Below are 144,179 nucleotides of genomic sequence, written 5' to 3' on the forward strand. Positions count from 1 at the left end.
CTAAAGAAATACATTGTGTCTCCCAAAACAACTAAAAATTAAACTTGAAATATTGCTATTACATTTTATGACAAACTGAAACCAAAAGCTTTGAAACAAACCTTTCGTTTTAATGTGACGCCACCTTGAAAATACTCCTGGCATAAAAACACTTCTATGATGTGAAGGATATAAAAATTGTAAGGTGTCATTTGTACATACATGTAAATATTTAGAAACAACATCGTATTGCTTCTTTATAAAGGAATTTAGTATGATGCAGATAATATGGATATGCAATAAAAATTTGGTTCCCACTCTAAACCTGATCCATGTAGGTAGACCTCTGTGTCTATGAAGAGCACCACTGCATTTGTTAAGGCTCCGTGTAGGAGCTGGGGTCTACAGACATGGAGCACCTTGTCAAACCTGCTAATGAGCGTGCCACGGACTGGGAGGGCAAGAGGAGACTAGCCTTTGCAACCAGCAAGTGCATCTGTTCCTATCACCAGTATGGCCCAACTAGCCCCAATATCAGCCAGCATACTGTGCTGCAGAAGGGAGTATCAGAGTGTTTCCCATGGCACCCTGTATATATGCAATCTTCATCTGCAATGGCAGGATTCCTTAACAGAATGCTATGGGCAATGTCTCTACTCCCCCTTGTTATGTGGCTTTTGGAACACAAAGGTAGGATCTGACTCAGTGTTTACAAATAGGATGAAATCCTGTTCTCACTAAAGTCAATGGCAAAACTCCCATGGACTTCAGGGGCCAGCTTTTCACCTGTAATGCATGTTTGTTTACATGTCCTAGACATATAAATTGTACTGCCACCAAACTTTAATAGGAGATATTTCCCATCGTCTATCTTTTATGCTTTGATCCTGTTTTTTTTTATTTAGGTTTTTTATTTGATTTTCTAAGCACGACTAGTTCATTCTATAGTAGCTTCTGAGAGTCAATTTGTCTCCTTTTTGTTGAATACATAAAGTCATATAAAAGTAAGTAGGAATGCTGGTAGCTGTGCATTAAGTAGAAATTATACCAAGTATTGAACTGTAAGTATCTTTGCAGAGTTTGAAATAAAAAACCCACTCTGACTTGTAAACTGAGCAAAGACAATGGAAGACTACAGAAAATGCATGAAATATAATGCTCCCTACAATGTTACCAGAAACCTTAATACAATTTTTTTCACTAGAATCTTTATATTTGTGATACCTAAGGCAAAAAAAAAAAAAAAATCCCTTTTTTTTCTCACCACTGCCAGGTCTGAGAAAAAAAATACCTTGAGCAGCCTACTATTTTCATCAGACTGCTTATCTACTATACTGCATTATCTCCAGTTTTATGGAACTAGCATTAGGATGCGACAATAACTAATTAAGTTAATGTGCAATAGCTTCTGAACTCCAGATAAACTTAACAGAAATTTAATGCCATTAAAGCTATGTATTTTGAAATAAGTTAGTTTGTATTATTTTACTCTATTATATGCCACACTTGGACACATCTAAACCCAATCTTAAAAATAAATCCTTAATGTGAATGGCAACAGAGTGACAAAAGATATATAAATGTTTGCTATATGGTGTACTTTGAGACAGGAATTTCTGCTTTGTATTAGACATTAAATGATTTTAACCTCACTTTTACACTGACTTTATTAAAAGAAATGTAATTTGACCAGCTGCCATTATCCTAAATAGTTGTATATCAAATTCCAATCTTTAGGCAAATCAGACAATTTTGCACTCACAAGGGCTATGGTGCTCTTAGGTGATATTGGTAGAATCTATTTAGACAATTTAAAATGGCTTAGTTGAATTACTATGTTCTAATATTGTTGTAAGGATAATTTTCATTCGTTGCAAAAGGATTGTTGCACACTCATGGGCGAGCTATACCTGGACGCATGGAAACTTAACAAGAAAAATGTAGTGGCACAATCACCACTGTTCTAAATATATTTTCTATACAAAATATTTTGAAGGTATAATCCGTAACTTTTTGTACAGTTCTCTATCATTTATACAACAATAATCAGTAAAATAGTAAATATGTGACAATTGTAACACCACATGGAATGAGCATTCTGCCATTTTGCTAGTGTAATCAACATTAGGACTAGAAAACTCTTCTAACAGGCAGGCAAAATGCTCTGTAGTTTCTGAATCTTGACTATACATGTCATGATTTTGGCTATGACTTGCAGCACACCTTTAGGATACCACAAATATCTTATGCACATTTCAGTAGCAGAATGGCACTTGGCTTGCTCTAACAGAAACAACAAAGTTGCAATTGACAATTTTAAGAAAGACAATGTCCTTATTTGCATGCTGAAAATCTGGTTGTGTCCCCTTAATCCAGGCACATCCATTCATTGTGCAATCTGTCGATGGGTAACAAATAGTGCAGGATTCATCTCAGTAGGATCCGGCCCTTTGGTCTAACCAAAGTCAATTCTGGGTCGATACTGCAGTACCATAGGGTAAGACTAGAAACAAAAACAAAAGGAAGACACAATAACAAACAAACAAAAAAAAGACAAACAAGGATAACATGAAGGCATGGTTTATATGAAATACAAACAAGATATACTTAAACCGTACCATAAGGAAAGTTAAAAACTTACCTCTAGGGTTAACATTAGACTAATATAGTTTTCTACATTTCAATAAAATTTACATCCACAACCAGTTTTCAAAAATATAATAAAAAGTCTCTTATACCACGGTGAGTTCAGGAGTCAGATTATAATTATATCATCCATACACAATACATATGCTATATAACTTACATTGTACATATGACATACTGGAACCACACTTGTGTGATCCTAGAAATAATTCAGGTATTCTTGACAAAAACATTCATAAGATGTTTTTATCTCATATTAATCCAATCAATTCTAAGATGATATACTTGGCCTGGTATTTCAGAAGTACAGAGAGCCAACAGCTCCCATTATAACCAGGACTAAAAAATGCAAGCTGCAGCTACTCAACTCTTTTGAAAGTCAAGTCAACCAGAGTCACTTGATTTCATGAGAAAGGAGGACTGAAATCTCCGGAAAATAATTTCCTTATCTTCATATTCATTTATGGCTGCATTTTCAATGGCTCTCAATCTTGCATTCACAAAAATGCAACACATCCATTCGGATACATAAATTGAGGAGCACTGTGATTAGGTAAGGAAGGTGGAACTTGTAGTCACTTGCTGCTGAAAGTTCCATTTATATAATATATATTTTTTCAGTTGAAGTCTGATGTTTTCTCCACATAACTTTACCGTGGTGTTGGAGCTTCTCTAACACAAAATCAGGAATGCTCTATTATGTCAGCATGGGGTTCAAATAGCCTCTGATATCAATGGCAGAAGGGACCACAGCTGAGGTACAGACTTCTTAAATTAGGTGGGTGGAATTACTGAGAGGTTTTACAAAATTATCATTAGCAACAAAAAATCGCCTTCTTTTTTAACTCTTCAAATACAATAGATGAATCTCAGAGACCAAAAAAAGAATAACCATTGCATTCAAGACTTATGCAAGAAGTTAATGAATTTTTCTCACTATGGTAGAAAAAGGGTCAGAAACTGGAGAGATCATAATTGTTGTGGGCTTGTAGATGTGGAATTCTGAAAAATCAGACAATTAGAGCAAAGGTATTTATAGTAGCAAGGGTATTTGGGTGAGAAGACAGAAAGCACCGTAAGTGAGTTCTAGTTATAAGTAGTAACTATATGCTCAAATAAACTCAATATCAGATTATTTAGTCCAGGATATGATTACTACATGAGAAAAATGGAAACCATCCCATTTAACATATAAGAATCTTTCACACTTTTCTTGGTCTTGCAGACTATGTATTTGCTTCTGAACGCAAGCACTTAACTTCTATTAACATTAATGGGAATTACACACAAGCACTGAGGACAATTACACCCCTAAAATTTAGTATGAGACTATACTGTATTCAAAACTCCTGTGCACAAAGTCTGCATACCACTAAAAATGTTGAGCTAACTGAACAAATACAAATTGTAATGCATGAACAGCAATGTTTTTCTAGAACACCCTTTCATTTGGACTGAATTCTGCCCTCAATTACACCCAAGTCACTCAACTGAAGTCAGCACAATTGCAAAGTTTCATTTGTATCAGAATTTGACCCTTGATCATTAATTTTGGTTTTCCATGTAAGAAAAATATTAGTCCATACTTCAGTCATTTTTAAAAAACAACCATTTGTAATAGAGATGGGCTCAAATCAAATACTGAAACCAGGTTCAGATCCAAATTTGCAGCTTGAAATCTTTAAAATAGGCCAAATTAGAACACCCATTGTGAACAATATGAAAATTTGAGAAAGTTTTGTTCAGTTTTCAATTCCCATGTTCTGGGGTGTTTAGATCTGGAGTTTTGGTTTGCTCTGTTAGAGAGATATGAAGCTGGGATGTCAGCCCACTTCCAAATTTAAAGCAGTATAAAAAGGAACACACCATTAGAAAAACTAACATTTCTTTACTTGCCAATTTTGGATACTTTATAGAGGTATAAATTTCCACTATGTCCCTAACCATGCGGTACCATGCAGTCCCTAACCATGCACTATTATCATGAGGGAGGATAAGGGGAGAAAGGGAAGAGTGGGAGAAGTCTTTTAACACCCTGCTGGTGATCGTCATATGCACTGAAGCATGAAGATAAAGAGCCTTTATTTAAAAAATCATAAGCCTTAAAACTCCTGAGTGTACTTCCTTCATTCAATACAAGCTTTATGGAATGAACAAATAGAAGACTTAGACTTTATATGTTAAGTTTTAGTTCAGAGGAACATAGAGTTATAAAACCTCCACAATGATGAGTTACAATTAAAATGTTGACAGGATCTGTAATATGTACAGTCGTGAGTGCCTCTTACCTGATAAAAAGTGCCATCCTGTGAGCAGACTTGCGAAGATGAGCAGTTCTGACACCGAAACTGCGGAGGAGATGATTTTCTGATCAGATAAGAGGCATCCACAACTGGACACATACATTTATCATCAATCATTTAAATTTTTTTTTTGTTTCAAATGAGAGAATTAAAATTATTTTTAAAATAGGAATGCATTTTCCAAGAAGTAAATTATCATTGTTTCTTAGACTATATCTTGCTCTCCTAGTGTCCAGGGGTGTGTTAACAGAAACTCACAGTGAACAGTGTCATAGACACGGATAATGGATTTACCTGATCTTCATCCATCAAAAGAACCACCATTATCGCTTCTGTACCACACTTTGGCTTAAAGCCAACTTGACCAGGGGCTAGACAACCAGAGAACAGCAGATGTCTCTGGAGCTGTCTTACTATAACCTTCTTGATAATTTCCTCCCCAAAAAGAAGTTTCCAAACAGGTTAATAATTGGAGAGTTTGTTACCAAAAACATAATTTCTGAAATATTTCACCCAGTCAGGAATAGCACCCTGAAGAGACTTGAGCTACCTCAAAGATGATAGTATTATACATTTTATATTTTCTGTTAGTTTTGGTTTGCAAGCATTGGCTATTAAGAGTAATTTATAATTATCCAATGGAAAAGGCGAATGCATCAGCTGGAGATTCTCTGTGACCATAAATGTTCCATAAAATTTCACTGAGTTTTCAGTAACATCATATATATCCAAGAAAACATTTTTATTTTAATTTTTTTTTAAATTTAAGCTGGTGCAAATATGGGCATTTGACCAAATAGTATACATTACTGCCTCCAAGCCAATACAACTGCTAAGAATCCATGTGCTGACAGGAGGCAGTAGTTCAGCCATCATGAATGCATTCTGTTATTGTTATTGCCTCATTTCTCCTCATATTTCTTTAGAGCACAAGCAATGTTAACAAAATTCAGAAGGTTAGTAAAACAAATACAAACTGGATTCAAGGGCTATACTACTCTTAGATTAAAACACTCTCTGATGGTGCAGTATTGCATTCTTGATAGCCCTTTTAATCTCAGTGCAATATTCTGTCCGCAAACTTAGTCAATATTTGCTATGGAGAAATTAATTTTTTTTAAAGGTCTTACTAGGTTTAAAGGTGAAACTGTTGAAGAAATCTGCGAGTTGTTCGATCAACATTGTGCTTAATCCCATCTCCTCTGCCTATGCCACAGTGAGTACTTGTAAATCAGAAAAAAAGCGTGATAGGGGCTGGGGCTCTGGAATTTAATGCAGCTCAGTAAAACTACACCAGTACTTAACCTTAACTGAACCCATGGTCAGCTTCCCCTTGCACTGAAATGCAACCACTTTTGCACACAATGCAAAGTAAAGAAGAATATATAATCACATATAACATGAATGAATATATAAAAGAAAGATAAAATAAATACAACAGGCAACGAGATGATTTCTGAGAATTACTGACCAAATGAGAGTAGTTAATGGTCCAAAGCAAAACTAAGGGTTATTAACTCAATCTGATCATTGATCCCTAAGAAATGACCTTCACCAAGATAGCTATTGCTTTTCTAAACTATATATGTGGGGGAAAAACATTAGCTGTCCTATCTGTTGTGGACATTATTATATGTTTACTGTACATGACATGACTATAGAATTAAGGAATGTCAAAATAATTAGATGGCTTGAATGATTTCTCAATGTCCCATCATATGATAGATCAGGGGTAGGCAACCCATGGCACGTGTGCTGAAGTTGGCAAATGAGCTGATTTTCAGTGGCACTCACACTGCTTGGATCCTCGCCACCAATCTGGGGAGCTCTGCATTTTAATTTAATTTTAAATGAAGCTTCTTAAACATTTTAAAAACCTTATTTACTTTACATACAACAATAGTTTAGTTATATATTATAGACTTATAGAAAGAGACCTTCTAAAAACACTAAAATGTATTACTGGCACGCAAAAGCTTAAATTAAAGTGAATAAATGAAGACTCAGCACACCACTTCTGAAAGGTTGCCGACCCCTGTTACAGATAGAGCATTTTGAATACAGAATGATTGGACAGAAACTCCTAGACTTTTGCAAGTTAAGGGATCATACTATTTCAACTGAAATTCCCATGATGACTAAGTGTTTGTGGTTTTAGATATTTCACCTAAGAATTCAAAATTAGAATGTATATTCAAACTTTGTATTCCTGAATTCTGAATGTTAAAGTCTAATCTGGAGAGTATGAGAGATTAATTTTTAAATACAGATTTTGTAAAGATCAGAGAACACCTGTTGGACCAAGCCATGAAGCCATACAAACTCTATAAAGAAATCTATCTAAACACAGGCACACCATAAATATACGTAAAAATCATAAAAGTACTCACATTTTCGCCTCTTAGTCTCCATCTTGTCATATAGATGAATTCCATAGTATGATCCTTCCCCATGATTTCACCATTGCATAGTACATCCAGCTTTAAAAAAATGATGACAGAGTCCAACAGATATGAAATTGTTACTTTTAAATGAAACCATAAGTGAATCTCTTAGCTATTTAATAATCCCACCAGAGACTCTTAGTGCATGAACCATACATTGACTCAAATAGCATGCTGATAAATGTCAATGCAGATGAATTCCCCCTAAAATATTGATTTTACTAATTCTGTACAGTCACCTGAGTAAAGAGAAAAGCTTTACAGTGTGCCTTGGAAGATGCTTTGAACATTGCAATACTCTTTTAGTCCTAAGGATACACCCATGATTATCAAACTTTCCTGCTTATTAAAAAATGTAAGAATAACCCAAAAATGCAAATACCATTGTTCATTAAATTGAGGACTTAGGACAGGAGAAGGAAGCAATGTGATGAAGTGAGAGAGTCTGTGAGAAGCATTTCTACAAAAATGACATTGTGGGGTCCCTTGTTTATTCTCTTAGGTCTTATCTCGACTGAGAATTTTTAGAAATTTTCCTATTGCTGTTTAGCAGAGGAGCTGCTCCATTGGCCAGATGAATATTACTTCCCCATCTCACGGGGGTATTGTGAGGGAAAATATATTAAAGATTATGAGGTGTTCAGATATTATTGTAATGGAGATCATATAAATACTTAAAAATAGGTTAGTCTATCAGAACTAGGCCTCTTCACATTACACAGTAAAAATGAAGGCTCACTAATGAAACTGAAGAATGATTTGGTCAGGTGGTGTCTAATCACCACTCCTCCTTTCCCAGCAGTTATAGCTATAGGGCTCACTTTTGTTACTAACCATATAAAAGGAGGCAAGAAGAGAAAACATATACCTGTATATCAAAAAACTGAAAAGATAGCTAATACATAAGTATATGATTCTGTTATGGATACTGTGACTTTCCAGGACCTCTATGATTTTTTATGTGGCAGGGCTGGAGCAGCTGTTAGCCCTGGGCCACTGAAGCAGCTGGCCAGGGTTGGGTCAGCCTCCGTCGCTGGAGCGGTGACCCCCGGAACAGCTGACTAGTGGCTAGCCCTGGGGCCACTGGACAGCTGGCTGGGGTTGAGTCAGTCCCTGCTGCAAGAGCAGTGGAAGGGCTGGAGCAGCTGCAAGCCCCCACCAGCGCTCTATTTGTCCCTCCCTCCCCAGGGTATTTTTAGTAAAAGTCAGGGACAGGTCGTGGGCAACAAACAAAAGTTCACGGAAGCCCGCAATCTGTCCCTGACTTCTACTAAAAATACCTGTGACAGAATCTTAACCTTACTGGTAAAATAAAACGATGGTCACTCCAAAGCTGAGCAACAAGCAATAATTTATATGAAGGTGCCCAGGTAGCAAGTGCAGTTGGGTGCTCCATTGGCTAAGTGCCCTTCAGAGGGTATGGCTCATTTCCGGGTTTAGGAAACTTTGCACCAGAGACTGAATACTGCCTTGAACCCACTGACTGAGTTATTTTAAAAAGCCTTTGTTTAGCTGAAGCTTAAATTTAATATTATGCAGGGGGGTGGGGGGGGAAAGGAGGGGGAATTACCTCGTAAGAACTTGGAAGCTTTAATTTTAAACTGAGAAACTTTTTGATGGTTCCCACAGTCACTCGTGTAGAACAGCGGATGAATTTCTTCATTAAACCCTAAAGGAACATATCAGAGAAGGGGTGTTAGATATTTTGAAACAAAGCACCCTCACATAAACAGCATGTATGCAACTTTTGGTACAATAATGTTTATTAGAGTAGGCATGTTTACTGTTAACTAATTTTACAGTACTGCCTGTATTTATTTAGTTTTATTATTAATTTATGAAAGATGTATATAAATTTCTGGAAGGCATGATTTTTTACTAAGCCAAGGTAGGCTGGTGAAATTTACACTGCCACAATTTCCTTGTTCAGTATAGCCTGGTGTTTGGCTGGGTTAGAGCACCCCCAATCTGCTACTGCTTTGCACTGGCTAGTTTGATAGTACGTACCATAGATATTTGGAACAGCTAGCCGACCCTGTTCAATGGGTCTGTATAAAGAATCTACTCTCACTTTAGGTCTCTTTTTGTTCCACATAAATTTTAACAACATCCTTTGTATTCCTGCAAGGGTTTTATCTGAGATAATCACGGAAAGATTTTGAAACAAGAAAGTATCAGGGGGTTACTATTAGTCTGTATCCACAAAAACAACAAGGAGTCTGATGGCACCTTAAAGACTAACACATTTTTTTGGGCATAAGCTTTCATGGGTAAAACACCCACTTCTTCAGATGCAACCAGATGTATCTGAAGAAGTGGGTTTTTTTACCCGTGAAAGCTTATGCCCAAACAAATCTGTTAGTCTTTAAGATGCCACCGGACTCCTCGCTGTTTCTGAAACAGAAAGATATTCTTGGCAAACGGTTATTTTGACTGTGACTGTTCTTCTAACCAACTTGCAATACTTCCTCCAGTACTCCACATCTTTTTTATTTGCTGAATAGTCTGACATTTAAATCATAGAGCTCTTCTAGGCTGTCTGAAATTTAAATTCCCAGGTATCTTATAGAATTTGTTGCCCAGTTGTACCTTAATGTTTTCTGGAGCAATGACTTTTCAGAATCTGGCAAATTTACAGCTAGCATTCAGAATTGACAATAATTTACCTTGAAATTCCAGACACTTTCCCAAAGTCATGGATTTCTTTAGAAACTAATTTTAAGGAAATATTTGGCTTAATTAAAAATAATATGACATTACTCGTATTTAAAGATTCTTTCTGATAAGTTCCTGCAAGTTTTTGGGGGGAGGGATAGCTCAGTGGTTTGAGCATCAGCCTGCTAAACCCAGGGTTGTGAGTTCAATACTTGAGGGGGCCACTTAGGGCTCTGGGGCATAAATCAGTACTTGGTCCTGCTAGTGAAGGCAGGGGGGCTGGACTCAATGACCTTTCAAGTCCCTTCCAGTTCTAGGAGATTGGTATATCTCCAATTATTAAAAATTCCTGTGATAAGATTATTGTTCCTTTGTGCAAAAGGCCCCATGTCAGTGAAAAAAGTAAAGGAGAACAATGGACATCCTAGCCTAGTCCCTCTGTGTATTCAGACAGTGGTGATTTAACCCCAGTAACTTGCACAGCTGTTTCTGGACTGGTGTAAAAAGCAATTATCCATTTAAGGAACTGGGACTCAGTGTCCATAAGGGGCAGGATTTGAAATAGAAAGTTCCACTCTAATTCTATCAAAGGCTTTCTCTACAAGAAGTGATAAATACAAGAAACAGATCTTTACTTGATTCAGCATTATGGATAATTCCAAGTACCCTCTGATATTGTCTGACATTTGTCTTTCCTTAATTAATCTGTTCGATCTGGATTTATATAGCTGAGGGCATGGAGTTTTGCAATCGGCTAGGCTAATATTTTTACTAAAATATGTTGTGATTCAACAGTGTATAAAGTAAGATCTTTTCCAACTTTAGGAAGAACAACAGTAGCTTCTTTCATAGGTTGTGGAAGTTCCTCCTTTAACAGAAAAGGCAAAACGTACCCCTCAAGGGACCCTAATACCTTGTAAAAGTCAGCTGGAACACCATCAGGTCCTGGAGTTTTATCATAGTTCATGCCTGCTATTGCCTCTAAGATTTCTTCCTCTATTATTTCTTTAACTAAGTTGCTTAATCAATTTATCTTTGGCAAGTCTGCTATTTACAGGTATTCTGAATAGCTTCAGAGCTTGGATGTATACGGCATGGTCCACCACTAGTGTTGCAGACCAAAAGTAAAAAAAAAGAAAGCTTTTAAAATACAAAAAAGCAACTGCCAGGATTCCCTACCTAGAGGAAGTCCAAAATGATATTAGATTTGATGAGGTTGCAGTTTTCCGCCCAACTCTGGCCTGCCTTACAAAGGTAGCCTCTATAAACACATGTATTGGTATTATGAGTGGAACCAAAGGATTAAAAACATTTTGTTTAATGATTGGGGAAATGAAAGGAGGAATGATTGAGATCTCCCCTTTAAAGAAAACACAATTCTGAATTTTGTTAACCCTTACTTTAAAAAAAAAAAAAAAAAAAAAGGAGGGGGAGAGTTAGGTAATAAGACAAAGTAACTGGGCTTTTTATTAACATTTATTGATATTGTATTATGTTATTTATTTATTTAAAGTATTAGATCAGTGGTTCTCAAGCTTTTGTACTGGAGACCCCTTTCATATAGCAAGCCTCTTGAGTGTGACCCCTCCAATAAATTTTTATATAATTTTACACCATTATAAATACTGGAGACAAAGCGGGGTTTGGGATGGAGGCTGACTGCTCGCAACCCCCCATGTAATAACCTCGTGATCTCTTGAGGGGTCCCGACCCCCAATTTGAGAACCCCTGCATTAGATGTAGTGTAGGTCTCCTTCCTGAATGATTAGATGTGACCACGTTCAGGGAAATAGGCTGCAGAAAATACTGTGAAAGGACTGAGTCCATCTATAGTTACTACTACTACTAATTTATTTGTTACACAGTAAAGCCCAGAAGCCTAATTAGAATTGGGGCCCTATTGTGTTAAGAACTGTACAAGCATATTATGACAATCACTGCTTTTAAGAGTTTACCCTCTCTACGGTCATGAGCCAGAGAAAAAAAAAATATGGGTCCATCCCACCACTCTTTGAATTGTAGCATGAAAGCATATTTAAGAGCAGGTTAGATAAATGTCTATCAGGGATGGTCTAGACAGTATTTGGTCCTGCCATGAGGGCAGGGGACTGGACTCTATGACCTCCTGAGGTCCCTTCCAGTCCTAGAATCTATGAATCTGACATACTGAGATTTTTATAAGTAGCAAAAGTAGCACATATTTCATTAGAGTGTGTAATTATCTTTTGCTAATTTTTTTTACTTACTGGAATAACATATTGCTGTTGAATCCCTTTAAGCTTTTGAGCCAAAAGATTATAATTTTTATTTCCCTTTTCATAAAACATCTTCTTTGGATATCTACAGGCTTTTTCAGTGGCATCTGTCATCAACATATTCAATTTACCTTTATATTAGTTAATTGTTGAAATTCTTCTTCTGAACCTATGTTTATGACGGTCTTGTAATCTTTTTATCTCCTATTCTAGTTCTATTTTATTCTTAAGCTCTTTCTTTCTTCAGCTGAGAGTTCTGCTTATCCAAATGGCCCCCTAAGTACAGCTTTACCTATCTCCCATTAATCTGAAAGTATTGAACAATATCCTCTTTAACTGCTGCAACCCGATCTTTGTCTTGGAGAAACAAGCAGTTCATTTTCCCCCAAAAAGTGATCTTTAGGACCTAATTCCACCTATCAAATACTACTTTCAGTGGTGCACGATCTGACCCTGTAATGGTGCCAATTTGTGCAGGTCCTATCTGCTTCATTAAGGATTTAGACAGAAACAATAAATCTAGCCTAGTGTAGGTGTGAATAAAATGTATAGTCTTTTTCCCACTGGTGCAGTTCTGTCCTACAAACCAAGATTGAGTTATTAGCACAGAGAAGTCAATGCTACACCTGTTTTCCTACCCCTCTTGACTATTTTGTCAGGTCTATCCCCCTAAAGAATCAGTGTGGAACAGAAGTCTCCTCCAGGTATAATTTCCTCGTCCTAAAGTGCTGCAGAATTTTAAAAATCTTTTAAAAAATTGGCTTTTAACTGGGAGGCACTGAGCCACTCTTATTAATAACCCAGCAATGGTGCCCTTCAACAAGCTAAACTGGTCTTTAATGTGGAAACATACATGTTCAGCAAATACATGCACATCTCTTTTCTTTTCTTTGGCTGAAGCAAAAAATATCTGCCTAAACCAATTACCTTTCATGCCCATAATTTACCCTTCCTGAGAATGTTTCTTGAAGTAGAATAATCTAAGAGCGTGTTTTTTAAATTCATCCAGAACTTTTCCCCTTTTAATGACATTATTTAGCCCTTTGACATTCAAAGATGTTATTTAAAAGGAAGAGCCAATGAGAATAATTATTTAGCTTACTAAAAAACTTGAAATGATTGTGATTTTTTTTAGCTGTTTGATGGCATGCCTCTGGTTTCTAATTGTAGCCTTGGCTACACTCACACTTTACAGCGCTGCAACTGGGGTGTGAAAAAACAGCCCCCTGAGCGCTGCAAGATATAGCGCTATAAAGCGTCAGTGTAATCAGGGCAGCAGCGCTGGGAGCGTGGCTGCACGCTACACCCGTAAGGGATGTAGTTTACATGCAGCGCTGGGAGAGCTCTCTCCCAGCGCTGCCGCTCTGACTACACTCACACTTCAAAGCGCTCCCGCAGCAGCGCTCCCGCAGCACTGCCGGGGCAGCGCTTTGAAATTCCAAATGTAGCCATACCCTGTGTTGCAGTCACAATAGTTTGTCTGAATATGGCTTGATTTCTGTTTGTAAACTTCCCTAGCTATTTCCTATAACACTTCCCCTTTGCCTCCCCACTCCTGGCTTTCCCCCAGCTTAAATCCAAAACCAAAATACCACCATAGCATATAAATCACTCTCCAAACAAGTGTTTTGCTTAACTCTAAACCTTGGTACTCTCCCCATGAATACTTGGGCTGCTTCTCTTGTAATTCAAAAATGGTACATTCTCCACCTATGGGACCTTGACCCTCATCCTCAGGGATTGATTATCACAGGGGTCGGCAACCTTTCAGAAGTGCTGTGCCGAGTCTTCATTTATTCACTCTAATTTAAGGTTTCGCGTGCCGATAATACATTTTAACTTTTTTAGAAGGTCTCTTTCTAGAAATCTATATTATACAACTAAACTATTGTATGTAAAGTAAAACAAGGTTTTCAAATGTTTAAGAAACATCATTTAAAATTAAATTAAAGTGCTGATCTTACACCGCCAGCCTGCTCAGCTCGCTGCCAGCCTGGGGTTCTGTTCACCAAGGCCGGCAGCAGGCTGAGCAGAGCCTGTGGCTTGGACCCCAGACCTGGGTGGGGGAGGTTCAGGGGTCAGGGCAGAGGGCTGGGGTGTGTAGGGCAGAAGGCTGGGTGTGTGTGTGGGGGGGTCAAGGGTCAGGGTAGAGGGCTGGGTGTGTGGGAGGAGTAGGGCAGAAGGCTGGGTATGTGGGGGGGTTCAAGGTCAGGGCAGAAGGCTGAATGTGTGTGTGGGGGGGTGCAGGGCAGAGAGATGGGGCTGTGGGGGTGCTGGGCAGAGGGCTGGCTGTTTGTTGGGGTGGGAGGGGAGTTCAGGGCAGAGAGCTAGGGGGTGCAGGGCAGAAGGCTGGGTGTGTGAGGGGGTGCAAGGGTCAGGGCAGAGGACTGGGGGGCATGGGGGCTTCAGGGCATAAAGCTGAGTGCGTGGGGCGGTGGGGCGTGCAGGGCAGAAGGCTGAGTGTGGGGGGGGTCATCGCAGAGGGCTGGGGGCGTGGGGGGTGTAGGACAGAAGGTTGAGTGTGTGTGTGAGGTCAGGGCAGAGGGCTGGGGGCGTAGGACAGAAGGCTGAGTGTGTGTGTGGGGGGCAGGGCAGAGGGCTGAGTGTGGGTGGGGGTCAGGGCAGAGGGCTGGAGGGTGTGGGGGGTGTAGGATAGAGGGCTGAGTGTGTGTGGGGGGTCAGGGCAGAGGGTGTGGGGGGGATGCAGGGCAGAAGGCTGGGTGTGTGTTCGGCGGGGGTTCAGGGCAGAGGGCTGGGGGTGTGCAGGGTAAAAGGCTGAGTGTGTGTGGGGTCACAGCAGAGGGCTGGAAGGTGTGGGGGGATGCAGGGCAGAAGGCTGAGTGTGTGGGGGGGTCAGGGCAAAGGGCTGCGGTGCTCGGCTCGTGTGGGTGCTCCCAGCCCCCTGCCCTGAGTGGCTCATGGCAGGAGGCTGAAAGGGATGTGCCCTGTTCCACCCCGTTCCCCAAGGCTCCGTCCCTACCTCTCTCTGCCTCCTCTACGGAGCTGCCTGCACGCTGCCGCTCTTCCCCCTCCCCCCTGCCAGGGCCATCAACTGATTGGTGCAGGAGAGGGGGTGGGGCAGGAAAGCACCACATTGGAGGAACAAGCAGGGGAGGGGGAAGCTGAACCAGGCTTCTGCCTCCTGCCCTTGCAGGGGAGAAGGGTGGGTGGGGGCACTGAGTGGGGCTGGGGGCCGGAACCGCGGCAGGCGGCTGCGTGCCGCTCAAAATCGGCACGCGTGCCACGTTTGGCACGCGTGCCACAGGTTGCCGACCTCTGGATTATCATCTGCTCACTTAATTTACATGTGAGCCTAAGGGCTCCTCCCTATTACTTCTCTATTGTCAATCTCCTCCATCCCTAGGATACTCCTACCCATTCCCTATAATCCTTTATTTTCTAAAGCAAACACCATACTATTTCCCTTCTAACATTAACATAGTTACTTCACAATTGTTCATTCTTGTTGACTTCAGGAAGTCCCTTCTGTGTAATCTTTAGCCGATTCCTTGGATACCTGAGTACTCCTGTTCAAGTTCACTTCTGCCACTGACAGTACATTATCGAGAGGATTTGTCTTTTCTTTTCCTAGCCTCTTTTTCTTGGGTTTCACCGTCTGCCAGGATTTTACCCTTGGTTTCTACCTCTGGAGTAGGTGTTCTGATTTTTTTTCTTGGAGATTTCATTTTCTGAAACCCTGTGCTCTGTTTTATGGAAGGAATTAGTAGGTTCAGGAAGTCGATGGAGGCAGTTTACTTTGCTAACCCCTTACATCTCAGGCTTCGGGAAGCCATTTTGTCTAGCCCTCTGCTGGTCCTCTATTGCATTGCTTTTAACTTTCTTTTATGGGAATCAACAACATTGACAAAGCAAGTTCTTCCAATGTATCAGTATTTTGTACTTTTTTTAAAAAATACTGAAATGAAGAAAATACAAAAGGGACACAGGCTAACAGGAAAGGGACAGAGTCACATGATAGCTGAACAGATGGAACACTTCTTGAAACCTCTTTGGCTCATAAAAGACTAAAACCCTTCTCAAATAATCCAGTGAAAACTCTCTAAGGCCCCAATGTTGAGATTTGATCTGTTACTGCAGACCCTAGCTCCTCTGTGATTAACACTTTTCATCCAACCTGCAAAACACAGAAACCTCTCTTGGAAGAAAGAGACACTTCTTGCAACATGCGACATACTGAGCTGAGGGAGGGACACAGACATACACACAGTTCTGCTGACCCTGGGTCAGAACAAAGATTTTTCTATTGAGTAAAGAGTTTCAAATATTGAGCATACTTGTTTAAAATACACACCTAGTCGTAACATTCTATAGTACTTGACTGGGTGAGTACTTTGTATCTACCCTTTTATGATTCTCTCTGTGCAGCAGTTTGACAATTTGACAGTAAAATTGGCAAGGATTCCTAAATAGCTTCCTCCCCTTAGGAAGGGCTCAGAAGTGAGAGTAAGAAAATACCCTAAGTGCTGGAAGACTGGTAAGAAAGCCTCATCATCTCAATTTTTCAAACAGGAAAAGTGACTAGCCCAAGATCACAGAACAAGTTAGTGTCAACACCAAGTTTATAGCTCAGGAGATTTGGCTCTCAGTTCCTCAGTACTCAGCAATCCTTGGGTTGAAAATACTAAATACCTTTTTTGTGAAAGTGATGGGAAGATGTGTCAGCCTGCTCCTGTAAGTGGACAAACCACAGCAGAAGCAGATGTAATGTAATGTAATACTATAGTGTACATTTCTATTTGGTATTCCAGTTCTCATCCTGCTTTACCAAGACATGTGCTAGTCCTATAGATTATTGAAAAGGTTAATCACAAATGAGGAATTTTATAGGGAGCTAATTGTGAAAATGGCAAGATTCTTTCTAATGCTCCAACTAAGAGTGGATTTTGTTATGGTGACAATGGAAATGGTTATAGGTCATGAACACTGCAAAACTCTCTTCAACAGCAGTTTATCCAAATTGTCAGGAAATAATAAGAAGCACAGATTCTTTCCAACAACTTACTTTTACTATGTTATCCCCTGACTGCCCATTGTTCCGTAAACAATCAAGACAAATAGCAATCTGTGGATCACTCCTATGATAATCTTTATCATCTTGATTTTCATCATCCTCTTCATCTACTTTGGACTTGTCAGCTTTTGGACTTTCATCTGTAAAATATAAAGATCAGATTATTCAGGTACCATACAATTAAAAGGAATAGTTTGCAATGCTTGGGAATGAATGAGTACACTCAAACATACACACAGAGATACAGATATGAAATCAAAGATATACTTAAAGCTAAATTCTCCCAAATGCATTAAAATGTTTGGTTCAATTATTTTAAATCTGGCATGGTTTTCAAAATATGTTCTTTAAAAATATGCTATTGGACTGAATTTCATTCAATGGATTCTTTAAAATCTGCTCAATTTACAATCCCTGAAAATTGAGGTTTACTACTGAAATTACAATTTTACATGCACAGAAAGGATTTCTACTTTACAGATAGTGGTTAGGCAGGTGGTCAGTAATGATTATGGTAGTTATTTTTGTGTGTATACTTCCTGTAATTAATAAAGCTCACATCTCAGAATAAGACATTTAACTATGAAAAACTAACATTTAACTATGCAAAACATGCATTAGCTATCCTACAGTAAAATCCTAGAGACGACAAAGCACTATATTTTTACCATTAAGTATACTAGACAAGATCAACCACAGGTGGAGGTACAGTATTGACTTTGCAGTAAAATCTACAGGTGCTCTGTCTCCACTAGGATTTTACGGCTAATGTGTTAAATATCCTGCTGCAAACACGATCCCGCCCCATACACAAACACTTTTTTTTTTTTTTTTGCAGTGAAGACATAGCCTCCGTAACTATGTATTCTTATCACTGTTACCTTTTATCTTCCTTCACCCATTCCTTCCATTTATTTGTTACACCCACTTGTTACATCTTAATTTACACTGTAAACTTTTCAGGGCATGGCGTGTCTCCTACCATGTACGTTACAGTGTCCAGCACAATAGAGCCCAGTATCAGCGGAAGTGTCCTAAAAGAATGTGTGTGTGAGAGAGAGAGACGGGCTAACTGGAGCCCTCCTCTGCCACTGCCCCCGAGACACTGCCCCTTTTCCTTAGGCCCCTGCCCTCATGCTGCCCCCTCCCCCTAAAGCCCCATCCCTGCCCCCTCCTCACCTCTCACTCGCACTTACGGCTGGTAAAAAGCGCATAGCCCTCCCACTTTTAAAGCCCCCTCCCCCTAAAGCCCCCTAACCCTCCCCCCGTTAGAGCCCCAATCCTAACAGGCACCTCTGAGTGTTTTTGTAATACAAACACCACTAATCATACAGCAAATTAAAATGGTGTGTTTCTAACTAACTTAGCTTTTAACCAGTTTGGAAGACAACATACAACACATCTATTATATACACCTGATAGTGGCATTCTCGGAGTCTCTCTATTTTATTTAGGAAGTTACTAGCAAAGGTTGTTCACTGCAGGCACAAAACACTAATTCAAGATATCAAGACTAATAAAGTGCTGACATGAGTTACAGAAAAATGAGTAGCTGATAAAAATTGAGAAATAAGAATGAAAGTAGGACAAAAGAACAGTTTAAATAATCTGATTTATCAACTCCAATTCACATGCATGCAAAAACTGACTTATGAGAAACAAGTGACTTGAATGGATTGCTTTTTGCCTATTCTGATACTCTGTTAAATCAGGTTATATTATGTTTTTGTGTTTCCACCTCAAACTACTCATACATGAATAAAACAGTTAAAATGTGAAACCAGTGTCAAAATTGTACGGAAAACAATCTCTCATGCCTAAAGTAATTAATTAATAAATGCACATATTTTCAGACATAGTAACTTATTCACCTTGTCCACTTTTGTTACTCCAAATTTTTGGAAAGAAAAGTATCTTAGACAAGCCAGAAACAAGATCACTCGATGTCTGAAAGACATCACTAAATCACTGGCACGTTTTCTAGTTGAACAAACCACATTTTTATTTGTCCCTGCAGCTACTTTTTACAATCTATTAACAGGATATACTGTATCAAACTACCAAGGAAAGTTCTGTGAAATTCCAGGAATTAAACCCCTTTCTTCAAACAGGCAAAGTACATATGATAAACAGTCGTCTGTGGAGAATTATCTGTGCTTCACGGCTTCTGCAGCAAATACAAAACCTTGTATAACTTTAATTTTTAGCAGTTACTAATGCTGAATAATAGAGGAAGCTTCAATTAAGGGATCTGGGTTCCCTGTTAAGGCTTTTCCAATACCAGACACTAGGGAATTAGCTAACTTCCAATCAGATAAACAATCCAGGAACATGTGCAAGAGAAATATCTTTCAGAACACCCTGATAGGAATTCAAACTCCCCACCCCCGAGACCTTAAGAGCTCTATGCTATTTCCCAGAAACATCCTTGCAGCTATTTCAACTATGATCTTGTCTATGCAACTGTCCAGGCATCTGGTACAAGCAACCTATTAAAGCATGACTTGATGCAATTGAAAAATATATATATATTTTTTAGACTTGTAATACTGAATCAGTATCCAAGACATTTCTTCAATTCAAAGGAACCAAATCACACATGGCAGAAAAATCCTTCACACATGACAGTATTAAGTTGCTGCCAGTACCACAAAGCAACACTAGTGAAATTATTCAGTAAGAAATCCATACTTAATTTCTTTTCAGAGCAGATTTCTAAGCACTTTCTGGGTGTATAACTTATTCCAAATGCTTCTGTTATGTAAACATGTCTATCCAACCTGTTATCTGGACTCAGAAGTGTCTTGCAGATCCAGACTCCCTCAGCCCAAGGTCACCTTTGCACTAACGGAAAGACCCTGTATCTGTGGCTCTATGGACGCATATTTTGATAGTTTGAGACTTGTGGTGAACAGACCTCACACTACTGACATTAATAAAATTATTATAACGTAGTCTTAAAACATTAGGTCATAACAAACTTGCTTGTGCCTTTACTGAGTATTAACATATAGTTACAAGCAGATTATAGCCAGGGTGCTTGGTGAGCATGACAAACATGTTTTTAGTTATTTATGTTAAAATAACTTCTGCTTCTTGTCACCTCAGGGACAAGTCCCCAAGTATCAAGGGGGATAACTTATGACTTCTAAGAGCGTTTACAAAAACTTGGAAATGCTGCATTTTTAATTTTATCTTGCTTTAACTTTCTATGCCAATTCCTTTTATGCTATGTTTTGGAAAATGGATGTAAACTTGGTTGTTGTGATTGATACTCTGTATAGAATATTGAACTGGAGTTTTAATTGTAACAATTGCAACTGTTAAATACAATTTGGTCAAAGGACTTCAGAAAGAAGTAACACTGAAGATCCTTATCAAAGACATAAAACCCAGAAGTATAGAGGGCCTCTCCAAGCTCCTCTTTCCAAGAAAAAAACCCCTGTAGTAAATCCAAACAAAAGAATGCTAGAAATATCCTTAATGAAATGGGTTTCTTTCACAATCACTCTAAAATCTTCATTCTGGAAATTCTAGGAAAAATGCCTTATAGAAAACGTTTGCTTATTTCTTAAATGTTGAAACGACATATCTGCAAGTATTCTAAGTGAATGAAAAACATTTAATATGGTTTCCTAGTATCATTGCTATGGTAAAATGCTATATGTACCAACCTGAAATTTAATAACCTTGCTAAACTGATTTCTAATCTAAGAAGTCTTTTACGTATGGAATATTTATATTGATGGGAGATAGATTAAATATTTAATATGTAACAACTCCCTCCCCCAACTCAGGAAGACAAAAAGAATCATCTCTCCAAAAATGATGATGAATCAATAAATTCTGTAATGACTATTTAAGCAAGAGACCCTCTTTAAAAGTTATTTAATTTTTAAAAAGACTATAAAACTAAAAATGTTTATATAAAGAATGTTTGGACTTTTTACAAACAGAATTTCATTTCCTGCTGAACCTTAAAGAAACTGAAGAAATCTCTGAGGCCAGGTCTACACTACAGGCTTAGTTTGGTATAACTACATCAATCAGGGGTGTGGACTGTTCAATAGTCATACTGACCTAACCCTCGGTATAGAAAGCGCTATGCTGGTGAGAGAGGTTCGCCCGTCAACACAGCTACTTCCTCTCACAGAGGTGGATTAACTACACCAATGGGAGAAACTCTCTCATAGGCATAGGAGTGTATTCACTAAAGCATTATTGTAGTTCAGCTGTGCATTGTCGCATTTTAAGTGTAGATTTGCTCTCAGGAAATGGATTGAATAAATAAATAAATAGAGATAAAAAACTCTAATGTAAAAAGATTATCTGGGGATAAGAGAACAAAAGCAATTAGAGCAATTCATTAAGCAGACTGCCTGCTCAGAAGCTGATAGTGTGACCAAAACCAGGCATGGAGCCCATGAAAGGATGACTGCAGCCAACCTTGAATCTAAACAAGCCTGAAAGAGGTGTATTTTCCTAAAATTTCATTAAAATAGAAAGACAGGTATAAAACTCTTAAGTGATCACCCTTCACTCACACTCTCTGCTACCCTGCTCAAGCACACCTCCACTCATCCTGTCGATCTCTACAAGCAAGCTGCCACAGATACCTAAGAAGAAAAAGAAGGTAACAACTGTGACAATCAGGGTGCAGACACTTCCAGGGTGAACAGGGTGTGTCTGAACCCCAGAGAATAAGCTAATGAATCAACTGGTTGTATACAATGTTGTTGTGTATAAATATATGCCAAAGTAAGGTCTTTTATGAAAGCCTGTAATGTTCTGACCTTGATGGTCATTAGGAGATATGTATCAGAGGGGTAGCCGTGTTAGTCTGGATCTGTAAAAGCAGCAAAGAGTCCTGTGGCACCTTATAGACTAACAGGTGTTTTGGAGCATGAGCTTTCGTGGGTGAATACCCACTTCGTCGGATGCATGTAGTGGAAATTTCCAGGGGCAGGTATATATATGCAAGCAAGCTAGAGATAATGAGGTTAGTTCAATCAGGGAGGACTGAATGTGAATGGCTTGCCAACTACAAAACCAGTTTCTCCTCCCTTGGTTTTCACACCTCAACTGCTAGAACAGGGCCTCATCCTCCCTGATTGAACTAACCTAGTTATCTCTAGCTTGCTTGCATATATATACCTGCCCCTGGAAATTTCCACTACATGCATCCGACGAAGTGGGTATTCACCCACGAAAGCTTGTGCTCCAAAACGTCTGTTAGTCTGTAAGGTGCCACAGGACTCTCTGCTGCTTTTATTAGGAGATATGTATGCAGCTTATGGTTATGAATGCACTCGTGTATATTTATATATTTATGTAGAAAATTGTAATAACTGTGGTGCAACTACAGAATCACCTCAGAACAGAGGATGAAATAATCAGGCAGAGAGAGGCACCTTCCAGGTTAATTGTTTACATGAAACCAACTTCAAATACCCATCCATTGTCCAGCCAGGAAGATACAATGGTGGATCATTAAAGTTAATGGAAAGACATTTAAACTGTAAAGAAAACTAAGGAAGGAGGGAGTTTCCCCTGCTCTGTGTAACCATGAATTACCAGAGCCTGAAAGAAAGAAAGAAAAACAGAACAAAATGGCACACCCTGTTAAAAAGAGAGGAGGGTTTGAAGTGAAGGCTATTCAAAAACTGAGGGCCAGCATCTAAGCTGGGTGCTATCTGGGAAACATGAGATCCCCTCTAGAACAGAGGGTATATGCTTGGCAACTGTTCAGAGGCAACAGATAACTTGTATTAGAAAAGGGAATTTAACTAATATAGAAGTGTAAAGACTGAGACGGCATCTTTATGTATATTTTTTGTGTAACGTGTGTTTGCTTTTCCTCTCTATTTCATCTTTGAATTTATGATCTTCTATTAAGCAAAAACTTTGGTTTATTTTTACTGCAAACAAGAATTTGTTGTGAAAACTGTGTGGAGTGTGTGTGCCAAAGTGAACTCATGACTAGGGGCAGATTTCACTCCTTCAGCGGTGACAAACCAGAGAAGAAAAGTCCAAGGGTCCGGTAATTAAGAAGTTCGGTAGACTGATTTGGGGGAGATTCAAGACTAGAAGGACTAGTGGGATCAGCCCTACAAGGAGTAACTAGGCAGGTGGAAGCCAGGGTTGAGACCTTTAATGCTTGTAGGCTGGCTACGGGTGTCAAAACTCTTGAGCTCTTTATAGCATAGCAGTAAGGCACCCAAAATTACAAGACAGGTGGTGACAGAACCCCTTACTGATCTAGGTGATCCCCAAAATGTCACAATAACCACACAGGAGCAGCAAAGGCAGGCAACTTTCCAGCCTAGATGACAACCAAGATTTCGTCATGGTGAGATGGAAGTTGCCAGCCTACATAACCCCTTTATATTCTACACTTTGATTTACAAAGCAAATAAGTCCTTAGATTAACAACTGAACTATCTGAGGAAGATCTAGAAGGATGAACTGATTAAAAATATATCATCATACAATCTTTAGCTGTATAAATTTACAGTAACTGGTAATTTACAGTGTATTTTCTTGACTCTGCTATATTCCTTTATCTTGTAAATGTGACACCCCTCTTTTAATGGATCATTATGATGAGTAAATAACACTTTTAACAGTTCTGTTTATCTTTAATAAAAATTAATAAATACAAATATTTTTCTTAAGTTTATTTAATAAGTACTTCTAATTATATCTGGTACTTTGTAGTGGACTAGTAAAATTTTGTCTAAACTATTCTGTAGGCTAACATTAAAATAATGGTATTAAGAGAAAAAACTGAGGTTGCCCTTGTAATGTTTGCCAAATGTACAAAACTAGTGAGGTAAGAAACGTTATTTTTTCAAACTGAAAAGAGGATATTATAAGCAGAAAATATATTAAAAATTATAAAAAAAGAGTACTTGACAATGTCTCTTTGAAATAGATGATCCTCATATAGCATAATAAATCTCTCTTTGGACTGACAGAGTGTCTTTAAATGGTTTACAAAAAGTCAAACATGCTATGGCATCCAAATCATGAAGCCAGTTTAGAGAATACAAAACCCTTGAATTTTCTGTATTACTTAGCTCAATAAAGGACTCTCAAAGATTTTTAAGACTACTAGTGAAACCATTCTGGAATCTATATAAAGCAGTTGTTTAGCACGTGTAGAAAAACATTTCTGTTACTTGTCAAACCTAATTCTTGACAGCCTCCCACTTAACAGCTGGCCAAATCTGACAACAGAAATTAATCTGTATATAAAGACTCACGTAGTTCTATGTTTTACCGCTGGTTGATTATAACTAGGATCAAAGTAGAAAACATCAAGTATAAAAGACATGAAGAATTCAAAGAGAAAGTAGTATGAATCTCAAACATGGGAATATTATTGGGAAATGCAACTAAAAATAAGGATGAAATTGTTAGATTTAAAAATTTATAATTGCTGAATAGACAAACATCAGGGTACTGTGGCCCTGATCCTGTAAACATGTACGCAAAGGCGTAATTTTATGCAGTGTAGTTCCAAGCACTGAATTCAATGGAACTGTACACAAACACAAGTATTTGCAGAGAACTGCGGCCTATGGAGGAGTCATGATATTACTTAACAGATACATTATTAAATTTATAGCTAGAATGACAACAAAAAAATCACCTTGTCCATTTTCTGGAGGCTTGTTTTTCTTCCAAAATTCGATCTCACGCTGAAGTTCCTCTAGTTAACATTAAACAAAAGCAAAGTGATGTTTCAGATCAACAATACAGAAATATCACTAGAAATGCTGCTTCCAATAATGCAAAAAAGGTAGCAAAACTAATTAAACTTACGTTCTCGAAGTCCAGGCACCAGCTTAAATATAATTTCCTCTAATGTGTTATCCAACCTTTAAAGGAAGAAAAAAAAAAGTCTTTCAAAGAAAGAAGATGCCTATGCAGGATTTTAGACACCCCTTATAAGTCATTAAAAATAAATTTAAAAAAGCCTCCTAAACAAGTAGTTCAGTAATTATATGACAATACGCCTAGTAAGTAATACATCATTCACAACCCAATAGATTTTAAAATGGAAAAAAAGAAAAACATGAGAAAAATATATTCACACTTATCTCCTTTCACCCATCCCTTGCACTGATTTGTTACAGATTCAGGCATAACTTCAGGTGTCGGTATTTTAAAAAATACAGAGAAAAAGTGGGGGAAGAAAGAGGAGAAAAACAATCTCACTATATAGAACATTCATAATATTTTTCAATTTCAGTCACACGCAAATTATTGTGTATCACTGTGGAGTGGTTCACTTAATATTTGAAAAGGATACTTAGAAAAATGGTAAAATGTAACCAACCCTTCCCCTGACTCTATTCTATGACGGCAGCCACTGTAGCCAACTTTAAATAATAAATTCATTGACCGTAATGTTTCTCTGGTAAATTTCTGGTCATGGCTTTTTTTTTTTCTGGACTAAAGAACATTGCTATAATCTATTATGATCATAAGCATTTTTAAGATGTCCATCACCACAGTATCAAGGTACCATCAAACAAAGCAACGACACACCATCTCTTAAAAATAATTAAAAACAGGGAGCCATACAGAAAAATAATTAGCAGGTTAATATAGAATTCTAGCACACACAAACATTATGTTTCATAAGGTTACAGTTAGTGTCACAAAGTAACAAAAGGAAGGCTACTTACAGATAAAGATAGCAAATATATTTTTGTCTCGATTTGTGTAAACTGACACGAGTAACTATCTAGTACTGAAGCTGTTATCTTAAACTTTGTGCAACAAGACAGAATATGCTTCTGCTATCATTTCTACCAGCCTGGATAGGAACTCATTTTCTACGATACTGCTTTTTTTATATATTAACAAAACATTCAGTTTTCTATAGTAAATAATCTTCAGATTAAAAAAGAATGTATGTATTTTGGGTATGAACAATACAGACTATTGATAAAATAATCTAACAGCTCCATCTAAAATATAACTATGTGTTACAAATAGTAAAACCATAGGGTTAAATTCAACATTGATATAAAGGGAGGTGCAGATTGGAGTAGGTGGTAGAAGCATAATTTACATGGATATTGCATTAATTGGGTGAGGGAAATGAATGTAATTTACACACCAAAGAACAGAAGGAAAAGAACGAAAACAAAAAGTAAAGTAAAAAATAAAACAAAGATGATTCCACTCTACTTTGTCAAGCTGTTGGCCAAGGGTGTAAGAAAGTGGTTGGCTGGGGCGGGCTTGCTTTTATATCCTTCTATAAGTTTCTTTTTCTGAACACTCCACTTTCTGCATCCTCAGTCTGGACACTCATTATGCTAAATCCTTGGTCCCTCTTCTGGTTGCTTTGCTGGGGACTCACCCTGGACTCCTCCTGCTGAGAATCCCACAGCTGACACAAAGCTAGATTAGTTGGCTCAATGCAGCTTGTTTCACTTCTTCATACAAAGGGCATGATGGAGGTGGGACATGCTAGGAGCAGGCCTGAGCACACAGAGCTCTGCCAGATACCCCAGGACACTGACTGGTTGCTGCCAGCATAAGTTAGAGGCTGCTCTAAATTATGCTGGGAATCCTTCTGGACATCAGTCAGTGCAGGATCAAGGAAGCAAAAAGGTGGCTTTGAGCCATCTAGCAGCTTTCCCCAAGCTGCAAGGAGCGTGAATTTGGCTCAGCTGAGAACTGAGGCTACTGGGTGCCAAACTGATCCCAGCTGTGCTACTTTTCCATTTACACTGGTTTTGTGATCCAGCTACACCCGACAGGAGTTGAACTTATTTAATCCAGGTCTAAATTTGGTCAATAGACAGTTGTTCTAATAGGTTTTTAAGTCTTTAGTTCAGCTACAGTCTCTCATAAAAAACCCACCACATACTGTATTTATGGTTAGACATTACATACATGGGCGTTTAGAGACTTAAAAATGCAGGGGTTTGATATTAATTCGCTCTCAATTTTCTGATCACTAAAATATGACATGACCCATTTTTTCAATACAGCTGCCAAGAACAGGTATAATCTTTTCCAGAAAATAACATGCATCTATGTTCTTATTGCTAAAGCTAAGAATGTTCTTTTACCTCTCTTAATCTCACCCACTCTCCTGTCCACTTAGTCTATCCTCTTCTTTCTACCTCTTCACCTCTCCTTTTGGTCTCCTCTCCCCCTCTGTTTCCTCTTCTCTCCTGTTTTCTCTTCCTTCCTCTCCTCACTGTTTCATCTCCTCTCACCAACAGTAAAGTACGCTGTTCAGAACCTGGACAACAAACAGGACTCTAAGGCAAACAAATAAGGTACAATATAATAATACTAGGGAAACAATACAATTCTAGAGTCACTCTGAGGTCACATCAAAAATGCAGTGCTTGCTGTTGGATTATGTGAGATGTCCATAGTACACGCTACTTGCCCTCACAATAATTAATAGTGTAAAAGAGAAAATGCACTCATACATACACCTCCTTTAATTTTCAGCATCAAAATTCAAGGAAAAGAGCATGTTATTTTCTGGAAATTATGGCAAATCTCTGTGTTAAAAATACGGAAGTACTAATTAACATTTTCTAACACCAATATTAATATTTTCTAAACAAAATACCCTTAAATTTCCCATCTCGGACCCCTTATTATGCATATTAGATATTATTAACTTGCAAAACGACAATGTAGCAAACCAAGCTGTTTGAAGCTGTGTGTGTGCATCATCTGAAACTCCTAACTGCAGTTTGTTTATTTAGATTAATAGACTTCAAGGTCATAACGGACCATCATGATCATCTAGTCTGACTTCCTGTACATTATATGCCACAGAACCCCATCCACCAACTCCTGTAACAGAGCCATAACCTGTCTTGAGTTAATGAAGTCCTCAAATCATGATTTAAAAGCAGTGATACTTAGACTTAGGCTCACAAGTGGCTCTGTAAAGTGTCTCTTGAAGCTCTTTGTGGCACATGATATGAAAATACTGTGATTTAATTATTAATCAATCAGAATTCTTTTACTATGTTATTAACCAACTTTAGTTCATAAAATAATAATACTAAGTCAGTCATTTTGCTCTGTGTGTAAATAAATTTGAATAAATAAATAATTTAAAAAAAATCAATTAACATTACTGTGACTCTTTTGGGTATTGTTGATCGCTAATTTGACTCCTGAAGAATGGAGGTCTGAGTATTGCTGATGTAAAGACTTCAAGTTACAGAGAATCCACTATTCACTCTAGTTTAAACCAGCAAGTGACCTGTGCCCCATGCTGCTGAGGAAGCCGAAAAACCCCCAGGGTCTCTTCCAATCTGACTTGGAGGGAAAATTTCCTCCTGACCCCAAATATGGTGATCAGTTAGACTCCAAGCATGATGGCAAGACCCACCTGCCAGACACCTGGGAAGTAGTAGTACTCAGAGCCCTCCCCATCTAGTTTCCCATCCCCTGCAGTTGGAGAGACTTGCCAGTATCAGTTGCAGATGGGCCACATGCCAGCGTAGTCAATCCCATCATACCACCTATTACAGTATTCACATCCTACATGCTACTATAATAATTTTTGTACAAAATATGCATTGTAAGTATCATTTGAAAACTAATAATAAAGTTATAAACAGCTAAATTAGATCTGAAATGTGTTTACCAGACAAGTCTGGGTAAACCAGCTTCTCAAGACAAAGGACAAGATGACAACTCTAACCGGATATCATAAAAGTTGATGGGCAATCATCTATCAAGTGGCTACTTTTTGGCAAGGAAGAGGGGCAAGTACAAACAGATCTGTATCTTAGCAAACAATAGCCTGAAACCTCTTTCACCACAAGGCTCCAACCTAACAGCAGCAATGAATTTTATCTAGGGATAACCCTTTCGAAAATGCATTTCAAAAGAGGGACTGGACTATAAAGTGAGGGGAAAACACACCCCAAGATGTCTCTCCCTATCCATCTCTCTCTCTTTCACCTAAAAAGACAAAAACCAACTGGTTAGGATATTATTCTCAAGCTTCCTCAAGAAAGGGAGTGCAGGGGTTTGGGGGATAGTTTGGGGGTGGTAGGGCTCCAAGTGGCCCTTCCTGAATCTTTGTTTAAATCACTTGGTGGTGGCAGTGATAACAAGGGCAAGGAAGGAATTTGTGCCTTGGGGAAGTTTTTAACCTAAGCTGGTAGAAATAAGCTTAGGGGATCTTTCATGGGGGTCCCCACATCTGTATCCCAGAGTTTAGAGTGGGGAGGAAACCCTGACATGGTGTAAGTGGTAGGATCATTTTGAACCAGAAGCACAGACCTGAGGAGTTTAAAAACACTTTTTCTTTTGGCTGCTTGAAAGCCAGGAAGGTGGGGTTTTTTTGGTTTTTTTTTAATGGACCTTTTTTTTTTAAAAAAGCTGATAGCACCTGGAGTTTTTTTCTCTGACTGAGGGCAGGGTAGTTAACTTCCTGCAGGGGAATTCACAAGTTTTTTTCTTTTTTTTCCTTTCTAGCTCTCAGGTTAGGCTAGGTTAAGCACAGGAAGGCTAGGACGATGGACAGTGAAGTCCAAAAAAAAATTAAAATTAACCAGATTCGAAGCTAAAGAGAGACAAAAAGAACATGATAGACAGATGGCTCAAGGCACTTGAAGTTAGAGGCACAAACATCCAGAGAAGAGACTGCCCACAAGAAAGCTATGAAAGCAGAAGAGCCAGAGAGGAGGCTGCTCTCAAGAGAGCTATGAAAGACCGGAAGCATGAACAGGAGGAGAGGGAAAGAGAGAGGAAGCATAACCTCACTGTTATGGAGTTAAAAAGACAGCTGCTGAAGGGTTCTGGCTCCACTCCACTAAAAATCCACAAATGGGAGCGACTATGTCCACAGTATAATAAATCCAGTGATAATGCTGAATATTTCATCACCTTTGAAAGACTGTGCACCCTCCATGCAATTCCTGATGATCACAAGATGACCACATTGGTAGCAAAATTGATTGGAAGAGCTCTGGACATATTCAATAAGATGCCTATTGATGATGCTTCTGACTATGGTAAATTTAAGGATTTGGTTTTAAAACAATCTCAAATTACCTCTGAAACTTACAAAGTAAAATTTAGAGCCCTTAAGAGAGGGGCTGGAGTAAGTAATGTGGCTTATGTAAACCAGATGAAGGATCAGTTAGATAAATAGGTCAAAGGAAGGGCTGTAATTAGCTTTGAAGGCGTGTGTGATTTGGTTGTACAGGAGCAGTTCCTGACTATGACCAATGATGATGTAAAACAGTGGTTATGGAATAAAAAAATGGACTCAGCAGAAAGTCTTGCTTCTTATGCTGATCAATATGAGTGGTCCCAGACCGCCAAAGACGAGGGGAAAATCGGAACAAAATGGGTGGAGGTAGCAGAGAGGAACAACCCGGGTCACAGTTTGGGTGGATGCCAGAAGGGACACCCCGAGACCACACTATACCACCAGGGGCAGTCCAAGGCCCCGCTTACACCCTAAGGAAACCCCCAGACATCTTACCATCCCACCACATCATTCTTCAGCAACCCACCTTGCCCCACTGACCAGTCAGCTGGGCGATGTTTTAAAAGTAATGAGCTGGGACATGTAAAGGCCAACTGTCCCAAGAACCCTAATAGAGTACAGTTCATTGTACCGGTGTCCCACCAAAGGTCCTCAGGCCCAGATGCCTCCCAGATACCCTCAGAGCGAAGGGAAACTGTGAGTGTGGGCAGAAAGCAGGTTACAGCATGGAGGGACAGTGGAGCCCACGTGTCAGCTATCCACCGATCCTTAGTGGACCTCAACTTAATCAACCCAGAGGTCCAAGTGACAATTCAACCCTTCAAGTCAACCTCTTTTGACTTGCCTACAGCCAAGTTACCTGTCCAGTACAAGGGGCGGTCAGGAAGGTGGACTTTTGCGGTCTATAATAATTATCCCATTCCCATGCTGCTGGGGGAAGACTTGGCGCACCATATGAAGATAGCCAAGAGGGTGGGAATGATCACCCACAGCTAGGCTAAGCAAGCCTTTACATCTAGCTCTGTTTCTGAGCCTTCTACCAGCCCCGTCTGTGTTACCAAAAGATCCAGATGAAGGCGATAGAAACGGACCCCATGCCAACATCTGCAACAGCAGTAGTAGAACCAGGTGTAAAGACCCAGCCAGAGCTAATCCCAGAACCGGAACTGGCGGAGCAACCAGCACCAGAACCATTGCCAGCATTGAATCTAGCGCTTGCAACCCTGTATACAACTCCAACGCCAGAGGGCACCACTGAGCCTGCACTGGCAGCGGCAAATAAACCTACACAAGAAGCTCAGCCGGAGCGTGAAATACAATGAAGTGCACCAGCAAAAAGTGGTTCATAATCAACGGAAACAGCTCCATCACCTACATCACTTCCAGAGGGACCAAGCCCAAGCCCACAATCCAGTAAGGAACCTATGTCTCCAGCATCAAAGGAACAGTTCCAGGCGAACAAAAAGCAAATGAAAGCCTCCAGGGAGCTTGGACGGTGGCAGGGAGCAACCCACTGCCTCTCAGCTCTTCTAATTGATCCCGGTTTGTTGTAGAAAGAGGACTTTTATACAAGGAAACTTTCCGGTGGGCACCAAGAAGATTGGCATCCTCAGAAACAGTTGGTAGTTCCAATTAAGTACCGGGGAAAGCTCTTGAGCTTAGCCCATGATCATCCCAGTGGCCATGCTGGGGTGAACAGGACCAAATACCATTTGGGGAAGTCCTTCCACTGGGAGGAAATGGGCAAGAATGTTTCTACCTATGTCCAGTCTTGTGAGGTATGCCAAAGAGTTGGAAAACCCCAAACCAGGTCAAAGCCCCTCTCCAGCACTCCCCATAATTGAGGTTTCATTTCAGCAAATAGCTATGGATATTTTGGGTCCTTTTCCAAAAAAGACACCCAGAGGAAAGCAGTACATACTGACTTTCAAGAATTTTGCCACCCATTGGCCAGAAGCAGTAGCTCTCAGCAACACCAGGGCTAAAAGTGTGTGTCAGGCACTAACAGACATTTTTGCCAGGGTAGGTTAGCTCTCTGACATCCTTACGGATTCAGGAACTAATTTCCTGGCAGGGACCATGAAAAGCCTTTGGGAAGCTCATGGGCTGAACCACTTGGTTGCCACCCCTTACCACCATCAAACAAATGGCCTGGTGGAGAAGTTTAACGGAACTTTGGGGGCCATGATATGTAAATACATGAATAAACACTCCAACGATTGGGACTTAGTGTTGCAGCAGTTGCTCTTTGCCTACAGGGCTGTACCACATCCAAGTTTAGGGTTTTCGCCATTTGAACTTGTGTATAGCCGCAAGGTTAAGGGGCCATTACAGTTGGTGAAGCCGTAATGGAAGGGATTTATGCCTTCTCCAGGAACTAACATTCTGAACTTTGTAAACAACCTACAAAACACACTCCGAGCCTCTTTAGCTCTTGCTAGAGAAAACCTAAAAGATGCTCAGAAAGAGCAAAAAGCCTGGCATGATAAACATGTCAGAGAGTGTTCCTTCAAAGTAGGGGACCAACTCATGGTCTTGAAGGCACTCCAGGCCCATAAGATGGAAGCATCATGAAAAGGGCCACTCATGGTCCAAGAGCAACTGGGAGCTGTCAACTATCTCACAGCATATCCCACCTCAAACTGAAGGCCTAAAGTGTACCATGTTAATTCTCTAAAGCACTTTTATTCCAGAGAATTAAAGGTTTGTCAGTTTACCACCCAGGAAGGAGAGGATGTTAAGTGGCCTAAAGGTGTCTACTACAAAGGAAAAAGTAATGGTGGTGTGGAAAAGGTAAACCTCTCCATGACCCTTGGACGTATGCAGCAACAGCAGGCCAAGGAGCTGTGCACTAGCTTCGTACTGATGTTCTCAGCCACCTCAGAATGGACTGAACAGGCATACCACTCCATTGACACAGGTATGCTTGCCCAATTAGAGCCCAACCTTACCAGGTGGCTCCTCAAGTCAAAATTGCTATAGAACAGGAGATCCAGAACATGCTACAGGTGGGGGTAATCTGCCCGTCTAACAGTGCATGGACATCTCCAGTAGTTCTACTTCCCAAACCGGATGGGGAAATATGCTTTTATGTGAACTACCATAAGCTAAATGCTGTGACTCACCCAGATAGCTATCCAATGCCATGCACAAATAAACAATTGGAGAAACTGGGATGTGCCCAGTTCATCTCTACCTTAAACTTAACCAAGGGGCACTGACAAGTACCGCTAAATAAATCCTCCAAGGAAAGATCAGCCTTCATCACCCATATAGGGCTGTATAAATTTAATGTGCTCCCTTTCAGGCTGCAAAATACATCCACCATCTTCCAAAAACTTGTAAATAGTATCCTAGCGGAATTGGAAGAATCTGCAGTTGCCTACCTTAATGATGTGGCCATCTTTTCTGATTCAGGGGCAAAACACCTGAAGCATCTCCAGAAGGTCTTCACGCACATAAGGGAGGCGGGACTAACTGTTAAAGCTAAAAAGTGTCAAATAGGCCTAAACAGAGTGAATTACCTTGGACACCAGGTGGATCAAGGGACTATCAAAGTAAATGCTATCCAAAAGTGGCTTGTCCCAAAGTCAAAAAAACAGGTCTAACCCTTCTTAGGCTTGGCAGGATATTACAGGCGATTTGTACCGCACTACCGCCAAATCAGCACCCCACTGACAGACCTAACCAAAAAAACCCAGCCAAATCCAGTTCAGTGGACTAAAGAGTGTCAGAAGGCCTTTAACCAGCTTAAAGCAACACTCATGTCTGACCCTGTGCTAAGGGCCCCAGACTTTGACAAACCTTTCCTAGTAACCACAAATGCATCCAAGCGTGGTGTGGGAGCAGTTTTAATGAAGGAAGGACAGATCAAAAATTCCATCCTGTCGTGTTTCTCAGAAAAAAATGTCTAAAAGGGAAAGCCACTGGTCAATCAGCAAAAACGAATGTTACGCCATCATATATGCACTGGAGAAGCTACGCCCATATGTTTGGGGATGGCATTTCCACCTGCAAACCAATCATGCTGCGCTAAAGTGGCTTCATACCATCAAGAACAATAACAAAAAACTTCTTCGGTGGAGTTCAGCTCTCCAAAATTTTAATTTTAAAATCACAGCCAGTGTGGAGCAGGCAATCCAGCACCATCTGTGATTTGGGGGGGGACGTGTCATAAACATCCATTTAAGGGTAGCATAAAATTCCTCCTTACCCTGTAAAGGGTTAAGCCCTCCTTTACCTGTAAAGGGTTAAGAAGCTCAGACAACCTGGTTGGCACCTGACCTAAAGGACCAATAAGGGGAGAAGGTTTCTGTTTTGTGTCCTTTGTTCTCTCTGGGTCATCGAGGAACCAGGGCAGGGAAAATACATATCCCTAAGCCATATCTGAACTAAGTTTCTAATATTACAGAAATAGTAAGCAATAGCAAGGAAATGCGTTAGATTACCTTTTGTTTTAGCTTGTCAATTTTCCCTGTGCTAAAACGGAGGTTTAGTCCTGTTTTTGTAACTTTAAAGTTTTGCCTAGAGGGGAAATCCTCTGTGTTTTGAATCTTTTTGTTACCCTGTAAAGTTATCTTCCATCCTGATTTTACAGAGGTGATTCTTTTATTTTTTTTAAATAAACTTCTTTTAAATAACCTGATTATTTTTCAGTGTCCTAAAGACCCAGGGAGTTTGATCTGTTCCCCTTTTTGTAAACAATTGGCTAGGATATTATTCTCAAGCTTCCCCAAGAAAGGGGGTGTAGGGCCATGGGGGAATACTTTGGGGGAGGTAGGGCTCCAAGGGGCCCTTTCTGAATGTTTGTTTAAATCACTTGGTGGTGGCAGTGATACCAAGGGCAAGGAAGGAATTTGTGCCTTGGGGAAGTTTTTAACCTAAGCTGGTAGAAATAAGCTTAGGGGGGTCTTTCATACGGGTCCCCACATCTGTACCCTAGAATTTAGAGTGGGGAGGAAACCCTGACACCCTGCATCAAAAAAACCTCCAAACATACAGAACAGCATAAAACATCAAATGTAAATACCAGCTTTAGACTTGCCTCTGACATTTTTATTTTTAAAAGACAGGATGAATTACATGAGCAAAGCGATTCTCCACTACTAATTGTGTGTCACAGGCAAACCGAAAACTAATTCAGGTTCGCTGGCGTCCATAGAGCAGGATATCAAAAGAGCGTGATCCTACCTTCTTGGTGCACCCAAAGCCCCCAATGATTTTTGGTGCATACACATAATTTTGGTTGGACAGGGAATGCAGGACAGGTCCCAAAGTGATTTTAACAATGTAACGTCCCTCAGAACAAGACTCTCCAATTTCTAGATTGACACAGAACTTCACAGTTAACTTTGCAATTTAGACAGGCCCTGAACACTAAACTGAAAGATATATTTAACAAAAATTAACACTTATGGCAATTACTCAGAAGTTAGTTTATAATGATATAGTACCTAAATTTAAAAAAATCTAACAGGTTCAAACATGTAATAACATAGTTCACTCATATTTCACTGAGATGTTTCAAGCGTAATAAACTACAGTGTAATTCATTTTTAGTTAAAACTTCATATATAGTGTTTAATGCCATTGCACATAAAATATTATTCCATTCTCAAGCATGATAAGGAGAGGCTCTCTGAAAACGCATCATGTAAAATATATATAGCAAGCCATATAGTCAACATCAGAAGACTCAGTTTGATACTTCTGCTCACCTGCTCCTCTGATTACTTTGAGTTTAACATTTTAAAAACTGTTTTTTATAAATTGTAACTAGCAAACTATTTGTTTTATGAAGGTTCTTGTCAAATAACCCCCTTTTAAGGTAACTGGATTTAAGGAAACTTTCCACAGAATATTGCTATTTCTGCAGTTCTAGCCTGTGGTCTTATTTTTTTCTCACCTTCATATTTCCTGCCTAGAGCACAAAATTATTCATATATTTCAGAAATATGTTTTTCATATAAATTCTCACATCAACAGAGAAATATTTCTACTATATTTTTGTTTTCAGTGTATAAATAGCATTGTTTGTGCTACACACCATCTTCTGAGAGGGCAAACACAGTGCATCAGAGTCAGAGTCACTCAGGCACTATGGTGAGGGGAAGCAATATGAATACCTATGAACATTTATATATAGCATATATAACAAGATAGAGCGTTTTTCACGCCTACCCTCCCCAAAAGCTTAGAATAACAGTTTTTGAGATACTTATTAACCAAACCGATCAGATGCAGCTGAATATCACCTTGTCTTTTTTGTATATAATTTAAACATGTCATTCTCCCATGAACTGCTCTACATACAAACACCTAACCATAAATCCACAGGCAGCTTGTAGCTGTCACAAGAGAATAAACAAATAAACAACTCTGATGAAATTTAGACCTGAATATTTGCTCTTATATTGACACCATATGGATCTTTTCTTCACTTTTAATCATAAGCTCTACTGGTAGACTATCTGTTACAAAATAAGAAAAACTCAGGCTACATTACTGGCATAAAAGGTTGGGGGCTGTTTTTTTTTACCCTTGCAGAAAGCAAGAGATAGTTGCTGGGCACAAAGAGATGATAGCTAGTCGATCATGCTTCCTCAAAAATTACCATTAACATTAAACTACTTTTTTAAGCATATGAGTCAGATACCTATTACAGCTTTTCCCAGGTGATATTAGATCAATTATAGTAAGTTTCACCATGCAAACTGTACCTCAGGGAATAGTTAATTTCTTATCTGTTAATTTGGTTTCTTCAGTTCCCGCTGAAAGCCCAGACAATGGGTAAATGTCCTCTTTTCAGCAGAGAGAAAAAATACCAAACCAAACCCATCAACCTAGCTCCTGTGATATCACTCCCTCTATACAGCAGTCTGGCTGTCTGCCCAATTTACTTTAGACAGAAGTTACTTGAACAATATAAACCTTACCAATGTAAAGGAACTATATGGAAAATTATTCAAAGAAAAACTCAACCCTAACTCAAACAGCCCCACAAAAATGGTGGATTATATACTATGTGGTATAGAGGAATATGGAACAACAAAATTACTTATCCCTAATACATCTTTACTCTAGTGAGTAAGAAACTGCAGAGTAGGCACCTATAAAAAACCCAGGAAGTAAAAGACTAGTGTGCACAACCGGGCACATTTGAAGATCTTGGAGGAGGTGAAAAACTGTCAGGACATTGCATCCCCAAATCTGCTAACCCTTTGGTAAAAAGGACTGACCCCAGATGCTTTTTTAACAATTTAAAATTTGAGTGTCTCTTGTAGGTCAAAACTACCAAAGTGATTTTTCCCTACCAAGTTTGTAGCCTTAAGGCTTGTCAAACTAGGGCATCCACAACAAAGATGGAAGTCCTGATACTATAACAGATGAAATTTCAGTGTTAATAAATGCACAGTAATGCACACTGGAAAACATAATCCCAACTATACAACTATATACTCAAGAAAGAGATCTTGGAATCATTGTGGACAGTTCTCTGAAAACATCCACTCAGTATGAAGCGGCAGTTAAAAAAGCTAATAGAATGTTGGGAATCATCATGAAAAGCGATAGATAATGAGACAGAAAATATCATATTGCCTCTATATAAATCCCTGGTATGCTCACATCTTGAATGCAGTGTTCAGATCTGGTTGCCCCATCTCAGAAAAGATATACTGGAATTGGAAAACGTACAGAAAAGGGCAATAAAAATTATTAGGGGTATGGAACAACTTCCATATGAGGAGATATTAATAAGACTGGGACTTTTCAGCTTGAAAAGAGATGACTAAGGGAGGATATGACGGAAGTCTATGAAATCATGACTGGTATGTCGACAGTACATAAGTGTTATTTACTTCTCATAACACAAGGACTAGGGGTCACCACATGAAATTAACAGGCGACAGGTTTAAAACAAACAAAAGGAAGTATTTATTCACACAACGCACAGTCAACCTGTGGAACTCTTTGACAGAAGATGTTGTGAAGGCCAAGACTATTAACAGGGTTCGAAAAAGAACTAGATAAATTAATGGAGGACAGGTCCATCAATGGCTATTAGCCAGGATGGACAGGGATGCAAAATGATGCTCTGAAATTTCCATAGCCTCTGTTTGACAGAAGCTGTGAACAGGTGACAGGAGGTGAATCACTTGATGAATACCTGTTCTGTTCATTCCCTCTGAAGCACCTGGCATTGGACACTGTCAGAAGACAGGATGCTGGGCCAGATGGACCATTGGTCTGATCCTGTATAGCCACTCTTATGTTGTTAGGCCATTGCAGAGAAAAATCTCAAGAGTCTCTATCTAGGAGAAAAAGTGCTCATCAGTCTGCCTTGGAAACCAGTATTGTAGACAGCCGTGACAGGTTGCTGGGGCACTATCTGGTCCTGAGTTAACAAGGGATTAACCTCAGTTCAACTTCACCCTCCTTTTGGCACCTGTACTCTGGGAAGAACCATAAAATAACTGCTTGAGGGACACAGAGGGAAGAATGCCTATGGAAAGACAGGGCTCCATACCCAAGGTCACAGAACTGCGTTGAACTTTAGGTTGTCATCTCTTAATTATTATTATTATTATTATTATTTTTTGCCTGTGTTAACTCAGTTTTGGGGGATAGTAAAAAAAAAAAAAGTATTTTCTGTGAATTTTCATACAAATTACAATATTTTCACTTTTTTTAAAAAATCTTCACTGAAATGTTTCAGTGAAATTAAAATTGTCTTGATTTAAATAAATAATAATTTTGTTTCAGTTATAAGAGGGATTATGGTTGTTCCCATCGCCATCTCTCCCACTGGAAAAGGGGGGAAAAACATATCAAAATTTTTTTTGATTCAAAACAATTTTCATTTTGATTCATTTCACTGAAAATTTTTAAGGAAACAAAAAATTCCATTTCCTCCAAAAAGCCATTTTGCATCCAAACATTTTTTGATGAAATTTTTTCAGAGGCATGATTGATTTTATTTCTGAATACGTTTATATATAAGGGCTGTCAATTAATCACAGTTAACTCACGAGATTAACTTAAAAAAATTAATCACGATTAATTGCACTGTTAAACAATAGAATACCAATTTATTAAATATTTTTGGATGTGTTTCTACATTTTCAAATATATTGATTTCTATTATAACACAAAATACAAAGTATACAGTATTCACTTTATATTAGTTTTTATTACAAATATTTGCACTGTAAAAATGATAAACAAAAGAAATAGTATTTTTCAACTCATACAAGTACTGTAGTGCAATCTCTAGTGTGAAAGTGTAACTTACAAATGTAGATTTTTTTTGTTACATAACTGCACTCAAAAACAAAATAATGTAAAACTTTAGAGCCTACAAGTACAGTCAGTCCTACTTCTTGTTCAGCCAATTGCTAAGACGAACAAGGAGTTACATTTACGGGAGGTACTGCTGCTTCTTATTTACAACGTCACCTGAAAGTGAGAACAGGCATTCGCATGGCACTTTTGTAGCCGTTGCAAGGTATTTATGTGCCAGATATGCTCAACATATGTATGCCTCTTCATGCTTCAGCCACCATTCCAGAGGATATGCATCCATGCTGGTGATGTGTGTTAATTAAATTTGTGACTGAACTCCTTGGGGGAGAACTGTATGTCTCCTGTTCTGTTTTACCTGCATTCGCCATATATTTCATGTTATAGCAGTCTTGGATGATGACCCAGCACATGTTTGATTTAGGAACACTGTCACTGTAGATTTGACAAAACGCAAAAAAGGTACCAATGTGAGAATTCCAAAGATGGCTACAGCACTCGACCCAAGGTTTAAGAATCTGAAGTGTCTTCCGAAATCTGAGAGGGACAAAGCGTGGAGCACACTTTCAGAAGTCTTAAAAGAGCAACAGTTTGATGTGGAAACTACAGAACCTGAACCATCAAAAAAAGCAAATCCATCCTTCTGCTGGTGGCATCTGACTCAGATGATGAAAATGAACATTCATCGGTCTGCTCTGCTTTGGATCACTGTCGAGCAGAACCTGTCGAGTAGAACCCGACACATGCCCTCTGGAATGGTGGTTGAAGCATGAATGGACGTATGAATCTTTAGTGCATCTGACAGATAAATATCTTGCGACGCTGGTTACAGCAGTGCCATGCAAATGCCTGTTCTCACTTTCAGATGACGTTGTAAACAAGAGGTGGGCAGCAGTATCTCCTGCGAATGTAACCAAAACTTGTCTGTCTGAGAGATTGGCTGAAGTAGGACTGAGTGGACTTGTAGGCTCTGAAGTTTTACATTGTTTTATTTTTGAATGCAGGGTTTTTTTGTACAAAATTCTACATTTGTAAGTTCAACTTTCATGATAAAGAAAATGAACTAGAATACTTGTATTAGGTAAACTGAAAAATACTATTTCTTTTGTTTTTTACAGTGCAAATATTTGTAATAAAAAATAAATACAAAGTGAGCACTGTACACTTTGTATTCCGTGTCATAACTGAAATAGATATATTTGAAAATGTAGAAAAACATCCAAAAATATTTAAATAAATGGTATTCTATTATTGTTTAAAAGCGTGATTAATCACAATTAATTTTTTTATTGTAAGAATCGCAATTAATTTTTTTAAGCATTTGACAGCCCTAATATCAATATGTATAATATATTTGTACCTATATCAATCACCCCTTGAGGAAAAACCCTTAAAGACTATACAGTACTGGTGTTTTCTTTCTGCTATATCATTTTACCAGATCTATACCACATTACTAATGGCAGGATTTTGTAGGTCAAACAGATCACAATATGCACAGAAACTATGCAAAAATCATGACCTCTCTTAGGTGCGGTCTCTCTGATTTCCAGCCCATTGAAACCTTTGGACTCTCCCATCCAATCAACTAGGAAAGTGGTATTTCTATGCACTTCTAGAAGCTGGATTCTACTTTAGAGTGTGTCTATACTGCAGCTGGGAGCGAGCTTCCCAGATTGGGTAGACAGACTTGTGCTAGGTTGACTTGAGATAACACAATAAAAATAGCATTGTGGACACTGCAGCGCTGGCAGAGACCTGGGCTAGCCACCTGAGCTTAGACCCAGGGGGTTGGGTGAGTTTCAGAGCCCAAGCTCCTGCCTGAGCTGCAATGTCCACAATCTTATTGTTAGCATGCAAGCTTGAGCCCCACAAATCCAAGTCTATCTACCCATGCTGAGAAGTTGCTCCCGGCTGCAATGTACACATACCTTTAGATGCTACAAGAACTGAAATTAGATATATTCTTTGAAACACTTAAAAGTTGTCTAAGAGCATATGGAATAGTGGGGAGTTTTCCATTATAGTACATCCTGCGTCAAAAATCTTGTGAATAAACATAGTCCATTGGCTAGCAATAACTGAAGTTCTCTCTTTTGACTCCAAGGAGTTCTCCTGTAGATTAAGAATGCAGCTCACTTGTTTAATTGGCATAATTATATTTTCTTTTTTAAAAACTGTCCAACTCACCCCCATAGGAATTTCATCCCTTCAGGATTATTAGTTTTCATAGCTTTCTCCATAACAACTGTATCCACAGAAGGATGCTAATCCGCTGCTGAGAAAAACTCTGAGACTGAGGCTTCTTTCTCCTTTGGGTCAAAGGCTGTAACTGTGATCTGTCATGAGACTAGGACAGAAGCCATGGCCATGAAGGCTGATATATTTCATATAAGGACAATATACGGGAGAACCTGAATTTCTCCCAATTATTATTTGGCCTACCAAGTAGTCTCCAGGGAGAAGAGCTGGTCACCCAAATCTACAGAGCCATCTAAGGCTGGAGCTGTAACTACCTTTGCAGAACACGGGCAAAAAGTGTTGGAACAGCCATCCTCAGGAGAACCACCACGCAGTAATCATTGGATAGGCAGTTCTTACTCTCTTTCTGGCAAGGCCAAGGCTCCTTCCATGATGAACACATTTCAATGATTGAGCAAATGGGTACTAATTTTCATCTTAAAAGTTCCCTTTTACTCATAGAATTATGTAGACTGGACCTGGATATGTCAGGTGTTTGTCTAACCAGTTCTTAAAACCTCCAGTGATGGAGGTTCCACAACCTCTCCAGGCAATTTGTTCCAGTGCTTAACTACCCTTACAGTTAGGACATTTTTCCTAATGTCTAAACTAAATCTCCCTTGTTACAATTTAAGCCCAATTCTTATTGCCCAGTCCTCAGTGGATAAGGATATCAGCCTCTGTATAACAACTTTTTATGTACTTGACCACTGTTGTCATGTCTCCCTCCACACTCAGTTTTCTCTAGACTAAACACATCCATTGTTTTCAATCTTTCCATGTTTTCTAGACCTTTAATCATTTTTGCTGCTCTTCTCTAAACTTTTTCCAATTTGTCCAAATCTTTCCCGAAGTGTGATTGCCAGAACTGGACACAGTACTCCAGCTGAGGCCTTATCAGTGCTGAGCAAAATGGAACAATTTCTTCTAGTGACATTTCAAAGCACCCTTCACTAAACAATCTAATCCTGAGAGAGAGGTGAGAGAGAGAAAAGAAAAGTATAAACATACATAAAAAGATAGCGAGGTTAAGAACAAGAGTACTAGCATCATGGGTTGGAGACAAACAGACACAGCCAGAGCCCTCTAAAGCAGGAGTGTTGCCACCAGAATTTTGCTTTTCTCCAACTCCATCTGCTAGCAGAAGAACTTATAGTCCACCCAACTACCTGGGCTGAGATATAGGGACATTGGAGAAACTGTTCTGGAGTGTATGTAGCTCCTGTTAATTTCTGCAGCTGCCAGTACATTGGTGACACTATCAGAGACAGAAAAGGAAGGAAAGACACAGGAAATGGGGGACAGAGCTAGGGCTGATTCGAAATATAAAATGTGTTTTAAAAAAAGTAACAGATATCCCATATTCTCTCCACGAGAATTATAGCAGTGAACTCTTTTGCCTTTCAAAGAGCCTATAGGATTCCATATTTCATATACATTTGTTTCTCTCCACAGTAAGTACTTTGCACTGTGGGAAATTAGTTACGTACTTAAGGGTGAACATTGTCTAGAGGTAGCCTTGTTAGTCTAAACTGGATCAAGGAAAAGCTGCTCAACAGGGCAGATAGGACTGAGAATTTAGGTATTGGAAGATTATGCCTTTAACTGTGTGAAATTTATTTTCACATCATGACAATTCAAAACTCTGTTAAACAATTGTTTTTCTTGAAACTCTGAATTCTTCTGAGGAAATCTTATGTTGAAATCAAGGTGATTGGCAACTTATAAATATGACAGAGAGAAACCAAGAAACATGCCATTGGGAATGAGACACAGTAATTCGCCAGTTCTGTTGTTTCTATTTCATATAAAATCACACTGAGTTCCTTTAGGGATGGAAAACACTATGTCTACTGTTCTCTTGTCTGCTAAAGAGGGGATTTCTGTCTAGCTTCTGCCTGATGTCTTGAATAAATCGAAGTATATTATGGATATTTAATGCTAAACTTTAAGGATGCTTGCATCCAGATGGGGGAGGAGGGCATATAAATTTTAATACCAATCAATCTACACGCCTAGATCAAGCAATGATCTATGTATGTAAACTTATTGTATGCAATTCCTGGTGAGGCAGTTATCTGGAAAAGGGACTTATTAGAGATCGGGTTTGAAATGGTACCCCATCAACTGTACAAGTGCATTCTGGAACATTTGAATTATGAATGAATACATTGAAAGGCCATACTAGAAACAACAGTAAATTTAAACATAAACATTAGGCAACAGAGCAATGGGCAAAACAACAGATCATTAAAATATAGTAACGAGCTTTCTAGGGAATACACAGAGTTTGTGCCACTGCTCCTTTCCCAGTTGCAAAATAAGCATAGATGTCAGAAATATTTTTAAAAGTGCTTTCTCCTTTTAAGTGAATTTATTTTAAATGAAACTTAGTCAAACTACAATGGTCACCTTTCTTTCCATGCATTTGAAGCCAGGGAGTAATTTAAAGGAGGGGGAACTGACACTTTCTAGTTGACCAGTTTGCTGCTGGTGGGTTATGCTGGGTATTCATTTAGTTTTATATTCAAGTAATATAAAGGGTGCTTAGAGCATACACATAGGAGTCAGCATTTGTATAAATTAAAAATAAAAAAAGAAGTAGTTATGGCATTTCCTTAGAACAATGACGTTATTAAAAGACCGTTATATTTAGTCAAATTTTGTTTAACGTTGTCCTACCTTAACATTTCTAATGGATTGGTCTCATGCACCTGATTGCCACACCTGGGGCAGTCATTGCTGTCTTCAAAGTGCTGAACAATACATGTCTTACAAACTGTAACCAAGAAAAAAATGCCATAATTAGATAAAAGTATACATTATTACAATGTAACTTTTAGATCAAGAAAATATTATTGCTCACATATGGCTTGCAATTACAAAAAAACAGACTAATGCTGAATGCTTCCGGTAGCAGGGATAAGAGGGGTATTCTTTAACATAAGTGATTATAATACACCACTAACTTATCTGCTTCTTGTTCCCAAAAAATTATGACTAGCTGTGACCTGCTCAGATATTACAACATTGAGCAAATACAGGTTAGGAGAGTATTGTTGGTAAGTATGCAATTTTTAAAATTGTTTTATATTCCTCACAACATTGCACAGAGATTCAGAGAAAAGTGCATGCTGTGGAGTCTCAGCAAAGCAGGTGATAGCCATGACTTTGGAAGATCTGAAATGAAGGTAAGTTTGCAATCAGTTCTGATACAGAATTCCTGCAAAAATCCTTGCAATGCTGGTGACTGAAAAACTTGACATCTACTATTTTCTAAAAACATAAAAAGAAAATTACAAAAAATTGTTCCATGGGTTGAAATGAGCTATTTTTCCCTCCACATATATGGCCTTTAACAACAGCGATAGTAGAAGCACTGGTGAACATTCAGTACTTGAATCTTAAAATCAGAATCATCAGAGGAGCATGAATATTGCATTAGGAATCAACATCAAAATAAGAGCCTACAAATTTATATTAACCCAAACACTACTATAGTTTTTAATCAAAAAGTATCAGACTGTGTTGCTTCCAAATATGATTAATTGCAGATTTTAGCAGCATTAAGACAAAAAAATGGAACATAATTTGGCAAGAAGTAATAGGTGCACTATTATTAATTTGTTAAAATGTTCTGGATGCAGAGTAACTCTCTTCTGTTTATTATTTTTCACCTGATTTGAAATGTGAACTGCAAATACTTTAAATAAATGGACTGAAAACCTATTTTGTAATTTCTTCCAACAATTCTCCAAAGAACTAAGACCATTTCTGAAACAAAAACAGTGAACCCTAATAATATGGGGATTTTGAGGGACTCCTGAAATCTTCAGAAAACAAGCATTTTTAATCTGGAAAGCCAGACCAAGAGGTTCTAAAGTCTGCATTCATGTCTCTCTGAGTCTGGGGCACAGACTTAAGGCCCACTGGCTGGCTCTTCTAATTATAGAGACTGATGGCTGCCTTCCCAAGGATGGATGGATCTAGCAGCCAGGCTGCACTGAAGGTCCCCCATAATCCTAATGAAGTGAGAAGGATCTTTTGCTGGCAAGTCCAGCAACAGGGGCACACCTGCTGCACTCCAGGCTTGTGACACACAGGGTGCAGAGGAGAAGGCAGATGCCATCAAGGAGGCACAGTACAACCCTCAGGACACAAATGAACTTTCATTATCTGGGATTGCATGGTATAAAGTATTAATATGGAATAGCAACAAACAGTAACCACAGAGACTCACTACACAGATCTCATTATAGCCATCAACAAAAAAATATTTTAATACTTCTGTTTAAATACTGAACTTGATTTTCATTTGTATCAAAATACATGCACAACACAAAACTATCTTACAGAGCAAAAGTTATTCAAAGGACTTAAGAACAGAAGAACAAACTTGATATTCTAGTCTTGTTTACTCTTATATTAACTTTTTTTAATATCTAGAACTCTTAAAAATGAATACTTCACTACTGTCGTTTTTAGTGTCACATGAATATATTTACAAACTATTACCTTAGAAAACACTATGCAATAAAGTCATCAATACTCAAAACTTCAAATATAAAAGAGCTATAAAATCTACAGAAGAACATTAAGACCCTGATCCAGCAAAGCACTTAAAAACATGTTTCACTTTAAGCAGATACGTAGTTGAAATGACTTCTTACAGATCTGCAATTAAGATCTTTGTAATTTACTTTTATAGAAGTGACTGATAATTACCTCTGCATGCAACTCAGAATAAGCAAAAATCTTCTCATCCCCCAAAAAGGATAGATGTCAAGATGTCTTGCATTGGTACTATAAGATCTCCCTCTCCACTACCCCCAGTTGAAGAAAAAAAAGGGCACAGTTTGACCATAATTGAACGTTACCAGCCTAAAACACGGATCATCATCAGAAAAAGGAAAACTGATTTGTAAATGAATATTGATGTTAACAAGAATAACTTGTGCTCTTTATTATGTACAACTGTGCTGTCATTAGGGAGTTGTTTACCAGTAGATATATATGACTTTTACACATAGGTTAGTAAATCAGAACTCAAAATGAGAATTCTAACACTCAAAAACTTTGTACGGACTTGTGATTCCTCCACAGCAATAGGTCCAATCAACCAATATTTTCATCTGTCAGACGCATGATCTTATTCTATTATTCATAATATGGAAAACTCTGCACATTTTCCTGAGTCTATCACTGAAATTTCTAGAATGGGGGAAAAACCTCTGAGCAGGAATTTAAGTGATAACTGTATTTATTTAACACCTTTTAAAAACCTTTACATTTACAGTATGAGATACACAAATATGGTACAATTTTAACTGTCTTGTTTTAGAGTACAACACAAAGCAACAGCCAACACAATGGAGAAAAAAATAAACAAAATGTGAGATGGGTTTCAGAATTTTGAGACATATGCCATGCATGTCAGTAAAGCGAGAGAACTGTCAGATACACTAGATTTTTGGCTGCACCCTGATACTTAGGGCAAACCATTATACAAGTTTCACAACTCACTCTAGGTGACTTACTACAGCTTGAAAGCACCAGTGTAACATACCTTTAATTCACTAACATACAGTGTGCTAGTTTCCCTTTATATAGGATAATTGTTAATACTGATGGTCCACTTTCCACTTTTAAACCCTTGCACTGAGCCAAACAGTTATGTGTCAGTGCTGTTGCACCCACATCAACACTGAAGGAACACATATGATTGATACTGTATTTACAAAGATAAGGTGGGTGAGGTAATATCTTTTATTGGATCAACTTCTGTTGGAAAAAGAAACAAGCTTTTGAACTTACACAGAGCTCTTCTTCAGCCCTGCATAAGCTTGAAAGTTTGTCTCTTTTCATAACAGAAACTGGTCCAATAAAAGATATTACCTCACCCCCCTTGTAGCTGTGTTGATTCCAGTATACTAGAAATACAAGAAGACTGCAAACAATTGCATTTACATACTATTTAGTTTCTTTATGTCAAAAATAGCTCAAGGGGAAGAGCCTCTCTAAGATACTTTTAAATGATAATCACAAAGGTATCTAAGCACTGATTGCAACTAAGTAGAAGTCTCATATCGAAAAGAGATTCGCTTATATTTTACACATTGCATTTTACACTGAATAACTGTTCTACTTACATAAGATGAAATTTTCAATAGAAGTGCTCATTATAGGGCAAAACCTCCCTCAGAATCTAGCCCAAATCAGGGGAATGCAGGCCTAAAACTCAAAGACAAAGTGGAGTCACTTCTCAGAGGCTACTCCAGCCTCCACTCCATTGGAACAAGAGGGGGCATATGGAAGGACCAGAGGATCCACATAGCATGTGGTCCTCCAGCCCTGACTCATCTCTCCTTTACTCACAGCTAAGTGACAAAACACATACAAACAAGATATATAGAAAAGTTTCTCTGCAGATCAGCTACTTTATCAAACTAAACTTTTCCTCTTTATATACCAGCTTTAAAAATAACCTAATTTTTCGAACAATGTCCTTGTTAGAGATCTTAAAATTATAATTAAAAAACACTTCACTTGTTCAAGGGCACAAATAAAGTTGACCACTAATCAGCCACTCACTTACACAATGTAGAATTCCATGAAAGGACCAACTATTCCCCAAAATCTACTGCAGACTTGCACGAGCTTTATCACCCTTCTGAAAATTGCTTAGGCACCTACCTTCCACTTACATGCTCCACTAAGTGCCTATCTGCCTATTTAAGTACATGCTTACTGTCACAATTACAAGGAGCAGAGAGACACAAACTGGAGTTCCCTCTATTTACAAATGGAAGGGTCTTGGTGGTAGGGCATCCTCCTTGAGGGACTCACCTTATTCCAAAACTGGATGGGTTTACTGACCATCAGGACACACTGCAAGTCACACATTTACTTAGGTTTTGGAGGAGGGAAGGGGGAAAGGGATTGAGGGTACGTCTACACTACGAGATTATTCCGATTTTACATAAACTGGTTTTATAAAACAGATTGTATAAAGTCGAGTGCATGCGGCCACATTAAGCATATTAATTCGGTGGTGTGTGTCCATGGTCCGAGGCTAGCGTCGATTTCCGGAGCGTTGCACTGTGGGTAGCTATTCCATAGCTATCCCATAGTTCCCGCAGTCTCCCCCGCCCCTTAGAATTCTGGGTTCAGAGCCCAGTGGCTGATGGGGCAAAAATCATTGTCGCGGGTGGTTCTGGGTAAATGTCGTCAGTCATTCCTTCCTCCGGGAAAGCAACGGCAGACAATCATTTCGCGCCCTTTTTCCCTGGATTGCCCTGGCAGACGCCATAGCACGGCAACCATGGAGCCCGTTCAGCTTTTATTTTATTTTATTTTATTTTATTTTTTTTTTACAGTCACCATATGCGTACTGGATGCCGTGGACAGAGGCGATACTCCAGTGCTACACAGCAGCATTCATTTGCTTTTGCACGCTAGCAGAGATGGTTATGAGTCGTTCTGTACCGTCTGCTGCCAGTGTAATTTGGCAATGAGATGACGGTTATCTGTCCTTCTGTACTGTCTGCTGCTATCATGGGTGCCCTTAGCTGAGATCGGCCGGGGGCGCAAAGGCAAAACTGGGAATGACTCCCCGAGTCAATCCCTCCTTTATGGTTTCTAAAAATAGAGTCAGTCCTGCCTAGAATATGGGGCAAGTGTACTAGAGAACCAATGTATCAGAGAGCACAGCTGCTCCGTGTCAGATCCCACAGAAATGATGAGCTACATGCCATTCACGGGGGGTGCCCTTGCAACAACCCCACCCGTTGCTTCCCTCCTCCCCCAACCTTCCTGGGCTACCGTGGCAGTGTCTCCTCCGTTTGTGTCATGAAGTTATAAAGAATGCAGGAATAAGAAACAGTGACTTGTTAGTGAGATAAAATGAGGGGGAGGCAGCCTCCCGGTGCTATGACAGTCCAGGCAGGACATTAAGTGGTGCGGAGGAGAGGAGCCCAGCATGCCGCTGCTATGATAGTCCAGGCAGGACAGAATCTTTTCTTTACACAGGAAAGGGAGGGGGCTGATGGAGCTCAGCCCCCAGTTGCTATGATGAAGACGGTTACCAGCCGTTCTGTACCATCTACTGGAAATGACCGAGAATCATTCCTATTTTCACCCAGGCGCCCCCGGCCAGCCTCACCTGAAGCCAGCCAGGAGCACTCACGGGTTGATAAGAAGGACGGTTACCAGTCCTACTGCACCGTCTGCCACCGGGGAGGGGAGAGGAGCGGATACTGCTCTTCACTGCTGCAGCATCACGTCTACCAGCAGCATTCAGTAGACATAGGGTGACACTGAAAGAAGTCAAGAAATGATTTCTTTCCCTTTTCTTTCACTTGGGGGAGGGAAGTAAATTGATGAGCTATTCCCTGAACCACCCCGGACAATGTGTTTGACCCTACAGGCATTGGGAGCTCAGCCAAGAATGTAAATACTTTTCGGAGACTGCTGGGGACTGTGGGATAGCTGGAGTCCTCAGTACCCCTTCCCTCCCTCCATGAGCGTCCATTTGAGTCTCTGGCTTCCCGTTACACTTGTCACGCAGCACTGTGTAGCCTGTAGATTTTTTTTTCAAATGCTTTGGCATTTCGTCTTCTGTAACGGAGCTTTGATAGAACAGATTTGTTTCCGCATACAGCGATCAGATTCAGTATCTCCTGTACGGTCCACGCTGGAGCTCTTTTTGGATTTGGGACTGCATTGCCACCTGTGTTGATCAGAGCTCCATGCTGGGCAAACAGGAAATGAAAATCAAAATTTCGCGGGGCTTTTCCTGTTTACCTGGCCACTGCATCCGAGTTGAGATTGCTGTCCAGAGTGGTCACAGTGGTGCACTGTGGGATACCGCCCGGAGGCCAATACCGTCGATTTGTGGCCACACTAACCCTAATCTGATATGGTAATACCGATTTTAGCACTGCTCCTCTCGTTGGGGAGGAGTACAGAAACCGATTTAAAGAGCCTTTTATATCGATATAAAGGGCCTTGTAGTGTGGACGGGTACAGCATTAAATCGGTTTAACGATGCTAAAATCGGTTTAAACGCGTAGTGTAGACCAAGCCTGAGATTTGTATGTGGAGGGTTGGGAAGTTCTCTAAGAATTCTGATTGAGTACAGTCCTGTTAGGAGGTGCTTGTAGTTTCAGCAGGGAGATTTGTTTTTGTAATTTATGTCAAAGACACAGATTGCTAGATATAATAATAATTAATAATAAATAATAATATATCTTATTATTATGTAATATGCAACAAACAAGTTTTGAAAATTCTGGCCCAGCTAATTTTTCTGTGTAGATTGGGTTCCTTAAATCATGGTAAAGCTAGTAATCCCTCCTTCCTGAACTTCACCGAGTAGACATTACATGCTCACATGAGGAGGAGGATGCTCTTTGATCTGCAAGGACTATACTCTATGTGTAAGATATCCCAGAAAGCTCTCCCTGTCTCTATCATTCAGAAGGCACAGGATGGTTTAAAATTCCCAGCTCTTACTTATGACAGTTATTGCACTGACCGTTGTCCAAATACCTAAATATTACAAGCGGCAGAGCAGCCACATCTAAAACGTCTCTACCAAGAAAAGCTAATACGGTACATCTGGTCTAAAGAGAGAGAAGCAAAGAGAGAATCCAGGCTGAGGAGACGCCATTCATCAACATCTTCATCATATGGGTCTGGCTTTATTAGTTAATGATAGGTTGAGTCCCTGAAAAGTCTCAGCACTAACACCATTAGTAGCCCTTCTGTGCTGAGGGAATAGCATTTATGTTCTGGAAACACCCTGTGTGATCCATCACAGCCTAGATGACTAGAATAGTATGATTTAGGCTTGAAGAATTCTGAAGGCTGACTGGGTTAAAGAACTGGGAAGTGAAAACAATCCACAGCCCCAGAAGTTTTGGAAGCCTTCCATTATCAGAAGAATATAGGTATTTTGGACACACATATCAGCAGGACATGCTTCACTGCAACAGATTCCTCCTGTGCTATATTCCCACAGTGCTTTTCTGCAAACCAAAGAATTCTCAGAGAAAAGTAGTCTCTGTTCTTGGATAGTCACCAGTCTGTTGTAGCAACTCAACTTTCCACAAGAGGAGTGGCTCCCACATGGGTGGCTATACATTGTAAAGCTGTAGTCAGTTCCATGTGCAGAAACTCAGAGGTAGGGGGTCTCATGCAGATGCCTGAGCCACTCATTTTCAGCGCACAGAGAATTTCTCACCAACTGGCAAAGTCTGGCTTAGTTCAGAGTAGTCCCTCCCCATAATTCAGTTCAATAATGCTCATGTTATTAGAGATATACATTGGATACACTATACTGTAATTTAAAGTATAGTATACTGCCAGAACCATAACAAATCCCTTTGAAATATTTGACTTCTCTCTTACCCAATTAACTCTAAGGCCCAAAGTACATCACACTGAGATTTTTCAATAATAATAGTGTATATCCAAGCTGAACAACCTGAAACACTTTACAATCTTTCATTCTATACATTTTTTAAAAAATGAGTAGTTATATCTGGAGGAAGCATTACTTGTGAAGGATGGATACCTTGCAAAGTACTACTTACAGGTATGGAGGCATTCAGTTACTGTAGTTGGCTTGATAAGATATCCTTTACAGATGTAACAAGTTATATGAGGATTGAAATCTTTCACCAAGTGCTTCCTCTGGGTAGCCATTCGTGGGGCAGGCGATGCTGGCTGAGCGCTTTAGGCCAGAGGTGTGAGTTTGACAGCTGGAGGTGATGTGGTTCACAGGAGTTGCTCTGTGCAACTGCACCTCTCCACGCATTTGATGGACATTCCAGACCTCTCACAGGGACATCATTCATATCTCCTGCTCCTTTTCTAGGCTGGGTGTTTTCATACCTGCAAGGCATGTGAAGGGAGAAGCATAATAATGATGATGAAGTCCCAGCAGACAAGTGTCACAGTCGTTGGCATGCGGCAATCCACAGCACTGACTCTATACTAGGTGCTTTGCTGACAAAAATTAAGCCAGTGTCCCTGCCCCTGCCAGCTCCATGAGCTTATTATGAGGCTAGCGAAGTGACCAAGGCAAGGTGACACTCGGGGCTGGAAGAGAAGGAGGGTGGGGGGCAGGGGCTGCGCTCAAGCTGCCGGGACCCTGGGAGATTTTCAGTAAACCCTGGAGGAGCCTGGGAACGTCCCACTGAACCACACACAGGGCGAACTCCTCCTTCTGTAGAGGCACAGCCCGTAAACAGGCCTCGCAGTGGGTCCCGGCGGAGGGCGGCTCTCCCCGCTCTGGTCCCGTGCCCCGGCCTGAGGGAAAGTGGGGGGGTCTCCCCGAGCGCTGGGCAGGCCGGGGCACCACGGCCCAGACTCAGGGCTGTGCTGCGGCGCTCCCGCCCTCTTGGAAAACTCCTGTCCCTCCCCCCATGCACCTGCGGCGCCTCCTGCCCCATGTCCGCCCCAGCCCCCCGAGCGGTACCTGCGGCGCCCGTCGGCCTCTGGCCGGCAGCAGCCCCAGCCGCGCTGCCCAGCGAAAGAGAAAGGGAAACAGCGTGCGCCTCCCGCCCCTTCAAGCCCGCCCTCCTTCCCGCCGGGCTGCCGCGGCCGGTCCCAGCGCTGGGCCAGAGCGAGAGCAGGCGGGACAGGCGCGCAGGCGCTGCTCCCACGCCGAGCCCTCCTGCGCCACAGCCCAGGCGGCCTCTCGGGGCAGGGCGCGGCGTCTCCCCGCGGGGCCCGGGGCTGCCGCTCCCAAGTGCCCCAGGGACCCGCCGCTGGAGCGGGGCGCTGGGGGAGCCTCTGGGGGAGTTGGGGACAGTAGGTAGTTTTGGAGGTGAGGTAGAGGGCAGCTGGCTGGGGAGAGGTGGGGAAGGGGGCTGGAGAGGACAGATAGATGGGGAGAGGAAGGGAAGTGGGGCTGGGGAGGGTAGATGGCTGGGGAGTTGCAGTGGGGCTGGGGTGGTAGTGGAACTGGAGAGGGTAGATGGCTGGGAAGTTGCAATGGGGCTGGCAGATGGGTGTGGATGGAGAGGAGGGGTGGCTGGTAGAAGTGGGGCTGGGGAGGGCAGGGGAAGTGGGGATGGAGAGGGCAGATGACTGGGGAGAGGAGAGGAAGTGGGGCTGGGGAGGGTAGATGGCCGGGGAGAGGTTGGGTGGTAGCAGAACTGGAGAGGGTAGATGGCTGGGAAGCTGCAATGTGGCTGGCAGATGGGTATGGATGGAGAGGAGGGGTTGCTGGTAGAAGTGGGGCTGGAGAGGGCAGATGATTTGGGAGAGGAGGTGTGGCAGTGGAGCTGGGGAGGGCTGATGAGTGTGGAGAAGATGGGGGTGAAGAGGCTCGATGGCTCTGAAGCTGGGAGCAGTTTGTGTTAAGTGGCATTAGATGAGGAGAGCAGTAATTGGCACAAGGTAGTCAGCCCCCCCCCTGCATTTGTACTCAGCAACTTCTCTTTCTGTCACAGTTTTTATAAAAATCGCTCTGAGGGGACTTAAATCACACCTCTCAAGGTGGTGGATTTTTTTTTTAATACTGAATTTTGTTCTTCTTATAGTGTGTATCTAATTTTTGGACAGCTGAAACTTAAATGAATTTTCAAAACTTTTATCCTTTTTATATACTGTTGGGCATTTAGGGAGAGAACACAGTTACTATCAGTAAAATACTGAAATAAATTAGGCTCAGATCCAGAAAGTAATTACACACACGCTTACCTTTAGTGAGACTACTCATGGATGTAAAATCAAGCATGAATGAAAGCATTCCCCATTGTCAGATGTTTACTGTCTTACTCCCTGATTTATATAAATACAGGGTTGCCATTAAAGTTGTTGGGATGGAGCTGCTGGTGTATATTTAAAAAAACAAAACTGATGCATGGTTGGGGGAGACACAGATTAGATGGAATCTGGTAAAGAGAAAAACAGAACAAAGTCCTTCCCATGCTGTGATTTTGCTGTAGAATCTGTGACTGTGCCGTGCCATGCCATGTCTACCACCTGTAGCCTGTGACTTTCCACTTGTGAAACATTTGCTTTGTCTAGGCCCAGTTCAGTCTCATCTTCCATATTTTATCTATGCTGCAACAGTAGAAGGCTTTCCTAACACTCAATCCTGCTGTCAAATCTAGATGGGTGGAATCTTTATACCCAAATGGAGTCCCGTTACTTCAGTCTGAGTGCAGGATAGGTCAAGTATTGCTCAAATTAAATCTTACTTATAATTAAAGTTATGGTACAATAAAAGTATTGGAAATTTTTTAAAGTTTTTTCAAACAAAGTTTTCATTTTTATGAGAAGACTTTGCAATATAAATGAAAGTTTGCTGAACTATAATCAATTTTAACTTAGCAGTAAAAACAAAAACAAACAAACAAAAACACCCAGCATGCATTAAGAACATAAGAATGGCCATACTGAGTCAGACCAAGGTCCATCTAGCCCAGTATCCTGTCTTCTGAAAGTGGCCAATACCAGGTGTTTCAGAAGGAATTAACAGAACTGATGATCATTAAGTTATCCTCTGTCACCCACTCCCAGCTTCTAGCAAACTATCGTATAACAAAAATTACATTTTGTTGGTTTTGGCCTTGTACTGTTCCCACTGTTTGTTATACTACACACTCTGGCAAGTTTTACTAAGATTAGAAAATATCACCTTGTAAGAAGGAAAACATGCAATGTAAGAAAATATTTGTTAGATGACAAAATTGTTTAAAAGAAGTATAAGAAAACAGTGAAATAAAGTCCCAAGTACACCTCTACCTCGATATAACGCTGTCCTCAGGAGCCAAAAAATCTTACTGCGTTATAGGTGAAATTGAACTTGCTTTGATCCACCGAGCACTGCTTTACCGCATTATATCTGAATTCGTGTTATATCAGGTTGCATTATATCGAGGTAGAGGTGTACTTTCAAAAGTTTCAGTTAATAAAACACTGCAAGTTAATGAAAAAAAATGTGGTTCCTATAATTTAAATGACTTTTACACAAGGTATGTAAAAAGGAGGATTTTAAGACCCAGGTTTCTAAAGTGTTTCTTCTTTACACACAGCAGACAGGCATTGACTCAGATTAGGAAAATGTGGGGGAGGAAGGAAGAGGAAATCAGTAATTTTTACAAACTACAATATAATTAAAGTCAAGTAACAGTTGTGAAATATAATTAAAACCAAAATTATTAAGATACAGGGAAGTTCAGCTATTTGAAATTGAAAAAGGGTGCGGATGTCTGAATGGAGTATTTTTTTAAAAAATAACATTGAATTGTTACTTTTTTAAAAATCATAATGATCTTAAACTTATTCCTATAATACTAAATGTAAGTCCTTTTTCATATCAATCAATCTTTTATTTGGCAAACAGAGTATTTCCATTCGTGATTAAGTTTTGTCAATTGTCAGAAGTTGATTTTTTTCATCACTTGGGTGGCCCTACTGAAGACGAAATAAAGTCTATTATCATCAGAGTGCAATATTAAACCTCTTTGGGTGTAAAATAAGCAGCTGCTGACATTCTCTTGGCCATTTCAAGATGACTGAGGCCGGGAGGGTTGCTTTAAGAGAAATTCTGTCTGGATCCTAATTTTGGGGACTTCAAAATATATTTGGTTTATAAAATCTCTTGCTTTACTCCTGTGGGAATTCTGCACCAAAAATTAAAAATTCTGCACACAATTTTTTAAAATTCTGCAAATTTTGTCAATAACACTGCATAATCATGCCCATTTCAATTAATTTGGTAATTTATTTCAAAACACCTATCATCAAGTATGTCTGTAACAATGCAGACAAACAAAATTTCCTCCCAGGAGTAGAGAATTAAAGAAACCCTTATGACAACCCAGTTCCTGTTTCTCTGCCTCCTTCCCTCACCACTCCTGAGCCCAGCAGGGAGCCAGACACCCACAACCCCTCCTGCACCAGCCCAGATACCCACACTCCTTTCCCCCCCCACAGCCCAGCTGCAGGGCCCCCTGCCCAAATACCAGCCATGCCCCTCCTTGCCCAGATACTCACACCCCCTACCCACCAAAGCCCAGCCATGCCCCCCCAGCCCAGACATTTACCCCCTACTCCTCACAATCTAGGGATCCAGAGGGAGAAACAGCCTGATGCCGGGTCACAGGCTTGCATGGAATTTTCTGCATGCTGTCTCCTTCCCTCAGGGCGTGCTGGGAACTGCTGCTGCTGAGAAACCCTCTAGCTCCCTCCCCCTCCCCTTCCCCCTAGCAGTGTCTTCTATGTGCAACCTGGGCTCTGCTGGGTCCAGTGGCCCCTAGTGGTGGCCAGCAGCACTGCAGCCAGTTTCTGTGGGGGAAAGGAAATTCTGCATACACAATATTAATTTCTGCAAAATTCTGCACTGCGCAGTGGCACAGAATTTCCCCAGGAGTATTGCTTGTTAAAAGGTCTTTTCTAAGTATATTTGTTTATCCACCAGACTCAGTTTCAAGGAGTAATTGATGCACAACATTCCATTAAAGCATAACCATAAAGGTGGAATGATATTGTTGTAATGATGTCTAGCTCAAACCATATTTTAGAGCCAAACTGAAGTTGTGCTAACTACTCACACAGATGTGACTGGTTTAGACACTCATGAAATTCAGTAAGGACAAATGCAAAGTACTCCACTTAGATAGGAAGAATCAATTCCACACACACAAAATGAGAAATTACTGCCTAGGAAGGAGTCCTGCACAAAAGGAGCTGGGGATCATAGTGGATCACAAGCTAAATACGTAATGTAACACTGTTGTAAAAAAAAGCAAACAGCATCCTGGGATGTATTAGCAGAAGTGTTGCAAGCAAGACATGAGAAGTAGTTCTTCTGTTCTACCCTGCGTTGATAAGGCATCAGCTGAACTATTGTGTCCAGTTCTGGGCACCACATTTTAGGAAAGATGTGGACAAATTGGAAAAAGTCCAGAGGAGAGCAACAAAAAATGATTAAAGGTCTAGAAAACATGGCCTATGAAGAAAGATGAAAAAAACGGGGTTTGTTTCATCTGGAGAAGAAAAGACTAAGGGGGGACATGATACCAGTTTTCAAGTACATAAAAGGTTGTTAACAAAGAGGAGAGAGAAAAATTGTTCTTGTTCATCTGAGGACAGGATGAGAAGCAATGGGCTTAAATTGCTGCAAAGGAGGTTTAGGTTGGACATTAGGAAAAACTTCCTAACTGTCAGGAAAGTTAAGTGCTGGAATAAACTGCCTATAGACGTTGTGGAATCTCCATCATTGGAGGTTTTTAAGAGCAGATTACACAAACACCTCTCAGTGATGGTCTTTAATACTCAGTCCTGCCTTGACTGCAGGGAACGGGACTAGAAGACCTCTTGAGATCCCTTCCAGTCCTGCACTTCTATGACTCTATGATTCATAAGCTAAGTCTTTTAAAATCTCATTGTATAAGGAAAAGCGATCAGGATTTAATATTTGGTGTCGAGTGATTATTTTTGCATTATAAGAAAAAATAGTATAATCAAGAATAATAAATTACATTAGTGCTTTTAAATATATATCATATATCCACGGCATCAAGTACAGAGGAGATAACTATATCCCTCAAATGCTAATGAGGAAACTAAAGCTGCCCAAACTTTTTGCTTCTGATTGGCTTGCTCTTTTTTCCATAGATGGTAAAAACAAAAATTTGTCCTTTAATGTACTATGGTTTTAGCTAGATACTGTCATTACTACTATGGAAAGCAGTCTAACATGTGGAAAATATAGAATGTATCCTAAAAAGTTTTAAAGTTGAGGGGTAATTTGTTGCATTTCCTATTAAACTGTTGCAATACTCTGACATATATGATGTACAGTAATTCCTTGCATTCTATCGAAAATAAATATCTTTCTAATGGAGTGGCCAGGTCATAAATAACAGAGGAGTGAATAACGCAACATGTGAATTTTGCTCATTAATGAAGCTGTAACACTTTCAAGAACTGACATCAAATATTGACAACATTTAAGTTTTCTGCTGTATGTCAGGAAACACAAAATAAGCATTGGATCAATAGTCAGATTACACTAGCATTTTATAATCAAACTAAGACCCTGATCCTCCAAGCAGATCCATGTAGGTAGGCCCTGAGACAATGGAGCCCCACTGGCTTCAGTAAGTATAAGCATCTATCCATGTAGCTCCAGTTGCAGGACTGAAGCCCCAGTTTTTCTGATTATCACTTTGAGATACAGTTTAAACATTAATTGGTCAAAAGCTCATAGACTCAGACTCTAGGACTGGAAGGGACCTCGAGAGGTCATCGAGTCCAGTCCCCTGCCCTCATGGCAGGACCAAATACTGTCTAGACCATCCCTAAAAGACATTTATCTAACCTACTCTTAAATATCTCCAGAGATGGAGATTCCACAACTTCCCTAGGCAATCTATTCCAGTGTTTAACTACCCTGACAGTTAGGAACTTTTTCCTAATGTCCAACCTAAATCTCCCTTGCTGCAGTTTAAGCCCATTGCTTCTTGTTCTATCATTGGAGGCTAAGGTGAACAAGTTTTCTCCCTCCTCCTGATGACACCCTTTTAGATACCTGAAAACTGCTATCGTGTCCCCTCTCAGTCTTCTCTTTTCCAAACTAAACAAACCCAATTCCTTCAGCCTTCCTTCATAGGTCATGTTCTCAAGACCTTTAATCATTCTTGTTGCTCTTCTCTGGACCCTCTCCAATTTCTCCACATCTTTCTTGAAATGCGGTGCCCAGAACTGGACACAATACTCCAGTTGAGGCCTAACCAGTGCGGAGAAAAGCGGAAGAATGACTTCTCGTGTCTTGTTTACAACACACCTGTTAATGCATCCCAGAATCATGTTTGCTTTTTTTGCAACAGTATCACACTGTTGACTCATATTAAGCTTGTGGTCCATTATGACCCCTAGATCTCTTTCTGCCATACTCCTTCCTAGTTCCTAGCTAATGTGTTCTGTTTCCCCGCTTACATAATATCCATTGTAATCAAGCATTCAGTTATCCCAAGAGAGATTTGGATTTACTGGGTAGGCAGAAAAGATCCTGGGACACATCTGGATTGGGAAAATTGTTTCCCATCTAAAGAACTATGTTCGGAAAACTGTGTTTTGTCTGAGCAGTCAGAATCCTGTTTAAGAGGAGTCACTATACTTACTTCCATCAGAAATAGAACCATTGGCCAGGAAGTAATAATTAGGAAATAATTATTGCTCTGTGGTAACAGTACTAACTTTAAAACAAATATTCAAGATTTAAAAATTCCTGTATCTTTTCACAGAAGAAAATTAAAATATGCTAAATATAACCTTGTCTAGCACGTACTTTACTTTTGTTTCTGATGCTAGGTTCCCGAATTATGGTTACAACATTTTTTCCTAAATATAAATACACTAACAGCTTTTGTTGTCATTATCTTGGGATCATACATTGTCATTTCTTTACTTTCCAAGGGAACGGTTGCATTAACTACTAATGCTAAAAATAATTTTATTTTATTCAAATTTATACTATCAAAGACTTTATCTTTCATTTGGGGCTTTTCTATCTCTGATTTGATGGAAAAGTGTGGGAATAGACCAAATATTTCCTTCTTCCTCATACTCCCGAGAAATTGTCACCAAAAGGGCTGGTATGGGAATCCTTTCACATCACCACTGAGCTTTAATTTAAATTTAATTTAGCTCTATACAAGGCGCCTATCTGTTGGCAAGTACTAGCAGTTACTTAACTCAGTTCATTAGAGGGTGGAATTTCTCTCACATGCTCACTCTTATTTTGTATGCTATGACTGCACAGTGAAATCTAAAGTGCTACCCTGAATATGGTGATACCTTTGGCAAATAAATGTTTTTGAGAGGAGGGCAAGGTTTTATCATAAAAAGGACTCCTATTCATTTTCATTGGTCAAAAACATACTCTTTATACATTTATATGGCACCCTGACAGTTATCCTATTTGAATTACAGGATACAAATAGCTGAATTATTTGCAGTCAAAGGAGGGCACTATTCAGGCCTTGAAGCATAGATATTAAAGTGTACATATGGATCCAAATAAAATTACTACACTATCAGAAACATTCAGATCAGAAACAGAAAATACCTTATTAAATCATTAACCCATCCCCTCCCAAAGTAGGATTGTTTCTACATTCTATTTAAGTGTTATCTTGAAGCAACAGCGGGACGTATACTATCCTCTGCAAAGAGGAGATAGGATGAATCAGCTGAGCAGTGTTATGTCAGCAGAGGGCAGTGGGATGAATCCCTTTAGGGTGAATTTGCTTCTATTCTTTTCCTCCTACTCAGAAGAAGTTTCAGAGTGACTGGAAGGGCAGTTGGGGAGGAATGGGTCACAGAGGTAGGATGTCTGGGGGCCCTGAGGACAGTGGTGTGGGAGGCAAGTAGTGGAGTGTACACTGGGAGATACCAGATGTTAGAGCCATAGGCTCAGCCTTTTCAAGGTATGTAGTGTTGCTGCACTCAATTTCAAAGGGAATTTAGGGACTTAGAAGTCCTTTTGAAACTGAGATGTAGGCTCCTATATTATCAGAGGGGGATCTGTAAAAAGGAACAGAGAGTCCTGTGGCACCTTTAAGACTAACATGTATTGGAGCATAAGCTTTCATGGGTGAATACCCACTTTGTCAGATGCATGACAGGCCACGACAAAGTGGGTATTCACCCACGAAAGCTTATGCTCCAATACATCTGTTAGTCCTAAAGGTGCCACAGGACTCTCTGTTGCTCCTATATTAGTTTGGCATTGCAACACTGCGCAGAGCGATGCCTAGATACTTAAAAATCTAGGGCAGGGGTGGGCAAACTTTTTGGCCAGAGAGCCACATCTGGGAATAGAAATTGTATGGCGAGCCATGAATGCTCACAGAATTGGGGTTGGGGTGCAAAAGGGAGTGAAGGCTCTGGCTGGGGGTGCAGGCTCTGGAGTGGGGTTCGGGATGAGGAGTTTGGGGTGCAGGAGGGTGCTCCAGGCTGGGACCAAAGGGTTCAGAGGGCAGGAGGGGAATGAGGGCTAGGGCAGAGGGTTATGGCACAGGGGGAGGCTCAGGGATGCAGACTCGGGGTGGCGCTTACCTCAAGCAGATCCCAGAAGAAGCAGCATGCCCTTCTCCAGCTCCTACACAGAGGCACGGCCAGGCGGTCTGCATGCTACCCTATCAACAGGCACTGCCCCACAGATCCCACTGGCTGTAGCTCCTGGCCAATGGGAGCTGCAGGGGTGATGCTTGGGGTGGGGGCAGTGTGCAGAGCAGAGAGCCCTGGCTACCCCTACATGTAGGAGCTGAAGGAGGGGCATGCTGCTGCTTCCAGGAGCCGCATGGAGCAGCCCCTGACCCTGCTCCCTGGCTGAAGCACCAGAGGGGGGCCATGCCACTGCTTCTGGAAGCTGTGTGGAGCAGCCCCTGACTCTTCTCCCTGGCTGGAGCAGGGCAAGCCCCAGACCCCGTTCCCCAGCAGGAGCTTGAGGGCTGGATTAAAATGGCTGGCAGGTTGAATCTGGCCTGTGGGCTGTAGTTTGCCCACCACAGATCTAGGGCATAGTGCCTAATGCTTGGAGTGCCTGGAGCACTGGCTCCAAGCTTATGATAATCAGAGCACATATCAGACATTTGGAGAGGACTGGTGTACCACAGGACTCCAGCAATGCAAGGAGTAGATGTTCATCACAAAGTAAATCACATGAAGGTTTTCTATTTGACATTGAGACAAGAAGCGTGAGGTAATTTCTTTTATTAGATGAACTTTGATTGGTGGAAGAGACAAGCTTTTGAGCTACCCAGAGCTCTTCTTCAGGTCTTGAAAAGATAAGCAGAGTGCTGTAGCTAAGTACAAGGTGGAACAGATTGTTAAGCACAAGGGGTTAAGACAGGGCCAGTCACGTGGAAAATGGCACCCTGGTAGAACCTGTTGTGACGTTGCACTCCATATGATTTTATGAAAATATGTTAATATGTGAGAATATAATGTAACTGGAATATGCTTCATGCAAAAGATCTCTTGGAAGATATCCTTACAAAGCTTACAATCCACTGGCTATGGTCATCCAATTTTATACTGTATCATTCTTGTATCTGAAACTAGAAATATGAAATATAACTCTGAGGTCTGTGATACAGCATGGCCAGAGAGCAGCAGGAGAGTGTTAGCAGGGAGCCTTATTCTCTGTAAGGGGAAGAAAGTTTGCTATAGATTAACTAGAGCACCTGAAGCCAATTAGAGCACCTGCAGTCAATCATGATAAAACCCCCTGCTTCAATCAGACAGTGTGGGAGTTGGAGCAGAGAAGTTTGAAGAGAAAAGTTTGGAGGAGTGCTGTGGTGGGCTAAGAAGTCCAAGACGCTAGGTAAGGGACACCTGCCTTGTGAAGATGGAGGGCAGGAAGCCCCCCACAAGCTGAAGGGTAGGAGAGGGAAGTAGCCCAGGGGAAGGAACTGCCAGTTCAAGTGGTTCACCACTATCCTCAGGGCCCCTGGGCTGGGACCAGGAGTAGAGGGTGGGCCCATGTTCCTCCCTCTCCACTCCCCTCCTCAGGGACACTAGTGGGGCAATTAATATTCTGATTCTGGGGCAAGAAATGGTGCCTTGAACCCTCTGCAAAGAAGAGAAAGCACAAGACCCATCATAATAGTGCCAGCAATTTGAAAAGTAATTGTATCTCTTAGTCCCTCTCATTATGACCTTGAGCCAGCAAAACACATAAGCATGAGCTTAACTTTAAGCATGTGAGTAGAGGATCAGTTTATATAAAATTATCTGATTTCTCTTAGTATTTGTCACCTGTGCCTAGTGTGGCCTTTTTTGAAAATTATGCCTGTTTTCAGTTTTCTTTTATTAGGAGCTAGAACAGTAAAATAGAACAAAAAACCCCATCAAAAGTCTAGGTACCTGTATATGAAAGCTATTAATGGAAAAACTAAAGGCATTTTTCACTTCCACAATTAATTAATAGAAGGTTTAAGTCTAAACATAAGAGAAACTTATATTCAGCTGACAAAACAATTCACTTTGGAAATGTCCAATAATAAACTAGACATTTACCTAAGTTGCATGTCTAGCTTACTAGATGTCTATCCATCTTTCACAGGTGATCCTGTTAGATCTATTATTTCTATAGCTCCTGCCACCCAGGAGGGTGAACTAGATGACCTCGAGGTCCCTTCCAGCCCTACTTTTCTATGGTTCTATGACCATATGGCCTGAATTTCTGAGGTGCTCAGCACCCAACATTCCCATTTAATTCAGTTGGAATTGTGGGTGCTTGGTACTACTCAAAAATAGGCCTCAAAGTTCCTAGATGTAGCTTCAGACACCTCCTATTTTCTTCTCATGTACTGCTATTTTACTTACAGATAAAAAATGTGAGCACCAATAAATCTGTTCTGGTCCAGAGGAACTTAACACAAAAGAGCAACAGTGCTGTTGAATGCCAGAGGTGTCCAAGCCTGAAAACTATCTTTGTTTAGAAATCATGTTACCAAAAGGCAGGGTGCAGTAATTTTAATGAAGAGCTGAGATATGTCATTTTTTGAGTGCAGTACCCTGCAGTCTATGCTCAACATAAATACACTCTACTGGCCCAGTACATGACTACTACTAGTAGAAATAACAGTGCAATCCCAAAAGGGCTACATATTTGGGACTCAAATGGACGTTTTAAGGATCACCCAGACCAGTAAGGTGTTCTGTCACCACTTGCCCTGTAACCTTGGGTGCCTTTATGCTGTGCAGCTTTGGTTCAGGTCCCCGACACAAGCAGCCAGCCCACGAACACAGTCTGACCCCGGCTTCCACCAGCCTAGTTACTCTTTGAAGCATGATGCCAACAGTCCTTTCAGTCCCAAGACTCCCCAAACCCATCCTTCAAGTGCTTAACTACCACACACTCAGACTTTTCCTTTCTGGTTCGTCACCTCGGAAGGTGTAAAATCAGCCTCCATTTACACAACAGAGATCTGTTTGAGGTAAACATAAACTAAAGGTTTATTTAACAGAAAAGCCACAGATTCAAAGATGAAGTAATAAGGGAAGCAAACACACAACTTACACAAAAACTAAATGTAAAAATGTAATATCAGGCTTTACGCTTCTATACTAGATAAAATCCCTTTTCTAATACAAGTTACCTATTGCCTTTGAATAGTTTCTCGGTGTACCCCTATCCATAGGGGGATCCAGTGTTCACACACAGCCTTCCCACCTCCAAGACCATGCCTCAAGTTCTGGATATCTTCAATTCCTTCCCTCTCCATTTTAAAGATTTTCAGGTTTTTCCCCTCAGCCACTATAGATATTAAAAGCGGGGAAAACACTTTCCTTTCTTAATTTTTAAAGACTGGGGTTTTCTTTTCAGTTTCAAGCTGTTCTCATTTGCCTTGATGGTTCCTCAGAGTTTTTTCCTGACCTGATGATAGCTTCGAGCCAGTCTCATCTAGGGTTGCCAACTGTCTAATCCAGAGGTGGACAAGCTACGGCCTGCGGGCCACATCTTGCCCACAGGACTGTTCTGCCTGGTCCTTGAGCTTCCGGTCAGGGAACAGGGCTGCCCGGGTGGGGCAAGTGGGGCAATTTGCCCCAGGCCCCACAGGGGCCCCCACAAGAATATAGTATTCTATAATATTGCAATTTTTTTTATGGAAGGAGCCCCCAAAATTGCTTTGCTCCAAGCCCCCTGAATCCTCTGGGTGCCCTGCTGGGGAAACTAGCCCCCACTCCCCCTCCCCCCCACAGCCACGCCACCACACAGGCAAAGCTCTGGGCAGCGGGGTTGTGCGCTCCTGCCGAGCAGCGCGGCAGCATGTCTGGCTCCAGCCGGGTGGCGCAGTTGCCAGACATGCTGCTCTGAGTGGCATGGTAAGGGGGCCGGGGGACAGTGAGAGGACAGGAAGCAGTGGGCAGCTGGATAGGGTGGAGGTTCTGAGGGGCGGTCAGGGATGGGGGGGGGTTTAGATAAGCATGGGAGTCCCAGGGGACCTGTCGGGGGTGGGTGTGTGGATAGGGGTCAGAGCAGTCAGGGGACTGGGAGCAGCAGGGGTTGGGGTCCTGGGGGTGGTTAGGGGTGGGGGGTCCTGGGAGAGGGCAGTCAGGGGACAAGGAGCAGGGGGGGGTTGGGAGTTCAGAGGGGGGCAGGAAGTGGGAGAGGTTGGATAGGGGGGCAAGGGCCAGGATGTTTGGGGAGACACAGCTTTCTCTACTCTGCCCTTCATACAGTTTTGCAACCCCAATGTGGCCCTCAGGCCAAAAAAGTTTGCCCGCTCTGGTCTAACCACACAAACCCAAACGTCCTTGCCCTGCCTCCAGCCCGTCCCTTTCTCCCAGGGGGCTCCTGGCTGGGGTAGGGGGTTGGGATGCAGGAGTGGGTGCAGGGTGTAGGCTCTGGCTGGGAGGTGCTTACCTTGGGTGGCTCCTAGACAGCGGGACTAAGGCAGGCTCCCTGCCTGCCCTGGCCCTGCACTGCTCCCAGAAGCATCTGGCACATCCTTGTGGTCCCTTTGGGGGTGGGGGGGTGAAAGGGACTCTGCATGCTGCCCACACCCATAAGTGCCAACCCCGCAGCTCCCATTGACTGCAGTTCCAGGCCCAGGGGCTGCAGTGACATGCCAGCCACTTCTGGGAGTGGTGCAGGGCCAGGGTAGGCAGGGAGCCTGCCTTAGCCCTGCTGCACCACCATACTTTGAGCACCTAAAATCTCCTGGTTTGGCTTCAGTAGCCTCCAGGAGATAGGGCGTGAATCTGGAAGACTCCTCACAAAATCGGGAGGGTTGGCAATCCTAATATCATCTAATTGGGGAGGCAGCCCTTCTTTGCCTGATTGCCTCACTCCTCAGTTGTGAGGCGATGCTGAAATTGCGTAATTACCATGGACACAGTCTTAACCATAACTGTGTACATATATATATATATCATAATGACTATGAAGTTCAGTGCATTACAGCTTTCATTAAAGACTTTACTTGCATATTTTATAGTACAATCAGCACAGTCAGTTGGATTGGGTTTAAACCTTCAGTTCTGCCCTGGGGGTGTCTGGACCCTGATGGTCACACAAGTTTTTTTCAAGCTATCTTCATGTGGAACTCACTGATATTACTGGGAGATACAAGTGTGAAGGGATTGCAAGCTCTCTGTGGGTCCAGGAGCTATGTGAGGGGAGGTGGTGTCTGAGGGAGACTGCATCTGCGGTCAGGGACGTCCACTGTCCCCTAACAAGGTCTTTGGGGAATTTGTGCAATAGGTAATAAAGACCCAGACTCTTTTTTTGCCCCCCTCAAAGCTGTGAAGCCCCCCCTTCATGGATGTCCCAAAATCAGCTAACTATATGTGAGTCCCTTGCCCAACAGAGCCATATTGTTGGGAAGCCGCAGACCTGGCATAGGAGCTGGGGCCTCTGTATAGATGGCCCTGTGTCTATTTTGGAGCTTTCTGCAGGATAGAAGGTAGAACCACTTGCTTCTTTAGCTAGGGAAAAATGGTAAGGGGGCAAAGCCTGGTTCTCCAGTAGAAGAAGAGAGTCCTCAAGTGGTACCACCAGCTCTCTCTCACAGGTTCTTTTGCAGAAGGCCATAATCTGGCCCCAAGAGTTTTGTAAAGATGATAATGAGAACTCATTAAAATATTACCAATTTTTAAGGGATAGAAAAATATTAATCTGCTGCGTTGAAATAGAAGGGGGGGAATAGAAGGAACCAGAGTAAGTGCTTAGCTAACACTAAATCTCTGCTGAAATACTTAGTTTAAAAAGCAAATAGAGAATGAAGAGGCTTGTAAGCTGTCTAACTCATAATACAACTATTATATGTGGTAGACAGGGTAAATTAACTGAAGCACTATGAAGTACTATAGGCATCAGAAAAAATACATATAATGAATATTTTATATATATGCAACCCTGAACATTTGTACCAAGCACTGTTAATACAAAGAACTAGGAACAAGGAACCACAGACAAAGTTTGACAGGATCTGGATGCTAGAACAAAAGTCTTCAGGGGAACAGAAGACAAGTACACAAAAGGATTGGAACAGACAGAGGGTGGGTGTAGGAAGCTACTAGGCCTCTTAATCGCAATGGTCTCATGAGATTGAATCTAACTATTAAACAGAAGAAGGAAGCCTATGGCAATGGCTGGATTGGTAATGTGAAATTAAAGGTATGTCTACCCCGCAGCCTGGAGTGAGCCTCCTAGCCCAGGCAGGCAGACGGACTTGCACAAGTACACTAAAAATAACAGTGTGAACACTTTGGCTCTAGGAGAGACTCAGGCTAGCTACCTGAGCTCAGACCCAGGGGCAGGACTGGCGCCACGGTTTTTGCTGCCCTAGGTGGCGGCACTCCTCCTCTGAGCATTCGGCAGCGGGGGTCCTTCCACTCCATGTCTTCAGGGCACATCGGCAGTGGGTCCCGGAGCAAGAGAAGGAGCCGCTGCCAAATTTCCGCAGAAGACCCGGAGCAGAAGGACCCCCTGCCACTGAATTTCCACTGAGGGCGGCAAAATGCCGCTCCCCCAAATCCTGCCACGCTAGGCAACTGCCTAGGGTCACCTAGTGGAAGTGCCGGCCCTGCCCAGGGGGCTAGGTGGGCTTAAGAACTCAAGCTGCTGCCTGAGCCATTACATCCACACTGCTATTTTTAGCCTGCTAGCTTGAGTCCTGCTAGTGCATGTCTGTCTACGTGGGCTGGGAGACTTGCTTCCAGTTGCAGCATAGACATATCCTAAGGGGTCAATTGTGCCTTTGCCACAATCCCTATATAGTGGTTAGCATGTAACATGTCTCAGGAGCAGAAGAGGAAGCAGATTATGACACTCAGTCATCATTTGCCTCATGATTTCCTCCTGCTCCACAGGGGTGGATGTAAACCTGCTCCAGCCCGTAACTGCTGGTGTGGCATATGTCTCCTGTTACAATGGTGCAGCTGGCCTGGCCTGCACGTATTTGGGTGGAGACAGTTGGCACTGGCAATCCACTCTCTTCCTGCCCACATGTGCAGGGGGTGTACAGACCCTGTGGGGACTGCTCTCCCATCTGTGCTACTTGTGATATGGGTTGGCAGCATGGTACACAACCTAGTCTTACACTAATAAACTCCTGAATGGAAAACCACAGGGTCTGGGACACTACTAGACATTATCTGTACAATCCTAAAAAATTAGTGGAAAAAAGGAACAGTTTTCATACTATAATGCAACACTATTTGATAAAGTTGCTATGACTCAACCAAGAAGTCACTGATGTTGCATACAAAAAAACTAGTTTTTAAAACTGTATGAACTTGACCATATGCATGTAGCTTGAAGGAAATCTTTGTTTCCTTTTCTGTAAAAAAGGAGAAAGTTACCCAGAGGAATGCTAGAAAGTCTGATTTCAGTGGGAGAAGGAACAGGCCCCAGCTTATTAATTGTTATGTGTTTTAAAAATAGTGTATGGAGGCTCCATCTGAGCTAAGTCCCCAAGCCTACTAAGAGACAGTTCTTGCCCCGATGAGCTTACAAACTAAATAGATTAGATAGGCAAGTGTGGGAAAGGGAAATTTTATTAACCCCTTTTCATAGATGGGTATAGAAATATTAAGTAATTCCCACAAGGGCATCAGAATTTTCTACCAGGAGTTATGAGGGATTATACTACTCTAGGAATGAAACCCAGCTCTTGAATCCCTGTCTAGTACCTTTAACACAATACCATTCTTTCTCTCTAAATTCATTTAGCTCCAGACCTAAACTAGACAACCTCTGCATCACTAGAAAACACTGCACCTGAGTGTCCCAAATTTCACATAAATAATCAGGTGAAACACTCAATCCTTGATTATTTTCAGAGATTATTCATCGTCACTTTTAGAACAGAAGTTTTAATTATTTAAAGTCAAATCCCAAATCTCTCTCTGGTCTCAGAAGAAAGCAAGGAAAACAGCCCTGAGAAACTGCTACAGTTGAAGACAAAGACCCTGATTCTCCAGTGCCTTGTACCTTGTGCAGTCATTTATACCTGTGCAAAATGGAACTGAATCACTATCATTTTGATTTAGTAGCATTTTACATTCACTTTGCACACTAGGTGCAAGACAGTGCAGAATCAAGCCCATAGACTGCACACTATTTTTCTTTCTTAACATAAACACATAATGAACATGAGCAAGGCTGTTTACACAGTCTAATTTCATACACAGCCTCTACAACTTCCAGATACTAGTTATTTTTACACCTCTACGATGTAATTAATCTATTTATGTCAGTGGTGTGATGATCCAGTTATTGGGTACTATGCATGCAGTACTGATAGATTGTTTCATAGCTAAACATGCATTATTAAAAAGGAAATAAAAATGCATTAGCCTGCTTATTTCCAAACAATGTTTTTAATAACAAACAATGGTTGAAGCAGAAATATTGTCTCATTTTGTATTTTTAACCAACAAAGAAAATGTTCTGGGCTAAATTAAAACAGTGGTAAACAGATAGATTTATGCAAACCAGGGGCGGCTCCAGGCCCCAGCACGCCAAGCATGTGCTTGGGGCGGCATGCTGCGGGGGACACTCTGCCGGTTGCCGGGAGGGCAGCAGGCAGGCAGCCTTCGGTGGCATGCCTTCTGAGGGTCTGCTGGTCTTGCCGCTCCGGTGGACCTCCTGCAGACGGGACCAGTGAACCCTCCACGGGCATGCCTGCGGGAGGTCCACCAGAGCCGCAGGACCAGCAACCAGCAGAGCACCCCCCGTGGCATGCCACCGTGCTTGGGGCAGTGAAATGTCTAGAGCCGCCCCGATACAAACGCATAGGTAAACTCTGGGAGCAGGTATGTTTAAGGAGGACATCTCTGCATTACCACACTTTGGAATAATGGTTAGAAGTACATACACAAACTATGAGAGGGAGTGAACCAGTCCTATCTCACATGCAGAGGGGCTGGAAAAATGCACAAGTACTGGCCAAAGCCAATGGAATAAGGGAAAATACATGTATACAATATACTTCATGACCCTACTCATGAACTTGCAGAAGCCTCCTCTATGGGTATTTCTAAACTTGAAGCTAGGGGTGTGGTTCCCATTTCAAAGAGAAATACCCATGCTAGCTCTCATCAAACTACCATGCTAAAAATAGCATGCAGCCATGGTAGCATAAGTGAAGGGACAGGTTAGCCACCCTGACAATGTGCCTATGATTTCTGATGGACACGTACTTGGGGAAGCTAGCCTGTCCCACTGCTCATATTACCACGGCTACTTTTTATTTTTTAGCACGTTAGCGTGATGACACCTAGGTATGTCTCCTCGAGCCAGGAATCACACCCCTAGCTCCACAGGTAGATGCAACCTATTTGTACAGAGGCAGGGATGGTAGGGTAACTTTCCACACCACCATTTCCCTGTTAGAATGTAATGCATATGAAAATACTGACATCATCCGCCTGATCTTACATATAAATGCCATGCGCACACTGAAACTGCTCTGAAAGAGGGCTTGTACTGTCAGGAGACCAAGGGATACTAGGGTGTGCTACTTTTCTTTTGCTTCTAGCACCTGGACTTTGCACTGTAGGCTCTGGGACCATTCCCTTATTTCTGAATGTCTTTTGGAGGCTACACTCTCTGATAGCAAGAGCTCGATTTGTCCACGACAGTACAAACAGAATGATCATTCAGGAATTCGAAGTTTCAACTTGCAGAATTTCCATTCCCCTCTATGGGTTTTTCCCAAGGAGGGGATGATTTGGCTTTATAATTTGAACACCACCTACTCTGACTTTTTTTCAAGGGCGAAGAAACTTTTTGAGCATAAAAGCAAATTCTCTGTTTTGCAGTTAAGTGGGTGACTCATTTTGCTATTAGCATGGGGGCATAGATAACGAAAGAATGAGGTTTTCATACAAGTTTCCAATATTGTTACGGCATGACATGTCTTCATGTGCATATGAGGAACGTTTGACAGCTTGTATTTCTTCAGATCCCAAGTCAACAAAATAACGGTAGCCACCATGAACTGTATTCCCAGAACAACATTGTCAGTAATTTTTAATGCTGATATGAGAATTCAGGTCAAAAATAGTTTCAGTTTCACTGTAGAGAAATGCCACATGTAATCTTTCAGATCTCATTTCTTTACAAACAAAAAAAACTCCAAGATTTGTTGTACTGACTTGAAATTACTACTATAATTCTAATGTAAAAAAAGAACAGACTACTTTACTATACATTGAGCTGATACGTAAATGCTTCAACTATCTCTGATTAGTGTTACTGGAGAAGCTGCCTGTAGAAGTCATATCTAGAATCATATAGTAGCATAGTGATATACACAGAGATATAATGTGTACCAAAGACCAGATAATTGCTAAGGTGAGATTTTCATCATAATGGCTACAGCTTTTGCAAACATCACATCTTTAAACAAAACCCACACAAATATAATTCCTTTGCTCAAAGATAAACCAAATTACTTATAGTAATACAGTAAACCCCAAAGCCTTTGCTTGACATGTTAAATTTACCTATCAATAGAAAAGAATGAAACAGAAAATTAGAGATCACTGTGCCTTGTGATGGTGTGTATAAACCCTGCACTAGAACTGAAGGGGTTAAAGAGCAACTCTGACCAGTTGTACCTGCAGAGCATGCGCCAGCTAGAGGTAGAGCTTAAAAGGGAGCCAGTCGGCTCAGAAGTGGCCTAGCAAGTCAGGAAGAAGGACCCGCCTTGGGAGTGCCTGAAGAAAGATGCTGCAGAAACCATCTCTGCTGAATGTATCTCTCCATCTTGGATAGTTCTAACCCATTTATCCCCACAGCACAAGTCCTGTCAGGGCTGGCTCTAGCAATTTCACCGCCCCAAGCACAGCGGCACGTCGCGGGGGTGCTCTGCTGCTCGCCAGTCCCGCGGCTCTGGTGGACTCCCGCAGGCTTCCCTGCAGGGGGTCCGGTGGTCTCGCGGCTCCGGTGGACCTCCCGCAGGCATGCCTGCGGATGCTCCACTGGAGCCGCGGGACCAGCGGACCCTCTGCAGGCACGCCTGTAGGAGCTCCACCGGAGCCGCCTGCCGCCCTCCCAGCAACCGGCAGAGTGCCCCCCATGGCATGCTGCCCCAAGCACGCGCTTGGCGCGCTGTGGCCTGGAGCCGGCACTGAGTCCTGTACAGTTTATTAGAAAGCACTAACAATGTCCACAAGGTTATTACCCCCCTTCCCTGGTGGATATTTTAGTTTGGTTGCATTTTACTGATTCTTTTAATCTTGTGCACTGTAAACTCTTTTCAGCGGTAGCCAAGTTAGTCTGTATCAGCACAAGGACTCCTCGTTTTTTTTGTAAACACTTCGAAACTCCTCCAGACAAAATCACACACTTTTGAATAATGCAACTGATTAGATTATAATAGCGAAGAATTTCTGTAGTAGTGTCACTTATTATACATTGCCTTCTCTAGCAACTACATAGCAACATGTACACCTCTACCCCGATATAACACGAATTCGGATATAACGCGGTAAAGCAGTGCTCCGGGAAGGCGGGGCTGCGCACTCCGGTGGATTAAAGCAAGTTTGATATAACATGGTTTCACCTATAACGTGATAAGATTTTTTGGCTCCCGAGGACAGCATTATATGGAGGTAGGGGTGTATATTAAAGCAACAAAAATAAAACAAAATCTGCCTCCCAAAGAACAACCTCATCCCTGCGCTCCTCCCACCCCTCAAAACCCCACAGCCAAAACAGTCAGAACTCCCCTGACAATATCTTCTATGCAGGATGCCTTCTTAGCTGATATAAAGCTAGCGTAAGGGCTCTACATCAGCCCCCTGATTTAGGGGTGGTTCAGGAGTGTGTTAAAGATGTGGCTGGAGTACACTGCAGGATAGCTATCCTTTGTCTGATAGCGACTGATGGTCATGGGAAGCACAGCATCATTTATAGAACTCCTGAGGCTGCCCTACATTAGAGGCCAGGCAGTTTCTTGCACAGCCCTAGAATGCAGGGAGCACAGAGGTGGCTTACAATGTAGCTACTGAGATTCAGGTCCACTGATTTACTGGAGAATAGAACTTGATCAGGTTCTGAAATATTAAAATTCTGAGGTGTTAAGATAAGTTCCTGTCTGCATCCTAAAGACTTGCCCATACCGGTATTGCCCTGGCCTCTTCCTTTGTCAGTCAGTGTTAAAGGCATTCTGAACTATATGCATTTCCTCACCTTTTGGGGGCGAAGCCAGACTTTCAGGCACCTGCTCCCCTACTTGGTGTAAACTTTGCTTGTACCAATCAGAAACAAACACACGCAGTTTTTGGGCCCCGTCCCCTATGACACTTCTATGATGTCATAGTGGGTATTTTAGGCTGGTCTGCCATATGCAGGCAGAAGAGGAGAAAGAAAAACGAATCCTGTGTACTTTGTACACACCCGTAACCGAGCCTGATCACCTCGAAGCCTCTCTCAGCTCACGTGTTTTAAGCAGAGTTTCTACGTTTGCCGGTCGTTATGAGTTGGTTTGTATTTGTAAGTATTGGTTATTACTAAATGCTGCATCCGTGTTTATAAATATTGTTTACTGCATCTTTGTTTATAAATATTGTTTAATAGTAAATACTTTAGCCTTGTATGTTTTAAGTTCCATTAACCCTATTAGCTAATCATACGCTGCTCCCCTACCCCTTGTAACTATCCCCAATAAAACTTTTAATTAATTAATTTTAGTTGTGTGTGTGCCTGCAGTTTGCATCGTGACCCAGACCCTCCTTGCATCCCTTACCTATACAGTCTATTTGCCACGTGCAGCCTGGTAAATAACAGCTCTGCATTTTTCTTTCGCCCCTAAAAGTACGTGGCAATCTACATGAGGCTGCTAAAAAAAGAAAAGGAGGCGACTTTATATCCTTTCTGAAAACTGTCTTCCAAGAACTCAGACACATCTGATAATTCTACTTCTACTGAGAGTACGTATCTGTACTACCTTTAGAAAACTGTAATATACAGCCAACAAGATATTTTTTTTCCCTAGATCTTGGTTCTAGCACTTTAGCATCAAATACATGCTAGTAGTCCACCGAAGAATGACATTCTTTAAAGAAAAAATTAAAACTAACTTTCCAGAAGAACTCTTGGGGTTTTCCTTTTAAAATTGTTTTGTAACTTACACGCCTTCTTTTTATCAATTATCATCAATTGGTACAACTGATATTGTAAAACACCATTCTTCTTTTACATTTTTTTTTTAAATGAAAAATCAGTTGGGACAGATTCAATCCTCTAATTACAATATATAGTATAAATTGGAGGCAACAATTTTACATCCAGCCAAAGTGTCAGATAAGTTTCATATACAACAAAAAATACCTATTTTGTAATCTTAAAGTCACTTTGAGACCAACAGATTATATGAAGACAGTACCTGGTGCTGATTTAGATATGGACAATCTTTTGCTTCTAACTCATTGGGTATTATTTATTCAAATTATGAAATGAGAGGAAAGATCATTTAAAGCTAAATGCACATATTTAAGATAACTTTGATTTGTTTAGATAAGTCTTCTTAAAAAAAATTTGGATAACCCACAGCAGAATCAGTCTTGAAACTTTTGGCTCTGTTGTCCAACAACACTACACAGCTTTCTCTATACACTGGTATTTGTGCTTCACAGTTCCTGGATTAAGATAATCAGGATTCAAGAGAATTATAGGTAAATTAATGCAAAGCATTGTGTGTCAAACTTGCACTTAATTAAGCCCTCAGTCAAGGCTGAATGTGTTCTGCCTTTATTCTGTCCCTTTGCACATATGCATGCACTGCCATACAGTTTCTGGGCCGGTCTCTGCTACTCCCAAAATGGTCAGAGGGATTATTGCCGAGCAATTTAAGTTCCTGTCACCACAACCAGAGGCTAAGCATATTGCCTTTTCAATATTTTCAGTGCCTCCTGAAATGAGGGACATTTTTGAGGCTCTGATTGTAATGATAGTGCATCTATCATACCTAACTCTCTTTGAAACATGGTGCTGTACAAAATTAAGCTCCTATTTCCTCTTAACAATCAATTTGTATCTCATAAGGATGTCTGCTCTTCTATTACATATATTATAACGGAAGTTCCACTATGCTGTTCCAGGTGCTTTGATGTACATACTACTATTAGGTGAACTGATCTATCATCATGGTGTTGAATTTAATGTATATACTGGAAACAATTACATTAAATTGGTCTCCATACTCTACTTGCTATCTCTGTTGTGAATGCCTAAATAGTGTCCAGGCATATTTAGATATTTCTTATAACTTAATGCAAGAAAATATGGGTTTGTGGGATATAAACACTAGCTAAAAATCACTCACCTCTTAATTCTGTCTTTTCTCTCCATCTTCTTTTATAATGCTTTTCCCCTCAGGATTTGCAATTTAGCAGTTCAGCTGGTTCTCGTCTAACATTTGAATGAAATGTTTGTTGTATGGAAATCTCTATTATATTGCCTTAGGAATATTGCCAGATTACATCTCCACCTCATTTCTGCTGATGCATAGGTCTTTATTCAAACCTTTGTGTCATCTTGTTTAGACTATTGTTGTAGAGCCCTTTTAAGCTGTTTTGCCCTGCATGCTATTAATAGACTTCAGCTGGTACAAAATGCCACAGCTAGAATTCTGCTTGGCATCTAATAGTAAGAGCATAACTCCAGTTTTGATCAGTAGACACTATGTAAGTGTTCTTATTTAAGGGCACAGGTGTATGGGCCGAGACAATCTGCAGTATGTCAAGAGGCCATGCAATGTTACACTATGAAGATTTTTTATTAGAAAGATTAAAAAAAGAAAGCAAATATATGAAACCACCAAAGAAAGCTTTATCTCCAATCTAGATCTAACCTCTGCTCCCAAACAGTGCTGAATAAGAAGTTTCCAAAGGACGGGTGACCAACTCCAGGCAGACAACATGAAAGGTAAAAGTATATGAAGATTTAGTCTGAGACTTTAAATGGGCAAGTTAGGGAAACAACAACAATTAGTCAAAAAAATTAAAATGTTGTTCTTTTTCTAACCGTAGCATTACTAAATCCCTTCAGTGAGTCTAAACTTTCCTTGGTATGTTGTTTTACATACTTATGACAAAATCAGATTTCATTGGTAAAGCCCCCCTTTCACACTGATTTCGGGCTCACAGGTGCAGCACATGCAAATCCATGTATTTTCTTTTCACAACCTTGCTATAAGAAGGTAAATTTTGGTCCCTTAATTCAGTGGGATCATGGTACCAGGGACTCCAGCATGTCAAATTGAGGTAGGATTATCTAGATTAACACAGTATGCCAATATCTTCTTCAGTCATAAATGAATCAATCATTCAACTACCTGTTCGCTTTACATCGAGGGGGGAATGGGGTAAAAGGCATTATACATCCCCCTCCCTATTTCCTTGTATAATTTTAAACAACACTCAAAATTCAACAGGTCCTAAATAATCCTATCTGATTATGAATATTGCTGTTTAACTCTCTGCTTAGTTGTTTAAATCTTCACTTAAGAACAGATGCAATGATTTTAAAATGCCCTCTGTTTATCATCATTTAATACATAATTATAGCACATTTTAACTGATATTGTGCAGAGTATTTATTGCAATATATTCTGATTTTTGAAAGGCAGTGTGCCTGGTAATAGTTTCAGAAAAAGTTATCCAACTATTGAATAAATAATCAGAGTCAATATTTCTAACAACATCATTTCAAAACCTAGTGCTATAAGGTAATGGCCTGATATTGCTACATATAAGGAATCAAGACACTGTACAACCTTTTACTTCAAGCTTGAAGAGAAACAGGCCCCAAGTGCAGTAGAAGCAATACTATTTTAGCTAAAATTATATTTAAATATTGTTCTTCCAGGAAGAATGGTTTCAACACTCTCTCTGGCCAGTGCTGACCAAGGAGAACTGTTTTACAAACTGTGCTCTATATTAGGTCAGGTTTCTCTTCCAGGATAGACAATGTCCTAAAGTTCAACAAAAATATTTGTAGTTTCATACCAGTACTTGTACTCCAGATTCTGCTCTGGGATACTTCCTTGTTTTCTTTGTGGTATACTCAAGTTTCTTCTGATTCCTTCATTTATCTTCTACCTGGAGTTTTCACCAGCCCCTCATCCTTGTAAGATAACCAGAAACATGCAAAGGAAAAGAACAAATGATTAATGAAAAATAAAACCTTTAAAATATAAAATCTTGAAAATAACCCTAATAAAAAGAAATGCCACAGTTGCAGGAGAGGGAAAAGGACAAGGATGGAAGATGTGAAACAGGAATGTACCAGAAGAACACACAAAATATATATAGCACACACAGCAAAAAAATGTTTAAACTAAAAATATTTAATGGATGCACATGCTGCTTACTCATCACAATCTAATTCTCTGCAGTCTATTTGCTGCCATTTTTAATTAACTGAGTGAAATTCAGTACTCATTTAAACAAGAATGGTTGCTATCGAGCCAGTTGGTAGGGTCTAATGCATCGTTTAGGAATTGGAACAAGATTGCCTCCATATTTAGTACAGACCCAGGGATCAATGTGCCCCTACTTGGTGGAGTTCCTAGGGAGGATTCCTGCAGAGGTGGAAAAGGAGTGAAGCAGGAGCTTCAGGGCTTCTAGCCAATATGCCACAACATGCATGAGCCTCAGTGCATACACAACTGTGGTAGGAGGGAAAAGTTACTCCAGTCTAGCAGGAGCGAAAACACAATAGCAGCAATGGGGCCATGTGACACCTCTGATTACTGGGCTAAACTGTCACCATCATTAATTCCTACAGTGTGTTTTCTAACCTAAGGAGAGAGCCAATAGTTAAAGACGACATCATAGAGGTGTGATCTTCTCCGAATTACAAAACCCTCCCATACCAGACACTCAGGAAACAGCTCCTGTTGACATGATACTCGGTGATGTCTAAGAAATGTCTTCCATTTAGGTAGAAAAACATAGGAAACTGTATTAAGGCCCAATTCCACATTTTAAAGAAAGTGTTGAGTGACTGTGAGGGAGTGATAGCTCAGTGGTTTGAGCATTGGCCTGCTAAACCCAGGGTTGTGAGTTCAATCCTTGAGGGGGCCACTTAGGGATTGGGGCAAAAATCAGTACTTGGTCCTGCTAGTGAATGCAGGGTGCTGGACTCAACGACCTCTCAGAGTCCCTTCCAGTTCTAGGAGATAGGTATATCTCCAATTATAGTAATACAGTAGGTCCCACTCACTCTAGTGAGCCTGAGTAATCCTGTTTGTTGAGATATTTAAAAAAAATATTACTAAAATCTTTAATCTGAAGTATCTTGGATATGCTTCTATTATCCCACTCGCCCACAAGTGCCTTCTCACCCCTCATGCATGAACACCCTCCAACAAACTAATCCATAACACCACTGCTGTGTCCTCCTCAAGTTCCATAGGCATCTGTTGTGATGACTATGGAACACTGATGTCTGATAATGGTTAGGAAGGTGGGGAGCTGGGACAAATATTAAAAACAACCTCCACAGCACCTTTGTACCTACAAATTACACAGCCAGCTAATCTATGAAAGACATGGTGGTATTACTGTTGCCTCTCCTAATCCCGGTTTGTCTATCACACATTTGTTTAGACTGAAAAGTATTTGGGGTAGGGACTGCCTTTACCTACATATTTGTAAAATACCAACCTCAGGTTGGGGTCTCAAGACACTACTGTAATATAAATAATAATTACAAGCAAAAAAGTTAAAAGAATTCAATCCTTTGTGTGTATGCACGATACAGCCTTTAATGACATCGCCATATAATATTTTTCCAATACCTATCCATTCAGTTAATGGGTGGTTATTCCATTTTTTTTTTTAGTTTCCTCATTCAGTGTGTGGCCTCAGGCCTTAATTACAGCATACAATCCAAACACTGCACTAAATACTAAAATTAAACTTTCTCCTCGCCATTTCTATGTTGCTGGTCACTATAACATCTGCGGGCTTCACAAACATCAATGAATTTATCTTCAGAACATACTGTGAAATTAGGTGATATTATCATCACCATTTTACAGATGTGGGAACTGAGGCACACACAGATTAAACTCAAAATTTAACAGGGTCCTCCAATTTTGAAATATCCAGGGTCCAATTTTTTAGTGTACTTGGCACATTATAGCACTCTTTATGTTCGAAATACAGCTCCATTTGGCTTCAGTGGCAGCTGTGAGTCCTTATCACTTCTACAAACCTGGCTATAAGTGTCTCATGTTGGGCACCCATGAAACAGGAATGGCAAACTCAACACTTTGCTTAACATGACTTGGCCACCATCCCTTAGCACTTCTTTGGCTGAGGCAGGAACAGGCTCCAGGGTGGGGCCAGGTATGAGAGCTCTGAGGTACAGAAGGGGGCTCTGTGCTGGGGTCAAGAGGTTCAGAGTGCAGGCGAACTCAGGGTTGGGACAAGGGGCTGGGGTGCAGGAATTGGTGTGGGCTCTGGGGTGGGGCCATGTATGAAGGGTTTGGAGTGCAGGATGGGGCTCCAAGCTGGAGTAGGAAGTTGGGGTGCAGGAGGGAGTGGAGCAGGGCGTTGAGGTGCAGGAGAGGACTCAGGGCTGGGAAAAGGGGTTGGGGTGGTGCGGGAGGGGGTTCTGGGCAGAGTTGCCAACTTTCACGCAGTAAATAAGCACCCCAACTTTCACAATAAGCCAAAAATCAAGCTAATACCATTTCAAAACAAGGCTCAAACAAGCAAATCCCCAACACTCTATGTGATTAGATCCCCCCAGCATTCAGTCTGGGACTGTGGTGGGTCTATTGTGCACCCCTGACTCTCTCCGCCCCTTGTCCCTGCTTGCCCCTGCTTGCTGGGAGCCAACAACAAAAAAAAACAAAGCAACAAGCTACAGCCAGCCAAAAACTAGCCAACAAACAACTCACAAACCAATTAAGCCAAAAACAAGAGCAATTTCTGCATTTTTTTCAAGGGTTTGGCACATCTAGTTTGGGGTGCATGCTCCAGCCAGGCAGCGCTTACCTTCGGCAGCTCCTGAAAGCGACCAGTCTGGCTCCTAGGCTCAGGAGCAGCCAGGTGGCTCCACGCGCTGCCCCTGCCTGCAGGCACCATCCCCACAGCTCCCACTGGCCATGGTTCCTGGCCAATGGGAGCTGCAGAGACGGCAGTCAGGGCGGGGCAGCATGTAGAGACCCTCTGGGCGCCCTTGCACCTAGGAGCCAGACTGGCCACTTTCAGGAGCCGCGCAGAGCCAGGGCAAGTAGGGAATGGCCTGTTAAAATCTCCCAGATTGCTTTCAATAGTCACCAGGAGATTGATGCTGATTCCGGCAGACTCCTGGCCAGTCTTGGCAACCCTACCTTTGGGAGATAGTAAGGATTGATTATTCAGATCACCTCATCTTTGAGGGAACATTAAGAATTGAGGATCTGTACAAGAGTCTGATTCCCCTTACGGAGCTATATTAGAGGCTCAAAAAGACTTCGGCAAATACTTAAAATATGATAGAAAACCCCCACTAATTTACTGTTGAGTCTTCATGCAAAGAATAGTAAATCACTATGACTGCAGAGATTTCAAAGCTAATAGGCTCTTATGATTCTGACCTATAAACAGACATTTCTTAAATACCAGAAGATTATTCTGATAGTGGTACTGTAATACATTTGTTCAATTAAAAGAAATGTATGTTTACAAAAAAGTCTAATGTAACTGAACATTCAGATCAGAATTCAAGTCATACTGTTCACTGAAGATATTGATAGGTCTAATGTTGCAGACAAACAATGGCTAAATGAGAATCTATTCGTTAGGGATGAGAATTCTCATTAATAATAGCATAATGGGTCTAACAGAGTGATCCATATTCTAAGGAAATCAGAACACTTTGAGTACACAGTTCTCCTTTTCCTGTTGTCCAGGACAGGGTATAGGAACACTAGTTAACAGGGTGCTGGTTTATCTATAAAAACATATACATCTTTCTTTTTAATTTATCCTCCCACAAACTTCAGCTGTGGAGAGTGTCCACCAATTTCTGCCTCTTATTTTGCTTTTGCCCTGGTCTCTTCAGGCTTCTGAGTGTCATGTTGATGGATTTGGCTTCTTTCACTATTGCTCTGTGTAATGTTTCTCTTGGTCACCCTCTTTTGCTCTTCTGTAATATTTGTGATTAGAATGGCCACAAAGGAAATCTTGCCAATGAAGAACATCAAGTTATTGAGGAACACTGCAGCTAATAAAAGACATGATCAGTTTCCCATATGCCTCATACACAACTACAGGAAAATGTGCTTGTCACACCAGAACTCAAGAAATATTAGACTCACCCCAGCAGACCACCACCAAAAATGAATCACTATGTATCATCAGTGAAATTATCACACCTCAGAGAGGGGCGGTATCACATATGTGATAGTTTAGGGAATCTGTTTGTGTGAAACATATATTCTAGCTGATTTCATTAACACTATATATATGTATGTAAAGTGACCCTCAGTGTGTACTGAATCAGCCATTTGCTAGCAAAGACTGGTCATGTATCTCACAAACCCTATCTGGAAGCTGCTTCAGGACAATCAAGAAGTCATTAACACTGAATGCCTCTACCTTGATAGAACAATGGTTACTCTAAAGCTGGGGTAGTCAATTTTTTTTTGTCAAGTTCCAAATTTCTTAGGCCAGGTCTAGTCAAGGTCCAGACTCCAGAGAAAATAACAATAATGATATAATAACTAAATAAAAAGATTTTGAGGTCAGTTCAAAAGCATCTGGGGGTCTGGATTTGGCCCCTGGTTCGCCTATTAACTACCCCTGCTCTAAAGGGTGTGCGGCCAGGCTAAAGGAAGCTGGTTCTCCCAGGTTGCCTGAAGGGGGAGTGGTTGGAGCAATAAACAATCCTGAGACAAGGCTGGTCTACACTGGGGGGGTGGTATCGATCTAAGATAAGCAACTTCAGCTACGTGAATAGTGTAGCTGAAGTTGAAGTATCTTAGATCGATTTACTTCGGGTCCTCACAGCGCGGGATCAACGTCTGCGTCTCCTCGTGTCAACTCTGCTTGCTCTGGTGGAGTTCCGGAGTCGACGGGAGCATGTTCGGGGATCGATATATCGCATCTAGATGAGACACGATATATCTATCCCCGAAAAATCGATCGCTACCCGCTGATACGGCAGGTAGTCTGGACGTACCCTAAGAAAGAAACTGTCACAGGGTTCTAACTGCATGCAGAATTCACCTTGGTTTGAATGAACAGAGCTAACTCAGATTTTATTTCTTTTTTCTTTTCTTTTTTTTAAACCAGAATAGATTCAATAGGAAGGCACCATCAGTGTGAAAGGAAACTTACCCATGAAATTTTGAGCAAAGCCAGATGTTATAAAAAAGTCCCACTGAAACCAATAAAGAATTGCTAAAATCCAGCCTCTCTCCGAATTCAATGGAAAATCTCTGGTGAAACCAATGGAAAATTTTGGATCATATTCAGTGTTGTAACAAATACAAATTATCCAAATTTTCAAAAGATCATACACAGAAAACTGAACACATCAGTAGGAGGTCTCAAATGTACACACACATAGGACATCAGGCATTGAACTTGTGTACATGCATGTTATTTCAAATGCATGTGCATAAATCCACTGGTCACTGCAAATACACAATTGAAAATTTGAGCACATGGGGGAAGGGGGGAGAAAGTTCATCTAAAGCTCACTGAAACAAAAAATTAAGATTAAAAAACAATCAAAACTATAGGTCTGATCTTGCAAGCCTGCAGAATCAGTTCTTAAGCAAGGAAACGACAAATTAAGCAATATCTAGTCAGGTTACTCTTTATTTTATTAAAATATAACATGCCTATTTATTCAGCTACGATAATTAAAGGATATAAATTCCATAAAATCATGAAAACAAGAAACATTCCTAACTTTCACAGAAATGTAGGCTGGAAGAGACCTCGAAGTCATCGAGTGCAGCCCCCTGCAATGTGGCAGGACAAAGTAAACCTAGACCATCCCTCAGAGATGTTTGTCTAACCTTAGATAGTGATGGGGATTCCACAACTTCCCTTGGAATCCTATTCCAGATCTTAACTACCCATATAATGAGAAAGTTTTTCCTAACATCTAACCTAAGTCTACCAGGCTGCAAATTAAGCCCATTAAAACTTGCCCTATCTTCAGCGGACATGGAAAACAATTAATTGATCCAACTGTTCCTTCATTGTGACTAGATACCCAAGAGTTGATCCTTAGCTGTGAAGAATAGCTTTGGTTTTCTAGCACTAAACCAGAGCCTGGATGGTATTCTGATGCTGTTTCCCTCTCTGGTGAATAAAGTTACTACACTTGCATTAACTAGTAGTGATGTTTCTGTAAGGGACTCCTGGGACTCTTAATCTCTTCTCTCATTTCCAGTAAATCAACTACTCATCCTTAACACCACCACTATTCCCACTGGATAAAAAACAGAACTCATCTCATCTGGCTGTCTGATCATTGGCTAACTAGCACTGAAATGCCACCTGAACAGTATTACATTTTATTTTTATGGTAGCAGTCATTTTAGATACTCACTACTGCTTGGGAAATTCCAGTTCTTAATAAAGTCTTGATCCTGACCGAGGCTACTAAGCCCTACCACAATATCAAATAATATTAATAAATATAATTAATTACATACATGTGACTTCCAACTGCAGGTACTATGCATATACGTGAATAGAACAATGGTTCTCAAACTCTGACCTATGGACCACCAGAATTTTCCATGGAATTTTTGCTCATGGTCAGCAGAACAAAATATTTTAAGAACCAAGAAGTGTGCGACTAGGGAGTGGGAAAGGTGGAAAGGGGAGATGGTTCCAGAAGAGGGTCTTTTTCATATGATGGTCCACATGATGAAATGCAAGAAAACTACTGGGATAAAATATTTGTAACATCCTAGTTTCACTTCTTATACAAGTCCAAGTTCTACAACCCTTACTCACATGAATGGTCCCACTGGGAACAGAATTGAGTTAAACATGCTATTCCCACAGGTCAACAAAATATAAATGTATTTAATATAGGTATTATATCACACACCCATACTAACTGTATTGATTGAATGTGTATTGAAACCAACTAGCTTCTTTCTACACAGAATGCTAAGACATTTTTTTTAGAAATCTTTTATATTAAAAATAATGCATACAAGAATACACCATCTTAAAATTCTAAAGAGAAATCACTTACGTTCTGCTTAATGATATCACCAGAAACCCTCAATGGCTTTATATCTTTGTATAAAATAAGCAACAAAAAGCTTATGCTCCAATATGTCTGTTAGTCTATAAGGTGCCACAGGACTCTGTCGCTTTTTACAGATCCAGACTAACACAGCTACGCCTCTGATACTTTGTATGAGATAGTAGCTCATCTATATGTCCATACACGAAGTTGTTCACTTTAACTGCAAAGTAAATTGGAAGGCAGGGGTGTGGAGAGGGGAGGTTGTTTTTTTGTTACAGAACAACAGGTGCAGGGAATACATTACCTTGAAAGACTGGAAACAACAAGTTATAGCCTAAAATATTCCATTAGGCAACTCTTCTAGTCCTAAAAATTGACCCAAGAATTGCAATAATTTAAAGATATATAAATGTAATATGTATCACTATATTGCAAATTCACATATTTACTATCCTTCAGAGTAGTACCAATAAAAATCACCCTTTTAAGAATAATATTAAGATAAATTGTCTTTCTACAATATAATATCACTGTATTTGGCTTTATATAGCCTTTTTTCCATAGTCAACATATTGCAAATCACTTCCCAAAGCAATGGAGTGACTGTAGACAAAGGCAATTTGCTAAAAACTGTTGACTTTTTCCACTAGAAACCAAGTCCATAGCTGAACCAAATTCCAGTCTGAGAGCAGCACAGGACATTTTGTCCATAGAAACTCATTTTTTGTTTTTTAAACAACGTTCAAATTTTAATTTTCTTAGGGTTTAATTTTGCCATCAGTGACTCTTGTGCACTTGCCCTTGTAGGTGTTGGAGCTTTACAGGAATCACCAAGGGCAAAATTTAGGCTTACTTGTTTTCATTCTTGTTATTGACTATTTGTTTAATATTATTTGTCCTGTATAATGCGCTGGTGCTTGAGGAGAACACTATTTTATGCCTGCAGTAAAATGTTGTGGGGGGTTTGTTTTGTTTTGATTTGATTTGAAAAGACTTGGGCAAATTCCTAAACCTGTAATAATTTTTAAACATTTATATTACAGCAGCACCTAAATGACAAACTGAAAGTTGTTGGAAAAAGCCATATGGGTGGCCAACAATTTAAAAAATATATATTGGAGTGAATACATTGTTGGTGTACACTACAGAGTATAAGTGAATTAGGAAACAATATCTTTACTACTGAGGATTCAGTACTCTTTGAGAGCTGAACAACTCCCAGCAACTTCCATATACAATTTTTAAGACCCTCTGAGAGGAAGGCATTTTTTCTCCTTGTGTCTCTTCATTAGTACCTTTTGGGCAAATAAGATTACCATTGTACTTAAGGCAAAAAGGTCACAATATGGTGGTTTGAAACAGGGACATTTCCATCCCTTTCTGTCCTTAAGATTCCTCATTGAAAAGTTCTTCATGAAAAACAAATTGCCGGACCAAGAACTAAGAAAACTGCTTGCAAGTGCAGTCAATATATGTCTTCCAGTGCTTCTTGCAGTACATGATGCACGAGAGGCCAGACTGGCTGAATGAGTGAAGGAGGACATTTGAAGTCCATTTGAAAATTCTGTAGTGAATTATACTCTGTAAACACACTGGTATCAGTAAAGAGGCATAGGGTGTCAGTCAGTGCAAATTTGACTGGAAGCTGCCAATATCTATCTGTTGGAAAGAGTGAAAGCCTCCAGTCCAGAGGGATGGAACTGAAGATGAAGAAATTTAAGAGGTTAGTTAGTTCAAATTCAATTAACATTTTAAAAACTAAATGATATGAACTTGCTACTGAGCTCCATTCAGTTAAAATAATTGTATAGCTTATGCAACTCCACCACACTAAGCCTGAGAAAGCCCATTTAAAAAAAATAACTAAAACTCTCTTACTTGACACCAAGCAGAATAAACCTACAGTGCAAACATGGAGCTGCAACACTCATGCTAATGGACTGTGGTATCCGAACATCTTAAAGGGCTGAGGGGTTAACTTTTTTTTTCTCTTTCTTATTTTCTTTATTTAAAATAACCAGTTTGATTCCATTTGTAATTCACACATCAGCCCAGCAAAAGAACTCCAAGTTTACAAATACATACATTTAAGGTAACGGCATAAAAGAAGAAAATTATTTAGTCTCAGATGACGACAGAGCAAGCAGCAATGTCCTAACCCTAAGGAACAAAAAGGTGTGAGTAGCTATTAGGAAAGTTCTTGGGGACTGTATGGATTTGGCAATTAGTAATGGGAAATGAGCATTTCACCTTTAAGTTACCAGATCAAATGTGAACAGGGTCAGTAGTCACTATAAATTGTTGCCATATGAGGGCCATTCACTGTTTTACACATAAAAAGAGGTGGTGGCAGCAATAGTTCAGTCCCTACTTGACAAGTGAGAATATATATCCTTCATATCACAAAACCACCACAAAGGTACCTTTATAGCCAGTTTTCACAGAGAGAACAAAGAATGGAGATTGAAACACCACTCCTTCCCATACATGCACTTAAAAGTTGTCTTGCCACATGATTGAGGTTGCTGCCTGTGCTACACCCCTTCTGTTGATAAAGGACTTCAGTCTCAAAGGCTGTCAAGCTGGCACTTTTCACGACCACTACAGTGATTGAAAAAAGAGTTAAGAAAAAGTACAATAGAGGACTAGACTATCAAGGAAAATGGTCGAGGCACCAATATCAGAGATTCAAGAACAAGTTAGATAAGGCATTAAAAGAAATGATGAAGTGAATGGAGAATGGAAGGTGGTAGATTCTGTTACACAGTGGTCTTTTCTGGCCCTACGCTCTTCTATATTTTGATTTATATTTGTAACTAGCAAAAGAAATTAAACTTATTTTAGATATTATTACCTTGCACGACACGTAGGAACTGGCCAACAAGTATCTTCATGTAAGGAGTTTGTGGACAAACAATCCACAGACTAGTGTGTGTTCTGTGGAGAATTTTTTAGAGAGATGTTAAAGGGAATACTGTATTTTCCTAGTTTTGCCTCCAGTAGTTTGCTGTCTGTCTATCACAGTAGTCTGAACTTTGCTTTAGATCACTGCATGTATCTAGCAAGGGTCTCTAAAGCAGGAACTGGGTGAGGAAAGTTTCCAATTGGGTGGCTGACTACTCATTTCCAGTTTTAGGTAGCTGGAAGAGATGTATATGCAGATGCTGCTGGCATGAACCATCAATGGCACAGAGTCTGTGAAGCAAGTGAGAACATCTGATACCTCATAAGCAAGATTTAATATTTTAGACGTTATACTCAAAATTTCTTTTAAGAAAATGGGGAGAGAGGGGATTGGTTTAAGATTTGGAATATCACTGTGTATCCTATTGAAAACTGTGCTTACGTTCCCTGATATAAGACAATAAAGTAACAAAATTCAAAGTTCATCTGACACTCCCCCTTATCTGCTTTCTCACACCACTTTACCCCCATTGTTCTTTGGGTTCTGCTATGTAGAATATAGCAATCTGCCTACAATCCAAAAGAGGGTGCTACGCTCTATTTAAGGTAGATAGATGGCATCCTGCCATTCCATCTCACTTTATTCTGTGTATTTTATAATTAAACAAAATTTACAGTCTCTCAATTTTACTTTGAATCCCATGGCATACCCAGAACACAAAAGAAAAAAAGTGGAGCAGATAGTCCATTTATACTGTTTTACTGCTAGTTTTCTTACTTAAGTGCATTTCCATTTTTGTGCCAAATAGTACCCAAATAGAATATAGATTTTCCTCTTTTTGTCTGCTTGTTGATGTTTTAAAGAAAATTAAATGAAAGAAACATTAATGAGGTGTTAATGTTGGTAATTTAAACATCTCAAACTAAATTTTCCACATCTGTGTTATCGTGGCCATATTGCACCCCTATTTCTGATGACTTTTATTCATTAAAATATAACTCCTGTTGTTTAGTGTGTCCAATATTGCTGAGCTACCACCGCTATGCAGACTAACCCTTGTTAACTCCTGAACTTCCTGATTTGAGTGTCAAAATGATTAGAGTGGAACACTGAATTAATCTAGTCTTTTTGCATCCCACAGCTACACTATCTGTTGATACAGAATTGTTATTTATGAAGTGCCAGTGCATTCACCTCTGTATGAGCACAGAAGAGGGCATGACCCCTCTCCTCGAACAGTAATGTATGAGACGCTAACAGCAACCCTGTCCATGAACACGTTTGCTTTCCTACCCTCTTCTGGAGAAGAGCTGCAGGTATGGAGCTCAGCCCAGTAGATATAAGTAGGGCCCTACCAAATTTACAGCCGTGAAAAACATGCCATGGACTGTGAAATCTGGTCTTTTGTGTACTTTTACCCTATACAATACAGATTTAATGGGGAAGACCAGCATTTTTCAAACTGGGGGTCTCAAACTCCAAAAGGGGGCTGCAGGGGGAGGTCGCAAGGTTATTGTGGGGTGGGTCACAGTATTGCCACCCTTACTCATGTGCTGCCTTCAAAGCTGAGTGGCCAGAGAGTGGCAGCTGCTGGCTGGGCACCCAGCTTTGAAGGCAGCGCCCCATCAGCAGCAGTGCATAAGTAAGAATGCCCATACCATACCATGCCATCCTTACTTCTGCACTGCTGCTGGTGGCAGTGCTGCCTTCAGAGCTAGGCTTCCAGCCAGCAGCCACCACATTCCAGCCACCCAGCTCTGAAGAAGGCAGCACTGCTGTCAGGGGCAGCGCAGAAGGATGGCAATACTGCAACCTCCCTATGATAACATTGCGACCCCTACACAACCCCATTTTGAGTCAGGACCCCTACAGTTACACCACCATGACATTTGAGATTTAAATACCCGAAATCATGACATTTATGATTTTTAAAAATTCCATGACCATGAAATTGACCAAAATGGACCATGAATTTGGTAAGGCCATAGAGATAAAGGATGTACAACCACTAGATGAGAAAGTGGGGGTTTCAATGGAGGCTGTCATATGGACACAAACACACTTGACACAGTACTTATGTTTTTGGATTGCAGGTGCCTGCATGCATACAGCACTTTTCCCTGCTATACTTGGCTGCTTCATTCTTGAATGCAGGTTGGCACCAGAGGGAAGTAGAGGAATTGTAAATTTCATGTCACTGCCTTCTCCATACACAAAGACAGGAGACAGAAGTCAAGGAAAAGTGGAAGGTATGCAAATAGGATTCCAGAGAGAAGTTGTATACTAAGGACTCAGTAATGTTCTCAGTGGAGTCAGTGGCCATCAACTTTAAAGGGATCAGGATCTGACTGTAGTTTATGTAAGGGTGCAACTGTAACACATTTATTGAGTAAATTGGCTCAGCTTTTCCCCAAAATACAGAATGCTTGGAACAAACTTTTATTTTGAAATAGGTCAATTATTTTGGCCTACAACTAAAACTTTTTAAAAAACTTTTGTATGAGAAAGAATGTCCTTGACCTATGTTTTACAGATATAACTATACAATTTCATATTTTTCCCTGTTCAAATCTGATTTAAAAGAGCATACTGCTTCCTGACCTGCACCCCAAATATCAATGATCAGATATTGGCAACCTTAATATCATTTAAGATAGTAAGGAAATCAAAGGGTTGGTTAGTTCATAAAGGCACAGGTTACCATTCAATGAGCTCTCTTCTGAGGGTACCAAGAAAATAACAGTTTAGCGTCGCAAGACTTCCACAGCTCATGAACTAGCCTCAGGAAACCGGGGTGGGTTTCTGAATGCAAAGTACATCCTATCCCCCTCCCTCTGTTTCAGAATCTGACGCTGATCTTCCACTATCAACAACAATGTACATGTGTGAGAGAGATGATTCACCAGCCTTTATTCCATAGAGATGATTCATTCAATCATCTCCAGATCATACTAACATACTAAACATGCTCAATAACCAAGTTCCTAAACTTTTTGGATCAAATATTTATTTTTTAAAAGTGAGAAATATCCAGAGGAAGAGGAAGGAAATGTGCAATGAGGAAATGCAAAGGGCTATATTTCATTTCCACCACAACCGTTGGAAAGCACACCCAACAGTATGTATAAAAAGAGCTCATCAGTTTTGCCTGGGGACTCAGACTGGTGTGGCTACGTCCTTTGGGCCATGACTAGTCCCTCTATCCCCAATTACTTGGAAAAAGAAATGCACAGAAGCAGCTCTCTATGCCACAGAGGACTTCTGTCTCTCGCCTTATATAATAATCCAGCCTAATCAAAACGGAGGCCAACCACCCTGCCATGGAGCATTAACTAGAGATAATTATCCTAGAAACAGATGGTCTGGACCAGAACCTATTCCTCACTAACTAGCCACCCAGGCTCTTTGCTAGGAAAATCCTTAGTGGAAGCACACGCAGCAGCCAAATCCAAACCTGCTTGCTACCCAACAGAGAATGTGCTGCTGCTGCTGCTGCTGCTCTCAGTCCGCAGCAGGAAGCTGCAAGCATCACAAACTGCAGCAGCTTCTTCCAAACACATATCAGGGTCTCCCTGTCTCTCCCCCTTTCTCCAGCCAAAAATCTCAGCTCGTTCAGCCTCTGCCCGCACTGAAGCAGGCTCTCTAATTAAAGGGAAATAAAGGAGAAAGTTACTCTGTGGCTCTCTGCTCCAGTCCCTTGGAGCCCCTGCCACATCCCTCCTGCCAGCCTGCCTCGCTGCTGCTGCTCTTCCCTGCAACATGATTCAACAGCAATGTCACGTTAAGCAACTTGTTACGACACCTGCTCGCCCCCCTGCACCCCAGAACACGCTGCCCAGCCCCCTGTTCGGGCGTGCGGGTCCCTTACCTTCCCTCAAGAGGCCCTGAGCTTGGGGAGAGCGCGGGCGGGCGGGAGGCAGGTAACCATAGGGCGCTCCGGAGCCGGAGGGCGGGGGAGGCTGCGGGAGCCAGCCGGGGGAGAGCACGGCGGAGCGGGGGGCGGAGGAGTTTCCCAGGCTTGTTTACGCACTGCTGCCCTGTTCCGCGCGCACCCCGCACGCTCTGATTGGACACAAAGTGGGGCACAGCCTGTCGCCGCCCGCCTGCCCTCCGAGCCACGCCGCCGCTCCCTGGAGCTGGCCCGGGCCGTAGGGGCTGCAGAGCCCCGCAGCGGGGCTGGGGACCCACCGCCCTGTCTAACCGCCCTGCCCCAGCAGCTGCCCTCCCCGGCGCCCCAGATGTTCAGACGCCCGGCCGCTGGGGCGCCGATGAGCATGTGCACAGCGGCTGCACAGGCCCAGTTGCGCAGGGAAGCCCCAGCGAGGCTGCTGCCGCCGTTACCCGGCCAGCTGCCTGGCTGAGGCGCCCCGGGCCCGGAGGAGCACGGGGCGGGGAGGTGCACGCTTCTCCGGCGTGCAGGTGGTGGAGGAGCAGGGCGGGGAATGGGGAGCAGCCTGAGCGTGCTAGCGGCGAGGAGACGAGGGGGCGCTGAGAGCAGATGACGAGCGACACACGAATAACCCGCTGCATTCTGAGCTGGACACTAAGAGAGAAACATCTAGTGTGTGTGACAGGGTCAAACCCACCCTGAAGAGCTGCCCGTGTGCTTGGATTGTGTCCCGGTGTGCTTGGCGCGGCGCCCTGTTCCAAAGCCGCAGCGGGAGCGTGTAAACAATCCATGTTTCAATCTATTAATCTGTCCGCTCCAGTTAGGGGTCTTGGAATAAACCTGATCTCTCCCTCTGCTTACTCAGTAAGGAAAGCAACAGGTCGTCACTACACGCACACGCTTTTACAAATTGATGAAAAAGAAAACTCTGTTACAAGTTGTGATGCACATTACCGCTTCGGACAACCGTTAGTTCCCTTTCCCATAAAATGACATATTATCAATTTTGGATAGAGTGCAACCTAAACTAGTGCTTTGGGAAACAAATCATGCAAAAAAAAAAAAAAAAGCCCTTATCTCTCATCAAAAGCCCATTCAGAACTTAAACATAGAGTGGGGTTGTTTTATCATTGCAGTTGTGTTGATTGTGCCTGGCATTATAGCTGATTATTTCCTTGGTTTTAATACTAGAAATTATGAGCTCTTCAGAGTATAATTTTAAATTACTAAATTAATAATTATATTTTGGTTAAAGCAACTCAGATTCCTTCCCCATTCTCTCTCCAGCTTTAGATGATATTTTACAGTTGCAATAAATACTGTATCCCCATATTTTGGTAATGATGTTCTACATAGGCTGTAGCTTTTCATAATGGAAGTCCCATCCTATTTCATAGGGTGTCTGTGGAGTTTCAGTGGAGTCAGTTTCTCAGTATTTCCTTATTTTTTCTAGACAAGTATTCATGTGCCTCTCACTAATAATAGAAGCCTGGGTGCCCAGTTGTTGCACTGCATCTTGCATGATGTTCAGCAGTAGACCCCTTGCTGGAACCATTTCCTGGCAGAGTGTGAATCCAACATTTTTGTTCTACAAACCATGTGTCTTGATCACTGCTGATGGTGTGTAGGAGCTGTTTACAGGACAATCAACTGTCTTTCAATCTTCTGGAGCTTCTTTTGCAAGGGAGCAGTTACTGGTCCTAAGGGTGTGGTTATCAGCAGAAGGTACATCAACTCATTTAGATATTTGCCTAGTTTTACAACAGGCTACATAAAAAGCAGTAGTGAAGTTAGTAAAAACAAAAAATTCTTACAAATAATTACTTGTTTATACTGCTCTATATACTATACATTGACATGGAAATACAATATTTATATTACAATTGATTTATTTTATAATTATATTGTAAAAATGAGAAAGTAAGCAACTTTTCAGTAATAGTATGCTGTGACACTTGTATTTTTATGTCTGATTTTCTATAACAGGATTTTTTTAAAAACTAGATAAGTTCATGGAGGATAGCTCCATCAGGGGCTATTAACCAGGATGGGCAGGGATGGTGTCCCTAGCCTCTGTTTGCCAGAAGCTTGGAATGGGCGAGAGGGAATGGATCACTTGATGATTACCTGTCTCACCAGGGCTAAAAGCAGCGGAGGTTAGGGAGACAGTGAAGTGTGGCAAGGCACCTTCTCAATCAAACAAAAATAGATTAGCAGAAGATCAGAATAAAGGACTCCTCTCAAGACTTGACTGTACACTACAGGATTATTCCGATTTTACATAAACCGGTTTTGTAAAACAGATTGTATAAAGTCGAGTGCATGCAGCCACACAAAGCACAATAATTCGGCGGTGTGCGTCCATGTACCAAGGCTAGCATCGATTTCTGGAGCTTTGCACTGTGGGTAGCTATCCCTTAGCTATCCCATACTTCCCACAGATTCCCCCACCCATTGGAATTCTGGGTTGAGATCCCAATGCATAATGGTGCAAGAACAGTGTCACGGGTGATTCTGGGTAAATGTCGTCACTCAATCCTTCCTCCATGAAATCCTTCCTCCATGAAAGCAACGGCAGACAATCATTTCGCGCCTTTTTTCTCTGGATTGCCCTGGCAGACGCCATAGCATGGCAACCATGGAGCCTGTTTTGCCTTTGTCATTGTCACCATATGGGTACTGGATGCTGCTGACTGAGGCAGTACTGCAGTGCTACACAGCAGCATTCATTTGCCTTTGCAAGGTAGCAGAGATGGTTACCATCCCTATTGCACCGTCTGCCATTGTAAATTGGCGATGAGATGATGGTTTTCAATCATTTTGTACTGTTTGCAATTGGGAATTGGTGTTAATGGTTATCAAGTATTTTGTACCATCTGCTGCTGTCATGGGTGCTCCTGGCTGGCCTCGCTGAGGTCGGCCGGGGGCGCATGGACAAAAATTGGAATGACTCCCTGGGTCATTCCCTTCTTTATGTTTTGTCTAAAAATAGAGTCAGTCCTGCCTAGAATATGGGGCAAGTCTACTAGAGAGCCAGAGAGCACAGCCGCTTTGTGTCAGAGCCCCAGAGATCCCGCAGAAATGATGAGCTGCATGCCATTCTAGGGAGTGCCCCTGCAACAACCCCACCCATTGTTTCCCTCCTCCCACACCCCTCCTGGGCTACCCTGGCAGTGTCCCCCATTTGTGTGATGAAGTAATAAAGAATACAGGAATAAGAAACACCGACTTTTCAGCAAGATAAAGTGAGGGGGAGGCAGCCTCCAGCTGCTATGATAGTCCAGGGAGTACAGAATCTTTTCTTTAGACACAAAAGGTGGGGAGGGGGGCTGATGGAGCTCAGGCTCCAGCTGCTATGATGAGGATGGTTACCCAGCATCTTGTACCATCTGCCAGGAATGACAGGGAGTCATTCCCATTTTTACCCAGGCACCCCAGCCGACCTCATCGAGCCCAGCCAGGAGCACTCATGGGATGATGACGAGGATGGCTATCAGTCATTTTGTACTGTACCGTCTGCCACCGGGGAAAGGAGGGGAGAGGATGCTGCTGTTTAGCGCTGCAGCACCCTGTCTACCAGCAGCATCCAGTAGACATACGGTGACATTGAAAAGTGGCGAGAAATGATTTTTTTCCCTTTTCTTTGAGGGGGGTAAATTGACGACATATTCCCTGAACAACTGGCAACAATGTTTTTGACCCTTAGGCCATTGGGAGCTCAGCCAAGAATGCAAATGCTTTTCGGAGAGTGCAGGAACTGTGGGATAGCTCGAATCCTCAGTCCCCACTCCCTCCCTCCATGAGCGTCCATTTGATTCTTTGGCTTTCCGTTACGCTTGTCACACAGCACTGTGCTGTGGACTCTGTATCATAGCCTGGAGATTTTTTCAAATGCTTTGTCATTTCGTCTTCTGTAACGGAGCTCTGATAGAACAGATTTGTCTCCCCATACAGCGATCAGATCCAGTATCTCCCGTACGGTCCATGCTGGAGCTCTTTTTGGATTTGGGACTACATGGCTACCCGTGCTGATCAGAGCTCCATTCTGGGCAAACGAAATGAAATTCAAAAGTTTGTGGGGCTTTTTATGTCTACCTGGCCAGTGCATTTGAGTTCAGATTGCTTTCCAGAGCGGTCACAATGGTGCACTGTGGGATACCGCCCAGAGGCCAGTACCAGCGATTTGCGGCCACAGTAACCCTAATCCGACATGGCAATACCGATTTCAGTGCTACTCCTCTCGTCAGGGAGTAGTACAGAAACTGGTTTAAAGAGCCCTTTATAGCGATATAAAGGGCCTTGCTGTGTGGACGGGTGCAGGGTTAAATCGGTTTAACGCTGCTAAATTCGGTTTAAACACGTAGTGTAGACCAGGCCTCAGTCTCATTCTTTTTTGTCTAGCTATGGACACACCTCTTCCAACTAGCACACAGGTTGTAGCAGATCTTCCAAATAAATCAAATAGGGATGATGTCTCTCTTACCTGCTTAACAATCCTCAGCTGCTATAAAATTTTCCCCTTCTGTACTTCCAGTATTGCCAAGAGTGCTTTCCAGCATGGGTAAGTACTTATTAGGAGTAGCATTTGATTTGCTCTTCCTGAAGGTTAGAGATGACATCCATGGCCATTCTGCAAAGATATTCTCACAGCTATTTTTGCTTCTATCAGAGCATGCTACCTTTGATCATTTGGGTATCTTGATCCATTCAGACATCAAAATCATTTGAACAAAGAAAACGTGCACAATCATTACCTGGATGTGAATGAAGGGTCTGGATTCATAGGTCAGATTAATGTTAATCTTAACTGTAGTGTCATCTGTTTAGTTGTAATTAAATCTGGTAATCAGACGGTGGTATCAGCAGTGCCTCTAGCTCCTGTGAGCATATGTACACTCATAGACTCTAGGACTGGAAGGGACCTCGAGAGGTCATCGAGTCCAGTCCCCTGCCCTCATGGCAGGACCAAATACTGTCTAGACCATCCCTAAGAGACATTTACCTAACCTACTCTTAAATATCTCCAGAGATGGAGATTCCACAGCTTCCCTAGGCAATCTATTCCAGTGTTTAACTACCCTGACAGTTAGGAACTTTTTCCTTATGTCCAACCTAAATCTCCCTTGCTGCAGTTTAAGGCCATTGCTTACACAATGGGTGTCACCCTATTTCAGAATAATTTCAGTGAACAAAATATCCAGTTTTTTAAGAAATCGAAAGACCTCGCTGAAATAAGACAGGTGTGAACAGCCCCTATCAAAGATCTTGTTTCAGGCTATGTGAAAACATATGAACTGGTTACACTCAGTGGATATTTTCAAGATTTTCTCTGAAATTGTAACAGCTGGAGACACTTTTTTGTATGAAAACGAAGATTCTGGAGTACAAACAGTGCTTGGGAGAGGTTCTGAGACACTGTACTGCTGCCTCAACTGGAGCTTTGTGTTTGTTGGGGGCAAGAAGGAAAAAGGGAAAAGAAAATTCTCTGTGAAACAGACAGCAATTGAATGACTTTGCCAGTCAGCACATCCTTGACTGGCTATGTTCCTGTGTACCTGGGGACTTGTGTGGTCCTGCTAGAAAATGAATGCTCAACTAATTGTTGGGAGAGCTCCTTTATATGTTGACCCCATACTGCCAAGTGGGTGGGTGCAGTCAATGATAAGAAGCAGGCTTAAACTATTTTTAGGAATCCAAGCCAGACAGTAACAACGAGCTGAGTGACTCTTGCAAACACACAGTCCAATGCAGCAATTTGGGGCCAAAATTCTAAAGCTTCTAAATCTAATATAAAACAAAATGCAGCAGCACAGCTATCATCCTCCCAAAGATTCTTTGACTAACTGCTTAGACCATGGTTGCTGGAACATCCCCTGGGGTACTCACAACAGCTGCCACAGTACAGATGCTGATCTATATGGGCATCTCAGAAATTCAAGCATGCTGGTCACCCCACAATTATGCAGTCTGCGCTTTGGAGCCTTTCACCTCTTTTCCTTTCCTAAGATAGAAATTGCTGACAGGAGCCAACTGAGGAAGGGGGGGCAGCTGGATGAGGCCAAAGGGCTGTCAAGATATCTCTTGTTCAGCCTTCCCTCTGCCAGTTCTAAAACTGGACCCTGTTTTTTCTTCTGCTGTTTGCTCCCTGCCACTCACTGTCTTTCATTCAGTATTGCTTTGGCTGGAGAAAAAGGGAGGAGCAACAGGCTGCAAGAGCAACTGTTTCCTCTTCAAGACAACACTTTGACAAAGTAATGAAGTCCTTTGCACCAGCACAAATACTCACTATGCAGTGCTCCTCAAAGGAATAAGTCATGACCCTCAAAGGGGAGTTACAATCATATTTGATTGTTGATTAAAAATACAATAATAGTGCCAGATGTTCATATATTACAACTGTTCCACTTCTGTTTTCAACTATACTCCATTGTAGCTTTCTCTGAAATTGCTTCTAGTTTGATGTGCAAGGCCAGTTAGACAGAACTGAAGGGTATCAATGCGTGGATGAGACAATGGTGTTGGTAGGAGGGATTTAGGTTTATTAGGAACTGGGAAATCTTTTGGGAAAGAAGGAGCCTACACATGAAGGATGGGCTCCACGTAAACCAAAATGGAACCAGATTGCTGGCATGTAAAATTAAAAAGGTCAGGGGAGTTTTCTAATTGCTGGGGGGAAGCCAACATCTTTGAAGACCACTTGGTTCACTCAGATACATTCCATGGAAAGGATTTATTAAAGGGATACTCTATATCCTAGTAAAGAGGAGAGGATGGAAGTTGATAAAGTACAGGTCGGAACTAAAGATAAATATTCAAACAAAAAATAATCCCCTTCAGTTACATCAGATGAAGGCAGACCACTAAATAAGTGCTTGTATACAAATGCTAGAAATCTAAATACTAAGATGGGTGAACTTGAGTGCCTGGTATTAGATGAGGATATTGATATAATAGGCATCACAGAAACTTGGTGGAACAATGACAATCAATGGGACATGGTAACACCAGGATACAAAATATACAAGAATGAGAGTAGATCATGCTGGCTGGGGAGTGGCACTATATGTGAAAGAAAACATAGTCAAATATAGTAAAATCTTAAATGAATTAAATTGTACCATAAATCTCTATGGATAGAAATGTCATGCTTGAATAATAAGAGCATAGCAGTAGGAATATACTACCAACCACCTGACCAGGATGGTGGTGATGACTGTGAAATGCTCAGGGATATTAGAAAGCTAGAAAAACAGAAAACCCAATAATAATGGGGTATTTCAACTACCCGCATATTGACTGGACACACATCACCTCAGAACAGGATTCAAAAATTAAATAATGACTGCTTCTTTCAGCACCTAGTTCTAGAACCCACAAGGGGAGAGGCAATTTTCTATTTAGTCCTAAGTGGAGGATCTGGTCCAAGAGATGAATATAAATTAACTGCTCAGTAATAGTGACCATAATGTAATTGAATTTACAATAGAATTTACAAATACCAAAGAAACCCATCACAGTAGCATTTAACTTCAAAATGAGGAAAAACACAAAAAATGAGAAAACTAGTTAAACAGAAGTTAAAAGGAACAGTCACAAGAGTGAAATGCCTTCAAGCTACATGGAAACTATTTTAAAAACACTATAATAGAGGCTCAAACTAAATGTATATCCCAAATAATAAAATAATAAAAACAGTAAGAGTACAACAAAATGCCACCATGACTAAACAACTGAGGCCTGGTCTACACTGGGTGTGTGTGTGGTGGAAAGGGGGAAAAATCGATCTAAGATACGGACCTTCAGCTATGAGAATAGCGTCGCTGAAGTCAATTATCTTAGATTGAATTAAAATTACTTACTTCGCATCCTTGGGGCACAGGATCGACAGACGCGGCTCCCCTGTTGACTTTGCTTCTGCCTCTTGCACTGCTGCAGTTTAGCAGTTGACGGGAGAGCGATTAGGGATCGATTTATCCCGTCTACACTACACACGATAAATTGATCTATCGCTACCCGCCGATCTGGCGGGTAGTGTAGATGTACCCTGAGTAAAAGTAAAGTAAAGGCAAAAAGGCATCCTTTTAAAAGTGGAATTCAGAAGCCTACTGAGGAAAATAGGAGCATGAAATTCTGGCAAATCAAGTGCAAAAGTATAATTAGGCAGGCCAAAAAAGATTTTGAAGAGCAACAAGCAAAGGACACAAAAACTAACAACCTTTTTTAAAAAAAATACATCAGAAGCAGAAAGTCTGCCAAACAATCAGTGGGGCCACTGGATGATCAAGGTGTTAAATGAGCACTTAACAAAGAGAAAGCCATTGTGAAGTTAAATTAATTCTTTGCATCTGTCTTCACTGCAGAAGTTGTCAGGGAGATTCCCATAGTTAAGTCCTTCTTTTTAGGTGACAAATCTGAGGAACTGTCACAGACTTAAGTGTCAATAGGTAGCTGTTTGGAACAAGTTGATAAATTACAAACTAATAAGTCACCAGGACCAGATGATGTTCGCTCAAAAGGAACTCAGACATTAAATTGCAGAACTACTAACGGCGATATGTAACCTAGCGCTTAAATCAGCCTTTATACTCAATGTCTGGAGGATAGCTAATGTAATTCAGATTTTTTGAAAGAGGCTCCAAAGGCAATCCTGGCAATTTTAGGCCAGTAAGCGTAGCTTCAGTTCCAGGTAACTTGGTTGAAACTGTAAAACATAATTATCTGATACGTATATGAACATGAGATATTGGGAAAGAATCAGAATGGTTTCTGTACAGGGAAATCATGCCTCACCAGTCTATTAGAATTCTTTGAGGGAGTCCACAAGCGTATGGACAACAGTGATCGAGTGGATATAGTGAATTTGCATTTGTCTAAATGGTTTTGACATGGTCCCACACCAAAGGCTCTTAAGCAAAGTAAGCAATCATGGGATAAGAGAGAAGATCCTCTTCTGGATCAGTAGCTAGTTAAAAGATGAGAAACAAAGGGCAGGAATAAATGGTCAGTTTTTACAATGGGGAGAGGTAAATAGTGAAGTCCACCAAGAACCTGTACTGGGACCCATGCTGTTCAACATATTCATAAATTATCTGAAAAAGGGAGTGAGCAGTGAGTTGGCAAAATTTGCAAATTACAAAATTGCTCAAGATAGTAAAGTCCAGCGCTGACTCCGAAGAGTTGCAAAGGGATCTCACAAAACTGGGTGACATGACAGATGAAATTCAGTGTTGATAAGCGCAAAGTAAACATAATCCCAAGTATACATACAGAATGATGGGGTCTAAATTAGCTGTTACCACTCAAGAAAGAAATCTTGGATTCATTATAGATAGTTCTCTGAAAACATCTGCTCAATGTGCAGCAGCAGTCAAGAGAGCTAACAGAATGTTAGGAACCAGTAGTAATGGGGTAGATAATAAGACAGAAAATATCATGATGCTAACATATAAGTACATGGTATGCCCACATCTGGAATGCTGTGTGTAGTTCTGGTTGCTCCATCTCCAAAGAAGTTATATTAAACTTGGAAAAGGTACAGAGGAGGGCAACAAAAATGATTGAGGGCATGAAACAGCTTCTACATGAGGAGAGATTAAAAAGACTGGGACTTTTCACCTTAGAAAAGAGACAACCAAGAGGGGATATGATAAAGGTCTACAAAAATCACAAATGGTGTGGAGAAAGCGAATAAGGAAGTGTTATTTACTCCTTCACATAACAGATCTGGGGTCACCAAAGAAATTAATAGGCAGCAGGTTTTAAAACTAACATAAGGAAGTACTTCTTCATATAACACCCAGTCAACCTGCGGAACTCATTGCCAGGGGATGTTGTGAAGGCCAAAAGTATAATTAGGTTTGAATAAGAATTGGATAGGTTCATGGAGGATAGGTCCATCAACGTCTATTAGCCAAGATGGTCAGGGATGGAACCCCATGCTCTGGCTGTCCCTAAACCTCTGACTGCCAGAGGCTAGGACTGGACACAGGGGAAGGATCACTTGATAATTACACTATTCTGTTCATTCCCTCTGAAGCATGTGGCACTGGTCACTGTCAGGAGACTGTATACTGTGCTAGCTGGACCATTGGTCTGACCCAGAATGGCCATTTCTTCTGTTCTTCAGTACACATTTTCCTAAATGAAGCAGGTGGTAGCAGCAATAAACCTGACAAACTGGACTGGATTCTTGGATGGATATGAAGTATGCTCTGCAGATTGCCTAGGACGCAATGAATTATTTCTGGGCTCTGTGGATCAGCAGGTAGGGTATGGAGTGACTTGCCGGGCTGGACTTGCAATATTGGCCCTAAAGACAATCTTTCCTGACAGGTTAATTGATTATTGTTATCTGCAGGGCAGAAGGTCCTAGAGGCACAATGTTAGGATGAGTGGGCCTAGCAGCTTGGCAAAGAGAAGGGGAATCTCTTAACTTGCTCATCTAGTTAGGGCATTCTCCCTTCTGTTTGGCTAATGCTTGTGCTGGTTTGCAGGGTTGCAATGTTTGTCCTGGGGGTTCTTGGCCATCCCCCTTCTATCAAGTGACCGATGCTAAGGTCACACACTTGGTTCCCTGCCCTTGAGTAACAGCTTTGTGTTAATGGTGAAGTTGAGTTGAGGTTTTGAAGAGTCACTGAACAGAACCTGGAGTTTGCTCTGAACTCACTGGGATAACTGTTCTGCATCTGCCAAGGTGCAAGTTAATGCCAGACAGATCAACACTGAAGGACAATATTACACCATACAGTGTAGGAGGATGCTTGACATGATGGGGAATCATTTCTTAAAGCACAGTAGAATTCACCTATAGGAAAATCACTTTTTCACTCAGTAATTTAACTATATTTTGTCATTACGCATCATTAGAATTTTAATTACTTTCTGCAACTAAAGACCAGCCCAGGCTGCTAAGTTTGGCCACAGAACCAAACTTCCCAAAAGTTTGGAATGGGAGGATGCTGGATTCCAGGTCAGGTCTATCTCTAGTGGCAATTGACTGAACAATCTGAGACTGATTCAGCTAAAACAGTGTCACTAGAAACAGCTTCCACTGTGTAAAATATTTCCATAGTTATGCATGGATCTAAAATGACTGCCTAGCTTGTGATGAAGTACAGTTTAGAGGAATAGGGACAGCTCTGGAGCTTACCACTTTACACAAGCTGTGTACTTGGTCTTTTTAGTTAATGCCAGTAAACAAGGTTCTATCAATTCCTTCTATCAACCATACTCTCAGTTTGAGTTTTCCTAGAAATCATTAAGCTAAATTCAGAATAATCATTTAAATTTTTAAGTGTTGGAAGTTACCTTTAGTGAAGTCATGCATCAGTCTTCTCTTATCTTCAAAATATATACCCTGGTATAGGGTATTTCCCACATATCTTCAGCTGAAGAAAAAGATGCACAATGTATTGTACACAATGCACAATTCTTAATGTTTCATCCTAACTCAGGCTACTTGAGCCAAATTCTTCCTTGAGTTACCCCAGGATTGCATATGGCCCATTTATTTAGATTCAAGCGGTACTCCGTTATGATTAGTGGGGGGAATGTATTCTTTTACATTTATATTAATATATCATCTGAAAAGCTGCTAATAATTTTTTGGGAAACGTTTCAAAGTTTGACTTAAATTTAAAGGAAAGAAACATAGCAACTGTTCACTTGTTTTCTTAGCTTTTTCTCCATTCGCTTCTTTGTATTTCAGACTGTTTCAAAGGCATTTCCTTAGAATACCTCATAGTTATTTTCATAACCAGCATGATGTACATGTATCTGCCACCCAGTGCTATAATGGCAATACTAGGAGTCTGTATACTATGTATTATGTATAATGCATAGGAGTACTGTAGGGTCACAACTTTCTGGATCTACTCTAAGAGTTCTTGGCTTCTGAGTCCCGATCTCAGCACAGACCTATTTCATTTTCTGGATCTCTTGCAATGGCACAGTGCTGCAGAATCTGGTTTCTAGTTATCTATCCTAGGTACTTACCTGAGAGCCTCACAATCTTCAGTCTAGTCATCGTCACAACACTTCTGTAAGGTAGGGGTGTATTATTCTCATTTTTCAGATGGGAAAACAGATAAAGTTAAACTGAGGGCAATTAGGCACCTGAAAAGGCACCAAAGTCCACCCCTGGTATTTTTAAAACCACCACTTAGCTGGTGTCTAATCCTGTAGATACCTGCTTTCTTGCTCATTGGCACCAAAACGCCTGAGCATTAGCAAAGCCAAAGCACTGCTGCTACCACACAGCCAATGGCCACAGCTTTGAGAAACAGGGCTTATACGCAGGGACAGTCACAGACTCACCTAGCAGTATATCTGAACAGTTACACATTCCACCTCTCAGCCCCCTCACTGACATGGAGCTCCCTGGCTGTCTAATTGATATTTATACTAGGCTGCGGCACTCCTATCTCACTTCCAGTGGCTGGTCATGTAGGAGTGCTTGAGTCAAGCTTAACGCATGTCACCTGGCACTGACTGCAGGTGTTAGGTAGTGTGGCAACAATGAAAGTGCTTAAATGGCAGCATGTGGCAATGGAAATGTAGGGTGAGCCAGAGACAGCAACTGAGTGTGAGCCAAAGATGTATGCTGTGAGAAAAATTTTAGTTAGATAGGGACAGATTGTAAGTTAGTGGGTCAGGGGGTTAGTGGGCCATGTACAGGGAACAAGAGGTGTGTTGGGACAGTTTGGGTAGTTATGGAAATAAAAAAGTGTCTTTGTTACAAAGATCTCGGGGAAGTGGTGGTCAAGTACATGCAAGTGGGGGAAGGAACAGGTGTTAAGTGCATGTGGCTGCAAATTTTTTACACCCGCTCCCCCTTTGCACCCAGCGGCTCTCCCTGTACTTTCCAGTTCTCTGCTGTGTTGCGGGGCTTACTGGTGGAGATGTGCTGGGACCAGGGTCACACATCACTGCTTTGCCCTTTCTTTAATGTGAAGGTTGTGGTGGAGAGGTAACCAAAACAGAGGGCACAGGCGACCATTATTGTCATTGTTTGAATGTGGATCAGCAGTTGTATCCTCAGAAGTAGTGGGTGTTTAAGAAGTTGTCCAGGTGTCAATATCAGTTTCAGCAGAGGTAGACACTCCAGTTGTTGTTGGCTGTGGCAGACAGATTGGAGGCTGGGGTAGGAGGGGGGCTGGAGCACAGAGCCTGTGTGTGGTGGGAGATAGGACACAGATGAGGGGCAGACAGGCAGGGAGGTCTGGGGCAAATAGGAGTACATATGGGAATAGGAGGAGGTGGAAGAACAGAGGGGATTGGTTGGGGAGGAAGGTACTGACAAACATTGGTACAAGTGAGAGTAGGAAGGTCATGAGAGGTGAAGCAGTTGGGTGCTGGTATGGTAGGTGGTAGTGATTGGGGAGTAAGCAACATTTTGACTAGGACTGTTTGAATTGATTCTGAAGTGGGAGATGGGCAAAGCACTTTCATGCGCTTGGGTCTGAGTCTATCCACTGATGAGTTGGGAAGAACGCCAGATGATACTGGGTGGCCATTACCATGATTGCCTCTGCTATCTTTTTCTGCAGTCTGGCTGTCCTGCCAACCATGCAATGCAAAAATGGTCTCCTTAACTCCACACAGCCTGACATAGCTCATGCAGTTCACATCATTGGATTTATTCTAATACTCCAGCACACCCTTGTCATCCAGCTTGCTCCACCTTATCCATGAAACTTCCCACACCAATGCGTCATTTTGGTTTGCCATGACCTCTCTGAAATTTTCTGAGTTGTAATGTGGGTGGGGTGGGAAAAACTTCATGAGCACACTGCTGTAGGAACTGATGTCTCTCCGAGTCTCTCTCGCTTTAGAGAGAGTTATTGAGTTTGTTTGAGGGTCATTTAGGGATATGCCATGATCCAAATATTACATCTGGTCCCCATCTGTGGCCACAGGAGGTGGAGGACCATGGCAGTTGCTCTCAGAGGTGTGCCCCAGCAGTGCAGCTGGTGATGCTGGTGCCCAGTGAAGAGTTGCTGGTCCCAGTCCCCTGGTGCTGGTGCCCAGAGCAGACATGCTTGTGCTTGTACAGGCCCAGCTAGGTTGTAGCAATGTGGTGCTGGTGGCCCAATCCCAGTGGGGCATCTCCAAAACTGTGTTAAAAGCAGTTTCTTAGTTACTGTCCATACAGGTCTCCAATGGTGGCATGTCTGAGTTGCTACCCTCAGAGGGGATCGCCAAAGGCATTGATGTCTCTCCATCTGATGGTTCCCTCTTGGGGTGGTAGGTTGAACCTGAGGTCTCTAGCTCATTAGAATGGACAGCATGGGGGGGAGGGTTGGCTCCACTTGCAGAGATAATGTGCACAAGGCATACATTAATGCAGGGGTAGGCAACCTATGGGAAGGGTGCCGAAGGCTGCAGGCAAGCTGATTTTCAGTGGCACTCACACTGCCTGGGTCCTGGCCACTGATCCGGGGGGCTCTGCATTTTAATTTAGTTTTAAATGAAGTTTCTTAAACATTTTAAAAACCTTATTTACTTTACGTACAACAACAGTTTAGTTATATATTATAGACTTATAGAAAGAGACATTCTAAAAACGTTAAAATGTATTACTGGCACGCAAAACCTTAAATTAGAGTGAATAAAGGAAGACTCGGCACAGCACTTCTGAAAGGTTGCTGACCCCTGCATTAATGTATCTGAGCTTTCTCCACTGCAGTGCCGCTAATCCTGACCCATCGAACACATGGTGCTGCAGTCAGTGAGCCCAGCTTGAATGATGTGTGATCTTGCAGACAGACTGCAATGGCTAATTTCAAACTTCTCTCCTGGAATGGGTGCATGGAGAGGGGAAACTTGTTCAATCCCAAACAGGAAGCCTGCAGCAGAGCAGTGAACTGAACCTGGTTCTCCTAAGTACACGGCTACCCCAATATTACACTGTCCTCAGAACGAAAAAATCTTACTGCGTTATAGGTGAAACTGCATTATATCAAACTTGCTTTAATCCACCAGAATGCACAGCCCACCCCCGGAGTGCTGCTTTGCCACATTATATCCAAATTCGTGTTATATCGGGTTGGGTTATATTGGAGTAGAGGTGTACCAGGCTAGTGCCCTAACCAGTCCCTCATATTGCAAGGGAATAGTTAAATCCAGGGAAAAGAGGCCAAACCTGTTTTCATTGCTATTTGAAAACATAATTACAAGTTATTATTATTAGCTTGAGATTTTCAGAGAGAACAATATTGCCATCCCAAAAATCATGTATACCCTGTCCCATCACAAAATGGTCTTGACAGTCATAACATTTTTAAAATAATAAATATTGGGTTGTTTTTATTTCTCCTTGGTTTTTGAGCCTGTAGAGTTTGTGTTTTGAAGCTGTACTTCCTAGCGACAAGGGCTAGAAAGTTATTTCTTACAAAACTGAAGCTGAGATTCTTATATATTTCACTTGACTCCAGCTGCTGAGGCTTTAAGAAAAACACCAAATATTGTGAGACTCACAATAAAATTGCAAGAGTTGGCAACACTGCATTCCATTAATTGTAATGCAAGATATCTAAATCTCTATATCTTTGACAATCTCAATCTTAAATTCAGTTATTATTAATTATTAATATGTTAAATTAACTCTACATTTTGGGTCTAATCTACTTTACAGTTTCCCAATAAAGTTTGCATATGTCATAGAGAGGATCGTTTGGCTGAAGACTCATTTTTCTAATTATACTTCTTTCACTTCCTCTAATTCTATTTCTGATAGTGTGGTAAGCCATTGGGTTACTCCCGAAGGTTCTATTCTGGATCCCATGTTTTTAACATTTACATGAATCCTCTGGATGATAGCTTTAATTTTATGGATTGTCTAATTACATTTAACTGGCAACACTCCCATCTACAGCTCCTCTGATAATGTATCTTTGGTGACTCAAGAATATAAATGTGGTTTTTAGCTGTAAAATTTGTGGTTTTTTAAAACTAAAGAGCAACAAAATTAAAGTGCTCAGGTTTGATGCTATGCAATTGCCAGGTTCTGTTGTCTTTGGTTACTTTGCCACTTGGTGTCCACTTCTGGCTTTCAGATAAACCCACTGAAGGGCAACATATAGCCCATCAGGGTACAGTAATATTTAGGATCATTGGATCAATGTCTGGATGTCACTTTAGGCTCGAATAAAAAAGTCACCAAATGCCCTCCCTGTCCTCTCAGGAATATTGCCAGGATACATCTTTGTCTTTCCATAGCTAACCTGGAAACAGTAATTTATGGCTTCAAAACCTCTAAAATTACTCTCTCTACTTTCCTGTTGGCTAGACTTCTGACTAGAATGAATGGCAATCTCCATCTTGTCCAGAATTTGGCTACTAAGCTGTTCAACTACCTAACCGTGGACTAGGGCTAGCCCAGCATTGAACTGATTTAGAGCCTTTGCAGTGGTTTAAAACATTTTTACTTCAAAAGTTTGCTTTCAACTTTCAGGCTCTTTGGGGCTACTTTCCTCATCTACCTCAGATTTAATAACCTCCCTTATTTCCTCTATGACCCTTCAGGCAGGAGTTCTCATCTGTCTTGTTGATCAGCTGCAAGCCTGTAAGGGAAGCACCTTTTCTTTCAGTGTTTCTGCCCTGTGGACTCAGAGTTGTAGTCCATCACATTTAGGAGATCTGAAATCAATTTTAAGACTAAACTGAAGGCCTCTGGTTTTAGCCTGGCATTGGGTGGATGTTTTTAGTTTGATTGTTTTGTTTTATTTTATTTTATGTGTCGAGAGATGCTTAGGTGTGAACTATACTATTAGGTCTTGTATCATTCAGAACTAAAAGAACCTAACCCTCTCTTACTAGGGGCTAGACTGACAGAGCCTTCACTCAGCTGCACAGAAGAGTAACTGGAAGTGGAACACCCACCCGCCCAGTTCCACTAGTCAGCGCTGCATAAATTGTTATTCCTCTGAGGAGGGTGGAGGGTAGGATCTAGTTGCCAGATACTCCCCTCCAGGAGGAAACTGGGGGAGCCCTGGCTCAATCACTCCCACATGCCAACTGGAGAAGCTTTACAGAGGGCAGTTGAGCTAATCCACAAAAGAGCAGAAGTAATTTATTCCCTCCCTAGACAAGAGGGGAGCAGCAAGAAGGAAGGAATTGTGACTGAGTTACAAGTCATTCTCTGCTCTGCAGAGCGCAGCTGTGCACTACCCCATACTCAGGGCACTTGGTACAGTCCAGACTCATCAGATTTTAAAAGGCAATTTTTCAGACTACCAAGGCTCAGGCTTTTAGAGAGGGGGTGGGTCTGGGCTGAAGTCCAGGCTGTGTGCAGTAAGCATGGGGCTCTGCAGCTGGAGGATCACAGGGTATTTTAGTTTCTTTCATTTTGGGGGATGATGCGTATATGTTTTGTATATCTGAGATATGGTAAAGGTGTTTCGAGCTTTGAACAAGCACCTTTTTAATGTTTATATACTTAATAAATACATGAATGAGAGATGCACATTTCTGATGCATAGCCACTGTGTGGATCTAAATATGAACATTCCTCATGTTGGAGCTTCTCTCTGTTAGGGATTTTTTCAAAAGTGCAGCAACGCTGATGCAAACCCTTGCATTAAACATTCTGTCCTGTGTAAAGAGGGGCTTGTATTGGTGCCATTTACCTACCCCTACATTTGGGAATATTCACAGTTGGACTCAAATACAAAGCACAGCCCTAAGTACTCATTCTCACATCTTTTTTACAGCACCAGCCTTGACAGCACAGCATTCTACTTGAATGTTCTAATTAAAGTGTCACAAAGAGCTATGCATTATACAGCGTTGTGGATTATGAACTAAGGTATACAAGAGCCTATATTACATCAGTGCACTTTGTAAGGGGGATAGTGAACAGCTGACCACTCGAAGGATGGTTGTCTGTAACTACCTCCCAGACTGGGACAGAGAATAAACAGATTGCTTAAAATGGGTCAAGTGGCAGGACTTTGTCACAAAACACAGGCTGAAATTCTGACAGTCAGGGAATCAGGTGATGTACTCAATATGAGTAAAGGTAAGTCTCACTGAATTGAGCGGTGCCACTCACAGATGGTTATGGCATGATTGTGATCTGTACTAAGCAGAGGGTGTTGTGTTGTTGTACTGCCCTTGGAACAGTCCTTTCTGAGCCACAGTCACTAGTGTGATCAGACAGCAAGTGTGAAAAATGGAGACAGGAAGTGAGGGGTAATAGGCGCCTATATAAAACAAAGCCCCAAATATCAGAACTGTCCCTGTAAAACCGGGACATCTGGTCACCCTACCAGTCACTTTCTCATTTTCCCTGCTGCTTCAGGGAGAGAGTGAACTGTATGGGGTTTATACTGGGTGCAGCAATACTGTACGACCTACAGGCACTGCTACACATCTGAGTGTGTTGGGGATAGCAGCACAATCTCCTTGCACTCTTCACCTATCCATGCTGCTACCAGTGATGCACAGGCAACGATGTGGGTGGCCCATAGTAAGATGCACTTACTTACAAGCAGTAGTATCAGAATCACAGAAAACGTTCTATTCAAAGTGCGCAAAGGTTTCAGGATCTTAGTGTAGAAAATGCTAACTTTTCCAAATACTATCTAGCCAAAACACATGCAAAACAGAGTACACATGACATTTAGAGCCTTGGTTTTGTTTATGATAAAGAACAAACTTCATACAGATGAGTGTCTGGGCGTGTCTGGGGTTTTCCTGTCTTTTGATGCTGTTGGTCTCCAGCCAGATTTGTGAAAAAAAGAAACTGTCTAGAAATTATGCTAGAACACTGCACTGGATGTTGCAGCCATTTGATCAATCAAGTTGTATATGTAATTCTTTGCCCACACTGTTCAGAGGCAGGCCCTTTAAGCATAAGGAGACATTTAATTTGGAATATTCATTGTGGTATTCTATTATTAGACTATTAATACTATTATTTTATTGATATCTTTGTTACATTTAAAGAAAAACTTCAAAACTTTAAAGTGACACTTTTACTCAAGATTCCCCACAGGGCAGTGACTGTCTTCCTTTAGGTTTGTCAAGCTTCTAAAATAACAGGAACATCATCCTCACTGTGGCCTCTGGGTATTACCATACTAAGTATAAAATAAAACAAACTTGAAAACAAATTATTCTTATATGAACAACAGATGCATTTAGCCAGGTGTGGTGCAAGCGAAGGGAAGTTGAGAAGAGGAAGTATTATTAGGAGAAAAACAAATGGTTAGGGATTTTACAGCAATGGGGACATTCCCCTCCAACCCACGTATGATACAGTTAGAAATAATCTGAAAGCGAATCACAAAACTGTTGCAATAGTTCTTGTAAATTTTACAGGTTTGTGGGATGTCCTTCTGTTTTGTCTTGCAAAAACCTCATTCATTCAGCCGGAGTCATAGAGCAGGTGCTAGGCATAAGCAATTGTTTAGTGCCCTAAGCAGCTCAAGGGCCTGCCCTGTTAATTATTAGTATATTTTGGTGGGGGAGCAAAATATTCCTGCTTAGGGCCCCCAATAGGCTAGCACTGGCACTAGTAAGGCAAGCAGGATTTTGCCCTCTGTACGCTCTGTTCATGTGCAGATTTCACATCCTCAGTTCTTTCAAAGTTCATGCAAATTACTTTAATCTGTTTAACCTAAGAGGGTGAGGAACCCTTAAACTGGAGTTTAGCCCTTCTCTGTGCAAACTCAAACTAGTGTAGTTTCTAGCGATAGAGATGTGACCCTGACTGAAATATGTATTTTGGATTTCTTGTCTATGCTCCTATCCTATCTGAAAAAGGGCCCAATATTGAAAAATGCTGAGAGCCATCAACTCCTGCTGAAATCATTGGAAGTTGAAGAGCTCAGTAGCTCACATAGTCAGGTACCATTTGAAGTTTAATGGGGTTACATGATCAAACTAAGCATACTAATCAATTCGTGAATGCTAACTGGCCAGCCAGGAGAAAGCTGGATAGTCAGATGTAAATATTTTTTTTGCCAGCAAAAAGTGAATTCTCTGTGCCAGTTACTCTGCTTCGTTTAAATCTGAAGTCTAACTCAGCTGAGGATACAGAACAAGCAACACTGTGAATGCCACACCTTTTAGCAATGGTAAAAGCTTGAGCCTGCAACCCATATGATTGCTTGCTGGGATGAAGGACCAGTTTGTGCCCTCTTGAGGTGTGTCAGATGAATCGTTCATGTGCAGATTACACCCTTTCCCATACAACACGGGGCTCAGCCATCCCCATAACATTGTTCCCCTTTTCAGGTTTCACAGAGTCCTCTCTGTAGCATCTCAAGTCCATGATGAGGAGAAGCATGGACTGGGCAGGGCAGGGCCAAGAGGTAGTGTTTACATACCAACTACCCTCTAGCCCTGCAGAACTTGTCCAGAAAGGTAGTAGCCCCAAGCTCAAGCCATGTTACTTTTTCTGGGTAGGCTGGACACTATGCCCAGTCCAATGCAGCCATGTTGCTAGGATTTTGTGTGCATGAAGCTGGAGCAATTGGGCCTCTGTGCAGATGTACATGGATGTCTGTTCTGTGGATTTCCAGGGATCCACCAAATTTGAAGGCAGACCTCCCATGCCTTTTCCCATGGGATGCCAGGGGGAAAAGGTGCAGGAGGCAAACCCCACCAACCAAAAAAAGTTTAGGGTGAGAGGCACAAGAGATTCCTGATGGAGGCGCTCGCAGAAGAAATTACCTCTCATGGCTTTTTACATGGCGGGGCAACAGGTTGGCCCAGAGATTTTTGAAGAAAGGAGACTTGTTTTATCACTAAGGATCAATGCCTTCCACAGCATACCTTTAAGAAGACACAGCCCACAGCTCTTAAGATAGCTGTAAACTTCACAATACATTATTTAAATGGCTGTGTACAACAGGGTATTTTTGCTGTACTGGGCTACCACATAAGTAGCATGAATGTATTTTTGCCTCATGTGTCCCTTCTGTAGAAGTGCCCAGTAACACTATCATTTGGAGTGAAGAATCCATATACACATGATCCTAGAAAGCAGGTATCCAGGAGTTTTTAAGCTGCATTTTTTTTAACTGTAACAAACTTATCAAAGTAGCCAAAACATTTTTTATTAAGAGTTGTAACAATTACCAAAAAATATATTTTAAAACGTGAATATCAGTAAAAGGTTTGTTTACTGGGGATAGTACACTAGTATACTCTCTTGACAAGCCTAGAAAAGATTTCTGTCTGAGGGGTAAGAAAATGGAATTTGACAGACTATTCTTTGTTTCGAGATCAAAATGAGTAACAGGATATTTTGGTTTATGAAATGCATAAGAATTCCCCCACCTTCTGTAAATGCTCACACATTAAAATAAAAGACTCAGTAACTGCTAATCAATTCAGCTAAAACATGACATTTTCAGAATTTAATTTGTCACATATTCAAAATCAGGGACTATGGTGTCCCCCACCAATATGTTCAGTGTAGTTTGGTTTTTTCAGATGTTTGATTTATATAACAGACTATTCACTTAATAATGGGTTCCTAGCAAACAATGAAAATTCATCAGTCATGCATATCTGAATACCATTTCCCCCCAACTCTGGGTTGCTCAGGGTTTGTGTCTTTGCAGTTAGATTGTAACTTTATTGCATATAATGAGAGAAGAGAAATCACAGGCAGTCTGTATTTATTCTGGAGAGACACATCAGTAGGTTCCACTACACCTTAGATGTATATTTTGAGGATTTTACTGCAAACACCTAATATCCAGCTTGCTCTTTCAATAAGTTTTCAAGTTCTCGGCTCACCTCCCTAACTTCCTACTGAGTAAACATGGCCACTGGGAGGGTTTGGTGATGGCTTGATCTTTCCTGATAAGCTGAACACATAGGTAGATTGTCATCTGTGCCGGATACAGACAGCAGAATTATGGAACCAAGCTGCCTCTTATTTTAATTAAAGACACTTAAAGAACCTCCTGTTACCGGTTGGTTCACCCCCCAGCCCTGCCCCCACGTTAGTTAAATTGAAACTAGGGCATAGCATTCAACATTTTTCTTAACACTACCCCAGGCTCTGCCAAGATTGTATTCAGCAAGAGGTGTCAATGGTCCTGCATGTTATTTGCCAACATGAGATTACTATAAAAGTTGTCAGTGTAAGTGGAAACATTTTAGTAACTGACAGGCACTAAGTGGCCAACAGAAAATTGAAAAACATTTTCTTTAGAAACACTCCAGCTTTTATGTAATAATTTCTTTGTACTTTCTCCTTCCTTTTTTAACCTCTGGGACTCTTGCATGAAAATAGTGTCTTCATTGCTTAGGAATTTCACTTCTCCTGGTGCTTTTTCCTCACCCACAGACATAATTACATCCACAGCAGACTAATTGTGATATCACAAACATAGAACTGGGGCTTCAGGTGAGAAATAGAGGTAGTCCAACAATATAACTACATGTTCATGAAAGTTTTCTTTAAAAAAAATTAAAATCTCTTTTGCTTTTTTGTTGAGCTTGACAAAAAAGCTGACTACAATCAACATTTTGATTTTGAAATAAGCAGAACGGAGAACAGAAAGAAGAGCAGAGTACAAATGAGTGAGAGTGGACAAGCAGAGATGAAAGGGATGGCGAAATGAAGCAAGTCCAGTGTCTGTACAGAACAAATTCTTAGCTTCACCCACTATTGCACTACAAGCTTAGTTGCTAATTGCAGGAGCAATGATACTGGAAGGTTTATTAATGCTGTTAGTAGACTTCGTTCGCAAACTCTGTAGGAGACAGTCAAGTAAAAAATAAATTAATGCTACCATTTCATTTTGTTGTCTGGAAGATCCTATGAATGAAATCCATCAGTCACATTAAAAGGCACTCCAGGGTCTTTGCTGATATAATTGCTGCAATTTTCTTTTTCCTTCCTTTCTATCATTCTCTGCTGCATTCAGTCAGCAGTCCCAGCCCTGCATATCTTCAGCGACCAATGGAGTCACTGAATGTAAGAGGCCAATTTAGTGTATCCTCCCACAGCAAATGGACTAGTGGTTAAAGGATACAAGGAGAAACCCACAGTAATTACTTAGTTACAGTTTTATACCCCTTTTCTAGCATTTGGGAGAGCAAGCGTGAGCAAGGAGAAGAGGGTCATCTGCTGAAATGTCAGTGTAAAAAAAAAAGTTCTTTGTTTGATCCTGTCCTAACTCCTCACTTCTTGTGATTTGCATTGTTATTCTCCAACAACCAGGTGGATACGTTCTTGGAGAACATGAAGCCATAATATAGTTCCCCTTTTCACGGAATCAATTTTAGGAAATGTCTTCATTAAAACTGATAAACAAGAGGTCCTGAGTCTGATTGGTTTTAGCTTATAGACAACATTGCAAAAGTAATTTTCATATTACTACAGTTCCTAATACAGATGAGGTCCTGTCAGACCAGTTTTATCAAATGAAATATGGGTAAACCTTCATTATCTAAATGGGAATGGGGATGGAGATATTTCTGAAATTCAAAGAAAAAAATAATTTTAAAAGAGGAATTTTAATTTGGGGGCATACTTTTGAATATTATTTTGAATTTAAAATAATTGGAATTATATTTTTTATGAATTTTTTGTGGGAGGATGTCTCATCCTGGATGAACTAACTTTATTCCATGATTATTGAATAAATAAAGAAAATTTACCGTATATATCAATAACATTGGCATATTTGCTTAGGACACGTTATTTCGGTCATACAGTTTTAAAACATTCTCATAATGTCTCAGGAAGCAGCCACTCTAGTTTGGCTTTCAGAATGAAAATCTTAGGAGGAGAAAAGTAAGTTCAATACAACTTTTGATTTACATACATAGAAGATATTATTTTTAATTATATAAACTCCTTTCATTGGAGAGACGTGCAAATGTTGCAGGCTCAAAAATAGACCTTAAAATCTGATGGCGTGTGAGCAGTTAGTGGAAGGGATGGAATGATCATATGTTCAAGACATTACTTGAATTTCAAGATAAATACTGGGGAAAAGTAGCAGAGGAAAAGTAACTACACATCCTTAAAGTCTGCAAGGTGTTTCCAACAACAACATCTTAGAATCCTGAACAAGGCTGATCTTAGTCCTGTATCCTGTTCTTTATTTAGCAGTTCCCTTTTCTTTTGGCAAATATTTTGATATCTACTGACCACCTGACAGACTCCCAATGTTGCTGTCACTAACCAACATCCGCTTATTAAAAGTGTATTAATTTGGTTGCTTTTAATAGGTTTTGCTAATGAGTACATCTAGATAAGGACTGTGGGGCAGGAAGGCTAGAGTAGGAGAAGTTAAATCACTGTTGAGTGTGGTATCTTGAGAGTTCTATAAAAGTCTCTGTTCATAATTTCTTCAGAACAAAGTGTTATGAGAAAGAGGATGAGAATTCACCTGTTTTGTGAAAAATAATAAAGATGATGTGTATTTTAAGGGCAAAAAAGGATATGAAACACCATTGCTGAGGGTCCAGGGATATCCTGAAACAGTTACAAGGAGTCTCATGAAGTGGGTGAAGAATGACACATGTGGCTCCTGACTTTACATCTATATATTTTTTATCGTACACGAAAGACCCCGGCTTCCAAAACTCTCAGTGCCAAATTCAGAGTTGATATATAAGATGGTACAATTAACACATCAGGAGGAAGATGTAAGGCAGTCTGAGCTGGTTACACTTTATGTTGAAGGGTCCAAAGAAGCTGCAAGTTATAGTGTTTGGGTCCAATTCATGAAATCGGTGAAGTTACACAGGGCTGGATTTGGGTCTGCGTAGGTAGTTACTTTAACTTACCCCTATCAGCTACTCATTTTTCCTGCTAAACTGAATTCTTCCAAGTGTGGATCCTTAAAGCAACACTTCCTTCCACTTCTGTACTGATGTTTAAGTGGGCTATTTGGCACTCCGGCTGTGGGCTTGATAAATGGTGATAGGATGACCTTCCATTTTGAGCCCTGACATCTTCTCTTCCAATATATTAGGCACAATTTAACCTTTATTTTAAAGTGTCAAGTACAAAGTAGAGGATCTTTCTTGCAGAAAAAATTGATTTTCTGTTAGGTATTGTTTTGACCTTCTGAGTTATTTTGGAAGAGAAAACGCACTCTATGTTGAAACTAGGTGTGTCCAAACTGCAGTATTATAGCTACATCACTCAGCTGGGTAAAGGGGGAAGCACATTGGTGGGGCAGAATAAACACTCACTGCCACTGTCTGAGTTATACATGTCTTGTAGTCAGAGGAATTCAGTCTCTAGAGCTATCTGGCACCTTTCATCAACACTATATTCACTTTTTAAAAAGTTCCATCTCTTTTGACAAATGTGGCAACTTTATTGCTGTCTTTTTTTTTTAAAGTCCTTGCTTAATTGCTCTTACTTCAAGCCTCCATTACCCGTATGTGTGGGGGTGAGGAGAAGGTTCTGGATTGTCAGTGCTGCAGGCTGAATTTCTCAATCAAATGTACTGGTAGTGTCTCTGTTCCACCTGTGTAAGCTTCTCCTTGCCCTTCTAGCTCAATACTTACCTGGGTGAACTACTCTATTGGTTAGTGGATAGTTCAGTTTACATAGCCATACCATGGCTAGCCACTCCATTGCCAACAACTTATGGTAGCCCATCTTGTGATGGGGACACTTGTCCATTGAGCACTAGACTGAGACTATCAAACTCATTTCACATAGGTAGAACAGCCACCAGATGTTAGCATTTTTTTCACTAGCACCCTAAGCTGGATTGATACCAACAATTTAGAGGTATTTTAGTCTTTTGTAATAGCTTTGATGATCTCATTAAAGCTCGGTCTCTTCTTTCAGTCTGTTTGTCCACACACCATAAATGGGCCTCACTGAGGCACAAGCTGTTCATACACGAAGCATCTTGTTCTGTACCTCTGCAACAATACTCTAGACTTTTCTCTCTGCTATAGGTAAATTAAATGCCTGCTATTCAATTCTTCATTCAGCAAACAGTGGAACAAATGTTCAGTGACAGCCTTCTGCACAGTGGTCTAATAGTTTATAAAACAGAAGGCTACTGATATAAGCTTTTCAAAATCAGCATTTTGTATTTAAAGCTGTCCAGCTTTATGATAATGGGACGGATCATTCTGAAGCTAGGCTTCCAGAGAGGTAGAGCTTTGCATGTAAAGCAGTATCTTTAAAAAAAAAGTTGGAAGCCCATTTTCAAGTCCTTCCTGAGCTCTTAAGTGTATATGTTGTTTCAGCCTATTGCAATAAGGACTGTCACTAACACCAATATCACACTAACCACAAAGAGGCATTTTAAAATATAAGGCTACTTCAAATTCCCCTAAAAATTCACCAGTAGGTATAACCACAAGTAACCACAGTAACCTTTTCTTGTCTTTCCACTGAACAACAAGATACGACATCACAGCAATTTTAAAGTTATTCCCCATACCTATATAATGCCAACTAACGAAAAACCTTAAACATTTGTAACTACGGCACCCATCTGCCTAGGGGAGAAGCTGCATTTCTGTATAGAAAAAAAAGTCAATTTCAGGGAAATAAATTCCAAACTTCGAGATACTTCCCCCTGTCCCCACATGCACACTGTCTCCGCATTTACACTTACCCTATTTCCCCTCATTCGCTCTCACCCCAGCTCTTTCCTTAATCTGTAAACACACAGGTATCAGCATTCCATCTGGTCCCACTTTGCCTTTCAGTCACTTTCCTTCAACATTCCTGCCCTCCTTTCCTCTCCTCCTCCACAATCCCTTGGACGATGCTGTGTGCTGTCCTCACCAATGTCTCAGTGCTTCTGCAATGGATGGTCAGAACAAGGCATACCCTCTGCTTAGCTCCTCCTTCTTGACTGAAGACAGCCTGAGGATGGTGAGGAGAGAAGAGGTTATTGGCTGGGAGTAGGGGGTATTGTTCCTCCTTGTTGGGACTTGGCAATTCCCCATAACTGTTGTAAACCTGAGATTGCACCTCATTCTGCTCCTGATGTCACCAGACAGGACTATGGGGTGCTACAAACCATCACATGCTCTGCATATCCCTAGTACTAGCTCTGTTTGTTCTGGGGCTGAAGGTAGCAGTGCAACCCCCCTCATTCTTCTGGAGATGCCTGCATTTGCTTTTGCCTGTCGCTGGATGGCTGCTTTCTCAGCAAATGATTTTGGGGACTGCATAATGTGGGCTCTCTCGATTCTTAAAAGGTCTTTGGGACTGGATCAACATGCACCTGCACATCCCAGTAATGCAACATTCACATTGGCAGCTGAATCCTCTGAGCTTGGTATGAGCTAATCCTCATAAGCACTATAGGAACTAGAGAGCTAGAAAAAACAAGGTCAGTCTCTTTATACAGATTGCTTTGGAAGAGATAAATATTTTGGGGGTGCGGGAAATTGATCTAGAATACTTAAGTTCCTTTTAATGTAGCTCTTTCTAAGTCCTTCCTTCTAAACTTTCCAATCCTATAGGAATCTTCCTTAGTGTAAGAAGTGCTGTAAACTCATTATGTTGGTGTATGGTTAGTTTCTAAGCTTCAATGATATAGGTGTGCCTAATACACAAGCTGTAGTCACTAACTGCACACCACATTGGGCAATCACACTATCTTTAGACACATGTCCTTTGGAAGGCAGTTTATCCAATAGCAAAGATCTGGATTGGTGTCTCTGTGATAAAAAGTCTTAGCATTATGAAATGACTATGGAGTCCCATTGCAAAACAGAACACTGATGCAATGAATTCAAACTGAAATTTGTCACTGCATATTCATTTTTTAGGGGAATGTTAGCACCTGCAACTCTTCATGAAGGCAGGGGGACCTGTGGGTGCTCAACACTTAAAACTTTTTTTTTTGAGCGGCAACTTGGCTCAACAGGTAAGCTGTGTGCCCAGGACTCAGAAGACATTGGTTCTATACCTTGGTTTGCCACACCTGGTTGTGCCACTGACTTACTAGATGACATTGGGCAAGTCTCTGTTTCCCCAGGTGGAAAAAAAGTAGGGCTAATGACCTGCCTTTGCAAGATGCTCTGAAGCATCAGCAGTACTTTGCTTCACTGTGTTAATCAGCCCCCCCCCCCGCTGTTCCTTTTCAGGGTACTATGCCATTTTCAAAGAAAGATAATCACACTAGGCTATTTACCCATGCTCTGAGGTTGACTGCTGTTGGGACTATATCTTGCCCCTGCTTAAAGGGCCACCATGAACTTAAAAATTTCCCTTCTCTGATTTTTTTTTAAACCTACTACTGTTTCAAGTGTCTCCCCTCATTACTATAACTGCACGAATTTTGTTTGTGTGTTTCTTTCAAACAGTAACAGGTAAGAAATGGATGACATTTTGCTACAGTTGTAAAAACTCATAGTTGCAGTTTCCCCTATTAAAGGGATTTTCTTTTTGAAAACTCTAGAATTAGCAATAATTTTACCTTGTATTAGAAATAGTAGCAAAATCTCACAAATATTGTCTCCATAATATTGTAAATAACTGACCATTTTCATCAAAAACAATCTCTTTTCTTAGATCTGTTATGTATACCATGTAAATGCATTTAATGTATCAGCACAATAAAAATTAGCAACACATTTTATTATGAGAGATAATATAAGCACTGTAGTTAATTTTCTTCCAGAACATTAAAATAGTGACAGCTCCATTTATAATACTGAACACATGCATGAGAGTTAGTCCAGCTACTTTTTGTCCATATTCTACACCCAAGGTAAAGTTAGAAAAAGCTAATTTATTCAAAATTTCATTCAAGCAGAAATAATATTTTGTACTGCAAAGTTGGTCCATATTTGTACCTCTGTTTTTCCAAGAAGAAAAAGGAAAGGATTAATAACATGCATTAAGGCCTGTCAAAAACACTCACTTAAAACTTGAGAGTCACCACAGGAACTATGTCCTAGAACTCTAGTCAATTTTGTTGATTAAACTTCATAAGAAGTGAAAAGCTGAACACTATCACAGGGGAAAAAGCACTAACAGGTCACTTTCTAAACAGATTTCTCAGAAACAGAGCAATTAATAGTCTCTTATAAGCAATTTTCATGTACTCTTATTTGTTGTATCTCAGAGTGTCAACAGAAAGTTTAATGAATCATAAAATAACATTTTAATGATTTTTTTCACATCTAAATCAGACACTTCTAAGTACACAGATTATTAGTAATGTATATACCAAATTTGAAACTAGATTTACTCATGGCCAAGGTCACATAGACAAACAAAGAAGTCCACAAAGAGAAAATTATCTAGAACCCCCCCCAACAAACACAGAGAATATATTTACAAAACAGTAAAAAGCAGCCCCCACTCCTATTCATAGCAAACAGATTAAAAAAAGAGAGAGAACGTCTCAACAGTCGGGGAGGGGCAGGAAATCACTAGACCAAACAAATGATATAAAGTAACATTTTCAACACCTCTCATGACCCTGTGTGCCTTCTGCTATTCATGTCTGTCTTTTAGAGCTGGTCTTCACTGCAGTGTTAGCTCAGGTTAACTCCTCTTGAGCTAGCCTAGCCCAAGTGTGACTGTTCTCACTGCAAAACAACACACAAACTGCAACAAATGATTGGATCAAGAGCACAGGGGGGTTGTATTAGCAGCACAGAGTAGCTGCATTCCACTGCATTACTAAGTCCAGCATCAGCAGCATTCAAGCTTCAAGCCACACTCACTGACAGGTCAGCTAGTTTGAGTTTAAAGCACCACCACACTCAAGCTGGACATTTGTCTGTGTGGACAGGATGTAAATTAGGGGCAACACTTGACTTATAACCTGAGCTAACACTGTAGGGATGATAAACCCTAAGACTGTAAATGCCTTGGGGCTGGGTCCATCTTTGTCTTGTACACTTTTTTCTGCTCCTGTGTATTGAAGCCAGGCATGGAGATTACATGAGTCTCTCCCATCCTTCTTGCCTCGTTTCCCAGTTGAAAGCCCATCTTATAGCTATGCTAGTCTTGATCCCAGAAGATTATTTCTGAGGGGCTCAAGTGGAGTCCATCAATTGAGGAGAGTCTTCTACCTGTGAAGATGTTGCATCCCTTCTTTATCTTCTTTAAGCATTTTACCAGCCTAACATAGTTGTCCTTCATCTGCTCCAGTAGGAATCTAGCAGTGTAATTTGTCCTGACATGTAGCACTTTCCCTCACTCCCATCACAATCCTTGTTAGCCTTATGTCCACATCTCATATCCTTGCCCCTGACATACAGCACACTCTTTTGTTCTCCAGATATGGTCTGGTGACAGACCTGTTGATTCTTCTTAGTATGGAGCAGCCAATCACATAGACCTGACTCTTCTAGTGTTGGTATGAATCTGTCTTATGTTCTCTCTCACAGTCCCCTGTATATCATCCTCATTTTTCCTTAGGCTCTGGTCCCAGACTATCTCCTTTGTCTCTTCCTCTCTTCTGTCGGGACTGGCTTCTCTTTTTTTCTTCCTTGCCACCCCATCTTCTGCCTGTTTTTCCTCCATATTCTCTAGTGCAGCAATCCTATTACTCAACTATATTTCACCTCCACTATCCAGTCTCTTCCTCTGCCTTGTTCTTGTGGTCAGGTTCTTTCATCGGTCAACAGGTCCTTTTGTTCAGCAAGTGTCTGCAAATCTTGAATTGTCTTTACTACCTCCTCTCTGTTGTCCTGTATTATACTTTCAAATCCCTGTCTCAGTTCTATCATCCATCTCTAATCTTTAAATCCTCTTTGCCATGAGCTCTATCAGATAACATTTCATGCATAAGTATTTTCTAGACCATCCCTGACAAGGGTTTGTCTAATCTACTCTTAAAAATCTCCAATGATGGAGATTCCACAAACTTCCTAGATAATTTATCACAGTGCTTAACCACCCTGACAGTTAGGAAGTTTTTCCTAATGTCCAACCTAAACTGCCCTTGTTGCAGTTTAAGCCCATTGCTTCTAATCCGATCCTCAGAGGTTAAGGAGAACAATTTTTCTCCCTCCCCTTTGTAACAACCTTTTACATACTTGAAAACTTTTAGGTCTCCTCTCACTTTTCTCTTCTCCAGACTAAACAAACCCAGTTTTTCAATCTTCCCTCAGATGCCATGTTTTCTAGACCTTTAATCATTTTTGTTGCTCTTCTCTGGATTTTCTCTCATTTGTCCACATCTTTCCTGAAAGGTGGCACTCAGAACCGGACACAATACTCCAGTTGAGGCCTAATCCGCAAAGAGTAGAGCAGAAGAACTTGCTTACGTCTTGTGTCTTGCTTACAACACTCCTGCTAATACAGCCCAAAATTATGTTTGGTTTTTTTGTAATAGTGTAACACTGTTGACTCATATTTAGCGTGTGATCCACTATGACCCCCAGATCCCTTTCCACAATACTCCTTCCTAAGCAGTCATTTCCCATGTTGTATATGTGCAACTGATTGTTCCTTCCTAAGTGGAGTGTTTTGCATTTGATCTTATTGAATTTCATCCTATTTACTTCTCGCCATTTCTCTAGTTTGTCCAGATCATTTTTAATTTTAATCCTATCCTCCAAAGCATTTGCAACCCCTCCGAGCTTGGTATTGTCTGCAAGTTCTATAAGTGTACTCGCTATGTTATTATCTAATTCATTGATGAAGATATTGAACAGAACCAGACACAGAACTGATCTCTGCAGGATCTCACTCAAAATGCCCTTCCAGCTTGACTTTGGACCACTGATAACTACTCTCTGTGAATGGTTTTCCAACCAGTTATGCACCCACCTTATAGTAGCTCCATCTAAATTATATTTCCCTAGTTTGTTTATGAGAAGATAATGTGAGACAGTATTAAAAGCCTTACTAAAGTCAAGATATACCACATCTACTGCTTCCCTCCTGTCCCCAGGTCTTATTACCATGTCAAAGAAAGCTTTTAGTCTGGTTTGGCATGATTTGTTTTGGACAAATCCATGCTGTTGCTTACCACCTTATTATCTTCTAGGTGTTTGCAAACTGTTTGCTTCATTATTTGCACCATTATCTTTCCAGATACTGAAGTTAAGCTCACTGTTAGTAATTCCCCGGGTTGTCCTTATTTCCCTTTTTCATAGGTGGCATTATATTTAACCTTTTACAGTCCTCTGGAATCTCTCCCATCTTCTATGACTTTTCAAAGATAATCACTAATGGCTCAAATATCTCCCAAGTCAGCTCCTTGAGTATTCATATATTATATATATTTTAACATACTAAACCAGATCCCCAGCTTGCATGTCAGCATAAACTCCATTGACTTTAGTGGAGCTCTGAAGTGGAGCTTTAAAACAGACAAGGATCTGGCCCAGCATATTTAGAGTATACCAGATGTATCCTAATTATGCCACTTTTCTCCATCAGAGCAGGGTGCCTCTAAACTAAGGTCCCAGTCCTGCAAAGACTTTCTCATGTGCTTATTTTACGCACTCTGACTAAAATGGGACTGCCCAAAGTATGAGCATCCTCATAGTGTATAAAGTTAAGCATTTGCTCAAATCTTTGCAGGATCGGGGGCTAAAATATTTGAAATTTAAATTACCCCCCCCCCTGAAAATATGCATTGTTTACCAAGGGCTCAGTTTTGCTGCCTATACAGTACTTACACTGAATAGAGTTCAAGCGCCTTTAATGGACACTATTCATGGACTGTTTCTACTCAAATGTCAGGAAAGCTGGCAAAACTAGGCTTCACCTGTCAGCACAGCGGGTGTAAAGAGAAGGTAACAAGTTTTAACCATAAAATTCTACTGTATGAGGAAGTACAACATAAAAGCTATTTGGTTTGAAGGAGCTGTAAAACTGACAAATATTAGCAATAGTCTAGACAGAGATAATGGTAACTTATGGCTTTTATTTAAGTTTTCTACTGATATACTGTTAAATATCCTTTACTAAGAGGCATAAGTCTGTTCCTGTGGATCCTTTTACATTTTTCCTCCCGTCCAAAAATTATTCCCACATTGATCTTCAGCTCTTCCCTTTGCTTTTGGCTTTATCTTATGCCTTATAAAAAAAAAACCCAGAACATTTTGTTTTCAAAAGTCCCTCTCTTTCCCCTAAAAAACTATTTTCAGTGCTTACAACAAGTAATTCATGAAAAGCAAGTCTCTGAGCCAGAACAGTTTCAGTTCTTTAATGAAGCAGAATCCAGCAAGGGAGCAAGTTCTTTCTGGCTGGCTCCATGATTTAAGCAACAGAATAATCCATCATGGCCCCCTTCTTATGCTGATACAACACTCTGCAATGCATTACATTGTTATCTTGATGAAACAGAGCAGAAAGAGGTTCCTCATTGCTTGGGCTAGTTAAGGTTTAAATTAATGAAAGGGGAGGGCGATGGATCAATTAGCTCCCTTCCTCTCCCAGCTAGCCAATGAGTTGCAGAAGTAGCCCTTCCCCCTCCAGACTCTGGAAGGGGAAGGGTTACTTCTGCGTGTTTGTCCTTCCCCATTCTACTGGGGCTGTCCCAATCGTGGTGGCCCCACAGCCAGTGCAACCTATTAGGCAACCTAGGTGGCCGCCTAGGGCTCTAGGATTTGGGGGGGCAACATTTTCTTCAGTGGCGACCGCGGCAGCTGGATTTTCGGTCACCGCCGGCATTTAGGCGGAGGGAGCAGGGGTAGGGGAGGGTGCGGGGCGGGCTGCCTGCAGCAAGTAAAGGGGGGCAGCTCGCAGGGGAACTCCCCGCCCCAGCTCACCCCTGCCCCGACTCCTCCCCGAGCATGCCATCGCTGCTTCACTTCTCCCGCCTCCCAGGCTTGTGGTGCCAATCAGCTTAGGCACCGGAAGCCTGGGAGGCAGGAGAAGTGAAGCAGCCACAGCATGCTTGGGGAGGAGGTGGAGCAGGGGTGAGCTGGGGCAGACAGCTGCCGCACGGCTTCCCGGGCTTGGGGTGGGGGAGTTGCCAGAGTGGGGAGGGGCACCTCAGGGTGGAGTGAGGGTGGGGAGCTGCCTCGGGTGGGGGGTGCCTCAGGGAGGAGGGGGAGTGGGGAGCTGCCACGGGGGGGGGGAAGCATCAGGGCGAGTGGGGGAGCTGCTGTGGGGGGGGACACCTCAGGGCAGGGAGGGCAGGGAGCCGCCACAGGGCTCGGGGATGGGGGAGGGTGCAAGGTGGAAGTTTAGCCTAGGGCGTGAAACATTCTTGCACCGACCCTGGGTGGCCCCATCAAAATTCCCACCCATTGAGGTGGGTGGGTGGCATTACAATCATCTTGAACGTTTGATCTGACAATGTAGTTGTTTACAACAAACTACATTTCTTTAAGAGAGCTATTAAAGATGACCACATCCAGGTGTGGATTTAATTTTGCTTATGGGACAACTTCAGCAGATGGCAGAGCATATGTTTTTTATGGCACCAGGAAGGAATGCTTGCCCTAAATTAACTTCTTTAATGCTAATTATAGCATTGTAGCAACAGTTTACAACCCTGTCACATCTTTCTTCCTCTTTCTTTTCCTTTTATTCCTTTTTTCAAAATCATCATTCCCTAGATTTATCTCTTGTTTGCCTTTCTATTCCCCCCCTCCCTTCACCATTCTCTTGGCTACTTACTCAGTACATGAGGTTTGAAGGCAAGATAGGATTTGAATTCAACATCACATTCATCTTAACAGAAAGTTCAAACCCTGGTTTGCATTTTGCAAAACAGCTGAAAAGATACTCTGTTCCCCCCGGTCAGAATAGAAGCTCTGTAAATAAAAATTGCATTCAGCATCATCTGAGCTATTGTCCTGCAGCAAAAGGAATGCACTACTCTACCGTGTCCCAAGTCAGTGTATAATATAAACTGGAGGAACATTATTGCCATCTGCACTGGGGCAAATGAAAGAGTGAGATGCGTCAATTCAAACATTGAGTCAACTACAGCCAATTTCTGGTGGGTGCTTCCCTCCTGCCAGCTTTTCTGGGGTCAATACTGTAGCACCTAATGCAACTGCCTATCCTGCACGTGTGCCAAGTTGAAGCCACTTGGTTGGATGCAGCGCTTCCTGCCAGTGAGAGAAGAGACTGCACTGAGTCCTAATACAGGAGGCATTATGTTCATGGACATTCAGTGTAGGAGGCAGATAAAGTTTGATATTGGTGTCAGAGACTATTGGAATGGAGGCAAATAGGGTAACCAGACAGTAAGTATGAAAAGTCGGGACGGGGGTGGGGGGTAATAGGAGCCTATATAAGAAAAAGACCCAAAAATCAGGACTGTCCCTATAAAACCAGGACATCTGACCACCCTAAAGGCAAATAAACAGTCTGGAATGTTGATAGAAGGTGGGGAAAGGAGAACATGATTTGCCCCTTTCCTTTGTTCTTGTTCATTCAGAATCAACTGCAGTGCCAACACCTGTCAACAATCCTCTCCAAACAAGGCTTACCACTTGCAACATCATGCTGGTTCAGTGAGCACAACTTTGTTTTTAGCATTCTGTGGCTGGCCTGTGGTGTACTGTAAACCCTGTTAACTATACTGCACCTTTGGGAGAGTTTCCTTTAGTTAAAGTGCTAGGGGGCCTGTGTTTTTAGGGTGCCTGAACTCACGAGTTTCCCTGCTGACTACCATAAAAATCTCCCAAATCATGCAGAATAGGTGATGAGTGTGACTTGCGTGTCCAGAGAACTATTATTATCTGAACTGGGGACTTGAGTGACTTCGGAGCATGGTTAAATAATGTTCAGTGGGGACAATTGTAAAGGTAGTATTTGCTCATAGGTAGCACACATTGTAATGGTCTAATAGTAACCTTTTACAGAAAGAGTTCATTATAACCCAAATCATCCCTCATTTGGGACGCTACACATGCACATGTCTACCCCGACTAGCTAATCAGTTTGAAACTTGAGCACAACAGTTGAAAATAATTTGATTTCTTTTTTCCCTAAGGAGAATTTGGTCTATTTGTGGTGATTAATACAGCATTAAAACAAACAGTTTAGTTTTTATACAAATGAACATATACATGTTTACCAAACACTGGGCTTGTAGTAATCCTGAAATACTGAGGTATTAATGTGGACAACAATTTTTATTGCTGTCATATGGAGGATATTTGTAACTGTCTTATCATATATGATTATTCTTTCACCTCTTCATGGCACTCTGTCAGATTCCTGTATCTCCTGAACTGTTCTTTTGTATGCTAGATCCAATATCAGTTAGCACACTCCAGCATCCCCAGGCATTAATATTTCTATTTTTGTACCAAGCACTGGCTCATAAAATGACAAATATAAAAGCACAAAACCCAGCATTTAATCAATGCTGTTGATGGCCAGAATTACATTTTTTCTGGTGAGAAGTGAAAGGATTTCAATGAGATCTAAATACAGCCAAGTTTTTCTTTGTTATTTATGGCTTTGCAGATTTAGATGAGCATGGACTCGCTTAATCTTAAATCTACCTTTCTAAATTTGTGGTATTAAATCTCTCTGCATAGGGTTCATCTTGATTTTTTCCTGAACAAGATAATCAGATAATCCTATTTCAAATCCTTTCCTTTCATTATTCCATAATATGTACCACTGTGAGCGTGCCCATCCATACATCTTTACAAAATGCTTGTCTGCTCATGCACATCATCTTGAACATAAATTTGACGAATTAAATTAATTTACCTCAAGATCATACACATATGAGAGTTCTCCCCCCCATTATTTTATTTGCTGTTTATATGAACCCACAAAAAGGTCAATACTCAAACCAGCAAAGAGTCCTGTGGCACCTTATAGACTAACAGACATTTTGGAGCATGAGCTTTCATGGGCGAATACCCACTTCGTCGGATGCTCAAACCTTTTCCCCAAAGGTTTTCCCCTCCATCATGCATGCACATTGGTCTTGCATCAGCCGAGGATAATGGTAAAAGCTATTTCAAGTGCAGGTGAGTTTCACTTGATTCTGCTCACTTCCCTCTGAGGAGATTTTTGATGGTGATACTAAAAATTTATGTACATCACTTGCTGCAATAGAACCAAGTAGGCGACAGCAAAGAAGAAGTAACACAAGTGTAAAAAACAAAAGGTTTTCTCCAGCAATTGCTTTTACAATAGGTAATTAAACTGCAAATGCTCATTCCTTTTTAAGTCCTCCCTAGTGGTGTTATGTCCCTCAAGATGGGGACATGTAATTTAAGTTAATTTCTGGGCAACAGAACCTACTTTTAAAATATATGAATATTTTAGTTTCCTAGTATGATTATTGTATTTATCAAACATCTCTGGGGGAAGAAAAAAAGAGGAAAACCCTCAAGCAAATTTCCAGTGCACTCTCAACAATAAATGGGTTTGTCTGGCATGACTGGTAAAATATCAAATTAATACTAGGGCTGTGTACATTTGGGAAGAACCACCCAATGTGCAAATTCACTTATAAAAAAGTCAAATCCAGTTGAAAAACTACAAGCAATCTAAGAAGTTAAAGTAAAGCAGAATGAAAAGTTTATTTGTGTAGCTGGCTCTCTCTTCAGAGTGTTTGCTTCAAAAAAACACTATTAGTAAAACAGCTGGAATTTGGCCTGCTATCCATATAACTTTGCATAGTTGGCACTCATCTTTGCTGTGTGTCTTTCTACGGCAGTTAGCCAGAAAAAGGCAGTTATTTGTGTGGTAGGGGTATGGTTACCCACAGAAACGGCATAGAACGAGAGATTGGATTTTGCAGCCCTAATATAATATATTCAGTTTTCACTCCTGCCCACCTTCCAATTTGACTTTATCAATATTCGAGCTTTTATTTTTTCCTTTTCTAGGGTATTTTGGAAAGAAATAATTTTGGCTGGAATTAGATGGACAGCAGTCAAACTATCTACTGTGAGTTCCTTAGCAGCGTTCTAAGAAATATTTATCACCCATAGCAAAAACTACAAACACCACAAATTTTTCAGGGGGCAAACAATGCAGGTTTTGGTGATGTGCATGTTCAGAATGTGCACCACTGCCATCTATAGGAATATCAGGGAGCTACTTACATGCCAGATCTAAAGAGTGCAAAAGTCAAATAATATCTTGCAACGTGGATTAAGTCTGGCCAAAAATACAGCTGCCATTCTAGAGCAGCACGTGTAGCCATTTTTAAAGCTTCAAAGGCAAGTAACTAAAGCTACTTTTTTCTCTCAGGTGTTTCAGACAGTAATAAGGGCCGTGTTCAAAACACTATTCTGTTCTATCTAGGTATTTTTATGGTCATCACCACATTATCTAAGTGCTTCACAACTTTCCTGTGAGGTAGGAATTAAGGCTGTTGATTAATCACAGTTAACTCACATGATTAACTAAAAAAAATTAATAGCTATTTATAAAAATTAATCACGATTTTAATCTCACTGTTAAACAATAGAATACCAATTGAAATGTATTAAATATTTTGGATGCTTTTCTACATTTTCATCTATATTGTATTCTGCATTGTAACTGAAATCAAAGTATATATTATTTTTTAATCTAAGCATTTAAAAGATGCCAACTCAAGTGTAAAAGCAGGTCGTTCTCCAGTCAGTTGTTTTTGAAATGTTCTTCATCTACACAGTTAAAGTTGAGAAACCTGCTAATCACTGCAGCAGCTGATCTGGGTCTAGCCCTGTTTCTAGTCACTAGTTTATGGATCATGTCTCATGTTAGCCCAGGAGAACTGAACCTGCACCTCTGTGCTCTATAAACCTCTCTGCCAGCTCCAGGTTTTATAGTTACCTTCTAACAATCCTGTGAAAAGGAAGAAAACCTTGGAATTTTACCATTGGCCCTTTTAAGTGCTGAACTTGTTAATTAACACTATTTCAGCAGCTTCTAGCTTGCACTGTCAACCTGACACATAGACAGCTACGAACTTTAGCTCTGTAGATCTGAGGTAGGAGTACAGCTCTAATTCATTTGAGGAGGGCATAGATAGGCAAGTTAGGTTATTCTTCTCCAGATTCAAAAGAAAAGAGACTGAAGAGGCTTCAACTCATACATCACTTATCCTGACCTAATATGCACGGACTGTAGAAGAGCAAACTCCTACTGAAGAGCAATTGTCAAAGCGCATCATTGTACTATAGCTACAAATGCGTCAAAGTGCTGTGTCTTTGATTTCTGGAGTTGCCAAATACTGTGGCTCAAATCCTGACCACTAGCACACAGCCTGAATAATTGGGACTTGCACTGTGGAGATCCACGTGGGTACAGGGAAAAAATCTTCCTTATCAGGGCCCAACACAGCAGTGGAGCCTCTCAACCCCTTTTCATGGTGATAGAGTAGTGGTATAACCTCCAAAGCCATTTTGCTTCTCTCCAGAGCAATGATTATAAGTATTTGAACTATAGAAATGATAGACAAAAGAAATAGTATTTCAATTCACCTCATACAAGTACTGTAGTGAAATCTCTTTGTTGTGAAAGTGCAACTTACAAATGTAGATTTTTGTTGCACTCAGAAACAAAACAATGTAAAACTTCAGTGCCTACAAGTCCACTCAGTCCTACTTCTTGTTCAGCCACTTGCTCAGACAAAAGTTTATTTACATTTACAGGAGATAATGCTGCCCTCTTCTTATTTACAATGTCACCAGAAAGTTGGAACAGGCATTTGCATGGCACTTTTGTAGCATGGCAATCATTAGTGGAACACTGAACGAACAACAACAATTGATTTACTCAGTATACGGAATTGGCAACTATGCCACCAAACACAAAGCCATGCTATTAGCTCTTCTTTAAAAGAAGTAAGAGCAAACATAAACCAACATACTCAAAGTACGAGTGAGCCATTGGTCCTGTGAATACTTTGAGGAAAATGTTCTCATGGTCTTCAATGCGTATGTGAGAAAATGAGTATAAGAGCTGTGGGGTAGAGTTCTGCAATTTTGTTAAATTTCTGAGCACTACCGAGCCATTGTTTAAATGACCTAGAGAAGGAACTGCACCAAAATCCTGAATCCAAACACCCTCAGACTTAGTGGCGTTGGGATTCAGATCTGCACTGAGCAGCCTAAGTCCCATCTTTAAAAAATAAAAGATACAATAGGTGCTGAAGGGCAATAGACTTAGAACTTGATCCTGCTCTCACTGAAAGTGACAGAACTCCACTGATGTCTATGGGTGTGGAACAGGTCTATAACAAAAAATTTTATTCAGCCAATATCTCATATGACAAGCAGCCTGATATACTGGCAGAGAGGGAGATGGTTAATTACTGTCCCCTCCCATCCTTTGAGTCACTATGGAACTTGGAAAACTGATTTTGGAATGGGATGGGCAAGGGCGAATGTGTACTGTAACATATTATATTGTTTATTTTTCCTCATTTGTCCTGCAGCCCTGGTTCAACTCTTCTGCTCATCAAAAAGGCTTGACTTGGTCTCATGTTGTATTGAAATGTTATTGCTTCTGATTGGCCAGTTTTGCCATGTTGCCTGATCTTTAGATTATGCATTGATTACATTGATTACTTAAGAATTCCCAGTTATCAGGTTGAGGGTTGACAGGTTTCTGCCCAAGGTCAGGCCCAGTATTATTAAATTATTATATAGTTGGGAACCCTGATGTGAACATTTGCAACACTTAAACCAGTGGTCCCCAACCTTTTTGTGGCCAGTAGCACATTCATGTTTTCAGAAGAGTTTGCGGGCACCAACCATTTTTCAAGGCTTATTTTGTATGTGTACATTAAATAATACGAAAAACCACATATTTAATATTATGGAATATATGCATCCGTAAGATAAAAAAGGTAATTTTACATGTAAAAAGGTATTAATTAAATTATTTGGCAATTACTCTTTCATCTTACCATGTGAATTTGCTCTTTTTTATCTACCTGTAAGAAAAATTAAGGAGTTTTTACAAAATAAATATAATAAACAGTTTTATTTATTTTAAAAAAGTAAAACATTGTTGAACTGCTGGTCCAAATATATTTATTATTCTTACTTTAACATAGATAGCCAGTTATGGTTCATTAAAAACTATTCTTTGTATTGTTACTTGTATCTGGATTTCAATAAAAAACAAACAAACAAACTAACAAATATGAAAAAAAGTTAAACACAAGTTAATCATATGTGCTCACCAGCACTTAATGGAAAATAAGTATCATTAATTCATGTGGTTTTTCTAATAAAGTCAGTGTGATTTTTGGCACTGCATTTCTTTGGCCAATTTTTTGTAATTGGGAGAGTAGAAGGATAGTCCCGTTCGTAAGCAATTGTCAAGATGGGCATCTGTAAGCCGAGATCTGTATTTTGATTTTATGATGTTCATTGTTGAAAACAGAACTTTGCATAGATAAGTGGAATCAAAATAAGATTTTATTTTGTATGCTACATTTTTTAAGGCAGGAAACTTTTTTTGGTCAACCAGATTCCAAAAGTTTTCATCTGTTGCGTAGGATTTTAGAACAATATCATTTTGAAGGTCCAAAATCTCCATGTCTTCTGTTCTTACTTGACTGAGACTCGCAATTGATGGAGCCATTTCTTTTACCTCTATTTGGCAAGTAAAAGGATTCACAAGAAAGGCAACTACAGGCTCAATGATTGTGAACTGTTGAAATCTCTTTTTAAATTGTTTCAGAGGTGTTTGAATGTGGATAACAAATGATGATGGGTTAAAATGACTGTCGCATACCATTTTCTTCATACTTTGGAAATGTACGTGAGACTTCGTCTTCATATGTGACATCCACAAGATCAGTTTTGCTTTGAATAATTTTACAGAACCTATCATTTGAGCCACATGTTTTTCTTTTCCCTGGAGCTCAAGGTTTAAAATGTTCAATTTGTCAGTGATGTCGGCAAGAAAAGCCAAGTCCATTAACCAGTTGGAGTCTTCTAGTTGCTCGAAGTTCTGATTTGTGGACTTCAGAAATTCTTTGATCTCTTCAATTAGGCTTAAAAAATGCAAGAACTTTACCTTTGCTCAGCCATCATATTTTTGTGTGCAAGATAAGATCAGATTATTTATCATCAACATCTTCCAACAGGGCCTTAAAAAGTCAGTGTTACAAAAGTTTCGCTCGAACAGTGTTAAATTATTTTAATAATGACATTCATGACATGTTGAAAAGAAAGAACTTTGATGCAAAAGCTTCTTGGTAGATAATGCAATGATAAGACAACTTTCAGAAAGGATTCATTCTTCTTGCAGAGTGCAATGAATCCATTGGCACTACCCATCATTGCTGGTGCCCCATCAGTGGTGATCACAGACAGCTTGTGTAGTGGTATACTAATTGATGTTACGTATGATTTGACTAAATTATAGATGTCCTCACCCTTGGTTCGCCCTCTCATAGGAAATACTTTTAGTAACTCTTCTTTTATGGTAAAGTCACCGAATACCACCCTCACCATAACTGCCAACTGCACTGTATCCAATATAACTGTTGACTCATTGAACTGCAGTGAAAACCAGTCACATATTTCCAAGTCATCCTTTAGATGAGTTTGCGTGTTGCTTGAAACTGCATGCATCTCCTCATAACTGTGTTGTCTGATAACTGCAAGTCTTGTATTGCCGATGAAATCTCATGCTTGTTAGGAAATCCTTGAAACAGGCAATCAGCACCAGTCAAAAATGCTTCCTTCAACAATTCACCATCTTGAAAGAGTTTTTTTCTTTGCAAGCAGATGAGCAATTTTAAAGGAAGCAATAGTAGCACTTCTAGACTTTACCACTTGTCTAGTGAAAACAGATTGCTGGGCAGATGGAAGAAAATTAACTAACTCAAATCAAACCTCTCTCAACTCAGATTTAAGTGGATGGCTAATGTCAAAAGAGCCGTGGTTAGTTTGGAAATGGCGTTCAACATTATGTTTTTTCGGCACTGCAACAGTACCACCGCACAATAAACAAACACATTTCCCTTTATTTTCAATAAAACAATAGGATTCTTCCCACTCGGCGTTGAAATAACACGTCTTATTTGAACCACTCATTTTGGGGCAAAAATGTTTAAAAAAATAATAAAGCACAAGAAAACAGCAGTATCAGAGCAGCGGAAGAATACTCACATACAGGGCCGGCTCCAGGCACCAGCGGAGCAAACATGTGCCTGGGGTGACAGATGCTATGGTGTGGCATTCCATCCATTCTTGCGGCGGCAGAGTCTCTTTTCCGTAGTTATTATATTTCTCTTTCCCATCAAATAAAGTTCCACTTGTGTGGTGGAATTAACTGTGTTTTGCTTTGATTGAAAGTTGAAGAACTAACATCGTTAAAAAAAAATTTTAAAACCCCCAAATTACTTTAAAATTGCCATCCTGATTTGTTCCCAAGTTTCTTTTAAAATGTGGCCAGTACCTTAAAGCCACCTTTGCCACCCCCTCTATCGTCAGCTGTGCCAAGCAGCGTTTGGGGTAGTGGACTTGTTATCTTTGGTAAATAGTCTGTCTGCTCCTGGCTGAAACTAGCCTATTATGTCTAAATTCCCCCTCCCTCAGCCATAGCTGGCTGGCTAAATTTATTTTTGGATGTTAATTAGGCTGCCATTGACTTGGCTCAAGATATTATCTGAAGCTATTTTCCCCCACTCTCTTTGTCCTAGATTTAAAGACAGTGCCCACATTTCTCTATACTTCCATAGTAACAATTTCTACTTGGTGTCAGATATTTAACAGTGGATGTATTCCCAGCTGTTGCATAAGTGTAACACTTAGAATCAGCCTTCCAGTGCATCTACTCACTATACACATTTTAAGTTTGTTTTCTGTGAATAGCCTGTAATATTTATTTAACAGTCACTGTTTTGGCAAAACACTCCTGCCAGTACATGCAGGTGCTAAAATATCTGCAGCGCACACACACACAGCATGAAATCAATTTGTTTTAAAATTTAAATAAATATCTGTGGAAATCCTTTTTCTGCACCATTCAGCTAGCTCTATTTACATTAAGTGTTAACGCAAGCCCGTATTGGTGCAATACACTACTTAGAATTAGTTTATAGCTAAGGATATCAACTATTTTTATAGCACCACCAGGGGGTTTAAGTGATGGTCCCGCTCTGCTTTGGCTGCGTGGAGTGCCTTGTTTGAGAAGGGAAAGGGCTGCTGTGAGCTGTGAACCAGAGACTTACAATCCCAGTTCTTTGTTGTGCCACTTGCAGTCCAGCCAGGGATTTTCCGGTATGCAATTTTCAGACCTGTTTACAAATTCAGAATCAGTTTATTCACAGACTATTTGATAAGAAGTTTGCATAACTGTCCAGAGATAAAAGCAATGGATGAAAATAGTTAGGGAGCAATACAGAAACACTTTGAAAAGCCACCGAAATACATTGCCTCAGTCACCAATTATTTATCATCAACAAAAGATAGCAAAAGAAATACCATTTTATTCTGTATGATTCTTGTGTTCAGGATGGTGCTTGTGTTTTGAAACCAATACTTCTCCCATGGATGATTACAAACAGACCCAACTCTGAGAACGTATAATTAATGTCTTTTGTACCTTGGCAGTGAGCAAAAGAAAGAGACACAAATCATTCAAAACTTCAACAAAAGTCATTTTCTTTATAAGAGCATGAGGCAGTGGTGGAGGTTAGGGCTGTTTCATTATCATAGAATATCAGGGTTGGAAGGGACCTCAGGAGGTCATCTAGTCCAACCCCCTGCTCTAAGCAGGACCAATCCCTAGACATTTTTTGCCCCAGATCCCTAAATGGCCCCCTCAAGGATTAAACTCACAACGCTGGGTTTAGCAGGCCAATGCTCAAACCACTGAGCTATCCCTCCCCAATTTGAATCAATACCTCAATTCTTAACTATTCTAAAAATGATTTGCAGTGACTTATTGGAAGAGTCGAATGCTAAAGCAATATACACCAGCAGCGCCCGGATATTTGCTGCTATTTCTTATCTGGTTTCCAGTAGTGCTTGGAGGCCCCAACCAGGATTGGAATCCCTTTGTACAAGGCACTGTACAAATATACCAAGGCCTTGTTTACAGTGAGGATTTGCCCTTATACCAGCCATCAACCCCTAGTGAAGACAGGAACAGCCACTTCACCAGTTTCAAGCCAGGGATTTGAATTGGTGCAGCTCAGGGTGGACAAAAAAATATGATTTTTTTAAATTTAAAATCAGATTTTTATGTACATTAAATACATTTTTGTTTCTAAAATAAACCTATTTAAAATTATAATTTGAAATTATAACAGCCTACGGTAAGGTCTAAACTTTCTATAATCTATTAAAATAATTTTAATTAAAATTGAAAACTATTAAGCAGTATTTGTTTGTTGCTGAAGTTTTAAAGACAGTCAAACCAGAGAACTGATGGAACAGTCAGCTTAGTTCTTGACTACATAAATCATCATTATTTGTACAATGTATGGCATCATAAGTAGAACATCTCTTATCATTCATTACCTTCCTGCTAATTTATTCCGGGGTCTGCTGTTGATATTTAGAAGTAGCACCCAAAAGAGAAACCTTAAAATATTCTCTCACCTCTGTAGGTGTTAACATATGTTTGTGTAAAAACATCTCAGTTCCTTCTCTAAGAGGTAACCATAGGGAAAAGGCATTCCCTCAATAAATAGTTAAGCATGACTATAGTATACGACTATATAGAATAAACTGTTTTCTCGACATTTATCAATATTTGCTGTAAATAGCTATCAGTATTAACATTCATTCTTTGTACATCAGTTAATCATGTAAAGTACTTATATTTACCATTGTTTTATCTCTATACGGGTATGTTTATTGTTGATATCAGCTGTTTCTTTTGCTAAAGAGAAGATTATTCTTCACATAGCACTCTTCTTCAGTCCTGCACAAAATGCCAACTTTGCTTCCAGAGGCTCTCTCTGTATGTCAGTGTAAGATCTGTCTAGATACTTACATGGCCTCTATCACCAGAGTCTCTGAGTGCTCTTCCATAACACATAACTTAGGCACCCACAAAAATAGTGATAGGGCACTGTCCCAGGGATCATAGGGCTTACCTTTATATATTAGAGTTCAAACTTGTGTGTGTCAGAATAGTGACATATAACATTCTTAAAAATCTTATGGAAGAGAGTAGTATAATAGGTTTGCAACAGGAATCCGTAAAGTTTGAGGAAATAAAACCCATGGTGTATTATGATCAATGGAATTGGAGGCAGAGAGCCTGTATTCCCGGGAAGGATTGTTATTGATGGGCCATCAGTGGAACAGAGAATGCAGAGCGTTAGGCTGGAAGCAACTCAGCCCTGTGGAGAGAGCAGTGCACAGGTTTTAGTAAAGTTTGTTTGACTTAGCAAAGAGTGAAGTTGAATGCAGGCTAAGGAAACATAATGGCATCAGCTGAGCTGTGAGTTCACTGAAGTGCAGCAGCTGGCAGTGTGAGCCACAGAGCTCGGTCTGAAGCCCCATGGAGCCCTAGATTTTGTGGACACAAATCTAGCCCAGCAATGGCCATGGTGGAAGGAGCAGTTTGAGCTGGATGCGGACCTGACCAGGAAAGTAAAACTGTTATTTTATCTTATTGTGGAACAAGGAAGGGAAGTCTGAACCACTCTGCCTTGAGCTTCACAGCACACCTAGGAGACCTGGGGAACTATTGCTCCCCAAAGCAGAACAAAACTATGGCGCAACATAGGTTTTTCCACTAAAAACCAATCCAAAAAGGAGGAGGTAGACCCATATATGTTACATATTTACACATAGTGGCTATTACATGCAGTTTTGTGGACCTGACAGACTCTTCAAAAAACACAAAAACACAAAAAAACCCCAAACCCAACAAACCCCACAAAGAACATACAACTCAACCCAGAAAAAAAAAGTAACTCAGACAGGGTGTGGTGACATACCTTGGGCATTTGCTCACAGTAGAAAGACTGAAAGCAGATCCCAACAAGATCAAAGCAGTCAGAGGCATGCCAGGGGATACACCACTTGATAGGAATGATCAATTTTCTGTCCAAATTCTGGCCACTCCCTGCCACAGTAGGAGAAACTTTATTAGCTGACAAGGCAAGATGTTGAGTGGGACCAGCAGATCCCCAACAGCAAGCCTGTGACATGCTGAAACAAATAATAATGGATGCCCCAGCCCTGAAGTACTACCAGCCAGGAGAACCACTGATACTCCAGTGTAACACATTGGAAAAAGGATTGGCTATAGCTCTTTTACAGGAGGAGCTGGTCACCAGCAGAGCCCAGTCAGAGACCAAACAGGGGTATGCCCAAATAGAAAGAGAGCTTCTGGCTGTGGTATTTGGAGTGGAACGACTCCATCGGTACACTTACGGTTACACAATAGTAGTGCAATCAGACCAAAAACACCTAGAGAAAAAGCACCTTTTTGTGCTCCAAAGAGATTGCAGCACATGTTAAATGTGCCTCCAGTATTACCAGGCTAGAGATCAGATATTGTCCACGGTGATTACTGGTGTCCTGAGCAGGGCATAGAAACCCAGCATCAGTGAGTTGGGGGAAGGAGATGAGGACACTGAATTCCCATTAACATGCTGCACTATTTCCCAGTTTCAACAGCAAAGCTGATGGAAATCAAAAAGGGGCTACAGAATAGGACATCTAACTACAGACAGTCAATAGAGCCATATCAGCAGGTGTCAGAAGACAAAAAGCTACGTACCAGATGGAGCTGAACCATCTTTTCAAATAAAAGACAAGCTGAGTGTGCTGGAGAGAATATTTTGAGGACACAGAGGTATCCCCACCTCATTACATAAGGATGTTATGCAAAAAAAAAAAAAAAAAAAGCATGCCTCCTACCTGGGCATTGACACATGTCTTAGACAGACTCAATAGTGTGTTTGCTGACAAGGAATGAATACACAATTCCACTCCTTGATAACAGGGTGTGACTCTTGCCAGTCATGTAATAACCTCCAGCAGAAAGAGACTGTTACCACGTGAGCTGCCCACCCAACCATGGGAAACATATGGCAGTGGAATTATTTATCTTCAAGGAGAAAGCAGTACTTAGTTACAGTGGGCTACTATTCAAGTGTTTGGGAGGTCGCTGCCCTGCCTGATATGAGAAGCAAGTCAGTGATTGGCAAACTGAAGGCCACTTTGTGAGATATGGCCTTCTGGACACTGCATTTACCGACAATGGACCTCAGTTTTCCTTGGGAGAATTCAAGAGATTTGCATGTAAATGGGAGTTTGCCACCACTCTTCTTCCCTAGCACATCCACAGAGTAATGGTAAGGTGGAATCAGCTGTGAAAACAGCTAGGAGACTGTTACACAAGGTTTTTTTTTTCTGGGTCAGATTCTTATTAGCATTTTTGCACATAGGAATACCCCATCATAAGGCTGTGAAAACAGTCCAGAGTAGGCACTGATGGGGTGAAGGACCAAAACCTGCTCCAATGCGGTGAGACCTGCTGCAGCCAGCAGGATGGAGACACCACTAAGAAGAGATGTCCAACAATCAGAGAAAGCAGGCACTAGAGTACAACAGGTCAGATGGAACCCAGACAGCCTGGTGGGTGTCAAGGGTGATCCATGTGGACTTTGCTCTAACTGATCACTGTGCGGCAAACAGTGTGTCGGGAATGTTCCCTTGACTGAGACTGGTACTGAGCCAGGGGTGACTGCCAAGATCCCAGCGGTGGCTTGCCTCTAGAGCGTGGAGCTGACATCGGCAGTGCTTCCGATATCGGCATGGACATAACATCCTGAGCAGCCTGCAGGGCCTCCAGTGCGGAGGGCATCTGGACATCTGGGGAGGCCTGCTTTGAATAGACTGGGCTACTCTGCTTGACTTGAGTCGGAGACCTAGAGGCCAGTGGGGATCGAGGACTATCCAATATGGGTCTAGCCTCTGTCCTGGGTTTACTCTGGTGCCATGGCGAAGAAGGCCTCTTTCTAGCCTTCTTGGTGTGCCCTGTGGACAGGGAGTGGCACTGACTAGTCGATGGCACCGAAGGGTCACCGCGCTATGACGTTGCGATTCTGGCGGGACCCAACTGAGAGTGCCAATTCAGGACCAATTGCTCAAACAGGGCAGTCACAACCCAAGGCTGGGGTTTTTCCACCTCTAAGGCAAACCAAACCAGCCAGACAAAAAGGATTTCGGTTTCACCCCACTGGCTAACCACAAGTCACACAAGTAATTTTCTTAGACACTCCAGTCTCCCAGTATCACCACCAGTGCCACCCGTCCTGGGGATGAAAGGTTATGAAAACCAACACCCCAGTAAAAGAAAAAGGTTCTCTCGATCCCAAAGGACCAAGCCGCAGACCCAGGTCAATATACACATCAGATCTTACCCACAAATCACGCTGTTGCCAATCCTTTAGAATCTAAAATCTAAAGGTTTATTCATGAAAGGAAAAAGATAGAGATGAGAGCTAGAATTGGTTAAATGGAATTAATTACATACAGTAATGGCAAAGTTCTTAGTTCAGGCTTGTAGCAGTGATAGAGTAAACTGCAGGTTCAAATCAAGTCTCTGGAGAACATCCCCCGCTGGGATGGGTCATTCAGTCCTTTGTGCAGAGCTTCTGTTTGTAGCAAAGTCCCTCCAGAGGTAAGAAGCAGGATTGAAGACCAGATGGAGATGAGGCATCAGCCTTATATAGGCACTTCCAGGTGTAAGAACACTTCTTTGTTCTTACTGTGGAAAATTACAGCAAAATGGAGTTTGCAGTCACATGGGCCAGTTTCTGCACACCCTGCTGAGTCACAGGGCGTAACTGCCTTCTCTCGAAGGGACAATTGTATAGGTGATGGTCCTTAATGGGCCATCAAGCAGGCTAAACAGAGCTGATACCAACTTGTCTGAGATCTTTCCCAGTAACACAGCACAAGTTTGAAATATAGACAGTATAGAGCCAATACCTATAACTTCAACTACAAAATGATACAGACATACAGACAGCATAATCATAACCAGTAACTCATAACTTGGTCTTAGACACCTTATATGACCCCCTTTACACAGGATTTGGTGCCACTACAGGACCTTGGTTGCAACCCATGTTCTATATGGTCCCAGTTTATATCAATAATGTCACACGTGCACCGAAACATCGCAGCGCACCTAAACCGTGGGGCCCAGTGCTGACTTGGAGCAGCGCGCTGGAGCTGGGGTCAGTGCTGACTCCATCAGAATAGCCCAGAGCCTAATGTCCCTTTCTCTCCTGGACTGTGGCTTAAACGACTTGCAAATCTTGCAGCGATCACTGAGATGGGTTTCCCCCAAACAGCACAGACAGTTTAAGTGCAGATCACTCAGTGGCATAGATCGCCTACAAGCGCTGCATGACTTAAAACCTGGGGCACGCCAGATGCTCTAGCTAAAAAATAAACTAAACTAAACTAACTAACTACAGGTACCATACACTGAACGCACAAGCAGTTTTGGGGATGAGCTACAACAAAACTGGAGCAGAGCAGTTCCGAAGCATCTTCACTGGTGGCAAGAAGGAACTGAGGGTGGAGGGGGAGCGCACAGTGCCCCTTATAGCGCACCATGGAAGTGCCACTCCAGGGGTCACTGGAGTGCTCCTCTGCGGGTATTGCTAGGGGAAAAACTTCCCACACCGGTGCACATGGCGAGCATGCACACCTACTGTGGAATACACATGAGCAATCACTCAAAGAAGAATGGTACATATTCATCATGAATTCTCAAAAGGAAGATTAACAAGAATCTTGCATAGTGCAAGTGCATAGGAAGGTGTGGATATACATCATCTAGACTTCAAGACCACATTTTAACACACAAAGGACAATTTAAAAGGTTAGAACGATCAAGCAGTGGCTGAACTAAAGTGAGAACCATTTTAGGAGTATAGAATTTATGGAAATCTTTTGGATTGGAGGAAGTTGGCACTAGGATTGTTATGGGTCGGGGTTTTATTTATTTTATAAAGCAATGATCTAGAATATAAAATAGGATACCTCTTAGGAGAAGGCACCAATGTCACAATGGATAGAATATAAAACCTTCAGATTATACACAATTAAAAAAAAATCAGAGCACATTATCCTAGGATTGGATTCTGAAGAGCAGAGCTGGATAGAACTACTTTTGTACATCAGAACTCTGTAAAATTTAAACTTTGGCTAAATTTCTCACACATGGCAAAAGTGGAATGGGCAAAATGATATGATTTCTAGTCTCACAGAAGATGTATGCATGGCCTAGGAACATATGAACCACATGATCAAAGAAAATGCATTACTTGCAAGGTCTCACATATTCTGGGTTACATCTTGCCCATTTAATTGCCCCCTGGCAACCTACTGGGATGTCCTGAAGCATCCTTTCAGCTACCACAAGGATATGAAGTGGCATACAATAGTGTTAGATACAGGTATATTTATCATTATATTTACATTTGATATTATAACACTAACATGACTGGAGTTTAAGGTGTTGCTTATGACCTATAAAAGCCTTAAGTGGCCTGGGATATGCCTACCTGAAAGACTGCTTCTCCCCACGTGGCCTACTGTCACAGCTGTGGTCAGCAGAGGCCAGAATCTTTCATTACAAGAAATGAGGTTACCAGCTGGGTGTTTTTGGTGAAGGCCTCGGATTCTGGAATGTCATCTCCCTGGTCCAGAATAATCCAAACTGGATGATCTTCCAGGCATTCTCCTAAAGCAATCTGTTTGACTGGGGTTTGGGGAAGGCTGAAGATATAATCCTGGGGGCAGGAAACAGGAAGTTTTGTTGCTTTGATTAACTAAGTTAATTCATTATTTGTATCCCTTTCTGCAGATGGGTGGTTACCATTGAATGTCTAGCTAATTGTGAAGGCACCTTTAAAAATCTAGCCCCGAGAGCCTTTTGTGTGTGCATTTCTTACTGTCATCTAAATCTAAATAAATGAATAATAAATAATGTATGTATAAGTGCCATGATAATAAGAATAAAATTTATAATTAAATAGTATTTTAGCACCCTACCATGGGCATATTTAAAATATTATGATTTTCCCTTTGATGGCTTATATATGAGGCACTATTGGAAATAGTAAATATAAAAATACTGAGGTAATGGTTATTAGGTATTTAGGGCAAACAAGTTTTTAGGCATGGCCACCGTGTAAGTGATTTGAACATTTTATTAGCAACAATTTCACTAATAGAAATTGATACACAGAAAGTCACCTTTCTAGTCCAAAAATTGTAGTGAGTTATGGAGGTCCATTTTTTTACTCACTCTCCTAAAACTGGGCTCTTCGAGATCTGCATACAGTAATTATGAAACCAAACTCTGACCTGGCATTAAAATTGTTAACTACTAGCTTTTAGTACAATGAAGAAAGAGTGGGGTTGTTCTGGCAGCAGCTCCAAACAGTTGGCAGAAAAATGCTTTTACTACTACTCAGTAACAAACAGTTCAGGACAAGGGGCTAAAGTTGTTTTTCCTGTCATTCTAAAACCTCCCATTTT

At 41.0% G+C, this 144,179-nt stretch overlaps 1 protein-coding gene across 6 annotated transcripts; it reads right to left on the reverse strand.

The window, feature by feature from the left end:
- Positions 1-1,604: 1,604 nt before the first annotated feature.
- On the reverse strand, positions 1,605-92,404 carry PCGF5 (polycomb group ring finger 5). Of its 6 annotated transcripts, none has more exons than XM_030569210.1 (11): positions 92,327-92,404; positions 77,865-77,982; positions 52,457-52,757; positions 44,544-44,640; positions 25,142-25,197; positions 24,969-25,028; positions 17,306-17,454; positions 8,943-9,041; positions 7,319-7,408; positions 4,914-4,973; positions 1,605-2,482 (listed from the first exon to the last, which is right to left on the reverse strand). In XM_030569210.1, exons 3-11 carry the CDS (start codon positions 52,566-52,568, stop codon positions 2,435-2,437), a joined length of 771 nt encoding a protein of 256 aa, XP_030425070.1. In that variant the 5' UTR covers positions 52,569-52,757; positions 77,865-77,982; positions 92,327-92,404; the 3' UTR covers positions 1,605-2,434. The 6 variants fall into 6 exon arrangements, with proteins under 6 accessions (XP_030425070.1, XP_030425068.1, XP_030425067.1 ...); XM_030569208.1 differs by lacking the exon at positions 92,327-92,404 and adding an exon at positions 91,854-91,999; XM_030569207.1 differs by lacking the exons at positions 77,865-77,982; positions 92,327-92,404 and adding an exon at positions 53,344-53,472.
- Between the last annotated feature and the right edge of the window lie 51,775 nt (positions 92,405-144,179).

Source organism: Gopherus evgoodei, chromosome 7 (assembly GCF_007399415.2).
Source record: "Gopherus evgoodei ecotype Sinaloan lineage chromosome 7, rGopEvg1_v1.p, whole genome shotgun sequence".
NCBI lineage: Eukaryota > Metazoa > Chordata > Testudines > Testudinidae > Gopherus > Gopherus evgoodei.

What these genes read in the sequence shown, in the direction of transcription:
- PCGF5 (XM_030569210.1), bottom strand. Translation starts at nt 52,568, where the DNA reads ATGGCTACCCAGAGGAAGCACTTGGTGAAAGATTTCAATCCTCATATA. An exon ending in AATCCATTAGAAATGTTAAG is followed by an intron (nt 25,198 to 44,543) that starts GTAGGACAACGT and finishes CTTCCTTTAAAG; the next exon opens with GTTGGATAACACATTAGAGG. An exon ending in GGTGCCTGGACTTCGAGAAC is followed by an intron (nt 25,029 to 25,141) that starts GTAAGTTTAATT and finishes AATGTTAACTAG; the next exon opens with AGGAACTTCAGCGTGAGATC.